The sequence below is a fragment of the Pituophis catenifer genome, unplaced genomic scaffold (assembly GCF_029215685.1).
Source record: "Pituophis catenifer annectens isolate HBS135680 unplaced genomic scaffold, rPitCat1.0.hap2 SCAF_7, whole genome shotgun sequence".
Classification (NCBI taxonomy): domain Eukaryota; kingdom Metazoa; phylum Chordata; class Lepidosauria; order Squamata; family Colubridae; genus Pituophis; species Pituophis catenifer.
The window spans coordinates 87,388,142-87,530,456 of NW_027256887.1; the positions used below are offsets into that span (position 1 = coordinate 87,388,142).

General features: G+C 46.3%; 4 protein-coding genes across 5 annotated transcripts; 3 read left to right on the forward strand and 1 right to left on the reverse strand.

Annotated features, from left to right (window-relative positions):
- Window positions 1–2,341: 2,341 nt before the first annotated feature.
- Window positions 2,342–14,550, forward strand: ANKRD16 (ankyrin repeat domain 16). Its single transcript, XM_070947207.1, is given in 9 exon segments — window positions 2,342–2,534; window positions 3,335–3,530; window positions 3,532–3,699; window positions 5,360–5,580; window positions 6,539–6,581; window positions 8,954–9,062; window positions 9,966–10,127; window positions 13,043–13,121; window positions 14,361–14,550. Coding segments are annotated over 8 exon segments (1,119 nt in total). The 5' UTR covers window positions 2,342–2,534; window positions 3,335–3,363; the 3' UTR covers window positions 14,531–14,550.
- Window positions 14,551–16,747: 2,197 nt separating this feature from the next.
- On the forward strand, window positions 16,748–56,652 carry GDI2 (GDP dissociation inhibitor 2). Its single transcript, XM_070948009.1, has 11 exons — window positions 16,748–17,131; window positions 44,810–44,917; window positions 45,536–45,635; window positions 45,801–45,935; window positions 46,556–46,754; window positions 48,477–48,608; window positions 50,954–51,053; window positions 52,304–52,475; window positions 52,592–52,736; window positions 54,716–54,770; window positions 55,770–56,652. Exons 1-11 carry the CDS (start codon window positions 16,748–16,750, stop codon window positions 55,923–55,925), a joined length of 1,686 nt encoding a protein of 561 aa, XP_070804110.1. The 3' UTR covers window positions 55,926–56,652.
- Window positions 56,653–58,846: 2,194 nt separating this feature from the next.
- Window positions 58,847–95,513, reverse strand: TASOR2 (transcription activation suppressor family member 2). Its single transcript, XM_070947915.1, has 17 exons — window positions 95,393–95,513; window positions 92,422–92,521; window positions 90,649–90,749; window positions 88,629–88,729; window positions 87,257–87,329; window positions 87,067–87,141; window positions 85,204–85,998; window positions 83,308–83,469; window positions 80,508–81,378; window positions 78,260–78,683; window positions 72,124–76,854; window positions 68,647–68,772; window positions 67,656–67,809; window positions 67,059–67,164; window positions 64,065–64,246; window positions 62,130–62,244; window positions 58,847–59,876 (listed from the first exon to the last, which is right to left on the reverse strand). The coding sequence occupies exons 1-17, from the start codon at window positions 95,511–95,513 to the stop codon at window positions 59,873–59,875; spliced, it is 8,241 nt and encodes a 2,746-aa protein (XP_070804016.1). The 3' UTR covers window positions 58,847–59,872.
- An 11,074-nt stretch (window positions 95,514–106,587) lies between these two features.
- Window positions 106,588–116,189, forward strand: ASB13 (ankyrin repeat and SOCS box containing 13). Of its 2 annotated transcripts, none has more exons than XM_070947180.1 (6): window positions 106,588–106,630; window positions 108,429–108,616; window positions 109,958–110,108; window positions 110,261–110,470; window positions 111,824–112,015; window positions 114,871–116,189. In XM_070947180.1, the coding sequence occupies exons 1-6, from the start codon at window positions 106,588–106,590 to the stop codon at window positions 114,999–115,001; spliced, it is 915 nt and encodes a 304-aa protein (XP_070803281.1). In that variant the 3' UTR covers window positions 115,002–116,189. The 2 variants fall into 2 exon arrangements, with proteins under 2 accessions (XP_070803281.1, XP_070803282.1); XM_070947181.1 differs by having other exon boundaries at window positions 110,261–110,395.
- Window positions 116,190–142,315: the final 26,126 nt, after the last annotated feature.

Here is a 142,315-nt window from a genome sequence, read left to right on the forward strand (position 1 = left end):
ATACTGTAAAATCTCCATTCCCACCCCACTCCAGGAGAAGGTTACTGCAAAATCCCCATTTCCTCCCGATCAGCTGGGACTTGGGAGGCAGAGAAAAGATGGAGGTGGGGCCAGTCAGTTCTCTGAACTATTCAAATTTTCCGCTACCGGTTCTCCAGAACTGGTCAGAATCTGCTGAAACCCACCTCTGGATTATGGGAGAGGGAGTCCTCCTAACATGCATTCAGATGATGGCCCTGCAGCCCCAAACATTTTTTCATGAGGGGTTTGGGGTTTTTTTGGGGGAAAAAAACTCAATCCAATTTATGGACAAGGAAAAAAATATATAGTTCTAATTTAGCAGACACAATTGAGACTGGCAACTTGATCATTAAATGAAACCGTCGCTAAGTGAAACCCAAGGAATTCCGTGGCAATTTGGTGGTGGCCCCAAAGGGAGCAAGAAGGATTATAAATCAGTCCTCTTAGCTCCCTGCGTACTTCAAATTCAACAGCCCAAACAATGCTTACTTCGCCTACTTACTTGCACAGCAGAAAAGATTTATAAGTACTCCTGTTTTAGTGGTGATAGAGAATATGGGTGAAGGGTTTTTGGAAAGTATCAAGAGGAAATAGCTAGCTTAACCACAGATGTAAATAATAGAATAACAGGAAAGCCCCTAAAACTCCAATGATAACTATAACCATAGCATAAGCACCCAGAGGAGGCTTCAGAGTAAGGATTTAAGATGCAAAATAGATATTGTTCGTCATTTAATGACCACATAATCCCTTGCAAGGTGGAGTCGGAGCAACTGAATGGAACTGAGCATTTACTAGCGGATGCCTTTCCTGTCACCAACATGGAGTTTTGTTCAGCAAATATATTCTCATTGTGCCCAGAGAGAGAAATATCAGCCTCTACCTAGGATTGAACTCATAGCCTCCTTATTGTGAGGTGAGAGCTCCACCTCTAGGCCACACCACTCCAGTTCCAAGTCAGGAGAATAAATTTGCCCACAGCTGCAAGAGGAAATTGTTAGTTATAGGTGGTTTTTCTGAGAAGTAAGGATAGTACACTAGTAAGCAAAGCGCATGTTTAATAGAAGACTACATATTAATTATATTATATGCTAATTATAATTCACATGTGATGTACCGTTTAGTATGTTTGGGGAGGACCTCAGGAAACATTTAAGAGGTGGGGGGGGCAAGAGTGTATCTTCATAGTACCTAAGCCAGGTTCTTCAAACTTGTTAGCTTTAAGACTTGTGGACTTCAACTCCCAGAATTCTCCAGCCAGCTGGCTGGAGAATTCTGGGAGTTGAAGTCCACAAGTCTTAAAGCTAACAAGTTTGAAGAGCCCTGACCTAAGCCAATGGGGAATGTGACCGCTTGTTAATGCCCAGCGGGACAGGAGTGTAAAGATAGTCCTTGACTTACAACAATCCACTTAGTGACTGTTCAAAGTTACATAAGTCATATGGTCATAAGTCAGATTGAAAAAGCTGATTTACGACCATTTTTCACACTTACAACCATCGCAGCCTCTCCATGATCGGATTTCAGCTACTTGGCCATTGGCTCGTATTTATGACGGTTGCATGTTCCCAGGGTCACATGATCCCCTCTTGCGACCTTCTGGACAATGGAGAAAAGCTGGATTCACTTTACAACCGTGTTACTAACTTAACAACTGCAGTGATTCACTTAACAACTGCGACGAGAAAGGCAGTAATAACGGGGGCAAAATTCACTTAACGACCCTCTCCCTTAGCAAACAGCAATTTCGGGCTCCGCTGTGGTCGTAAGTCGAGGACTCGCTGCAAAGGCTTCAGCATCTGGAGGGCGCCAGCTTGACGAAGGCTGGGCTGCAATTCATTATTATTATTTTTTCTCCTCCCTTCCCAAAGCAATACAATTATTTTTCTCTAAAATCAGGATAGCAAATGATTCGGCCTGGATGACAATCCTTTCCAGCTCTAGCCTCCAAAATCTCATTAGGGATTAATTAGGTTTTTTTAATTAAACCTGGTTACTTGGACTTAACTCTGATTATCTCGATCTAATTTGCAAGCAAACCAACAGCCCCTCTTGCCCGCGCACCGCAACTTGCTTCCCCCGCCCGTTGGCCACGCGCAACCTAAACCTGCTGGCGACTCCGCCCCGCCCTCTGAGCCTGGTGCGCCTCCGAGAGGTGTTTCTCTGTCGACCTATCGCAGAGCTCGCTCCCTATGGCTCCTCCTTCAAGCGTTAAGAGTTGCCAGGTGCGGACCAATGAAGCGTCGCGTGTAGATGATGACGTAATGCCGGAAACACTATAAAAGTGCAGGAACCAGCCATAAGTATGGAGTGCCTTAGAGCAGTCACTTCCTGTTCTGTACTTCGCCTTGCCATAATGCAGGTTACCCCAATAAAGATGTTCCCCAACTAATTTCCAGATATTTTTTGGCTAATGTACTTTTATAAAGAAAGGCGTCTGTCTGAACGGGAAAGCTCTGGTGTTCTCTTCCCTTTTTGGATAAAAGAGGACGCACAAAGCTGAGTTCAATCTTGTATGTGTGTATTTATATTTCATATCGATATATAGTTTATAAAAATATATTTTTAAATTTATTATTTCATTTTTCCAGTATTTTAAAACTTCTATAAAATATATTTCATATTTATATGTTTATATGTACTATATATAAAATATATTTACATATTCATATATTGATAGGGAGAAAATGTAAATACTAGAAGATCACGAAATAGTTGTTAAGAGAATATATATATATGAATGTTGTATGTCTTGTAATGTCATTTTATGTTAAAAAATTAAAATTTAAAAAATTTAAAAATGCAAAAAAATAGATATATTTCATATATATGTGTAAATTATATATGGTAAAAATATATACTTCATATTTATATTCATATACTTTATGTATAAAATAGATTATAAAAAGATATATTTCATATAATGTAAATTACATACTGTACAAAATATATTCTTCATATTTACACATTCATATAGTTTATGTTTAAAATAGATTATAAAAAGATATTTCATATATATATATGTAAATTATATACTGTACAAAATATATCCTTCATATTTACACATTCATATAGTTTATGTTTAAAATAGATTATAAAAAGATATATTTGATACATATATAACTATATAGTGTACACAATATATATTTCATATTTACATATATATTTCATATATAATATATTATAAAAAGATATATTTTGTATATAAATTAAATTATATATTGAGGAAAAATATTTTTCATTATATATACCAGTATATGTAAAATACATTTTACAAAAATATATTTCATATCTCTAAATTGCCCATCTTTAGGTCCTTCCCTCTGGAGCTCTGGACCGGTGATGGAGGAAGGAAAAACCGCCAATCTCTTTCCTCGGCTAATACGGGAAGGGAGGTTTACCCTTCTCCAAGAAGAGATTGAGAAAATTCCCGACCTGGACAGAGACGTGAGACAGAAGCACTGGGAGAAGTCAGGAGACACACTTCTCCACTTCGCGGCCAGGCACGGAGCTGGATATCTTGCGTTACCTCACCGAGATCGTGGGAATGAACGTTGAGCTGGTGAACCGAGACTACAAGCGTCCCCTCCACGAAGCTGCCTCCATGGGCCACCGGGATTGCCTCTTATACCTTCTGGAACAGGGAGCCGCAATAGATTGCTTTAAAAAAGCAGATTGGTATGGTGGGTTGGCTCTGAAGGGTTTTTCTCAGATTGAATGGGAGACCATGAGGAGATCACAAGAGCCCAGACTCTGCTGGCCTTTTGCTTTCCAGTTGAGGTTTCATGCTTGTGGTTCTATTTTTTCTGTTTTTATACTTAGCTTTATATTATGAGGGTGAAGGTTTCTTCTCCAAGTTTTCTGAATGTTTTGTTACCAGGCTAGGCAACAACTTCAATGGAATTTAGGGGATGTGTCAGTGTTCTTCTGTTTATAAGGGCTTCAGGTGTGGGGGTTTATATTATATTATAATTCACTTTAGCTGCCCTAGAGTCATGAATTTGAGATAGGCGGCCATGTACAGGGAAATAATAAATGAAAGAAAATCTTGGGTTTGTAGATGAAGATGATGTAGGTATTAATCCACAGGTAGTCCGTGATTTATGACTACAATTGGGACCAGAATTTCTGTTGCCGGTGCTTGTTAAGTAAGACACACTGGATTTTACTCCCCTTTTTTGGCACAGTTGTTAAGCAAATCAGTGCAATTGTTAAGGGAATTTAAGCAAATCCGGCATGAACTTGCCAAAGGATTATGGCACCACTTAAAGAGGAATCAAAGAGGAAGACCAGCCTTCTCAGTTGAGGTTCCTCAACCTCTCAAAGAGATTTCTGGCTGGTCCCAGGGAGGCCGGAGATCATACAGAATAACAGCGTTGGAAGGGACCTTGAAGGTCTTCTAGTCCAACCCCCTGCTTAAGCAGGAGACCCTATACCATTTTATGGCATAGGTTGTTCAGTCCCTTCTTGAAAGCCTCCAGTGATGAAGCTCCCTCAACTTCTGAAGGCAACTTCTGTTCCACTGGTTGATTGTTCTTATGTCAGGAAAGTTTCTCCCTAGTTCTAGGTAGCTTCTCTCTTTGTTCAGTTTCATCCATTGCTTCTTGTCTTGCCTTCTGGTGCTTTGGAAAATATGTTGACCCCCCCGCCTCTTTTTTGTGGCAGCCCCTGAGATATTGGAAGAGTGCTATCATATCACTCCTCGTTCTTTTCACTAGACTAGACAGATCCAATTCCTGCAACCATTCTTCATATGTTTTAGCCTCCAGTCCCCTAATCCTCTTGGTTGCTCTTCTCTGCACTCTTTCTAGAGTCTAAACATCTTTTTTTACATTGTGGCGACCAAAACTGGATGTCGGATTCCAAGTGTGGCCTTACCAAGGCATTATAAAGTGGTATTAACATTTCACATTATCTTGATTCTATCCCTCTGTTAATGCAGCCAAGGATTGCATTGGCCTTTTTGGCAGCTGCCGCACACGGCTGGCTCATATTTAAGTAATTGTCCACTAGGCCTCCAAGATCCCTCTCACAATTACTACAACAGAGCAAAATTTTCACCTAGTTGGTACCTGCACAATTGGTTTTTCTTGTGTAAAACCTTACTTTTTTTCTACATTGAATTTCATTTTGTTAGATAGTTCAAGTCTATGGAGATCCATCTAGGACAGTGTTTCTCAACCTTGGAAGCTTGAAGATGGCTGGGGGATTCTGGGAGTTGAAGTCCACCCATCTTCAAGCTTCCAAGGTTGAGAAACACTGATCTTGGAGCTGTTTTTCTGATACGTCTGGATTAATCTCCTATGAAGAGGCTTGAGAATTATTCCCCATTTTCTAGGACTCCTCTTATGATGGCTTGTACGAGGAGGAACCTGGAGATCATCCGAGATCTTGTCCAGCACGGAGCCAATCCACGGCTGAAGAACAAGGACGGCTGGAATTGCTTCCACATCGCAAGCCGGGAAGGAGACCCAGGGGTCGTCCAATACTTACTAGATGCTTCTCCGGATATTTGGGACACGGAAAGCCGGATCCGAAGGACCCCTCTCCACACAGCAGGTTGCATCGCGTGCACCGCCTCTTAAGAGGGTTTGAGTTGCTTCATCAGCAGTCGGTGAATAAGTCGGTCTGCGAAATGGGCGCAATTCCTTAGACAGGATTTTGTTTTGAACTTTCTTAGTGGCTATCCTGACCCAGTGGTGAAATTTAAAATTTCTTACTACCGGTTCTGTGGGCGTGGCTTGGTGGTGGTGGATAGTGTGAGTGAGTGGGCATGGCCAATTTTTTTTTTTTTTTTACTTTTAAAGCCATTTTTTCTACAACCTCTTCAGCGAAGAGGTTGTAAAAAAATTCTTTCAAAAGGCTCTGATGATCCAAGCTGAGTTGCCTGAGGCTTTTTAAAAAAGCCTCTGCCGATCAGGCAACCTTTCTGGCCACAGTTGTTAAGTGAATCACTGCTGTGCCTTGGGAAGAACAAGTTGATAAGCGATTCTGGCTTCCCCGTTAACTTTGCTTGTCCGAAGATCGCAAAAGGGGATCGCATAACCCCGGGACACTGCGACCTGTCATAAATATGAAACGGCTGCCAAGCATTTGAATTTTGATCCACGTGACCATGGGGATGCCGCAATGGTCGTTAAGTGTGAAAACCGGTCGTAAGTCACTTTTTGCAGTGCGGTTGTAACTTCAAACAATCACTAAATAAATGCATTCTTTATATAATCCCCGCATTATTTTATTTTAAGCCACCCAGAACCTTGTAAAAAATGAGACGGACAGCCGTAGAAATTGAGTAAATAGATCTTAACAAAGGAAGCTTTTATTTAGTTATCAATGAATAAATAACTCGGGAGAAAAATCTTTCTTTTGCAATTTACTGCTTCCTGGGGATTTGGGAGGGTGGGAGGCTGGGGATGATGGAGGCTGGAGTGTAAAATATCTGGAAAGGACCGGCACGAAGGAAGCTGCTGCCCATTTTCAAAACTAGCCATGTTTTCTTTTCTGTTCTGCTTTGCAGCGATGCACGGATGCCTGGAGGTCGTGAAAATTCTCCTTGAAAGGTGAGCAGAGTTTTGCTCCTCCTGCTTAACCGCTAGTCCTCGGCTTAACGACCACAATTGAGCCGCAAATTTTTGCTACTAACAAGATGGTCCTTAAGTGAGTTTGGCCCCATTTTTACGAGCTCGCTTGCCACAGTGATGAAGTCAGTTTTGTTAAATTAGTTCATTAGTTAAATTAGCAGTTGTTAAATTAGTAACACGGTTGTTAAAAGGGGATCACATGTCCCCTGGGACACTATGACCATCATAACTATGGGTCAGTTGCCAAACGTCTGAATTTTGATCATGTGACTATAAGGATGCTGCAACGGTCGTAAGTGCGAAAAACAATCCTACGTCGCTTTTTACAGTGCTGTTGTAACTTCAAATGGTCACTAAATGAACTGTTGTAAGTCGAGGACTATCTGGATATACCATCAAATCGTTGTGGAGTCTCAATGGCCACAATGATTTGATAGTACAGTGGACTACGCACCCTGTTATTAACACAGCTGCCTGCAATTTACTGCTGGTTCGAATCTCTCCAAGGCTCAAGGTCGACTCAGCCTTCCATCCTTTCTAAGGTAGGTGAAATGAGGACCCAGTTTGTGGGGGCAATAAGCTGACTTTGTATAAATATACAAAAGGATGAAGGCTATTGCTTAACGCATTGTAAGCCGCCCTGAGTCTCCGGAGAAGGGCGGCATATAAATCAAATTAAAAAAAAAAAACAATGATAAACTTTCTCCAGGAGAATCTGGCCTGAATTTGGTCCTTCAAGTCGTCTACAGCTGTCTTCATTGCCATTCAGTGGAGAGAAAAGTAAAGTCTTACATTTAGGCAAGAAAAACCAAAAGGAAACATAAACTGGGGGAAACCAGGCTTAATAGCAGTGACTGGGAGAGGGATCTTGGAATCTTAATGGACAACCAGTTAAATATGAGCCAGCCATGTACGGCGGCAGCCAAAAAAGCCAATGCAATCCTAAGCTTCATTAACGGGGGTACAATCAAGATCAAGGGAGGTGCTAATACCACTCTATAAAGCCTAGAATCCTGCATTTTCCTGCAGTTTTGGTCCCCATACTATAAAAAAAGATGTTGAGACTCTAGAAAGAGTGCAGAGAAGAGCAACCAGGATGATGAGGGGACTGGAGGCTAAATCATACGATGAACGGTTGCAGGAACTGGGCCTGGCTAGTCTAGTGAAGAGAAGGACCAGGGGAGACAGGAGAGCAGTCTTCCAATATTTGAGGGGCTGCCACAGAGAGGAAGGGGGTCAAGCTATTTTCCAAAGCACCCAAAGGCCAGACAAGGAATCATGGATGGAAAGAAGACCAAGGAAAGATTCAACCTGGAAATAAGGAGAAATTTTCTGACAGTGAGAACAATCAACCGATGGAACAGAAGTTGCCTTCGGAAGTGGTGGGAGCTTCATCCCTGGAGGCTTTCAAGAAGAGACTGGACTGCCCTCTGTCAGAAATGGTGTAGTAGGGTCTCCTGCTTGGATGGGGGGGTTCGACTAGATGACCTACAAGGTCCCTTCCGACTCTGTTAATCTGTTAAATCTTCTCTTTCCTTCCCATTGATGAATTGATTGATTATTACAGTTCCAATTCAGTTTTGTATGGTACAACTTAAGGCACCATGCGTGACCCTCCTGCTTGCTATTTGTCCCAGCACAACAATCCTGTAGGGTGGGATGGGCTGAGCCATTGGTACAAAATCCCCCGCCCAACTTCTGTGACTGCAAGAGGACTACAACTCACCGTCGCCTGGTCTCTGGTTCAGCACCTTCACTGCTTTTTCCTCTACTTTTTTTTCCACCCAAAGTTTTTTTTTTAATTTTTCAAACAAAAAACAACATAAAAGCATCATCCTTTCAAACAATTACAGACTGTGTTTCAGTTGGTTAAAATCTTTTCGCGCTCACAAACTGTTCAATATATCAATATATGACACATGGTTCTTTTCCACTAAGAAAAAAAAAACAAATTTTTACACATTTTATCTTAGTTTCATTTCATATATCACATTTCATCTCCATGTTTTATTATCTATCCATTGATAAATTAAATCCCATATCAAATAATATTGCTTATCTTCCTGTTCTCTCATTTCAAATGTCAATTTACTCATTTCAGCACAATCCAACATTTTCTTAATAATTTCTTCATCAATAGGTATCTTCTCTCCTTTCCAATTTTTGGCAAATACAATTCTAGCTGCTGTCAAAACATTCACAATTAAATATTGCAATTCTTTTATTAAATGTCTCTGGTAAGATCCCTAATAAAAATGTCTCTGGTTTAAAGCACTGCTTTTTCCTCTTGATTCTGCTTTGGGCTGGGTTTCAATTGTGAATTTCACCGTCTTTTCTGCATTTATTCCAAGGTGCCACTATGTGCCGGACAGCCGGGACCACTGTGGGGTGACCCCGTTCATGGATGCTATACAAAATGGCCACTTGGACATTGCCAGAGTGCTTCTAGAGGAACATCAGGTGCGTTTGTCTTCCATTTGGTCCGACAGGTGTATCCGGAAGTTTTATCCCTGGTAATTTAGGAGTACAGGTAGTTCTCAGTTTACGAAAGTGCTTTTTGTGGTCATTCAACATTACGACGGCCTTGAAAAAAGTGACTTATGTCTCTTTTTCCACACTTAAGGACCGTTGCAGCTTCCCTTGGCAACTGAGTTATATTTACGACGGTTGCAGTGTCCTGGGGTCAGGCGATTCTCCTTTTGTGACCTTCTGACGGACAAAGTCCATGGCTTTTTCACAAGGCAACTGGACTTTTCTTTTTCCTTGAAGATGTTTCGCTTCTCAACCAAGAAGCTTCTTCAGTTCTGATCGAATGGTGGAGGATGGAAGGATTTCTATTCCTTGCAGTCGTCTGGTCGTTAGCGCTCTCTCCGAGAGTCATTGAGGCCACTTGGAAGTTGGAGGGCACAGATAAACCTCCAAGTGGACTCAACGACTCTCAGAAAGAGTACTAACGACCAGATGACTGCAAGGAATAGAAATCCTTCCATCCTCCATCCTTCATTCAGAACCGAAGAAGCTTCTTGAGGTGAGAAGCGAAACCTCTTCAAGGAAAAGTCCAGTTGCCTTGTGAAAAAGCACTTTTGGGACAACCATAAATATGAACAACTTGCAAGCATCTGAATTTCGATCATGTGACCATGGGGGATGCTGCATTGGTCGTTAAGGGTGAAAAACGATCGTTAAGTCCCTTTTTTCAGTTCCGTTGTAACTTTGAACGGTCACTAAATGAATTGTTGTAAGTCGAGGACGACCTGTATTCCGTTCCAAGATTTCTGAGACATCCTTTCTGTCCTCCCCAGCCTTCATTTGAGGTTACAACCCCAAATATTCGGGTTCTGCTTTCTGTTCCCCTTCCTGCAGGCTGATTACAAGGTCAGAGATGCTCTTGGCAATCAGCCGCTGCACCGAGCTGCGATCACGGGACAGGACGATGGGCTTCGGTTCCTTGTGTCCGATCTTGGGGTTGAGGTCGACGAAGGGGCCACGAACCTCGGCATCACTGCCCTGCATTATGCCGCAAAGGTATTTATTTATTTATTCATTCATTCATTCATTCATTCATTTATTTATTGGTTCGATTTATATGCCGCCCTTCTCCGGAGACTCAGGGCGGCTTACAATGCGTTAAGCAATAGCCTTCCTACTTTTGTATATACCTGCTTAGTAGGGCTTTCGGCCCCCCCCTAAGCGGTGTTCTTTTTTTATACAAAGTCAGCTTATTGCCCCCACAATCCGGGTCCTCCTTTTACCTACCTCGAAAGGATGGAAGGCTGAGTCAACCTTGAGCCTGGTGAGATTCGAACTTGCAGTAATTGCAGGCAGCTGGTGTTACTTAACAGCACTTTAGTCTGCTGCGCCACCAAGGTTCTTTTACCTGCCCCTTTCATTGGGATTTGGGGTGGCTTCCTTTAATTTTCTTTGTTTGTATCCCGCCTTTATTATTTTTACAAATAACTCAAGGAGGCGAACATACCTAACACATCTACCTCCTCTTTTTAACATAACAACAACCTTGTAAGGTGGGTTGGGCTGAGAGAGAATGACTGGCCCAAAGTTATCCAGCTGGTTTCCATGCCTAAGGCGGGACTAGAACTCCCTGTCTCCTGGTGATTGCTCCAATGTCACCTAGCCAGCTTTCCTGCCTAAGGCAGGACTAGAACTCCCTGTCTCCTAGTGATTGGCCCAAAGTCACCCACCTGTTTTTTGTGCCTAAGGCTGGACTAGAACTCACCCTCTCCTGGTGATTGGCTCAAAGTCCACCAACCGATTTCATGCCTAAGGCAATACTAGAATTCACCTTCCCCTGGTGATTGGCTCAAACTTGCCCAGTTGGCTTTCATGCTTCAGACGAAACTAGAACTCACCGTCTCCTGGTGATTGGCCCAAAGTCACCCACCTGGCTTTCATGCCTAAAATGTGACTAGAATTCACTGTCTCCTTTTCTTCTCACCTGTTGCCTTCATCACTAGACCAAAGCAACTCTAAATTATTGGTGCCTTAAGCCAAATAACATACAGATTCAACATAATTTCATAAGAAATATTTCGACCGACTACAGATTTGCTAAATATTGGATTCCTTTTGACTTTTAAAACACTTCTTACTAATGAGGAAGGAAGAGGGGGAACATCTGAATACATCACCATCTGGTCTGTGACCTTCTCCTGGCTTTTTCCTTCCTCCTCATCACGCCCCATCCTCCCCAGCCGTTGCTTTCCTACTGCAATTACTCCTGGCCACTTCTGCTTTTTGGCTGAACAAATAGCAATAGCATGTAGACGTATATATCCACAGTGCTTTTATAGCCCTCTCTAAGCGGTTTACAGAGTCAGCCTCTTGACCCCAACCATCTGGGTCCTCGTTTGACCCACCTCGGAAGGATGGAAGGCTGAGTCAACCTTGAGCCTGTGAGATTTGAACTGCCGAATTGCAGGTAGCTGGCAGTCAGTAGAAGCAGCCTTAGTACCACATTCTAACCACTGTGCCACCACGGCCCTTCCTTCCTTCTTACCTTCCTTCCATCTACCCACCCATCTACTCATCCTTTCCTCCTCCTTCTATCCATCCATCATCCATCCATCCATCTTTTCCTTCCTTCCTTTCTGCCCTCCCTCCCTCCCTTTCTCTTTCCTTCCTTCCATCCATCCATCTATCCATCTACCCACCCATCTACCCATCCTTTCCTCCTCCTCCTATCCATCCATCATCCATCCATCCATCTTTTCCTTCCTTCCTTTCTGCCCTCCCTCCCTCCCTTTCTCTTTCCTTCCTTCCATCCATCCATCTATCCATCTACCCACCCATCTATCCATCCTTTCCTCCTCCATCCATCTTTTCCTTCCCTCTCTCCCTCCCTCCCTGTCTCCTTCCTTCCTTCCTTCTTTCCTTCCTTCTTTCCATCCATCCATCCCATCTACCCACCCATCTATCCATCCTTTCCTCCTCCATCTTTTCCTTCCCTCTCTCCCTCCCTCCCTTCCTTCCTTCCTTCCTTCCTTCCTTCCTTCCTTCCTTCCCAAGCAATAGCACTTAGACTTATACACCGCTTCACAGTGCTTTCCAGTCCTCTCTAAGCGGTTTACAGAGTCAGCCTCTTGCCCCCAACCATCTGGGTCCTCATTTGACCCATCTCGGATGGATGGAAGGCTGAGTCAACCTTGAGCCGGTCAGGATCGAACTGCCAAACTGTTGGCCATCAGCAGAAGTAGCCTGCAGTACTGCATTCTAACCACTGAGCCAACATGTCAGTCTTGATGGCACCGGTCCCTTCATTTGTGTGATCCTGGCAAAGGATTATGGGAGTTGAAGTCCAGCCCCACTCTGGAAAGAGTGCAGAGAAGAGCAACCAAGAGGATTAGGGGACTGGAGGCTAAAACATATGAAGAACGGTTGCAGGAACTGGGCATGGCTAGTCTGATGAAAAGAAGGACTTGGGGAGACATGATAGCAGTCTTCCAATATCTCAGGGGCTGCCCCAAAGAAGAGGGAGTCAAGCTATTCTCCACCTGAGGGCAGGACAAGAAGCAACGGGTGGAAACTAATCAAGGAGAGAAGCAACTTAGAACTAAGGAGAAATTTCCTGACAGTTAAAACAATTAGTCAGTGGAACTACTTGCCTCCAGAAGTTGTGAATGCTCCAACACTGGAGGTTTTTAAGAAGAGATTGGAGAGCCATTTGTCTGAACTGGTGTAGGGTTTCCTGCCAGGGCAAGGGGTTGGACTAGAAGACCTCCATGGTCCCTTCCAACTCTGTTATTCGATCTTTTGCTCCTTAGCTGAGATAAGAGGAGAAATTCAATAGATGAATAATATATAAAGAATGCAACTATGGTTAGTGGATTAACCTGTTGGGTAAGCCCAGTGGATTACAATGAATTCCATAAACCACAATTCAAGGAGCTCAAACCTGATCTGTGGGTTTTTGTTCTGCCACGCAGGAAGGGCACGAGGACACGATCCGATGCCTGCTTTCCTTGGGGGCTTCCTTGCACGCGAAGGACAAGAAGCATCGAACTGGTAAGGCTGCCCATTCAATCCCCACAGCACCCCACACAGGTCCTGCAACATCAAGGAGCAATCTCCTAATGATTGGCCCAATCTCACCTAGCCAGCTTTCGTGCCTAAGGCGGGACTAGAACTCCCTGTCTCCTGGTGATTGCTCCAATGTCACCTAGTCAGCTTTCGTGACTAAGGCTGGACTAGAACTCCCTGTCTCCTGGTGATTGCTCCAATGTCACCTAGCCAGCTTTCGTGCCTAAGGCGGGACTAGAACTCCCTGTCTCCTGGTGATTGCTCCAATGTCACCTAGCCAGCTTTCATGCCTAAGGCGGGACTAGAACTCCCTGTCTCCTGGTGATTGCTCCAATGTCACCTAGCCAGCTTTCATGCCAAAGGCGGGACTAGAACTCCCTGTCTCCTGGTGATTGCTCCAATGTCACCTAGCCAGCTTTCATGCCTAAGGCGGGACTAGAACTCCCTGTCTCCTGGTGATTGCTCCAATGTCACCTAGCCAGCTTTCATGCCAAAGGCGGGACTAGAACTCCCTGTCTCCTGGTGATTGCTCCAATGTCACCTAGCCAGCTTTCATGCCTAAGGCGGGACTAGAACTCCCTGTCTCCTGGTGATTGCTCCAATGTCACCTAGCCAGCTTTCGTGCCTAACACAGAACTGGAACTCATCGTCTCCTGGTTTCTCGCCTGATGTCTTCCCCACATTTAATAGCGTTTATTACAGCACAATTTCTGACTAAAAGGACTGCGATCAGCATACGTGGGCCTGATTGGGGTAGATTGCAGGGGTGATGCAGAAATAGAATTTTATGTCATTTTATTCCATTTTGTATATTTATGTATCAAATTATTGTGTTTTGCCCTATAACTATTGTATATTACCGTACTCTCATTTTAAATTGTTTGTTTAGGATTTTATTGGTAATATGTGTTTGAACCTGTACGTTGATATGGCCTATAGCAGTGTTTCTCAACTTTGGAAGCTTGAAGACGGGTGGACTTCAACTCCCAGAATCCCCCAGCCAGCGCTGCTGGCTGGGGGATTCTGGGAGTTGAAGTCCACCCGTCTTCAAGCTTCCAAGGTTGAGAAACACTGGCCTATCAATCAATCAATATAAAAATACTGTATTAATGAAGATGAAATGTTGACTTCGATAACAGCCGGTGGGACCAAAATCGCACGCTTGCGTCCTGCCGTGGGGGCACACAAAACCTTCACCGTCGCTCTGCTTTCTCTGCCCCACAGCGCTTCACATGGCTTCCGCAAGGCAACACACACCATGCGTGCGTTTCCTCCTGCAGGCAGGATTAAAGGATTCTCCAGACGATGCTTGGACGTACGCCAGGCAGCTGGCGAAGAAGACCGACCTTGTCCAACTCTTTGAGGACAACAGACTTTGTGGGAGTGAGCATTAAACAAAAAAAACCCTTTCCAACTGTTTCCTGGTATGACTTGCGAGCAAAAAGCTTTCCGGAGGCTCTTTCCCAAAATGCTGTGGTAGAGGGGAGGAGTCTGTTAGTCGATGGGGAATTCTGGGAGTTGAAGTCCACCCATCTGAAAGATTCTAAGGCTAAGAACTTAGCCGGTAGGAGATACTGTGCGGGAATCCATGCTTTATTCAGCCCGCCATATTAATAAATCCTGCACAGCATAAGATTTTGGTCACAAAAGCACGAGGATGCTGTGAAGGTCGTAAGTATGAAAAACGGTCCTAAGGTGTTTTTTTTTTTTTTTTAATTTGATTTATATGCCGCCCTTCTCCGGAGACTCAGGGCGGCTTACAAGGCGTTAAGCAATAGCCTTCATTCTTTTGTATATTTTATACAAAGTCAGCTTATTGCCCCCACAATCTGGGTCCTCATTTCACCTACCTTAGAAAGGATGGAAGGCTGAGTCAACCTTGAGCCTTGGAGACATTTGAACCAGCAGAAATTGCAGGCAGCTGTGTTTATAACAGGGTGCACTAAACCCCTGTACTATCAAGGCTCTTGATAGTAGTTACTTTTATCAGTGCTGTTGTAATTTTGAAAAGCCACTAAACGGACTGTTGTAAGTTGAGAACTACCTGTGGCACAAGTGGTATTCACTTACTTCCCTACTGGTTTGCAAACGCCCCGTCTACGCATGCACACGGCTTTCTGCACATGCGCCTTGTTGTAGTTCGCCAGCAGCCCATGGAGCTGGCAACGGAGTCGGACAGTGAGGAGGCTGGGGAGGACAACGGGCCAGTCCGGGAGTCTGGGGAAGGCTCTGCGTCAGAGGCAGAGATGAGGCCAGGGCCATCTGGGAGTGATGCGCGGACTTCGGAGCCCCCAAGTCGGACATCAGAGAGGCAGAGTAACGGGGAGCCTGTTCCTAGTGTACGTATGAGAAGAGCTGCCAGTAGGCAAGAGCAGCTAAAGCAAAAGGGACGACTCAGGAGTAAGGCCAGGAGATGATTGGCCCTTCCCAGAAGGCTTAAAAGAGCAGTAAGGGCTCTTGGGCTCTTTGTAGGAAAGCAATGTTGCTACATTTGTTTCTTGTCAGCTTCTCTTGCTTCTGAACTTCGTGGGGCTTTGCCAAGAAAAGCCTTTGGCAGGGTGCCAAAGAAGACAAAGGTTGCTGATAAAGACGAAGGACTGTTTCTGAAGAACTTGTTTTGGAATAAATTTGGGCTAAGCTGAGAATGAAGTAATTCTCAGCTGTTCTAATAAAATACGTTTGTGTAGGACTGATTGTGTCTGGTAATAACTACTTGGGCCTAGGTCACAATACGCCCAGCCTGAAAAACATCCCTAAATAGCACGGAATAGAGCCAGGGCGGGTGGGCAGGCCCAACAGCGATTTCCGCTACCGGTTCGGGTGAGCCGGTCCGAAGCGGCTGAATACCACCTCAGATCTGTGGATACTAGACAACCCGTGATCCATCGGGTCATCCTTTCAGAAAGATTTCCAAGAGGGAAACAAAATGATCACCCACAGGCAAAAGAAGCAGTGAGAGCTGGGGTGATTCCCGACTTCCTGCCGTCTTCCCCATCGTCTGGTAAATCCCCGTAAGATTTGAAGTCCCCGTGTCTTAAATTAGCACCAGTCAATGGTACTTGTGATGCCTTTTTGAATGTTCAGTTCATGTTTAATGTTTAATTCATGTTTAATGAATAAAGTAAATAATAATTATATAATAATAATGATAATTGGATATCAACTCCCAGAATTCCGGCCCAGGCTGGAGGATTCTGGGAGTCGAAGCCCATCCCTCTTTAAAGCAGCCCAAGTTTCAAAAACACAGATTTAAAAGTTTATCACGCCAAACTATAATCCTAGCTTGGCAGGGAGGGAGTCACGTGCGCACCACCCGGAAGCAGGGCAGCGGCTTCACCCTCGCGAACGCGCATGCTCTTTTCCCCCCTTCCCCCCCCCTCCCTCCCATGCCCGGCGGCACCTGCGTGGCATCGAGCTTTTCCTCGCCTCGTCCGGCCGAGGGCGCGCGCAGCCAATCCCGGCCGGAGGGCGGGGTCACGAGGTGGGGGTGGGAATAAAGGAACGTCCCACCTCCCTCCTCCTCCTTCTTCTTCTCCCCCCCCCCGGCGTTGATTGACACCTCGCGGCAGCCCAATAACGGCCGCCGGCCGGGCAGCGCCCCCTTGACGACGATGGCGGGGATTGGGGCGCCGTCCAGCTCCTCCCCCTCGGGTGGCGGCCGAGGCCCCGCCCAGCCCCCCAAAGGCCCCGCCCCTCTGGCGCGCTCTTCTCCCGGCGGCGGCGGCGGCAGGAGCAGCGTCGCCTCCATTTTCTCCTCAGCCGCCGCTTCTTCTTCTTCGTCGTCTTCCTCCTCAGGCGCCGGCAGTTACGGCCGCCGAGGCCCCGAACCGCCGCCCCGGCCCCGTCGCCCGAGCCCCTCCGCCGCCCCCGCCCGAGGGAGGCCTCCCAGCGCCGCGCCGCCCCCGCCCGGCCTCGCCCGCCGCCCGCTCGCCTCAGCCGTCACCGCCGCCATGAATGAGGAGTACGACGTGATCGTGCTGGGCACCGGCCTGACGGTGAGCGGACGCGGCCGGGGCTCCTGGGATTGAGGGAAGGCTAGAAAGCCCGTTGGGAGGCGTGTCACGTGGGAAAGGGGTACAAGACACGTGTATCTTTTGGGAAGCGTGTAACACGAAGGGAAAGAGGCCGGGCTCGGTGGGTCCCCCCCCCGCCGCCGTTATTCGGGGATTATTTTAGGATTGGCTTTTATTTTGTAGCCAGGGGGGCCTGGAGTCGTCTGAATGGGTGGAACTGGAGGAGCGGGGGGGGGAAAGGGAATTATGACACGTGTCGTTGGAGGGAAGGGGAAAAAAAGACGCGTGGAACGTGAGGAGGGAAAAGACGCGTGGAAGTTCCAAGGAAGGGAAAGACGCGTGTGTCTTGCGGGGAGGCAAAGGACACGTGTAGCATGAGGGATGGGAGGCTGGGCTGGGCGGCCTCCTTTTTCCCCCTTTTGGTTGAGAACCTGCCGTTATTTGGGGATTATTATTATTTTTTTATTAGGATTAGCTTTTACCTTGTAGCCAGGGGGCCTGGAGTCGTCTGAATGGGTGGAACTGGAGGGGGGGAAAGGGAAGTATGAAAAAAGAATTATTTTTAATTCTTATACACTTATTGAAAATGTACATTCTCTTATCCATAACTGATATATATATAATGAGACTGAGACTTCATCCAAATATCGCCAAGACACTTCCAATTTTACTCAAACACCCGTGAAAACCTCAGAAAACATTATATATATATATATATATATATATATATATATATATATATATATATATATTTCATAACTGATATATATGTGTGTGTGTATGTGTATATACACATATATACACACATCTATGTGTGTGTGTATATATACATACACACGTATATATATAGTTTTCTAATGAAAGCATAAAAATAAGACATTTTAATTACATTTGGGGTTGCTCTTCTACCCTCTCATTTCATGGGGAAAGGGAATTATGACATGTGTCATTGGAGGGAAGGGAAAAGACGCGTGGAACGTGAGAAGGCAAAGACACGCATAGCTTCAGGAAAGGGAAAGACTAACTTCAAGGAAGGGAAAGACACGTGTATGTTGTGGGAAGGGAAAGATGCAGAGCATGAGGGAAATGAGGCTGGGCTCTGTACCCCCCTTCCCCCCCTTTTGCTTGAGACCTGCCGTTACTTGGGGATTATTATTATTTTTTTATTATTAGTATTAGCTTTTACATTGTAGCAACGGGGCTGGGAGTCGTCTGAATGGGTGGAACTGGAGGAATGACCCGTGTAGCTGGAGGGAAGGCAAAGACACAGACATGTGTAACATGAGGGATGGAGGCTGGGCTGGGCTTGGGGGGCCTCCCTCCTCCCTTCCTTTTCTGTTTGCTGTGTCCTGCCGTTATTTGGGGATTGTTTTTATTTTAGGATTAGATTTTGTATTGTAGCATCGAGGCTGGGAGTCGTCGGAATGCATGTAACTTGAGGGAAAGGAATGACAGGTGTATAGCTGGAAGGGAGGCAAAGACACAGACATGTGTAACATGAGGGATGGAGGCTGGGCTGGGCTTGGGGGGCCTCCCCCCTCCTCCTCTTTCCATTTTGCTGAGACCTGCCATTGTTTGGGGATTGTTTTATTAGGATTAGCTTTTATATTAAATCAGTGGGGCTGGGAGTTGTCTGAATGGGTAGAACTGGAGACGGGAAAGCAGCTGGCCTTTGGTGCCCTCCCCCCTCCTGCACATCCTCTTCTTTTCTTTTTGAAACCTGCCATTATTTCAGGTTTATTTTATTTTCATTACTTTTTATTATATCAGTGGGGCAGGGAGTCATCTGAATGGCTTCTCATGCCCCCCTCAAAGATAGTTTGAATGAAGGCGGTTGGGGTGGGCTTGGTATCCCCCCTCTTCCTCTGTTTCCTCTCCCCCTATTGAGACCCACCTTTATGTGGGGATGATTATATAATAATAACAATAACAACAACAATAATAATAATAATTTTATTTCTATACCGTCCTTCTCCTGAAGGACTCAGGGCGGTGTACAGCCGATTAAAACACAAAAATATACGGATATCAATTAAAAAAAATAATTAAAATTATTAAATAATTTTGGCCTGAATTAAAACCCAAAAATTTAAAACACCCAATTTAAAATCATTTACTTTCTATGAATGATTAATTATTATATATTATTTAGCATTCTTTTTGGATCCTCTTGTCTTCTCCACCCCTCCTGCTTTTTTTTTTTTTTTTCCCCCCAATGTTTTAATAATTCAAATGGCTGTCTTCCCCCCTTTCCCACCTGCAGAGATGGGTTCACACAGCCCCCTGACCCGGGTCTTCTGGGAACATGTGATCTGGCTCAGCCTGCCCTCCTCCCCTCAAAAATTTCTGAAGCCAAGAAAGCTGGGTTTCTTTTAACCCCTCTGGGCATCCAGCCTTCCTCCCCATGGATGGAGCCACTGCTTGGCTGTTGCTCCATTATCCACCCTGGATATTCTGCCCCATAATCCTTGGCTGCCTGCCTCGGCAGGGTGGGACCCTGGCGAGCTCCAAATGCCATTCCGCAGCACACTGCTCCTGGCCATGGAGGCTCCGACCTCAGTGACACTTTGGAAGTTGCTCCATCCCTTTTCCCACCAGACTTTTCTCCTCCTGTGGCGTCAAGGAAGACATCCCAGGAGATTATATTGTACATTTTATATATTGTATATTACACATAGTCCTTGACTTACAGCCACCAATGTGCCTAAATTTCCCTTGCTAAGCAAGACAGTTAAATGAGTTTTGCCCCATTTTGTGACCTTCCTGGCCACCGTTGTTAAGTGAATCGCTGCAGTTAAGTTAGTCACACGGTTGTAAAGTGAATTTGTCTTCCCCACTGCTGCAATCAGAAGATTGCAAAAGGGGATCACATGGCCCGGGACACTGCAACTGTCATGAATCGGCTGCCAAGTGTCCAAATTTTGGTCACGTGACCACGGGGATGCTGCACCGATCGTGGGAAAAACGGCCTTAAGTCACTTTTTTCAGGGCCGTCGTAACTTCAAACGGTCACTAAAGGAATGGTTGCAAGCCGAGGATTTAATTTTTTTGCCCTTGAATCACCCCTTTCCCTTCAGCCTCTTCCCTGCTTTCTCTTTTTCTTCTAGAGGGCATCTCGCAAATAGATTTTGCTTGGCAGCCCAAAGATTTGGCATGCCCTCTTTGAAGTGTTCCTTTTGCACCAAGAGGCACTCTGCCGTTCTCTGGAGCTCCTGGGCTTTGCCAGGCCTGGGTGTGTGTGTGAGAAATGGGGGACTTCAGAGTCTTGACTTCATTCTGCAGCTACTATTTTTCCCACTGAAATCAATGAGCCAGGGAAACATCATCAGTTCATAGCCTAGATGAGGATTGAGCAGAGCTAAATTCATTTATCTTGCTATGTTTATGTTTATATTAGCGGTGGAGACCCTTGGACAGCTGTATGCAGCGTAATTTCATTTTAATGTATGCCGATTAATGTACATTCAAGGTGACAATAAAGCTATTCCTATTCCTATTTTTGTTCTATTCCAGTTCCTATTTGTCCTGTCCTGTCCTGTCCTATCCTATCCTATCCTATCCTATCCTAAATTCACTCTAACCAAGCCTCAAAGGCCAGTCCTTTGTCTGAGCTCTCCTACATTGCAAGGTTGTTGTTCTTTGTGGCTGGGTCTACCCTTTCTGTACCTTTTCTCTGTTTTTCTCCCCCATCTAGAATGTTGACTTTGTATTTTTTTTCTATGGAGGAAATAACTTCGTAACTATCAAACTGACATAATGGTAGCATAATTTACATTACTCTACAATTGTGACCTCTGGAAATGTCTTAAGTAGCTTTTTTTTTTTTGGCATCTTCAGCTTCTCATTGCAGGTTTTCCTGCCTCCGAACCAGGTCTCCTCCGGTCTCCTGGTGCTTTCTTGACCCTTCTCTCCTTCATGGCAGGTGGTCCTTGACGTATGACCACAATAGAGCCCCAAATTTCTGTTGCTAAGCAAGGCAGTAGAGTTGCATCCCATTTATTTTTGCCACAGTTGTTTAGTGAATCACTGCGGTTGTTAAGCACACCTGGCTTCCCCCATTGACTTTGCTTATCAGAAGCCAGCTGGGAAGATTACAAATAGCGACCACATGACCCCAAGATGGTGCAACTGTCATAAATACATGCCAGTTGCCAAGCGGCTGGATTTTGATCATGTGACCATGGCATGCTGCCAACAGTCCTAAGGGTGAAAACCAGTCATAAGTTACTTTTTTCAGGGCCATTTTAACTTCAAATGTCACTAAACAAATGCTTGTTAAGTGGAGGACTACCAGTATTCTTTCTGCTGTCCTTTGAAACATTTCTCACCCCCCCCCCCAACCCCAGCATCAAAATTGTCTCCCTTGACTATTATTGTCTGTCTTCTGACATTAAATGAGGGTTTACAGCAGGGACGTCCGATCTTGGTGACTTTAAGGCCTGTGGACTTCAACTCCCAGAATTCTTAAATGAGGGTTTAAAGCAAGGATCCCCAAACTTGGCAGCTTTAAGACTTGTGGACTTCAACTCCCAGAATTCTCTAGCCATAGCATGGCATAGCTTAGCCGGAGAATTCTGGGAGTTGAAGTCCACAAGTCCTAAAGCTGCCAAGTTTGAAGACCTCTGGTTTAAAGGCTGGCTGGGGAATTCTGGGAGTTGAAATCCACAGGTCTTAAAAGTCCCCAAGATCGGACGTCCCTGCTCTAGGTTCTCTCCAACATGTCAGAATCCTAGGCAGCTTAATCGGCATACCGATTTAAGCCCTCTAAACTTGGGTAATTCTGGGAGTTGAAGTCCACAGGTCTTTAAAGTGGCCAAGATTGGAACACCCCTGGTTTATAGTGTCAGTCTTAAGTTTGGCAAAAGAATCACTTGCCTAACTTGAAACATGTAGTTCACTTCGCTTTGTAGTTGAAATACACTCTTATTTATTTTATTTTATTTATTTATTTATTAGATTTTTATACCGCCCCCTCTCCCGAAGGACTCGGGGCGGTGCACAGCCAAAGTTAAAAACATACAATATAAACAATTAAAATACGTTTAAAACAAAATTAAATCTAAAATGGCTCCCCAATTTAAAATGCCTTACCCATACCCCTATAAAAAGACGAATTTAAAATTTAAAAATTTAAAATTTCCACATTTAAAAAGGGGGGAGATTTAGGCCAGGCCAGCTTGATAAAATAGAAAAGTCTTAAGCGCGCGGCGGAAGGTGCGCAGATCCGGGATCCTACGTATCTCCGGGGGGAGCTCGTTCCAAATCGTAGGTGCCCCCACAGAGAAGGCTCTCCCCCTAGGGGCCGACAGCCGACATTGTTTGGCCGACGGCACCCGGAGGAGCCCCTCTCTATGGGAGCGTACTGGCCGGTGGGAGGCTATTGGTGGTAGCAGGCGGTCCCGTAAATAACCAGGTCCTAAGCCATGGAGCGCTTTAAAGGTGATAACCAGAACCTTGAAGCGCACTCGGAAGACCACCGGGAGCCAGTGCAGCTCGCGCAGGAGAGGTGTCACATGGGAACTCCATGTCGCTCCCATCACCACCCGCGCGGCCGCACTCTGCGCCAGTTGGAGCCTCCGAGTGCACCTCAAGGGGAGCCCCATGTAGAGAGCGTTGCAGTAATCCAGACGAGAAGTAACGAGGGCATGAGTGACTGTGTGTAGGGAGTCCCGATCTAGATAGGGACGCAACTGGCGGATCAGGCGAACCTGATGAAAAATCCTCCCGGACACGGCCGTCACATGCTCTTCTAACGACAGCCGTGAATCCAGGAGGACACCCAAGTTGCGAGCCCTATCCGTGGGGGCCAATGATTCGCCCCCAATAGTCATCGATGGCATTAGCTGACTATATCGGGACGTCGGAAACCACAGCCACTCGGTCTTGGATGGGTTGAGCCTGAGCCTGTTCCTCCCCATCCAGATCCGTACGGCCTCCAGGCACTGGGACATCACTTCAAGGGCATCGTTGGGGTGATCCGGGGTGGAGATGTACAGCTGGGTGTCGTCAGCGTACTGATGGTACTCCACCCCAAAACCACGGATGATCTCGCCCAGCGGCTTTACATAAATGTTGAACAAAAGGGGCGAGAGGACCGATCCCTGCGGCACCCCACATATGAGGGGCCTCGGGGTCGACCTCTGCCCCCCTGTCAACACAGACTGCGACCGGTCGGAGAGAAAGGAGGAGAACCACCTTAGTACGGTGCCTCCCACCCCCAACTCTTCCAACCGGTGCAGCATGATACCATGGTCGATGGTATCAAAAGCCGCTGAGAGATCTAACAGGACCAGGACAGAGGAGCAGCCCCTGTCCCGAGCCCTCCAGAGATCATCAACCAACGCGACCAATGCCGTTTCCGTGCTGTATCCAGGCCTGAAACCCGACTGGAACGGATCCAGATACGACGCTTCATCCAGGTACTGGGGAAGCTGTCCCGCAACCACACTCTCAACAACCTTCGCCACAAAACGAAGGTTGGAGACTGGACGATAATTAGCCAATATTGCCGGGTCCAGGGAAGGCTTCTTGAGGAGGGGCCTCACCACCGCCTCCTTAAGGGCGGCGGGGAAGACACCCTCACCCAATGAAGCATTTATAATCCCCTGGAGCCAGCCTCGCGTCACCTCCCGGGAAGCCAGTACTAACCAGGAGGGACACGGGTCCAACAAACATGTGGTCGCGTTCAATCTACCCAGAATCCTGTCCACGTCATCTGGGGTCACAGGATCAAACTCATCCCAGATAACAGTCTCAAGACCTGCCTCCGTCACTCTCGCTGGATCTACCCAGTCAGAGTCCAGACCTTCCCGAATCTGAGTGATTTTGTCATACAGATACTGAACAAAGTCCTCGGCTCTTCCCTCCAAGGGGTCCTCCCGCGCTTCCTGGTGGAGCAGGGAGCGGGTCACCCTAAACAGGGCGGCCGGGCGATTATCTGATGACGCAATAAGAGCAGCAAAATGCGTACATTTTGCTGCTTTTATCGCCACTAGGTAAGTCCTAATATGGGATCTAACCAGTGTCCGGTCCGATTCAGAAAGACTAGCTCTCCAACTACTCTCTAGGCGTCTTTTCCGGCGCTTCATCTCCCTCAGCTCCTCGGTAAACCAAGGAGCAAGGCGAGATCCGCGCCGGGTCAGAGGCCGCAAAGGCACGACTCGATCCAGGGCCCCAGCGGCCGCCCTATCCCAGGCGGCCACTAGGTCTCCAGTCGAGGCGTGAGCCAGAACCTCAGGAATTGGCCCAAGCTCCGTCTGGAACCTATCGGGTTCCATCAGGCGCCTGGGGCGGTACCATCTTATCGGTTCCGCCTCCCTGCAGCGGGGTGCCACGGTACGAAGGTCAAGGCGAAGGAGAGAGTGATCCGACCATGACAAGGGCTCGATGACTACATCCCCTATCTCAAGATCACTCAACCACTGTCCAGAGACAAAAAGCAAGTCCAGTGTGTTTCCCCCAGTGTGCGTAGGGCCATGAATTAGTTGGGTCAGATCCATGGCCGTCATGGAAGCCATGAACTCCCGAGCCACCTCAGACGTCTCGCCCACGGACGGCAGGTTGAAATCCCCCATGACCATAAGTCTGGGGGTATCAACCGCCACCGCAGCAATAACGTTGAGTAGCTCAGGCAGGGTTGCTGCCACGCGGCAGGGAGCCAGGTACGTGATCAGCAAGCCCATCTGAACCCCATGGCCCCACTTCACAAGGAGGGACTCACAACCAGCTGTCTGAGGTACAGTGGTCTCCCTGGGCCTAAGGCCTTCTCTAATAATAACCGCTACTCCCCCGCCCCTCCCTTGTGACCTCGGCTGATGGAATGCGCGGAAGCCTGGTGGGCACATTTCTACCAGAGGGACCCCTCCCTCCGGGCCCAACCAGGTCTCCGTAATACCCGCCAGGTCCGCTCCCCCCTCCTGAACAAGATCACAGATGAGGGGGGCTTTATTTACTACGGACCTGGCGTTGCACAACATCAGACGAAGGCCCGGGCCGTGAGGATCTATGCAACCTGGCAAACGGGTGGAGCCTTGGGGGCCGGAGCACCCTACCGCTTGGAGACAGCGGGTGCGTGCTCCCTTAACATGATATGGCCCCCTGCTCCCGCCATATCTACCCCTCCCACTCACAGTACTGATGGTAAAAACACAGTCCGAACAAGCTCGACCCCCTCCATTGCCCCCGGGTCCCCCACCCGCCCCGCCGCGTGTCGTGGCCGGGCCCGACCCTCCCCTTGGTGGGTTATCCCCCAAACCCACGCCCCTAATTCCAATACCACCCCCTCCCCCCTCCCCAAACCCCTTAAAAGGTTAGACATAGACAATTTTAAAAAACCCCGCAACCCCCTCTTTGCGACATGCCACCTCTCGGGGTTCCAAAGCCCGTCATCGAGGTAGGCCCTCGATAGAGTGGAGGGCCAAGCCTGCGAGAGGGGGGAGTCTCGCAGACCAAGAAGCTCCGCTGCTGAGTACAGTTTGGTCATAGTGGCTCGCCATGACCATATCCTAAGGGTCCTAAAAGGACAGGGAAGAAGGTAGGGAAATGGGGAATCTCACACATAATTCACAGGACCAAGTCCACTGTCCCCTCACAACAGAGGACACAGTCACAATCCACAACGACCACAATCCAAGGGGGAAAATCGATCCAACCACCCTCTCACGGTGAGAGTTGGGAAATCACTTGGGAGTCAGGTGGTGCTTCCCCCAAGGAGAGTAAAGATTTCCCCTGTTAGGAGGAACCGCTAAATATTTGCAGTCTTGAAAGGTTTTTCCCCTCCACATTCACCTTTCTTAAGGTCGCCTGCCTTTAAACTCCCTCTCTCCTAAAAGGGATTTAAAAAATCGGTCTCTTGTTGATTTAAAAAAATTGTCTCTGACCACAGAAATGTTATAACCTTCACTTCCGGGCCCTGCATCCGGTTTGTCTTCCTTTTGACTGTGTAAATTACCTTTCCTGCCAAGCAGGCTTTCTCTAATCCTACTATACAGGTGGTCCTTGATTTACAATCACTCATCTAGCAACTGAAGTTACAGCGGCACTGAAAAAAGCGACTTACGACCGTTTTCTTTCGACTGTTGCAGCATTCCCCCGTGGTCGCGTTACCCAAATTCGGATGCTTGGCCACTGAGAATCATTTCAGGCGACCGTTTAAATGGCTTAAATCAAATTTGGCCCCTTTAAGATGGATAGGACAGGACCTTGGAGGTCTTTTAGTGCTCAAGCAGGAGAACCTATACCATCTCAGACAAGCGACTGTCTGTTCTCTTCTTAAAAACCTCCAGTGATGGAGCACCCACGATTTCCGGTGGCAAGCTGTTCCACTGGTTAATTTGTCCTCACTATTAGAAAGTTTCTCCTTAATTCAGGTTGCTTCTCCCTTTGATTAATTAAATGCGCCCATTCCTTATTGATGTGCAGCTCCAAGGTCAACTGCCCCCCCAAACTCCTGGCAGGGCCCCCCCCCCAATTGGGTAGACTTCAACTCCCAGAATTCCCGAGCCCCAAGTTGAAAATGTCTGGATCAAATCCCAGAATTCCCCAGCTAGCTATGCTGGGGATAATTTTGGGGGGAAATAATGGTAGCTGGGGAATTCCGGGAGTTGAAAATCCACCCATCTTCAAGTGGCTGAGTTTGAGAAACACCAGTTTAGGAGAAAGGAGTTTCCTTAAAGATAAGAACATGTTAAACCTTGAAAATTGTGGTTGTCGTGGCTTGAACCCCGATTGCAAGACAAACAGCTGGATGTGCCAACTCTGAAACAGCAGAAAAGGGGGGCAATTTCCATAAAAGTCAGCAGAGAAGGGAAACCATTCGGCTCATGTCAGCCTTGTCTACTTTATATGTTCGTTTTGAGTTGCCATGGGCGGAGCACCTAATTAAATCAGAATAATCTCCATTTATCGCTCTCTTCAGTTGTCTCTCTCACGCATGAGCTGGCTGGATCCAACAAATGAAAATTGCTTCCTGAAGCTCTAGGAAATTGGCCACCTTGTCAAACAAGGATCGTCATGCAGCCTCATCCTGGTTTGGCAATGGAGAAGGACAAAGATGTCCCTATTGCTTGGATGACCTCTAATTGAGACACTTCCCGACGGGCCTGCAAAATGAATTTCAAAAGCAACTCCGTGGCCTTCAGGGTGAAAATGCTAATCTTTTGATCTTGCAAGCATTTTTCTCTCTCTCTCTTTCTCTCCCTCCCTCCCTCTTGCGCTCTCTCTCTCTCTCTCTCGCTCTCTCTCTCTGTATGTTCTGCTTTCTTTTGAAAAATTGGTCGGTTTCACTTCTCTTCCTGCAAATTAACGGATTTTGGTAAGAAGCCCTCCCTTCGGATGAATGCCGAGGGTCAAAGCATAGGATAAGAGGGGAATTGTTCTTTCTGAGAAAGAAACACAGCCCAGAATGAATAGAAGCTTCCTGCAGTTGTGGAAGCCAGCTCTTTCCTGCATTTGTTTTGAATCTTTTGTTCAGCTGGGGGGGGGGGGGGGGGAACCAGAGATTTCAACTGTAAAATTACATGCCTTGTCTTGCTCACTTGAGCAGAGAAACCCTGGAGTGGAATTCTTTGAAGAGCGGAGATCTGTGGATGGCCTGTTTCAAATGTTAAGGCAGTTAGCAGTTTCTATCTCTTAAGACAGGTAGTCCTCAAATTACAACAGTTCTTTTAGTGACTGAACTTAACAACGGTACTGAAAAACGTGATTTAGGACTGCTTAACTTTGTTGCAGCATCCCCATGGTCATGTGATCAAAATTCAGACGCTTGGTGACTGACTCACACTTACGACGGTTGCAGTGTCCCTGAGTCACCTTTTGTAACCACCTGATGTGCAAAGTCAACGAGGAGAGCGGGTTCACTTAACAACTATATTACTAACTTAACACTATAGTGATTCACTTAACAGATGTGGCAAAGAAAAGTCATAAAAATGGGACAAAGCTCACTCAATGGATTTCTCAAATTTGGGGCACATTTGTGGTTGTAAGTTAAGGACTACCAGTAGCAGCTAGAGTCTGCTGCGGTTCAGATCAGCCTTACAGATAGTCCTCGACTTACGATCACAATTGAGCCCCAAATTTCCATTGCTAAGCGAGCCACTGTTGTTAAGTGAATCACTGCAATTTTTAAAACAGTCTCACGGTTGTTAAATGAATTTGGCTTCCCCATTGACTTTGCTTGTCAGAAGGTCGCAAAAGGAGATCGCAGGAACTCTGGGCAGTGCAACCGACATAAATGTGAGTCGGTTGCCAAGCGTCCAGATTTTGATTACATACTGCAACAGTCATATGTGGGGGGAAACTGCCGTAAGTCACTTTTTTCTGTTTTGAACGGTCACTAAATGAAGTGTTGTAAATCAAGGTCTCTAATCAGAATAAAGAGGACTCCACTTCCTTTGCTGGTATGTTAGACTGAACTTTTGCCCACAAGAACATAGCTGAAAGCGTTACTGAGTTCTTACAAGAAAATGCTGACTGTGACCGAATCTGGAATGTCAGAATATCCACCGGTAAAATGTTGGCACCTCCACTTAATTTATAGAGTTTTTTTTGTCGTGAGCTGCTTGTGCCTTGTCTGACGTGGCGTGCTTTTTTGTCTTGAGGCTGCAGTGAAAGACTTTGTGCCTTGGCCCATTTCCACCCAAGAGGCACGCACACAATGGATTTCATTATTTGAAACCTGACAGGTAAAGCAAACCGAAGTAGCTTTTAAATCACATAATCGAGCTCAACTTAATTCGGCTTAAATTGGTCCCAATGTTGCTGGTTGGACCTTCAGATACGAATGTTAATTTTCTAAGGATTTGTTTCAACATGGACCCCCTTTAAAATAGAATTCTTTATTTGTAAATAAAGAATTCTATTTTAAAAGGGGGTCCACTCCACTCTATGGCCAAGTGTGATTAGACACATAAGGAATTTGTTTCCGATGTAGCAATACAACAATGTACAAACAACAATAGTGATAGATCGTTATCATAGTCATTGTAAAAATACATTCATTATAAAACATTAAATTCAACACTTAGTGATAGTGATAGCCTTGGTAGTACAGAGGTTTAAGGCACCCTGTTATTAAGCTGGTTATTAAGACCAGCTGCCTGCAATTACTGCAGGTTCGAATCTCGCCAAGGCTCAAGGTTGACTCAGCCTTCCATCCTTTCTAAGGTAGGTAAATTGAGGACCCAGATTGTGGGGGCAATAAGCTGACTTTGTATAAATATACAAAAGGATGAAGGCTATTGCTGAGCACATTGTAAGCCGCCCTGAGTCTTCGGAGAAGGGCGGCATATAAATCAAATTAAAAAAAAAAAAAAAGTGGTGGATACTAAATAAGCAATCGGTTGTAGTTCTCAATCTCTGCGAATAGAATAGAATAGAATTCTTTATTGGCCAAGTGTGATTGGACACACACAAGGAATTTGTCTTGGTGCATATGCTCTCGGTGTACATAAAAGATACATTCGTCAAGAATCATAAGGTACAACACTTAATGATAGTCATAGGGAAACAGTCAATATAAATCTTAAGGATACCAGCAACAAGGTTACAGTCATACAGTCAGAGGTGGGAGGAGATGGGTGATAGGAAGGATGAGAAGATTAATAGTAATGCAGACTTAGTGAATAGTTTGACAGTGTTGATGGAATTATTTGTTTAGCAGAGTGATGGCGTTTGGGGGAAAACTGTTCTTGTGTTGAATTAGAAGGGAATTATTAGGAGACATGAAAACATAAAATCACAGGGCCGGAAGGGACCTCAAAGGTCTTCTAAGTCCAATCCCTGCTCAAGGCAGGATGGTCAAATGGTTGACCAAATGTTTTGTTTAAAAAAACCTCCAGTGTTGGAGCACCTACAAGTCCGAGAGGCAAGCTATTCCATGGATGAACTGTTCTAACTGTCAGAAAATTTCTCCCGGTTGCATCTCTCCTTAACAAGTTTCCACCCATTGCTTCTTGTCCTACTTCTGGTGCTTTGGGGAATAAGCCAGTCTCCTCTGAGACAACCCCTCAAGTACTTGAAAGACAGCTGTCATGTCCCCCGCCCCCCAAATCCTTTTTGATAAGCTAGACATACCTAACTTCCTGGAACGTTCATCATACGATTTAGCCCCCAGGCCCTTTATCAATGTTAGTTGATCTTCTCCGCACTCTTTCTAGGATCCTAGCATTATTTTTATATCGTGATAACCAGAACTGGACCCGGTACAGGTAGTCTTTCACTTACAATCAGGATGGATTTGATTTAAATCGAGTTGATTTAAATCACAATTTAAATCATGATTTAAATCACTAGTAAAAGGGCTTGATTTAAATCAACTCGATTTAAATCATAATTTTTAAAGAGCAACGGTCATCTCTGCTACTCCTTTGACCCGCTGTTGACTCACCGATAGTCCCAGCGTTGCAGAATATACAGCCTCATGCTACATAACTATGTTCCATTTCATGCTGAATAAACTAAATTATTTATGTATCTTAAATAGAAAACTATCTTACGATAGATTTTTACCCCAAAAGTTTTTTATTAAAATAAATTCGATAAAAATAAAAAAAAATCGGATTTAAATCAAAAAAATTTGATTTTTTTGATTTTTTTTAAAAAAATCATTGATTTTTATCCACCCTGCTTACAATAATTCGTTTAGTGACTATTCAAAGGTACAACAGCTAAACAATAAAAAAAAAAGTGACTTCTGGCCATTTTTCACAACTTAACCGTTGCAGCATCCCCATGGTCATATGATCAAAATTTGGACCTTTGGCTCATATTTACGATGGTTGCAGCATCCCGGGGTCACGCGATCCCCTTCGGACAAGCCAAGTCAATGGGGAAGCCAGATTCCCTTAACAACCCTGTTACTCACTAAACAACTGCAGTGATCCGCTTAACACCCACGGCAAGAAAAGACGCAAAATTCACCTAACAAATCTCTCTCACTTAGCAACAGAAATGTCAGGCTCAGTTGCCGTAAGACGAGGACTACCTGAATTCCAAGTGTTGGCTTCCCTAGCGCCGCATACAGTGGTACTAGGATGATGAGGGGACTGGAGGCTAAAACTGACGATGAACGGTTGCAGGAACTGCGCATGGCTTGTCTACTGAAGAGAAGGACCAGGGGAGACAGGATAGCATCTTCCAGTATTTGAGGGGCTGCCACAGGGAGGAGGGGTTCAAGTTATTTTCCAAAGCTCCCGAACGCCAGACAAGGAATAACGGATGGAAACTGACCAAGGAGAGATTCAACCTAGAAATGAGGAACTTTCTGACAGTGAGAATAATCAACTCATGGAACAGAAGTTGCCTTCGGAAGTTGTGGGAGCGTCATCCCTGGAAGCTTTCAAGAAGAGACTGGACTGCCCTCTGTCAGAAACGGCGTAGGGTCTCCTGCTTGGGTGGGGGTTCGACTAGATGACCCTACGAGGTCCCTTCCGACTCTGTTATTCTGTAATCCCTTCTCATGATCTTGATGTGATCCCCCTGTCCATGGAGGCCAGGACTGCAACACAAGGCTGGCTCATGTGAGCTGGGGAAAGGATTATCTGTGGGGTGATCTCGCAACCACTCCAGAAATGGTGGTAAATTGAATTTATTTGTCCCAGGAGACTGAAAATCCAGTTGGCTTCCTTCTCAAGGCCTCTGCAGAAATCCTGCAGGCCCTGTGAAACGGATCTGCCGAAGCTCCTCCTGGAATAGGAAGGAGCCTTGTGTTGTCTTCATCCCAGTTGCGATGCTGCCTCAGCACCTTTGTTTCGAAATAATATTTGCAAATCATAATCCACTTCCTGAAACAAGAACTGCTGGCAGGGGCAGGAGCCTTAGACAAAGATTATGTAATATCTGAAATGAATTGTGATTCACAACAGCTTCTGCAATAATAAGTTTGAGCTAGTCTTTAAGATGCCACAGGATTCTGTCCTGCTTTTTGATTGCAAACAAAATACAGCTAGTCCTCAACTTACAACAGTTTCACTTAGTGACTGTTCGAAGCTATAGCGGCACTGAAAAAACTGCTCCACACTTAGGACCATTGCAGCATCCCCATGGTCACACGATTTACAAATGACTCACATTTATGACGGTTGCAGCGTCCCTGGGTCATGTGATCCCCTTTTGCGACCTTCCGACAAGCGAAGCCAACGGGGAAGCCAGATTCACTTAACAACCGGGTGATTCATTTAACAACTGCTGTCATTCACTTGACAAATGCGGCAAGAGAAGTCGTAAAAATGGAGCAAAACTCAACAAATGTTTCCCTTAGCAACATAAACTTGGGACTCAATTGTCGTATGTTGAGGACCACCTGTAAAACAAACCTCCCATGGTTGAATTTATATGAATAAAATCTAGATGCATCTCTTTTAATATTGCCCTGTGCCCAACAGATCAGCTCATAGCATGTAAAAAAGAGGTAAATTGTCTGGGAAAATGAAGCTTCCCACCCCCTCAATTATCTGGACTTTTACCCCTGCTAGACTATAAAGTCAACGAAGATGTTGCTGGACGTTTGATCTCGCTTGTGTGAAGTATTTCCTTGCACAAAGGTGTGTCCCTCGTTTCTTTGAAGACAACTGGCAGCTGATGCCATTTTGAGAAAATCAAGTTTTATGATAGCTCCTACCTTTGGGGATTAGTGAAAACTTTGGCATATCAGTTCCAGGCTGTCTTGGCTAGTGTTGATTGAATCATAAAATCACAGGGCTAGAAGGGACCTTGGAGGTCATCCAGTCCATCTAGCAAAGCTGGCTGAGGAACTCTGGGAGTTGAAGTCCACAAGTCTTAAAAGTTGCCAAGGTTGGAGACCCCTGGACTACTCCAACCCCCCGTCTGAGGTAGGAGTCTTCATGCCATCCCAAACACACTTTTCTCGAAAAATTCCAGTGAGGGAGCATTCGCAACTCGGGGAAGGAAATTATTTCGTGGATTGTTTTCACTGTCAGGAAATTTCTCCTTCGTTTCAGGAGAAACTCTAGATCTCTCTTTAATGATCTTCCACCCATCAGATGCTTTGGAGAATAGGCCAACCCCCTCTTCTTTATGGCAGCCCCTGAAGTACTGAAGTATTTCACCGCCCCCCACCCCCAAAATTCTTCTCTTCCATTAGGCTAGACATACCCAATTCCAGCAACCGTTCTTTATATGTTTTAGCCTCTTTAGTTCTAGGTTCTCTCCTCGATTAGTTTCCATCCATTGCTTCTTCTCCTGCCTTCAGGTGCTTTGGAGAATAGGTGGACCCCTGCTTCTTTGTGGCAGCCCCTCAAATGTTGGGAGACTGCTATCATGTCTCCCCTAGTCCTTTTCATTAAACGAGAAATGCCCAATTCCAGCATCCATATGTTTCAGCCTCCAGTCGCCTAACAATCTTTGTTGCTGTCCTCTGCACTCTTCAGGGTTGTGTTTGACCTCGGAGGGCTGGGTGGTGGGCTTGGCCATGGTGGGGGTGGCCAGCTTGACATCACTGTCGGGGGCACCTGTGGTGGCCAAGTGCTAAGTCAGGACTTCCTCCCTCCCTCTGATTATAATCATCCTTCCTTCCTTCCTTCCTTCCTTCCTTCCTTCCTTCCTTCCTTCCTTCCTTCCTTCCTCATTCTCCTTGCTTCTTCCTTCCCCTCTTTCCTTCTTTTCCCTTCCTTGCTCTCTTCCCTTCTTTTTCTTTCTCTTTCCCTTTCCCCTTTCTTGTCCCTTCTTACATGCTCAATTGCAAAAGGGGCAATATTTTTCCTTTTGTTTTGTTTTTACTTTGTTTTGCTAGCCCTCTGCCAGCGGAAATGGAGCTCAGGGGGGGCTCCCCGAGCTCCGTTTTCCCTGGCAGAGGGCTGCAGGAGGCCGCTGCATCTGAAAACGGGGTGCGGGGAGGGGCTCTGTTTTTGCAGGCCTTGAGTGTGACACCCCTGTTCTAGAGTCTCAACATCTTTTTTTTCTTTTCTTTCTGTATCTTGATGCAGTCGAGCTCAAGATCCAGTCCAATCCAGTATTAAACTTTATTTTGGAACGGCAGTTCTTTGGGTTGCTCTGAGTAGTTGGCACATTGGTTGGGCAGATGCTGGAACTGATGTGTCACTCGGCGGCTGCTGCTGCTGGATCTGGCAGCCTGCACCGCTTATCCACCCTTAGGACAGCTGGCAGGGGAAGCTTCCAGAAGCTGCAAAATACTGGAGGAGGGGAGGCAGCTGGATGCTTGGATTGATGTACCAGCAGCCTGTGGCGTATGTGTTCAGGTGGTCCTCGGCTTACAAACACAATTGAGCCTCAAATTCCCATTGCAAAGTGAGACAGTTGTTAAGTGAGTTTTCCCCGTTTTACGACCTGTCTTGCCACAGTTGTTAAGTCAATCACTGCAGTTAAATTAGTACCACAGTTGTTAAGTGAATCTGGCTTAAGTGAAGATTAAGTGAAGGTCGCAAAAGGGGATCACGTGAACCCCCCCCGGGGGGGGACACTGCAACCATCATAAATAGCCAGTTGCCAAGCGTCCAAATTTTGATCAGGTGACCACGGGGATGCTGTAACGGTCATAAGTGTGGAAAAATGGTCGTAAGTCACTTTTTTCAGTGCCACGTTTGGAGACCCCTCCCGGTCTAAATGAAAAGCTCACACAGATATTAAGACTTTTGTTCCTGGGCCTACATGAGCCGATGCTTCTGTTGCAGCCAAGTTACACAGAGCACAGAGGAAACAGATTGCATGAGTCACAAAGTTCAGGAGACGTTATATGGCAGCAAAGAGCAGGCCCCTGGTAACGTTTTAAATATTTAATACAGTATGTATGATGAATGTATTTTTATGATGACTGTGATCATCACTTATAGCTTTTTATGTACACTGAGAGCTTATGAACTGAAGACAAATTCCTTGTGTGTCCAATCATACTTGGCCAATATTCCTATTCTATTCTACTCTACTCTACTCTACTCTACTCTACTCTACTCTACTCTATTCTATTCTATTCTATTCTATTCTATTCTACTCTACTCTACTCTACTCTACTCTACTCTACTCTACTCTTATCCCTATCCCTATCCTCTACTCTACTCTACTCTACTCTACTCTACTCTACTCTACTCTATCCCCATCCCCATCCCCATCCCCATCCCCTATTCTCTACTCTACTCTACTCTACTCTACTCTAATCCCTATCCCTTTTCTTTTCTTTTCTTTTCTTTTCTTTTCTTTTCTTTTCTTCTTTCCTTTCCTTTCCTTTCCTTTCCTTTCCTTTTCCTTTTCCTTTTCCTTTTCCTTTTCCTTTTCCTTTTCCTTTTCCTTTTCCTTTTCCTTTCCTTTCCTTTCCTTTTCATTTAGCAGAGGTGTCAAACACAAGTCCTGCGGTCCGAATCTGCCCCGCAATGTGGTTGGATCCGTCCTGCAGGGCCGTCCTGCCAGTGTGGCTTCGGCCCGGTCTACCCAATGCGAAGAGGAAACATGCCAGCAGTTTTGGGGAGTGGCATCAAGCGGGCCACGCCCACCCAGTCAGCCACGCCTCCCCCTCCCAGGTCAACTACAGCCCTGATGCGTCCCTCAATATGATTGAGTGTGACACCCGTGGAGTATGCATGCTTCATAGTTGCTCCTCCTGGTGCCTTCTTTGTTGAGGTGCTTGCCGGCTGTTTAGAGAACCCTTCCTCTGGGTAATTGACGAAACTGAAGGTGGGGGGGAAAAATTCAAATTGCAATCATGAAAGGCTAATCTTTGCAATCTCTGTTTTCCTTTCCTCTGTTTTCTTTTTGGACCTAGAATTGCTCACAGTCTCCCTGTGATGATGGTTGTGATAACGGCTTAATCTTTGGAACCCCTGACGATAATACGGTGAATTGTCCGTTGTGGTTCGGCTCAATCATTAACCATCTTAGGTCCTTTCTCCTACCTTCTTTTATGCAGCCCATCTAACTTTCCATGAGGCAGTTAACCATGGTAGTTCCTTCAGATAAAAGCCGTGATCCTAAGACACTTATCTGAAGGAAGCTTTATTGCAATTAGTCCATGACTCCCCACCGCAAATGAGCCCCAGATTTCCATTGCTGAAGTGAGACGGTTGTTAAGTGAGCCGTGCCCCATTCTAAGTGAATCTTTGCAGTTGTTGAGTTAATAACACGGTTGTTAAGTGAATCTGGCTGCCCTGTTGACTGGGCTTGTCAGGAGGCTGACCCCGGGACAGTGCAACTGTCATAAGTACATGCCAGTGGCCAAGCGCTTGCATTTTAATTACATGACTGTAAGGATGCTGCAACCGTTGTGTGAAAAACGGTCACAAGTCACTTTTTTCAGGGCTGTTGTAACTTCAAACGGTCACTAAATGGTTGTAAGTTGAGGACTACCTGTATAAGGTGATGCAGTCAGTGCTTCCATCAGAAGTCTGCCCTAGCTGTGAAATCCCTGCCTTAGAAGTCAAAAGATGGCAATTGGTTTTTAACAAGGTGGATAAAAATCAATGATTTTTTTTTAAAAATCAGATTTTTTTGATTTAAATTGGATTTTTTTGATTTTTATCGAATTTATTTTAATAAAAAACTTTTGGGGTAAAGATCTATCGTAAGATAGTTTTCTATTTAAGATACATAAATAATTTAGTGTATTCAGCATGAAATGGAGCTTAGTTATGTAGCAGGAGGCTGTATATTCTGCAACGCTGGGACTATCGGTGAGTCAACAGCGGGTCAAAGGAGTAGCAGAGATGACAGTTGCTCTTTAAAAATTATGATTTAAATCAAGCCTTTTTACTAGTGATTTAAATCATGATTTAAATTGTGATTTAAATCAACTCGATTTAAATCAAATCCACCCTGGTTTTTAAGGAAACTGCATGAAAGTATTTCTCGGCCTTGGTCACTTTAAGCTGGGCGGACTTCAACTCCCAGCACTCTCTAGCCAGCTTTGCTTTGCTGGCTAGGGAACTCTGGGAGTTGAAGTCCACCCAGTTTAAAAGTGAGCAAGGCTGAGAAACATTGGCATAAATACAACATAAATTCCAGCAATATTTTTGGATCCTTTTTCTCCTGGCTGAGTTCAGGGGAAATTTTGCTTCCACAGGCTGTAGAAACCTTAAATAAGTTTATTCTCAAGTTATGACCCCAATCGAGGTCAAAATTTCTGCTGCTAAGTGAGACAGTTGTTAAGGGAATTTGGCTCCGTTCGGCAAAGCTTTCTCGCCCACAGTTCTTAAGTGAATCACTGCAGTCGTTCACTTAGTAACTTCGTTGTTAATTGAATCTGGCTTCCCCGTTGCCATTGCTTGTCAGGAGGTCGCAAAAGGGGATCACGTGACCCCGGGATATTGCAACCGTCATAAATGTGAGTCAGTTCCCAAGTATCTGTTGACCCTTGTGACCGCAGGAATGCTGCAATGGTCGTTAAGAATGAAAAACGGTCCTTTGTTCAGTGCCGTTGTAACCTCAAACGGTCACTAAGTGACAGGGTGGATTTGACTCGATTTAAATCACTAGTAAAATGGCTTGATTTAAATCAACTCAATTTAAATCACTTTTAAAGAGCAACGGCTCCTCCTCTGACCCGCTGTTGACTCACCGACAGTCCCAGTATTGCAGAATATACAGCCTCCTGCTACAAAACTAAGCTCCATTTCATGCTGAATAAACTAAATTATGAATGTATCTTAAATAGTAAATTATCTTTAGATAGATTTTTACTCCAAAAGCATTTTATTAAAATAAATTTGATAAAAATGAAAAAAAAATGATTTAAATTAAAAAAAAACCTGTTTTTTTTTTTTAAATCATCCATTTTTATCCACCCTGCTAAGTGAACTGTTGTAAGTTGTGGACGCACTGTAACTGGCCTCTGACTTGGAATTGGAAAAGGGGATCGGATCCACCTGGGTTCCACGGCAAAATTAATTTCCCCTCTTCAGCGGAAAGAACTCCAGTCTACAAAATCGGTTGCCCGTCGGGTTACCGATTCTTCCCTCCATGCACATTCTTCACGTCGGGTTGAGCAAATCCTCCTGTTGCAATTTCGTCTGGGCCGGCGGGCTTCGGATTGCCAGGTTGCCAAGCTGTAGCTTTCCTGCACCCTGCAAAAAAAAAAAAAAATCAGAAAAGATTGCAGAGCTTTCAGAAAAGGAGGCCGTAGCTTAAGCCTCCAGCTTTCATTAAAATTTGATTTTTCAGCTATGAGGCAGGAACAGGGAAGGCCTCACGAGCAAGAATCAGCTTGTCTCCTCCTTAGCAAACGCCCCTGCTAGCTTTAAACTTCGCTATGCCAGCTTCAAGCTCTGTTGGGAGGGATTTTGGTGTGCGTGAAATTGGGATTCCTCCTAAATTGAGGGCTGAGGAATTCTGGGAGTTGAAGTTCACGAGTCTTAAACCTGAGATGACTGGAGACCCCCTGCCTCAGATTTGAATTTTTGCTTCATTTGGCCGCTACTTACTTACTTACTTACTTACTTACTTACTTACTTACTTACTTACTTACTTTATTTATTTATTTATTTATTTATTTATTTATTTTTATTTATTTATTTATTTATTTATTTTTATTTATTTATTTTTATTTATTTATTTATTTATTTTTATTTATTTATTTATTTATTTATTTTTATTTATTTATTTTTATTTATTTATTTTATTATTTATCTTATTATTTATCTTATTATTTATTTATCTTATTATTTTATTATTTTATTATTTATTTATTTATTTATTTATTTATTTATTTTATTATTTATTTTATTATTTATTTTATTATTTACCTTATTATTTATCTTATTATTTATTTATTTTATTATTTTATTATTTTATTATTTTATTATTTAATTATTTATTTATTTATTTATTTATTTATTTATTTATTTATTTATTTATTTATTTATTTATTTATTTATTTATTTATTTATTTATTTATTTATTTATTTATTTATTTATTTATTTATTTATTGGTTCGATTTATATGCCGCCCTTCTCCGGAGACTCACAATGCAGCTTACAATACGTTAAGCAACAGCCTTCATACTTTTGTATATACCTGCTTAGTAGGGCTTTCGGGGGGCCCCCCCAAGCGGTGTTCTTTTTTTATACAAAGTCAGCTTATTGCCCCCACAATCCGGGTCCTCATTTTACCTACCTCGGAAGGACGGAAGGCCGAGTCAACCTTGAGCCTGGTGAGATTTGAACTTGCAGTAATTGCAGGCAGCTGGTGCTACTTAACAGTGCATTAGTCTGCTGCGCCACCAAGGCTCTACCTTCTACATTCTGCTGTATTTTCGGCACTCTAGAGAACAGGACGCTTAAAATGCAGAGCGGAGAATTGGCTTCCTAATCCCATTTTGTGCTTCGTCAGAAATATACCGGATCAAAGGATTTGAGACACTCCCTGGCTTAACTGGCCCTCGAAACACGGCCATTGTTCCCGTTCTCTCCCATTTACAATAAAGAAAAGGTTAAGGAGGCACTTAACTTTGAGCAAGAATTCTCTTGACCTTATTTTGGAAAATAATTGTAGGGAATTGCAGTGGAATGATAATTATGAACTGGTGTCTGAATTTTGATAATGTGAACATAGCCATAAGTCCCTTTCTTCAGAGCCATTGTAACTTCGAACTGTCACTAAACAAATTGTCGTAAGTCAAGAACTACATTGTTCCTTTGTTGTTGCTCTCCTACAGACAGAATCTTGCCAGATTAAAGCAATTTATTTGCAAAACAGTTAGGAACATCCTGTGAATTGCTGGGTAGGCTCTGACCTTGCTCTTTTCCCGTCCACCAGACAAATCCCAAGTCCAGCTGTCTTTTTTGCAGAACCTCTCCCTCCCTCTTGCAAATCTGGACTACGTTCCAACACAACAGCTGTGTTTAACAGAGGAAGTGTGGCAGGGCTTGAGGCCGTGGCCACATCAGAAGGCAGGAAGGCATAGAAATAACAAGAGTTGGAAGGGACCTTGGAGGTCTTCTAGTCCAGCCCTCTGCTTGAGCAGGAGACATTATACCATTTCAGACAGATCTGCCCAGTTCTTGAAAACCTCCAGTGTTGCTGCACCCACAACTCCCAATTTCTTCTTCTTAAAAAACTTCCACAGATGAATTGTTCTTGCTGTCATAAAATTCCTCCTTAGTTCCAGGTTGCTTCTCTCCTTGATCAGTTTCCATCCGTGGCTTCTTGTCCTGCCTTCAGGGGCTTTGGAGAATAGGCTGACCCCCCCCCCCCCTTCTTTGGGGCAGCCCCTCAAATATAACAACATGACAAATATGGCAACATGAAATTGAAGAATGCTGACTGGTTTATTCTTCCAGTGGAGGATGGAGCCGATGGAACCAGATTGTCTGTCTGTCTGTCTGTCTGTCTGTGTCTGTCTGCCTATCTATCTATCTATCTATCTATCTATCTATCTATCTATCTATCTATCTATCTATCTGCCTATCTATCTATCTATCTATCTATTCTGCCTATCTATCTATCTATCTATCTATCTATCTATCTATCTATCATCTATCTGCCTATCTATCTATCTATCTATCTATCTATCTATCTATCTATCTTCCTATCTATCTATTCTGCCTATCTATCTATCTATCTATCTATCTATCTATCTATCTATCATCTATCTGCCTATCTATCTATCTATCTATCTGCCTATCTATCTGCCTATCCATCTGCCTATCTATCTATCTGCCTATCTATTCTGCCTATCTATCTATCTATCTATCTATCTATCTATCATCTATCTGCCTATCTATCTATCTATCTATCTATCTGCCTATCTATCTGCCTATCTATCTATCATCTATCTGCCTATCTATCTATCTATCTATCTGCCTATCTATCTATCATCTATCTGCCTATCTATCTATCTATCTATCTATCTATCTATTCTGCCTATCTATCTATCTATCTATCTATCTATCTATCTATCTATCTATCATCTATCTGCCTATCTATCTATCTATCTATCTATCTATCTATCTATCTATCTGCCTATCTATCTATCTGCCTATCTATCTGCCTATCTATCTATCTATCTATCTATCTATCTATCTATCTATCTACCTATCTATCTGTATATCAGCCTATCTATTTATCCTCCCTCTCTCTCTCTCTCTCTCTCTCTCTCTCTCTCTCTCTCTCTCTCTCCCTCCCTCCCTCCCTCCCTCCCTCCCTCCCTCTTCCTCTCCTCCTCCTTTCCATCTTGTATCAAAATGACTCTGGACGGCTTCCAGCCTTCAAAAATTAAAATCCTAACAGGTAAACATTTCAAAAACAGTAAGCGTGGAAACCAGATGTCAGGAAACCGCCTCTCTGCTGGTCCTTCTAGAACGGGCGGGCAACCTTTAACGAGCCGTCGACTTCAACTCCCAGAATTCCCCAGCCAGCCATGTTCTACAGGCAATCTGTAACAGTAAAAAGAGTCGGAAGGGACCTTGGAGGTCATCTAGTCCAACCCCCTGCTCACACCGGAGATCTATACTAGGGATTCGAACTGCCGACCTTTCTGATCGACAAGCCGTGGTGGTGAGATGAAGCTTCAAGAGAGGTTGGGGACGGGCAGAGGACGAGCGTTCGGCCTGGGCAGCCGGGCAGCCCTCAGGTCTGCTCTGGGTAGGAGAACACCTCCCAAGTGGGCAGAGGAGCCTCAGTGTCCCCCTGGGAAGCAGCCGAGGTTATTGTGACCCCCGTTGCCAAGTGCAAGTTCAGAGCAGCGCACGGAAGTTGAAAGTTGAAAGCGAAAGGCCGAGAGGAAGGGTTGAGGTGAGCGGCAGCCACCCTCTTGGGTGTCCTGCCTTGTTATGCAATGCCAAAACAGGAAGGGGGAAAGAAAGAAAAAAAAGCAAAATCACCAGAAAAGACCTCGGTGGACCTTAAGGCCTCACATCCACCCCAGAACCTAGAATTCTGTAAACTGAACTCTACCCTCTAGTGATCGAACTGGTTCAGCCAGACGACCAGGTCAGCTGAAATCATCTCTTTTGGGGCAACTTCCAACTGGCAAGCAGCTCGGAAGTCTACTTGGAGGGAGGGAGGCAGGGAAGGAAAGAAGGGAGGGAGGGAGGGAAGAAAGGAAGGAAGGAAAGAGAAAAGGAAGGAGGGAAGGAAAGAAGGCAGGGAAGGAAGGAAGAAAAGGGAGGGAAGGAAAGAAGGCAGGAAAGGAAGGAAGAAAAGGGAGGGAAAGAAAGAAGGCAGGGAAGGAAGGAAGGAAAGGAGGGAAGGAAAGAAGGCAGGGAAGGAAGGAAGAAAAGGGAGGGAAGGAAAGAAGGCAGGGAAGGAAGGAAGGAAAGGAGGGAGAGAAGGAAAGAAGGCAGGGAAGGAAGGGAGGGAAGGAAAGAAGGCAGGGAAGGAAGGAAGGAAAGGAGGGAGGGAAGGAGGGAAGGAAAGAAGGCAGGGAAGGAAGGAAGAAAAGGGAGGGAAGGAAAGAAGGCAGGGAAGGAAGGAAGAAAATGGAGGGAAGGAAGGAAGGAAGGAAGGAAGGAAGGAAAGGAGGAAGGGAAGGGAAGGGGAAGGAAGGAAGGAAGGAAGGGCCATGGTGGCACAGTGGTGAGACTATACTATTGCAGGTTGACTCTACTCATTGCCAGGAGTTCAATCCTGACCGGCTCAAGGTTGACTCAGCCTTCCATCCTTCCGAGGTCTAAGTGCTAGTGCTAATTGGGAAGGAAGGAAAGTTTTGATGAGAAAGGAAAGAAGGTCAGGAAGGAAGGAAGGAAGGCGAGGAAGGAGAGAGAAGACAGCAAGGGACAAAAGGAAGGAAAGGAAGGAAGGAAGGAAGGGGAAAAAAGAGGAAGAAAGGAAGGGAGGAGAGAGAGTTTAAGTTTACCACTTGTTGACTCATTGTTTATCTGGCAAAGGCAGATAATTTTCTCCCCTAAAGCAGTTTTCACTAAATTTCCTCCTTGGAGCAAAGTCCTATTTGCTCTGCTGGTTAGCATGCATGGTTTCTTTCACTGTCTCCTCAGTTAAGGATCATGTTATAATACTGAGTTGCGATGTAACAGGGAAGGACGGCTACCACAAACAAATTCTATTATTTCTAAGCATCCCCCCTGTCCACTTAACGTCCTACCTACCTTTTTTATGGGCAGTCCTTGCCCCTTTACTGCCACAGTTGGGACCAGGGTTGCTAAGCAAGATGGTTGTTAAGGGAGTTTGGTATGATTTTTAACAACCATTTTGCCATGGTTGTTAAGCGAACCACTATGGTTATTAAGTGAATCATTTGGTTGTTAAGAAGAGAATCTGGCTTCTCTTATTTAACTTTGCTTGTAACCATTTTTCACACTTACGACCGTTGCAGCATCCCCATTGTCACATGAACAAAATTCAGATGCTTGGCAATGGATTCATATTTATGACGGTTGCCGTGACCCAGGGTCACGTGATTCCTTTTGCAACCTCCTGACAAGCAAAGTCCATGGAGAAGCCAGATTCACTTAACAACCGTGTTACTAATTTAACAACTGCAGTGATTCGCTTAACGATAGTGGCAAGAAAAATCATAAAATGGGGCAAAACTCATTTAACAAATGCTTCACTTAGCAACATGAATTTTGGGCTCAATTGTGGTTGTAAGTCGAGGACTGCCTATACATATTGGTTGCCAAGCGCCCAAATTTTGTTCCTTTCATTGTGGTGGTGTTGTGATGGTCATAAGCGTGGGGGCCAGTTGTAAGTCACTTTTCTTCAGTGCTGTCGTAACTTTGAACAGTTGTAAGTCAAGGACCACTAGAACTGTATTTCAGCCTTGGAAACCTGGCACATGCAGAGAACTGGAAAAAAATATACGTATAAACTACAGCACTGACATGTTGGTGTTGAAATTATTTATTTAGCTCCTGATTTATTTATGGATAGTATTGTGAGAATTTGGAAGGAAGGAAAGAAAAGGAGAAGGAGAGGAGAGGAAAGGAGTGGGGAAGGAAAGGAGAAAGGGAGGGGAGGGAAAGGAAAGGAAAGGAAAGGTAAGGAAAAGATGAGAATGGATAGAAGTAAGGAAGGAAGAAATGAGAAAGAGAAAGGAAGGAAAAAGATGAGAGTGGAAGGAAGGAGAGGAAGGGAAGGAGTGAAGGAAGGAAGGGAAAGAAAGAAAAAGAAGGATGAGAATAGAAGGAAGAAAGAAAGAAAGGAGAAAGAAAGGAAGGAAAAAATGAGGAAGGAAAGAGAGGGAAAATCTTTTTTTACCGTCTTTCTTACTACAGTTATGGATGAAATTGAAAAACAGGATATGCTTTAAATGGGAAATCAACCATTAGGCTCGGAAGTTCTGCCAAACTAGGTTGAATTTGGCAGAAAAGAAGCCTGGGATTTTCTCACTATCCCTTGTTTTGGGGTAAAATAAAATCTGGAGAAATTCCAGAAGTGATTTATCCCCGTTGTCCCCTTTTCCCCTCTTCCTCTCAGGAGCCCCCAAAGGAGGCTCCTCCTCCCCATCTTTCCAATAAATCTGTTCTTCCAGAAATACAATGCGGCACCAATGAACCCCTAAAACTGCAAAGAAGGTTTCTGTTACGTTACAACCCCAAAGATGTTCTAGGAAGAACCGATTGGTTGCAACAGTAGGGACACCAGGCCTTTTCCGAGTTGCAGGCTGCATCCGTTGTCACGTGACAGTTTTGTGATGGGCACCCTCTGGACTTGAGGGTGTTTTCTTCTCGCTGATGGACCTCTTGAGCCCCTCACGATGGTTGGGGAGAACTTAATTTTGTTCCTGGATCTCTTCTCTGCAGGAATGCATTCTCTCGGGCATTATGTCCGTCAATGGCAAGAAGGTTCTGCACATGGATCGGAACGCTTACTACGGAGGGGAAAGTGCTTCCATTACACCCCTGGAAGATGTAAGTATTTTTCTCTCTCTTTTTCTTTCTTTCTTTCTTTCTTTCTTTCTTTCTTTCTTTCTTTCTTTCTTTCTTTCTTTCTTTCTTCTTTCTTTTTCTCACACACTTTCTTCTTTCTCTTTCTCCCTTTTTCTTTCTCTTTTCTTTTTTTCCCCTTTTTCTTTTCTTTTTTCTTGCTTTTCTTTCTTTTTCTTTCCCCCTTTTTTCTTTCTCTTTCTGTTTCTCTTTTGTTTTCTTCCTTTTCTCTTCTCTTCCCTTCCCTCCTTCCCTTTCTTCCCTCCTTCCTTTCATTCCCATCCCTTCCTTCCTTCTCCCTCCCTCTCTCCCTTCCTTCCTCCCTTCCTTCCTTCCTTCCTTCCTTCCTTCCTTCCTTCCTTCCTTCCTTCCTTCCTTCCTTCCTTCCTTCCTCTTCCCTCTCTCCCTTTCTTTCATTCCCATCTCCTCCCTCCCTCCATTGAAAGATCTAAGGATGTTTGGTAAGATGGCAGTGTGATGCTCTTAACAATCCTTCTCAGCTTGGTTCTTTTTTTTTAAAAAAAAAAGACATTTCTTCCTGGGTGGGTGAACTGCACAGCCCACCCTAACCCCTACCCTCTTCCTTCTTCTTCTTCTTAAAAGCTATACAAAAGGTTTCAGCTGCCAGGAGCAATACCGGAGTCAATGGGCCGAGGAAGAGACTGGAACGTTGACCTGATCCCCAAATTCCTCATGGCTTGTGGTGAGTGGCTGTAAACAGCTCTGTTTATTCTCTCATAATTCCTGTCCTGCCTTTGGTGCCCTAGGTCCCTCTGGTGTGGGGATAAATGTCTCTCTTCCCAGTCCTTCAGTTCTTCACCGTACTTTCCCTGCCTGTCTGGGTTCCCACTGGGCTTTTTTTCTGCAGGCCAACTGGTGAAGATGCTGCTGTACACAGAGGTCACTCGCTACCTGGACTTTAAGGTGATCGAAGGGAGCTTTGTCTACAAGGGTGGGAAGATCTACAAAGTCCCTTCAACCGAAGCGGAAGCTCTCGCCTCTAGTAAGCCAATCACTCTTTCTCTCGATGGATTCCCATCAACGGGTTACAATGTGGGTTGTGAGATTATTTGTATAGGTAGTCCTCGATTTACGACCACAATGGAGCCCAAAACTTTCTTGGCTAAGCAAGACAGTGGTTCAGATCATTGTATCCCACTCTACAACTTTTCTTGCCACGTTGGTTAAGCAAATCACTGCAGTTGTTAAATTAGCAAGACGGTCATTAAGTGAATCTGACTTCCCCCCCTTGACTTTGCTTGTGAAAATGTCGCAAAAGGGGATGACGTGACTCCGGGACACTGCAACCGTCATAAATATGAGCCAGTTGCCAAGCGTTTGATCAAGTGACCATGGGGAAGCTGCAACGGTCATAAGTGTGAAAACTGGCCATAAGTCGCTTTTTCCAGTGCCGTTGTAGCTTTGAACGGTCACTTTGAACAGTTGTAAATCGAGGATTCCGTATACCCCAAAACAGCCTCTAGCCCACAGCTGGGAAGAACCAACCCGAGAGAAGCATTGCTGCTTCTCTCCGAGCTCTAGAACAAACCAGGATAAAAGGTGTGCATTTTTTTGCCCTTGGCGCTTAAAAAAAAACTTGGGCTGTCTTTTCCCCCTTTGAAGGTTTGATGGGCCTGTTTGAGAAAAGGCGCTTCCGGAAGTTTCTGGTCTACGTGGCCAACTTTGACGAGAACGATTCCCGCACGTTCGAAGGGGTGGATCCCAAGAAAACCACCATGCGCGACGTCTACAAGAAGTTCGATCTCGGCCAGGATGTGATTGACTTCACGGGACACGCCCTGGCCCTGTACAGGACGGATGAGTAAGCGACCCCCCCCTCCCCTGAGAGAGAGAGAGACCCCTCCCCACCTGGCCTGTGTTTTCCCTCACTAGATCAGAACCAGGGTGCTGTGACAAAACTTTACGACCTGGGGACTTGAACTCTGTTTCCCCAAAATATCCCGAAATCCCAAAAATAAACCCTAGCATATTTTTACTCATGCACCTAATATAAACCCTACCCCCCCCCCAAAATAAGCCCTACTGTGCAGCTGGCTGGCCACCCATTCCATCGGGTTGCTCGCGCGGGGTGGTGGTGCAGCTGCCCCACAGTGGGTTTTGTTTTGTTTTTTTTTAATTTGATTTATATGCCGCCCTTCTCCGGAGACTCAGGGCGGCTTACAATGCGTTAAGCAATAGCCTTCATCCTTTTGTATATTTTATACAAAGTCAGCTTATTGCCCCCACAATCTGGGTCCTCATTTCACCTACCTTAGAAAGGATGGAAGGCTGAGTCAACCTTGAGCCTTGGAGAGATTCGAACCAGCAGAAATTGCAGGCAGCTGTGTTAATGACAGGGTGCACTAAACCACTGTACTATCAAGGCTCTTTTACCTGAGGGCCCTCCACGGCCAGGCTATCCACACCCCAACACCTGACACGTGTAGCAGGAGGCCCCGTGGCTGCCGGCCCACTTCTTCTGCTTGCTCTCGGCCCCAACAAAGCAGGAGATCAAGCGGTGTGTTGGTGCCGCAGCCGCGAGGCAAGGCAGGTGTGGCGTGGGTGGCCCATAGGGCAGTTGCCCTCCCTCCCCCTGCCTCATGGCGGCAGCACTGGTAACACCGCATGGCCTCCTGCCCTGCCGGGAACAAGCAGAAGACATGGACCTCCTGTACTGGGGTGGGGGGGCATACCCCCCTCGAAAATAAGCCCTAGTGCTTCTTTTGGGGCCCAAAAGAAAATAAGACCTGGTTTTATTTTCGGGAAAACACGGGGTAGTCCCCAGCAGAGGTGGGTTTCAGCAGTTCTGACCAGTTCTGGCGAACCCGTAGCGGAAATTTTGAGTAGTCCGGAGAACCGGTAGTAAAAATTCTGACTGGCCCCACCTCCATCTCTTCTCTGCCTCCCAAATCCCAGCTGATCGGGAGGAAATGGGGATTTTGCAGTAACTTTCCCCTGGAGCGGGATGGGAATGGAGATTTTACAGTATCCTTCCCCTGGAGTGGGGAGGGAATGGGGATTTTGCAGTATCCTTCCCCTGGATTGAGGAGGGAATGGGGATTTTACAGTATCCTTCCCCTGGATTGAGGAGGGAATGGGGATTTTACAGTATCCTTCCCCTGGATTGAGGAGGGAATGGAGATTTTACAGTATCCTTCTCCTGGAGCGGGGTAGGAATGGAGATTTTACAGTATCCTTCCCCTGGAGTGGGGAGGGAATGGGGATTTTGCAGTATCCTTCCCCTGGATTGAGGAGGGAATGGGGATTTTACAGTATCCTTCCCCTGGAGTGAGAAGGGAATGGAGGTTTTACAGTATCCTTCCCCTGGAGTGGGGAGGGAATGTGGATTTTACAGTATCTTTCCCCTGGAGTGAGAAGGGAATGGAGATTTTACAGTATCAATCCTTCCCCTGCCACGCCTGCCATGCCATGCCACGCCCACCAAGCCACACCCTCAGAACCGGTAGTAAAAAAATTTGAAACCCACCAGGTCATAAAGTTGTCATAGCTGCCATCCCCTGATCTCAACTTTCTCTCCCTTCAGGTACCTAGACCAACCTTGCCAAGAAACCATCAACAGGATTAAACTCTACAGCGAGTCTTTGGCCAGATACGGCAAAAGTCCCTACCTCTATCCTCTCTATGGCTTGGGGGAGCTTCCCCAGGGATTTGCCAGGTGAGACCTTTGCTGGGTGGACTTGTTTGGGCTGCCAGCTCCAATCGATATTCTTTATTTCTGGTGGAATTTTTCTGGTTAGGATCCCCGCCTATCCCAGTAGGTATCAGGCAGGAAAGATCGGGTGGATACACAAAGGTTCAATTCGATTGATGTATTGCTACTCGCACCTATGCACAGGAAGGTGCAATTACAGTGGTATCTCGGTACTCGTTAATTGGTTCCAAGGAATACTAAAAATGATGAGTAACTGACCACATGATCCTTTGATACGGGTGGGAAGGACTTCTTGCCTGTCCCTTTTCCTATGTCAGTGACCTTCCCAGCATGGCCGACTTCCTGTCTAGCCTCTGTGGCTGTCCCTCACTTCCTTTTGCAGCGACCTTCCCAGTATGGCCAACTTTCTGTCCATTTTCCGTGGCTGCCTCTCTCGTCTCAGCATGTCGAGTACCAAACAAACAACGAGTACCGGGACAATATTTTTGTGTCAAAATGTGTCGAGTACCATATTCGACGGGTTTTGAAGCCGGCGAATACCGAGGTAGCAATAGCACTTATATACCGCTTCATAGTGCTTGACAGCCCTCTAAGCGGTTTACAGAATTGGCATATTGCCCCCAACAATCTGGGTCCTTGTCTGATTTATTGCTAAAAACCTTATGCACAGGAATGTTCTCAACTGACAGGCAGCATCTGCTAAGAGTTAGATGAAGGTCAGCTGAATTCAAGGGAGGTTGGACATAGTTCGCTTGTGACTACGTAGGGATGCTAGGCGGATTTCTCTTTTGACTCCAGCCCCAGTTTGAGATAGGAGGAAAAGTTCCAGTTTTGGGAAAATGGAGATTGTACAAAGAAAGACATCTATTAAGCGCTCTAGTAAGTTGTAGAGAGACTGTTTGGTGTAGTGGTTAAGAGACCTTAGATCAGTGATGGCTAACCTTTTTGCCATCATGTGGCGGGGGAGTAAGTTTGCGTGCGTGCGTGCGTGCCCACAACCATAATTCTATGCACCCTCGAGCATGCGTGCGCAACCCCCCACCCCTCTCCCCGGCTCCTGGCATGTGATGGCTTGGTAGGCCCGTTTTTCTCTCTCACCTGGCTCCAGATCCTCTCTATGCATCTGAGGAGGGTGAAAAGAGCCTTCCCCACCCCCTTAGAGGTCTGAAAAGGCCCGTTTCCCAACTTCCAGTTGGACAGGAAGTGACTTTTTTGCTGTCCCCAGCCTCCAGAGCCTCTCTAGGAGTCTCTGGAGGCTGGGGACAGCAAAAAACATTACTTCCTGTCCAACCGGAAGTTGGGAAATGGGCCATTTCTGGCCTCTGGAGGGCCTCCGAGGGGGCGGGGAAGGCTGTTTTTGCCCTACCCAGATGCATAGAGAGGATCTAAATCTTCTCCCCTTTTTAAATGTAAATTTTAATTTGTTTTAAATTATGGGGAATTTTAAATTCAGCCAAATTATTTAATTCGTTTTTAACTTATTTTAAATTTTTGTATTTATGTGTTTTATCTTGTGGCTGTTCACTGCCCTGAGTCCTTCAGGAGAAGGGCGGTATAGAAATTTAATAAAATAAATAAAATAAATAAATAAATCTGGAGCCAGGTGAGAAATAAAAACAGGACTTCCCCACCCACCCAAGGCCCTCCGGAGGCAGGAAACAGCCCATTTCCCTACTTCTGGTGGGCCCAGAAGGCCTGAAAATCAGCTGGCCGGCGCACATGTGCACACCAGAGCTGAACTGGCATGCCCACTGATATGGCTATGCGTGCCAGGTGGCACACGTGCTATAGATTCACCATCACGGCCTTAAGATAACTAAGCCAGCTGGGTGACCTTGAGCCAGTCACTTTCTCTCAGCCCTATGAACGGGGGAATGGCAAACGTCTCCCAAAAATGTTGCTTAAGAGAACTGCAGGGATTTGTCCAGGTGGTTGCCAGGACTCAGAAGTGACTTGAAGGGGCAGAAATAATCATTAGAGGGTGACAGAGCCAGGGATGGGATTCTACCGGTTCAGGCCGGTTCGGGTGAACCTGTAGCTCCGGAGATCAACTGCCCCCCCCACCCGCGCTTTACTTACCTTTATCTTCGCAGCTGATTAGCGTAGCAGAATGGATTGCCGCGCCTCCGCTCTTTTAATTCCCTAGCACTTAACGCGGAAGGTGATTTTTTCTTGAACTGCGCGTTTAGCGTGCGATCACCGAACCGGCTGTTAAACCGGAAGGATCCCACCACTGCACAGAGCCCTTGTTCACCTATGGGATTGGGGCTCGGTCAACCGAAGATGCAATGAAATCCTGTGACTTGGACCAGCTGAACATCTTGGGACCATTGTTTCCTTGCTTCCAGGTTAAGTGCCATCTACGGAGGGACCTACATGTTGAACAAGCCCATCGAAGAGATTGTCGTGGAGAACGGCAAAGTGGTCGGCGTGAAATCGGAAGGAGAGGTAGAGTTGATGCCGTTTGTGTCTCTCCTCTCTGCTCCAGGGAATCCTTGTCTATGCAGAGAGCCGAAATGGGATGGGAAGCAGGAGCTCAGCATGGCTCGGATCTCCCTCTTTTGAATGCCTCTTGAGTAAACCCTGATCCTTATTTCCTAAGTCTCTTTAATATTAAGTAATCGGTTAAAAAGATCGAAGATTGTTGCATGACGTTACCAACTAGGTAACATCATCAGTGCTGGAAGGGAGGGGAGTTTGTGGAAGAGAATGAAAGGGGGAAGAGGAAGAAGGGGAGGAGGACTGCGAAGTCCTTGGTGCTCTCTGAGCTGGGTTGTTTGCTTGCAGACGTTTCATGACCCAGCTAGGTAACATCATCAGTTGTAAATGATGCCGCAGTCAAGAAACTACCAATTCACATAATCAGTAACCAACAGCCTAATCAAGGAACCTCCAAGAACACTCCCACCAACACTGATAGGGCAAGTCGTTTGTATATAAACCGAGAGCAAGCCCAACTCCCTTCTAGCACTGAAGACGTTACCTAAGTGGGTCATGAAACGTCTGCAAGAAGACAAGCTCAGAGAGCACCAAGGACCCCACAGTTGTCCTCTTCCTTCCTCCTCCTCCTCCCCCCCCCCCCCCAAACCCCATACCCTTCTGGCACTGATGACGTTCCCTAGTTGGGTCAGGAAAACCCTGCAAGGAAACTACCAAGCTCAGAGAGCACCCAGGACCCCAGTGTCTTTTTCCTCCACCACCACCACCTCCTCCTCTTCTCCATAAAACCCACTCCTTTCTAGCACTGATAACATTACCTAGTTAGGTCATGAAATGTCTGCAGGAAGACAATCAAACTCAGCACCAAGGACCGCACAGTTGTCTCCTTCCTTCCTTCCTTCCTTCCTTCCTTCCTTCCTCCTCCCCCCAAACCCCACACCCTTCTAGCACTGATAACATTACCTAGTTGGGTCAGGAAAAGCCTGCAAGGAAACTATGAGGCTCAGACAGCACCCAGGACCCCATTGTCTTTTTCTTCCTCCTCCTCCTCCTCACAAACCCCACTCCCTTCTAGTACTGATGATGTTCCCTAGTTGGGTCAGGAAACGTCTGCAAGGAAACCACCAAACTCAGAGAGCACCCAGGACCCCACCGCTGAATCCTGAGCTACGAATATTCTCCCGTGGGCCGCCCGTACCCGCGGCCATTCTCCATCCCTTGGTGGTCTCGAACCCTCTGCCCCTTCCCTCCTCCCGCAGATCGCCCGTTGCAAGCAGCTCATCTGCGACCCCAGCTACGTCTCGGACCGAGTGAAGAAAGTGGGTAAAGTCATCCGGGTGATTTGCATCCTGAACCACCCGATCAAGAACACGAACGACGCCAATTCGTGCCAGATCATCATTCCCCAGAACCAAGTCAACAGGAAGTCAGGTAAACTCGGGAAGCGCGATCACGGATCTCTCGCCCGGCACTGTGTTGGGTTTGCGGCTTGCGGTCTGTCCCTTTTGGATTTGCAAATCTGTCGTGTCATTTTTTTTTTAAAAAAGACATCTACGTCTGCATGATCTCGTCCGCCCACAACGTGGCGGCCCAAGGAAAGTACATCGCCATCGTGAGCACAACTGTGGAGACCAACGAGCCGGACAAGGAGATCAAACCCGCCATGGACCTCCTGGAGCCCATCGAGCAGAAGTAAGGCTTGCCTGCTGGACTTCGGCTGAGTTGGGCTGCTCTGCCCCCCCCCCTTTGCCGGTGGTGGGGCGGTCGCCTTTCTACAGTAGTGGCCAAAATTGTGGAAACCTTTTGGGAAAAGTGTATTTTTGAGGTTTGATGGCTAATAATACCACACGTCCACGGGGATGCTGCAAATGGTCGTAAGTGTGGAAACAGGTCATAAGTCACTTTTTTCAGTGCCGTTGTAACTTCAAACGGTCACTAAATGTACCATGGTAAGTCAAGGACTGTCTGTAATCCCAAAGCAGAGAAACCTTCTAGCATTTCAATTTTAATCTGATTTGTTTTCACGTCTAATTTGTAACTGGTTTTTAACACGGTTTTCAAATTATGCTTTTATTTATTCATTTATATGGTCCTTTTATGTTGTTCTACGGTAGAGGCCAAAATTGTGGAAACCTTTTGGGAAAAGTGTATTTTGGAGGTTTGATGGCTAATAACGCCACTTTTTTTTTTTTGGAGTTTCAAGATAATCCTATTCCACTGCTGGAATGGCCTGGGAATAGCCCAGATTTTCACCCAATGGAAAATCTATGGAGCCGACTAAAGAAACTGGTTAGTCAGAAGCGACCCAGCAATAAAACCCAGTTAATAGGAGTCATCATTCAATCTTGGTTTCACATTAGAACAGCTGCAGAACTCAAAGACTTGGTTCACTCCATGGAAAGACGTTGTAAGGCCGTCATTCATGCTAAAGGTGACCCAACTACCGTGTTTTCCCGAAAATAAGATTTTTTTTAAAACCTGAAATAAGCGCTTGGCCTTTTTGCTATGTGCTCAAAAACCCAATTGGGCTTATTATTGGGATGTCCTATTTTGGGGGGAACAGAGTAAGTATTAACTGACGTGATAATTTTTGTATATCTTGTTTTTTCTACGTGTTTCCCTTTTCTTCTTTATACTGTCACTGCTATTCTAACAGCAAATCCTTCATAAAAGTTATTGCAGTACATTCTTGATTCAATTATCTTTCCATTGATATATAATTTTATGGTGCTACTCCAAAAAAAAAGTGGTGTTATTAGCTAGTTTTAGAAAATACGCTTTTCCCAAAAGGTTTCCACAATTTTGGCCCCTGCTGTAGACTGAGGGATTCTGGGAGGTGAAGTCCACAAGCCTTAAAACTTCCCCAGGTTGAGTGAAACATGCTCAGGTCTTGCAAAAAAAAAAAGAGAGAGAACCCAATAGCAAGGCCTCAGCCCAGGAGTGTCCAACTATGGCAACTTTTAAGGCTTGTGGACTTGAAAGAGCCTTGGTAGTACAGTGGTCTAAAGCACCCTGTTATTAAGACCAGCTGTCTGCAATTAGTAAGATTGAATCTCTCCAAGGCTCAAGGTTGACTCAGCCTTCCATCCTTTCTAAGGTAGGTAAAATGAGGACCCAGTTTGTGGGGGCAATAAGCTGACTTTGTATAAAAAATATACAAAAGTATGAAGGCTATTGCTTAGCGCACTGTAAGCCGCCCTGAGTCTCCGGAGAAGGGCAGCATATAAATCAAATTAAAAATAAAAAAAACTCCCAGAATTCCTCCTGCTGGCTAGGGAATTCTGGGAGTTTGAAGTCCACCAGTCTTAAAACTTGCCAAGGTTGAGAAACTCAGATTCTCAGGCCTTGCGAAGAAAGAAGAGACTACTCGCCTTTTGCCTTCTTATCTCAGGAGGGTTCAGCCATGGCAACTTTTAAGACTTGTGGACTTCCAGCTCCCAGAATCCCCCAGCCAGAAGTTCACCAGTCTTAGGGACACCCCTGCCATAACCCCATGAGATCAAAATGTACCAGATTTTGGTTTTGCCAAACGGCCACCCGCCAGAGGCTTCAGACAGAAATTCTAATATATAGTTAGTGCCTTTGGGCCTGGAAATAAAAGCAGATTTTTTTTTTTATTGTTGTTGCCTGAAATCTTCCTAAATTGATTTTTTCTTTCTCCTTCCTTGTAGGTTTGTTAGCGTCAGCGACTTGTTTTCCCCAACTGACCTGGGCAGAGAGAGCCAGGTTGGTATGAAGGGGTGGGGGGGCAGGCCCCTTCCTGGGAGGGGAGGCTCCACCCCATTTTATGCACTGACCTTTCTATTTAATTTGTTGTTTAATATTTCTAATTTTAATGCTTCATGTTTTTGTATGTTTAACTTTCAATTGCCTAAATTGTTTTGATGATACTATATGCTGCCCAGGATCCCTCAATAATGAGATGGGTGGAAGGGAAGGAAATGGAGGAGGGAGATGAGAGAAAGAAAGATGGAAGGAAGGATTTGGGAAGAGAGTAATGAAAGATAATGAAAGAAGGAAGGAAGGAAGGAAGGAAGGAAGATTTAGGAAGGAAGGAGAAAAAAAGGAAGGAAAGGGATGAAAGAAAAGGGAGGGAGGGAAGAAGATGAGAGAAGGAAATATTTGGGAAGAGGGAAATGGAAGGAAGGAAGAACTAGGAAGGAAAACAAAAAAGGAAGGGAAGAGGGAGGGAAGAAGATGTGCGACGAAAAGATGGAAGAAAGGATTTAGAAAGAGGAAAATGAAAGAAGGAAAGAAAATCTAGGAAGGAAGAGAGAAAAAAGGAAGGGAGGGAAGGAGGAAAGAGTGGAGAGAGGGAGGAAGATGAGGGAGGAAAAAAAAGATGAGAGAAGGGAAGATGAAAAGGATTTGGGAAGAGGAAAATGAAGATCTAGCAAAGAGAAAAAAAGGAAGAAAAGAAAGAGGAAAGAAAGGAAAAGAAAGGAAAATAGAAGGAAAGAAAATCTAGGAAGAGAGAAAAAAGGAAGGGAGGGAGGAAGGGAGGAAAGAGTGGAGGGAGGGAGGAAGATGAGAGAAGTGAAGATGAAAGGGATTTGGGAAGAGGGAAATGAAGGAAGATCTAGCAAAGAGAGAAAAAAAAAAAAGGAAGAAAGGAAAGAGGAAAGAAAGAAAAAGAAAGGAAAATAGAAGGAAAGACAGACCAGACCAGACCAGACCATGATGGTGACAGCCCAACCCTCTGCCTTTTTTGCCTCTTTCGCCCAGATCTTTATTTCCCGCACTTACGACGCCACCACTCACTTTGAGACCACCTGCGACGACATCAAAGACATTTACAAGAGGATGATGGGCTCGGAGTTCGACTTCGAAGAGATGAAGCGGAAGAAGAACGACATCTACGGAGAGGACGAGCAGCAGTGAGCAGGGCCAGACGTCTCTTCTTCCCCCCCTCCCTTTCCCCCTCCCCCACCCCAGGCTCTCAACCACAGAAGGGGGGGCGACGCCCGCACTCGGGACCTTTAAACTGAGCCCCTTCCCCAGCTCAATATTGTAAGGCCTGTTACTTTCTCTCCCTCTCTCTTTCTCTCTCTCCTCCCCTTCCTTAATCATATCTCTGAGATTGCACTGATCCAACCTCCCTTCTGTCTTTTCGGCTAGAATCATGTGTCAATTTCAGCTTGGGGGGGGGGGTGTTCTGATTGGCAGGTGCCGACACCCGTCACTCTTTAACTCTCGCTAACTCCATTCTCAGCCCGTTAAAAAAAAAAAAGAAATAAAAGTTGGCCAGTCCCAGCGGGGACGGGAGGGACCCAAAAGCCCACCAGCCTAGAGGTTCTCGTAGGCCGCCCACCTCTCCCCCCCCCCATTTCACGCCAGCCCAAATCCTGGCAAAGCCGCCTCCGGTTGCCCATGCTTTAAGCGGCATCTCTTTTTAAGTCCCCAATAATTTTGGGGGTGGGGGGGTTTGGGTTGGGGTTTTTTTTTTCTGGTTTATGATCCCCCCCTCCTTAAATCTCCTAGCTTCTCAAAACTTTGTTTACATCTGTTGGGACACAACTTTGCCACGAGGCTTCCGTTTGTGTTTTAAAAGTGCTACTAATAAAAAAAAAAAGAAAGAAAGGAAAAAAAAACGGTGCAAGCACAAAAATGCCGGAGTGAGTAACATCTGTGTGTGTGTGTGCGTGTGTGCCTTTTTTCCAGCGGTGGGTTTCCAATATTTATACTACTGGTTCGCCACGCCCGGCCCTTCCGTGCATGTGCTTTACTCGCTCGTGCGCCTTCCGTGCATGCGCCCGGGCCTCAAAAACATTCCTAAATAGGATGGCATAGAGTCAGGGAGGGCTCACGGCCCGCCTGTGATTTCCGCTACAGTTTCGTGCAAACCGGCTGAATGCCACCTCGGTCTTTTTCCCTTGCGGGACTAGATCTGGCTTCAGGTCGGCTGGATCTCCTTTTTTGCTATGGAGAGAGAGGGCTGAGGTTCGGTCGAGAGGAGGGAAAAGAATGTTGCGTTATTTCGGTGCTGCCAAGTAAAAACCAGTTCACTGATGATGTTGTCTAGTTTGGTGATGAAACGTCTGTGAGAAAACAAGCAAGTTCAGGGGGCTTCAAGGAGCCCATCGTGTTCCTCTTTCCCTCCACCTCTTCCTCGTCTTCCTCCCTCTCCACAAACACCACTCCCTTCTAGCCCTGATGATGCTACCTAGTTGGGTCATGAAATGTCTGCAAGAAAACAACCAAGCTCAGCACCAAGGACTCCACAGTTGTTGTTGTCCTCCTCTTCCTCCTCCACTTCTTCTTCCTCCTCCTCCTCCAACCTCACTCCCTTCCAGCTCAGAGAACACCGAAGACCCCACCATCCTCCTCCTGCTCCTCCCCGTTCTCTCTGCAAACTCCCCTCCCTTCTAGCAGTGATGACGTTACCTTGTTGGGTCATGAAATGCCTGCAAGAAAGCAGCCGAGCTCAGAGAGCCCCAAGGACCCCCCAGTCCTCCTTCTCCTCCTCCTCCTGTACTACAAACTCAGTGAAAGAAGCTCCTGTTCTCTCAGACAAGCCAAGGAGAACAACATGAGGTCCAGTCATGCCTCCTCCATTCCTAGAAAGATACATTGCGATTAAGAGTTTCTGTCCTAGTCCCGCCTTAGGCATGAGAGCCGGCTGGGTGATTTTGGGCCAAACACCAAGAGACAGGGAGTTCTAGTTCCTCCTTAGGTAAGAAAGGCGGTTGGGTGTTTTTGGGCCAATCACCAGGAGACAGGGAGTTCTAGTTCCTCCTTAGGTAAGAAAGGCGGTTGGGTGTTTTTGGGCCAATCACCAGGAGACAGGGAGTTCTAGTTCCTCCTTAGGTAAGAAAGGCGGTTGGGTGTTTTTGGGCCAATCACCAGGAGAGAGGGAGTTCTAATTCCTCCTTAGGCATGAAAGGCGGTTGGGTGTTTTTGGGCCAATCACCAGGAGACAGGGAGTTCTAGTTCCTCAGGTAAGAAAGGCGGTTGGGTGATCTTGGCCCAAACCCCAGGAGACAGGGAGTTCTAGTTCCTCCTTAGGCACGAAAGGCGGTTGGGTGATTTTGGGCCAATCACCAGGAGACAGGGAGTTCTAGTTCCTCCTTAGGCATGAAAGGGGGTTGGGTGACTTTGGGCCAATCACCAGGAGACAGGGAATTCTAGTTCCTCCTTAGGCATGAAAAGCGGTTGGGTGATTTTGGGCCAATCACCAGGAGACAGGGAGTTCTAGTTCCTCAGGCATGAAAGCCATCTGAGTGATTTTGGGCCAATCCCTCTCAATCCAACCCACCTCACAGGATTGTTAGGAGGAAAACAGGAGGAAAGAATATGATTTATATTCACCGCCTTATCAAAAGAAATACAGGCAGTCCCTGAACTGCCAAACTCATACAATTAATATATAAAATTTAGATTTACCCCCCTCCCTCCCTCCTTCCATTGTCCATTGTAACACCCTTGGTGTGGTTATCTTCTAGTTGGTTTTAATTTTTATTTTTTAATTGTGCTCCCCCCCAAATAATTCCACTATGCCTTTTCAAGTCAAGTTTATTTATAAAGATTAGTTACAAAAGAATTCATTTTTTCTCCCCCCCGAAGACGGGCGAAGATATTTTACAAGGCCCAATTTTTATTAGTGCTCCAACTGAACGACAAAAAAATACCCTTTATTGCAATACCATGAACAGAGCTCTCGAGAAAGACCTAACTCCAGAATCCAAACAGACCATGCTATCTACAAGAGGAAATAAGTGCTACTAAACTCGGATTACCTACTCTCGTCACCCCAGTTCCTTCTGCCCACCCCCCCCCGCCCCCCCACCCCATAAAACACCCCTTGTTAATGACTTGTTGTGCGGTTCTGTCCGATGCTTGTTGGGTGTGCAAAACAATCCCGGATCCTAAAAGCCCACGAGACGTGTGTAGCACACTTGTCATGCACCCTTGAGCACAATCATGGAGGAGTTGTGTTAAAAGCCTGCGCACTAGGGGTGTCCAGCCTTGGCAACTTTTAAGAGAGGTGGACTTCAACTCCCAGAGTTCCCCAGCCGGTGGATTTTTTTTTCAATGCCCAGAATTCTGGGAGTTGAAGTCCACTGGCTGGGAAATTCTGGGCGTTGAAGGCCAATGAACGGGGGATTCTGGGAGTTGGAAGTTCAATGGATGGGGAATTCTGGGAGTTGGAAGTTCAATGGATGGGGAATTCTGGGAGTTGGAAGTTCAATGGATGGGGGATTCTGGGAATTGGAATTTCAATGGATGGGGGATTCTGGGAGTCCAATGGATGGAGGATTCTGGGAGTTGGAAGTTCAATGGATGGGGGATTCTGGGAGTTGAGGTCCACCGGCTGGGGAATTGGACACCCCTGCCTAACCCAGTGCTTATGCAACACTCCACACCCCCACCACACCCCCACTTTCGGAGTGTACCCAACCACGTGTCTGAAGTGTTGGGTTGAGGTCAACTGATATGTAACCCTTCAAGTAAACAGATTTATTTATTTTTTTTAAATTTTCCTATGTGATACTGAGCTGCACAATGGAGAATCCCAGATTCCTATGCTTTGCTTTTCCTATTCAGAAAGAGTCGAGAACGTCAAAACGCATTTTCCTTTTTGAGGTTCCTCGTTGTGTTTAAAGAAAACAACGCCCCTTTCCCAAGCCATCTTGCCACGGCCCCGAAATAAAACCGGCCGGGGGGGGGAGGGAGGGAGGCCCGTCCGCTTGACCTCGTACGGGAGTCTCGGTTGCTTAATTGGAGTGAGGGGGACCGGAGTCCGGTGTTTCCGGGAACCGACAGACAAATCGGGTTTGGCGTTGCGATCCCCGGCTGGTTGCAAGAAGGCAGAAGGCGGTTTATCCTGGTTACCTGAAACAAACATCGGCCACTGTTACCGGTTAGTCCTTGAGTTAACAACCACAACTGAGCCCGAAAGCTGCCGAGGAAGACAGCTGCTAAGTGAGTTTTGCCCCATTTAAATCGGGTCACACGGTTTAGATTAGAGTTGGAACGGGACCTTGTAGGTCATCTAGTCCAAACCCCCGCCCAAGCAGGAGACCTTATACCCGCGAGGGCGAACCTATGCCACGCGTGCCAGAGGGGGCACATAGAGTCCTCTCTGTGGGCACGTGTGCCGTCACCAGCTGGTCTGCAGGAGCTGGGGTGCCAGAAAATGGCCTGAAAACGGCCCAAAAAACAGCCTGAAAATGGCCTGAAAACAGCCCGAAAAACAGTCTGAAAATGGCCTGAAAATAGCCCGAAAAACAGCCTGAAAACGGCCTGAAAATAGCCCGAAAAATAGCCTGAAAATGGCCTGAAAACAGCCCAGAAAATGGCCTGAAAACAGCCCGAAAAACAGTCTGAAAATGGCCTGAAAATAGCCCGAAAAACAGCCTGAAAATGGCCTGAAAATAGCCCGAAAAACAGTCTGAAAACGGCCTGAAAAATAGCCTGAAAACAGCCCAGAAAATGGCCTGAAAACAGCCCGAAAAACAGTGAAAATGGCCTGAAAACGCCCGAAAAACAGCCTGAAAATGGCCTGAAAACAGCCTGAAAAACAGTGAAAATGGCCTGAAAACGCCCGAAAAACAGCCTGAAAATGGCCTGAAAACAGCCTGAAAAACAGTGAAAATGGCCTGAAAACGCCCGAAAAACAGCCTGAAAATGGCCTGAAAACAGCCCGAAAAACAGTGAAAATGGCCTGAAAACGCCCGAAAAACAGCCTGAAAATGGCCCCAAAAACAGCCTGAAAACAGCCCAAAAAACAGCCTGAAAATGGCGTGAAAACGGCCCGAAAAACAGTCTGAAAACAGCCCAAAAAACAGCCTGAAAACGGCCTGAAAACAGCCCGAAAAACAGTGAAAATGGCCCAAAAAACAGCCTGAAAATGGCCTGAAAACAGCCCGAAAAACAGCCTGAAAGTGGCCCCAAAAACGGGCATAAAACAGGCATGTGCGTGCCAGCCAGCTCGTCTTCGATTTTCTGGCGCTCTGGTGCGTGCACATGCACACACTTTCTGGTTTGGGCACTCTGTGCCGAAAAGGTTCGCCATCACTGCCCTACACCATTTCCAACCAAGTGGCTCCCTCCCCGTTAACTTGGCTTTTCGGAAGGTCGCAAAAGGGAATCGCGTAACTTAGGGATACTGCAACCGTCATAAATATGAGTCGGTTGCCAAGTGCCCGAGCGCCAATCATAGGGATGCTATGACGGTCGTTAAGTATAAAAAAAAAAAAAAGGCCGTAAGTCACTTTTATCCAGTGCCGTTGTAACTATGAACAGTCACTAAATGAACATTCGTAAGTAGAAAAAAACGTTTCTTCCCCAGTTTCTTCCTTCCGCAGGGGAAAAAAAAAAAAGGAAAATTCTCTCCAGAGGAACACGGCCTCCGAAAAGTTGTTCCATTATGAGATGGGCAGTTAAGTAAAATATTAAACAATTAAAATCAAATCATCTTCTTTGAATGACCCCAGAATTCCTTACTGGGTGGAGTCGGGGCAACTGAATGGAGCTGAGTTTTTGGCCGGATGCCCTTCCTGTCACCAATGCGGAGTTACATTCAACAGATCTATTCTCAATGTGCCCAGAAAGAAAAACATCTGCCTCTACCTAGGATCGAACTCACAGACCTCCTGATTGTAAGGCGAGAACTCCACCTCTAGGCTACTGCACCACTCCAAATAATTACAATCTAATAATAAATATAAAACAAAATATTTGAAACAAAAAGCGCTTCCCATCCCAGAGAAAGTTGATAACTATTTCCTGAGGGGAGAGAATTTATCAGGGATTTTGGTTTTTAATTTTTTTTTCCCCCAGCATTCAACCAGTATATATATTTTATGTTTAATTTTGGATGTTTGGATCATTTTTTTTTTCTTGTTTTTTTGTACACAATTTTTGTTACTGTTACCATTGGAGGTATGCTTTTTCTGTTTGTTTTTTCCCCGTTTATGTTTTATTCCCCTTGCTAAAACATAATAAATATATTTTTTAAAAAAAAAAGAAAGAAAAAGAAAAGAAATTAAAAAGCACTTCGGTCCAATGTCGACTTTCCAAAATCCGCCCTCGAATCCGCTTTTCACTTCCCGCTGGCTCGATTCGGCCGCTTGTCCTTCTTACCAGAAGCCACTTCCGAACGGCGCCACCAAGCCTTGCGCGATGGCGATGAAGTCGGTGATGTTCAAGCCGAAAATGCCTTTGTCCTCCAAGGCTTCCCGGTTAGCGCTGGCGTTTTCTGCCGGGATGAAAAAAAGGGGAAAAAAATGAGATTTATTTATTTATTTTATTATATTTCTATACCGCCCTTCTCCTGCGGGACTCAGGGCGGTGCACAGCCGAGATAAAACATAACATATAAAATTTAAAAAAAACAGTTTAAAAACAATTAAATAATTTCGGCCCAGTAATTAAAATAACCCAATTAAAACCAAATTCAATTAAAACTGAGGATGGGATCAAGCCAGCCCAGCTAGATGGGACAAGTGTGTCTTCAGGGCCCGACGAAAAGTCCGGAGGTTTGATATCGTGCGTATCTCAGGGGGCAGGTCATTCCAGAGGGCAGGCGCTGCCACAGAGAAGGCTCTCCCCCTGGGGGTCGCCAGCCGGCACTGCCTGGCCGACGGCACCCTGAGGAGGCCCTCTCTGTGCGAGTGAACCGGTCGGTGGGAGGCTATCGGCGGCAGAAGGCGGTCTCGCAAATACCCTGGCCCTAAGCCATGGAGCGCTTTAAAGGTGGTCACCAACACCTTGAAGCGCACCCGGAAGACCACAGGAAGCCAGTGCAGCTCGCGCAGGAGAGGTGTTATATGTGAGCGCCCCGTTGCTCCCATAATCCCCAGCGCGGCCGCGTTCTGGACCAACTGCAGCCTCCAGGTGCACCCAGATTATTCTCCTGGACGAACCAAAATTCATCCCTCAGGGCCTGTTCCACGGGTGAAATGCTACCGGTTCACACCGGTTCGGGCGCACCGGTAGTGGGGGCGGCATGTGTTTCAGAGAACTGGTAGCGGAGGCAGTGTGAAGTTCCGCCCAACCGCCTGGATGTTGTTACTTCCTGGTTTTAACAAGGAAGTAACCTGTTTTTGACCAATCGCATGTGACGCACGCAGGTGGAGCGTGCACTTCCGAACCGGAAAGGAAGGTAAGTAGATTTTATCCCTGGCCTGTACCCATTACACAGAAGGGAATCTCGATCCCAGACACACGACAGAGTCCGGAAAAAGAGTCAAGGATGGCATTGGTCGCCAAATACAGGTAGTATTTCGACTTACAACAGCTCATTTAGGGACGGTTCAAAGTTACAACGGCGTTGAGAAAAGGGACTTACGGCCGTTTTTCACACTTACGACCGTTGCAGCCTCACCGTGGTTGCATGATCAAAATTCACGCCCTTGGCAACCGGTTCACATTTAGGACGGTCGATGTGTCCCGAGGTCCTGTGAGCCCCCCCCCTTTTGCGACCTTCTGACCAGGGGGAAACCAGATTCGCTTTAACCAACTGCGTTACTAAATGAACAACTGGGGTGGTTCACTTTTTAACAACCTTGGCAGCAAAAGTCGTAAAACAAGACAAAGCTCCCTTAACAAACATTTCGCTTACATAACGACATAAATTTGGGGCTCCATTGGGGTTGTAAGTCGAGGGCTACCTGTAAAACTAGATAAAGGTCATTCCTCCACTTACGACCAATCGCTTAAGGACCGTTCAACGTTACAATGGACTTAGGAGACGCCAACTCACTTAGTGACCGTTTGAAGTGACCGTATACGATCGACTTATGATCTGGCCCTTCTAACAAGCAAAATCAACTGGGGTGGGTGGGGGGTGGGGGAGCCAGCTTCACTTAACCACCGTGGCAAGAAAAGTCATGAAATGGGCCGAAACTCAACAAACGTCTCGCTTAGCGACGGATGTTTCCGGCTCGCTTGTGGTCGTAAGTCGAGGACTACCTCTTTGTGCAAACAGTTCCGGAATGAGGATCTGCAGAGTCTTCCTCGGGCCCCCTCTACATTTTGGGGGGGGGGACGGGGACGAGGGGGTGCAGTTTAGCTTACCTGTGAGAAATACGCCGAACCTCTTGGTGATGTGTTGAATTTGCAAGTTCAGCAGGCAGTTGAAGCGCTCAAATCTCGTGCACGATCTGGAGTCACACTTGTGGTAGTGGAGGACTTCCGTCATGTTGGCCACCTGGCAGGATTTCAGGACCGATTCCTTGGTGTACGCGGCAGGATCCCCCCTGCGGGAAGAAAGAAGGCCAAGAGGTGATCCCTTGGGCAGGGAGGGACGACAACTCCCCAGTCCGTCTGTAGCAAATTTAATCCAGCTCATTTTTTTCCCCCTTGCAAATAAATAAATAAAATATTTATTTATTTATTTATTATTGCGATTTATATGCCGCCTTTCTCCCTGGGGACTCAAGGCGGCTTACAAAATGACAAATTCCAATACAAATCACAATGAAATAAAATTAAAATCAGCAACCCTATTAAAAACAGTTTAAAATTATGACAGTGTACCCCCAAACGGATCAGTTGAGTTGATTAGCAATCAACTCAAAATTAGCAATATTGTCCACTGATATGTCCTGCTTCCCGCCCACAGTACGGTACAGTCCTCAATTTACGGCCACAATCCAAATTTCCGTCGCTAAGCGAGACTGGTTCAGTGAATTCGCCGCATTTTATGACCTTTCCTGCCACGGTTGTTAAGTGAATCGCGGCAGTGAAGTCAGTCACAGGGTTGTTAAGTGAATCTGGCTTCCCCGTCGACTTGGCTTGTCCGGAGGTCGTAAAATGGGATCACGTGACCCCCCCAGGACACTGCAACCGTCATAAGTGTGAGTTGGTTGCTGAGCATCTGGATTTTGATCACACGTCCACGGGGATGCTGCAAATGGTCGTAAGTGTGGAAACAGGTCATAAGTCACTTTTTTCAGTGCCGTTGTAACTTCAAACGGTCACTAAATGTACCATGGTAAATCAAGGACTGTCTGTAATCCCAAAGCAGAGGAACCTTCTAGCATTTCAATTTTAATCTGATTTGTTTTCACGTCTAATTTGTAACTGGTTTTTAACACGGTTTTCAAATTATGCTTTTATTTATACATTTATATGGTCCTTTTATGTTGTTCTACAGTAGAGGCCAAAATTGTGGAAACCTTTTGGGAAAAGTGTATTTTGGAGGTTTGATGGCTAATAACACCACTTTTTTTTTTTTGGAATTTCAAAATAATCCTATTCCACTGCTGGAGTGGCCTGGGAATAGCCCAGACCTTCACCCAATGGAAAATCTATGGATTTAGTCAGAAGCGACCCAGCAAACAAACCCAGTTAATAGAAGCCATCATTCCATCTTGGTTTCACATTAGAACAGCTGCAGAACTCAAAGACTTGGTTCATTCCATGGGAAGATGTTGTAAGGCCGTCATTCATGCTAAAGGTGACCCAACTAAGTGTTAACTGACTTCGTGATCATTTTTGTATATCTTGTTTTTTCTACGTGTTTCCCTTTTCCTCTTTATACTGTAACTGCTATTCTAACAGCAAATCCTTCATAAAAGTTATTGCATTACGTTCTTGATTCAATTATCGTTCCATTGATATATAATTTTATGGTGCTACTCCAAAAAAAATGTGGTGTTATGAGCTAGTTTTAGAAAATACACTTTTCCCAAAAGGTTTCCACAATTTTGGCTACTGCTGTATACTGCCCAGAGTCATTGAGGTGAAGTGGACGATGTAGACATCTAAATAAATAAAATTTTACCTGTGAAAACCCCGTCGGCCAGCTTCACGCAACACGCTTACAGATAACTCTGGTTAAATAAAATCTAACTGCCTCATTCATATATTGGGCCCTGCCTGAATGTATGAACCATCACCTGAATTCATGTGGCTCTCTTATAATGTGCTTCTTCGTTTAATGAGGGGTACTATATATACTCGCAGATTAGCCAAGAATTTTAAATGTCAAAATATACCCCTAAAATTGGGCTCAGCTGGGCTTATCCGAGAGGATATACAGTAATATTTCTAAAAATATTCATCTCTCTCTTGTGTGCATAAATATGTTGTGACTCCGACCCCCGAAGCCGACTTATCGGAGGGAGAAGGCTCCGAAAATGAAGGAGAGGAGTTGGCCGGGCCTCCCTCTCCAGGACCCTCCTCTCTGGCAATGCCTCAGGTGTCTCCCGAAGGAGAAGAGATTGGCCAGGAGCCAGGTATCTCCTCGCAGTCGGACAGTGATGGAGATAAGTCTTGGCTGGATCCACGCCAGCGTCGGAGAGACAGGCGCACGCAGCAGAAAAGGAGGCGTGCCAGAGATTAAGCTGAGTCACTGGACCACACCCCACAGGGGATAAAAGGGCGTGAGGTGGCCATTCAGACTCTGTGACGGACAAAACTAAACTACTAGCGAGTCACATTGTATCTTTGGAAACAACGTTATCTGCCTTGGATTTAATACGGACTGGACTTGACAATTCTTGAACTGTGTGTATCTTGTTTGGGTTTATCTGTCGGAGGAACAACCCCTCCCTCTATGAGTAAAGTTCTTGGCAAGCAGCTACTGGGTTGCTGCCAATCCTCTTATCGAAAGAATTTGTTGTCTGCCAGTTTTATTTAACCCCTGGCTGACTGTTTGTGTGCGTGTGTGAGACAGGGACAGAACAAAATATATATACCGTACATACATACATACATACATACATACATACATACATACATGCCCCCTGGCAGATAAGCAGAACCAGAGATTTTTAATCAACATATCACAAAAAATATGTCACCCACAAGTCAATTTGTGGTGCATTTTTGATGGGTCTTTGGTTAAAAAATTGAAGGTTGGTTTATGCTGCAGATGGGCTTATCCACAAATATACAGATTTGGTACAGCTGGGTGCGAACCAAGAGGGAAGCAGGGCTGAGACCAAAGATAAGGTTCTTGGGGAGGTAGAAATCTTGGCACAGGGTCTCCTGCTTGAACAGGGGGGGGGGGTTGGACTAGAAGACCTCCAAGGTCCCTTCCAGCAATATTCTGCTTGATCTCACCTGGCATCTTCCTTCAGCTTCTTGGATTCTCGGTAGTGAAGGAACCACTTCCATCTCCCGTGGCCGTTGAGTTTCTCCAGGGTTTTGATCACGTCTTTCAGCTCCCCTAAAGAAAAGAGCATGGGCCCTCCGTTAGTCCCCTCCCTCTCAACCTTGGCTACTTTCAGATGGGGGGACTTCAACTCCCAGAATCCCCCAGCCAGTTTGCTTTAAGATAGATAGACCTCAACTCCAGAATTCCCCAGCCAGCAGGCTTTAAGATGGGTGGACCTCAACTCCCAGAATTCCCCAGCCAGCATGCTTTAAGATGGGTGGACCTCAACTCCCAGAATTCCCCATCTAGTTTGCTTTAAGATGGGTGGACTTCAACTCCCAGAATTCCCCAGCCAGTTTGCTTTAAGATGGGTGGACTTCAACTCCCAGAATTCCCCAGCCAGCATGCTTTAAGATGGATGGATCTCAACTCCCAGAATTCCCCAGCCAGCATGCTTTAAGATGGGGGGACTTCAACTCCCAGAATTCCCCAGCCAGTTTGCTTTAAGATGGGTGGACCTCAAGTCCCAGATTTCCCCAGCCATCGGAAGCAGGCCGACTCACCTATGGTCATCCCCGCAAGCACGTTGTCATCGGACACCACAAAGCCTCCGCTGTGGAAGAGCTCCTGGTAGGTGTGGTCCAGGGAGTCTTCGGGGCGGTCCAGCCCAGCAAAAGTCACATTGGGGCAGCGTTTGAGACGCAGCAAGAAAGGGACCTGTGGAAGCAGCCAAGAGAGGGGAAACGAATGAAGGAGCACAGCCCCAAAGGCAACTGGAAGTGGGTCCGGAGTGACATTCTAACTCCGACTCCATCGTAGCCAACACTGACTTCCTGACCCAAAACCCTCCCTTTCCTTTCCCCACTCCTCTGCACTCATTGGCCATCTTCCAAGTCACTCTACCCCTAATCTACTGCTCCAGCTCAAAGGAATTTCCCCCCTCCCATCCCATCACCTAGGGGGATATTATCTCCAGGGAAAATAAGTAGGTGAAAAGTCAAACGTCCCTTTCCAGACGCCTCCGCTCCTCCTTCTTATGTCAGCACTAGAGTAAATGCAGCTTGAAGTGCTGACAGTCAGCCTCTTGCCCCCAACAATCTGGGTCCTCATTTTACCCACCTCGAAAGGATGAAAGGCTGAGTCAACCTTGAGCTGGCCAGGATCGAACTGCTGGCAGTGGGCAGAGTTTGCTTGCAATATTGCATACTAACCACTGCACCCTCCCTCCCCACTTAGTAAAAGCTTATTAGACTTATGTACCGCTTCACAGTGCTTTCCAGCCCTCTCTAAGCGGTTTAACAGAGTCAGTGTCTTGCCCCCCAACAATCTGGGTCTTCATTTTACCGACTTCGTAAAGATGGAACCCTGAGCAGAGGGTGGGACTAGAAGACCTCCAAGGTCCCTTCCAACTCTGCAATTCTAATCTCTACCACATTTTCCCCCGCTCCCCCGCCCCCCCAAAGAGCTCTTCGACAAGGCAGAAATCCAGCTCCGTCGGTGTTAAAGGGCTGAGAATTATTTCCCGGAAGAGCTGAAAGCGAGTTTTGAACCTACTTTGTGGATGTGTAAGAAAATGTCCTCGTTTCGAACGATGACCATCAGGTTCTCCGTTTCCATGCCGCTTCCTTTGCAGAACTGCAGGAGATCCACTTCGGAGTGGCCACCTTTCCTCAGCAAATTCTGGAAGGAGACGCGGTGGGGGGGGTGGGGGAGAGGAAAAGAAATCCGTCCATGAAAAACACAAGCTGCAACTACGGCGAGGTGAACCACAACCGCACAACACAGAACGCCTGGCGTGGGCACACTCGGCTGCGCACGGAACACCTCTCGTTTTTGCCCCATTCCACATCGTCTGCATCAAGATGATACACTCCGATGCACAGTCTGATGCACAAATTGTTACGGGGGATATTTGTGCATCCTTCCTGGTTAAGGTACTGGTGTAAAAACTAGGAGACTGGGAGTTCTAGTCCCGCCTTAGGCATGAAAGCCGGCTGGGTGACTTTGGGCCAATCACCAGGAGATGGTGAGTTCTAGTCCCTTCTTAGGCATGAAAGCCAGCTGGGTGACTTTGGGCCAACCATCAGGAGACGGGGAGTTCTAGTCCCTTCTTAGGCATGAAAGCCAGCTGGGTGACTTTGGGCCAATCACCAGGAGATGGTGAGTTCTAGTCCCGCCTTAGGCATGAAAGCCAGCTGGGTGACTTTGGGCCAATCACCAGGAGACGGTGAGTTCTAGTCCCTTCTTAGGCATGAAAGCCGGCTGGGTGACTTTGGGCCAACCATCAGGAGACGGGGAGTTCTAGTCCCTTCTTAGGCATGAAAGCCAGCTGGGTGACTTTGGGCCAATCACCAGGAAGCTGTGAGTTCTAGTCCCTTCTTAGGCATGAAAGCCGGCTGGGTGACTTTGGGCCAATCACCAGGAGACGGGGAGTTCTAGTCCCTTCTTAGGCATGAAAGCCGGCTGGGTGACTTTGGGCCAATCACCAGGAGACGGGGAGTTCTAGTCCCTTCTTAGGCATGAAAGCCAGCTGGGTGACTTTGGGCCAATCACCAGGAGACGGGGAGTTCTAGTCCCTTCTTAGGCATGAAAGCCAGCTGGGTGACTTTGGGCCAATCACCAGGAGATGGTGAGTTCTAGTCCCTTCTTAGGCATGAAAGCCGGCTGGGTGACCTTGGGCCAATCACCAGGAGACGGGGAGTTCTAGTCCCTTCTTAGGCATGAAAGCCAGCTGGGTGACTTTGGGCCAATCACCAGGAGATGGTGAGTTCTAGTCCCTTCTTAGGCATGAAAGCCAGCTGGGTGACTTTGGGCCAATCACCAGGAGACGGGGAGTTCTAGTCCCTTCTTAGGCATGAAAGCCAGCTGGGTGACTTTGGGCCAATCACCAGGAGACGGGGAGTTCTAGTCCCTTTTTAGGCATGAAAGCCGGCTGGGTGACTGTGAGTTCTAGTCCTGCCTTAGGTATGAAAGCCCACCGGGTGACTTTGGGCCAATCACCAGGAGACGGTGAGTTCTAGTCCCTTCTTAGGCATGAAAGCCAGCTGGGTGACTTTGGGCCAATCACCAGGAGACGGGGAGTTCTAGTCCCTTCTTAGGCATGAAAGCCGGCTGGGTGACTTTGGGCCAACCATCAGGAGACGGGGAGTTCTAGTCCCTTCTTAGGCATGAAAGCCAGCTGGGTGACTTTGGGCCAATCACCAGGAAGCTGTGAGTTCTAGTCCCTTCTTAGGCATGAAAGCCGGCTGGGTGACTTTGGGCCAATCACCAGGAGACGGGGAGTTCTAGTCCCTTCTTAGGCATGAAAGCCGGCTGGGTGACTTTGGGCCAATCACCAGGAGACGGGGAGTTCTAGTCCCTTCTTAGGCATGAAAGCCAGCTGGGTGACTTTGGGCCAATCACCAGGAGACGGGGAGTTCTAGTCCCTTCTTAGGCATGAAAGCCAGCTGGGTGACTTTGGGCCAATCACCAGGAGATGGTGAGTTCTAGTCCCTTCTTAGGCATGAAAGCCGGCTGGGTGACCTTGGGCCAATCACCAGGAGACGGGGAGTTCTAGTCCCTTCTTAGGCATGAAAGCCAGCTGGGTGACTTTGGGCCAATCACCAGGAGATGGTGAGTTCTAGTCCCTTCTTAGGCATGAAAGCCAGCTGGGTGACTTTGGGCCAATCACCAGGAGACGGGGAGTTCTAGTCCCTTCTTAGGCATGAAAGCCAGCTGGGTGACTTTGGGCCAATCACCAGGAGACGGGGAGTTCTAGTCCCTTTTTAGGCATGAAAGCCGGCTGGGTGACTGTGAGTTCTAGTCCTGCCTTAGGTATGAAAGCCCACCGGGTGACTTTGGGCCAATCACCAGGAGACGGTGAGTTCTAGTCCCTTCTTAGGCATGAAAGCCAGCTGGGTGACTTTGGGCCAATCACCAGGAGACGGGGAGTTCTAGTCCCTTCTTAGGCATGAAAGCCGGCTGGGTGACCTTGGGCCAATCACCAGGAGACGGGGAGTTCTAGTCCCTTCTTAGGCATGAAAGCCGGCTGGGTGACTTTGGGCCAATCACCAGGAGACGGGGAATTCTAGTCCCTTCTTAGGCATGAAAGCCAGCTGGGTGACTGGCTCTTGGGCTAATCGCTAGGAGATGGTGAGTTCTAGTTCCTGCCTTAGGTACAAAAGTTGGCTATATATAAATATATATATATTTAAAAAAACCAGAGCATGTTATGCATATCCAAAGAACCAAATTCTCTTTCAATGCTGCCTAATAAATGAAGGGACGGAAAGGCAGAGGAACAAGATAAACAACAAAGAAACTGACTTCCTGTTTGGAAAGGATAGTTTTATGGCAGTGTTTCTCAACCATGGCAACTCTAGTATGGATGGACTTCAATTCCCAGAATTCCCCAGCCGGCATGCTTTAAAATGGGTGGACTTCAACTCCCAGAATTCCTCAGCCAGCATGCTTTAAAATGGGTGGACTTTAATTCCCAGAATTCCCCAGCCGGCATGCTTTAAAATGGGTGGACTTTAATTCCCAGAATTCCTCAGCCAGCATGCTTTAAAATGGGTGGACTTTAATTCCCAGAATTCCCCAGCCGGCATGCTTTAAAATGGGTGGACTTCAACTCCCAGAATTCCTCAGCCAGCATGCTTTAAAATGGGTGGACTTCAACTCCCAGAATTCCTCAGCCAGCATGCTTTAAAATGGGTGGACTTCAACTCCCAGAATTCCTCAGCCAGCATGCTTTAAAATGGGTGGACTTCAACTCCCAGAATTCCTCAGCCTGCTGACTGGGAAATTCTGGGAGTTGAAGTCTACCCATCTTAAAGAATGCTGGCTGAGGGATTCTGGGAGTTGAAGTCTACAAAGGCTGACTGGGGAATTCTGGGTGTTGTAGTCCACCCAGGGGCAAGTTTGAGAAACCCTACATGACAGCAATCTCGCGACCTTGGCACATCCTTTCAACCAAGCGTAACCATTCTGAAGCAGCCCTCTTCCTCCCAGGGACCCTGAGATCCCCTTCAACCCATCCCCAAATCCTACCTTTACTCTCCCGAAGAACGGGTCGTCCTCCGTTTCCATCAAGTAGAACGAGAAGGGTTTTCGGCACGCTTCCTGGGCCACGTTTTTCAGCTGGAAATGTAGTGCGTTACGCAGCTCGGCGAGAAGGTCCTCGTAGACGAGCGGCGTGGGAGGTCGAGGCGGGTACCGTATCTCGCTCGCCTTTCCTGAGGTAGCAGTGAGGTCTCTCCCGGGATTGCACGTCCGCGCGCTCTCCAAATTCATCGCCTGGCTGAATTCGGCAAAGTCTTCGAGAACGGACGAGATATCCCGGGAAAAACTGTTTAGCTTATGGTAGGTCAATTTCTGGAGATGCAAAGAAGGGAAGGGAGATTTTGGACCGAGTCCGCCTTGACTCTTCGGCGCAGTGGCTGGGACAAAGGGATCCAGGCTGGCTGGAAACGGGCGGCAGATGTTATCGTATTGGCGCCCGGTCCTTGGATTTGGGTTGACAACGGTGACCAGTAGTGGACTTTTGCTTCTGGTTGGAAACCTAGCATTTGTCTCTTCCGAGACCGTCCTTGACGGCCACCTTTCCGCTATCCGTTGAAGTGGGACCTTCTTGCTGGGAAGAACACGGGAGGTAGAACGTTGTGATCTCTTCAGGAGTCCCTGGATCCTGCAATGGAACTGCAGGGATTCCACGTCTAAAATGTTCTGAATCGGGTCGCTCAGAAAACCACAGTTCCTGCTCCAGGAGTTGATGGACCCCAAATCTCTGGAGAAAGGGTTGTGCTCTTTGGAGACTGCATGGAAAGTCCTGCTTTTCTCCTTGTGCTTCTTGGTGATGGAGAAATTGATATAATCCTTGAAGGGCTCGGGCTTATGGTCCATGTCACGAGACCATAAGCAATCTTTTTTTAAACCAAAAGGAACGTTGCGTTTCATGGACCTGGCATCTGACGTCTTCTGGCTAGCTTCTGAGGACACCCAATCCCCATCTTTACAAGGATCGTTCCCAGGACCTGAACTACGGGTTAACTCGGATTCAATGCTTGGGGAGGCCTTGAATCTTGGTTGATACCAACTCTCCAATGTTTTTTTGGGATACCAATCTATGCAGGGATCTTGGCCGCCATCCACTGTCAGAGATTCATCTTCCCAGTCTGTGTCCGTGCCTGAAGAACTGGTGGACATCTGTGTCCTTTCGTCAGGTAGAGGGTCTTCCAGACTTCCCAGACACCCCTTTGTTTCTTCTTGGGCCTCTTCTTCACGATCCTCTGGAGTTTCGTTTGAATCTCGGTCAACCAAAGAGCCAGGTTCTTCTGCCAAAGAGTCCTCCTGACATTTTGCTGGGACAAAGGACGAGTTCCCCACATCTTCTCCTCTAGAATAGTCTTCCCTGTTGCAAATGGGTTCTTCTGGACTAGCCTCTGTTTGCCCAACTTTCTCCAAAGTGGACACACTGTAGTCATCCGCCTTTGCACTGTAGTCATCTGGGGACTCAGTGGTTTCGAGCCACGAACATCTGCTCTTTGGGCTGGTTGTGTCCAGCTCTGCTTGACTTGTGCCACAACTTGAGAAGGCCTCCATGGTAGCTGAGGTAGCATCATTTCCTTGAAGTTCTGCTTTTTCAGAAGCATCTCCTGGATCGGACGTTGTGTTCTCATTTGATGATGAACCCAACTCTCCTTGTCCTTCTACCCTGGCTTGTAAGTCTTCTTTTTGGTCATCAAAGCTGGAACTCTCTTCTAAACATTCCTCTGCCCATGTCACGTCCGCATGGGAATCCTGATCAGTTGGACAACCTTCATCGTCGCTCACGGGAGGCGTCACACTCTCCAGCATGGCTGAATCGATCCAATCTAAACTCTTTGGAGCCCTCATTTCTTCACTCTGAGCTATCGTTGCGCACACTGTGTCTACCAATTCGTTCATTAAAACATGGACCTCTTCAGCTACAGCGATCGTCGTAATGGTTGGTTTTTCAACACTGTCATCGGGGGACGCTTCTTCTTCTTCTCTTGCAGAAGAGTCTCTGATATTCTCTTGATCCAAACATGTTTCACTCTTGAAGGAAGTCTCAGATTCCGCATCGTGCAACTCCAAGCTCGGGTATTCTTTTGCGGGCTGAGAATCCACTGGGAACGTTTCTCCCTGATTGATCTTCTGTTCCTCTTGAGTTCCCAAATCAGACTCTGCAAGCCTTGGTTCATTAACTCGCCCCAAAACATCGTCTGTTGGGTGAATGACATCCTTTTCTTGGGGAATGGAAGAATCCTCAAGCAAATCCAGTTTGGCACCGGAATCGTCCTGCAATGTTGCAGCTTCATCAGAAGTTTCCTGATGGACAGGACTAGCTGGATGGTCTCCTTCAGGACTTTCAACCAGATCCATTTCTTTGGTGAGGGGAAGACGTTGAGCGAACGCAACCGAAGTGTCTTGGTTTTCCACCGATTCCTGCCGAGTTGATATACTGTTTGTTACCGAGTTCACACACAAGTTGTCGTTTGGTTCACAAAAGTGCAACACAGCCGGGTCACCCAAGTCTGTACTGTCCTGAGAAATATCTTCAATCAAACCCATAGGATTTTGGAAAATGCAATATAGGGGGTCCTCGGGACGGTCTTCCTGGATCCTTGGTGGCTCTTCATCAGATGCTCCTTGATGGACAGGACTAGCCTGCCATGAAGGCAGACAGGACGAACGGATTCTTCCGTCTTCCTGGGAAACTGAGGAAAGGTCAACCACATCAACTTGGTTAGGGACCCTAGGACTTTCCACTGGTTCCTGTGGACTTTGATGGACGGGTCCATCTGGAGTTGCTAGATCATTTGGGAAGTCTCCGGAAGCTTCGGTGGAAGCTGAATTGGCTAAGATTGCTTCGTTGTGCGAGTTATCCACCTCGTCTGTGGGAGACGTGGGATCCATGGCTGATCCAACCATCTTTTCATCAACAGTCATTGGATGGAACGAGGTGTCTTGCTGAGGAACTGTATCGATCAACCCCATTTGGTTTGGAGATACAGAACTTGAGGTTGATTCAACCATCTTTTCATCAACAGTCACTGGATGGAACGAGGTGTCCTGCTGAGGAACCATATCCATCAACTCCATTTGGTTTGGAGATACAGAACTTGAGGTTGATCCAACCATCTTTTCATCAACATTCACTGGATGGAACGAGGCCTTCTGCTGAGGAACCATATCCATCAACTCCATTTGGTTTGGAGATACAGAACTTGAGGTTGATCCAACCATCTTTTCATCAACAGTCACTGGATGGAACAAAGTCTCCTGCTGAGGAACCAAACCCATCAACTCCATTTGGTTTGGAGATACAGAACTTGAGGTTGATCCAACCATCTTTTCATCAACAGTCACTGGATGGAACGAGGCCTTCTGCTGAGGAACCATATCCATCAACTCCATTTGGTTTGGAGATACAGAACTTGAGGTTGATCCAACCATCTTTTCATCAACAGTCACTGGATGGAACGAGGTCTCCTGCTGAGGGACCAAAGCCATCAACTCCATTTGGTTTGGAGATACAGAACTTGAGGTTGATCCAACCATCTTTTCATCAACAGTCACTGGATGGAACGAGGTCTCCTGCTGAGGGACCAAAGCCATCAACTCCATTTGGTTTGGAGATACAGAACTTGAGGTTGATCCAACCATCTTTTCATCAACAGTCACTGGATGGAACGAGGTGCCCTGCTGAGGAACCGTATCCATGAACTCCATTTGGTTTGGAGATACAGAACTTGAGGTTGATCCAACCATCTTTTCATCAACAGTCACTGGATGGAACGAGGTCTCCTGCTGAGGGACCAAAGCCATCAACTCCATTTGGTTTGGAGATACAGAACTTGAGGTTGATCCAACCATCTTTTCATCAACAGTCACTGGATGGAACGAGGTGCCCTGCTGAGGAACCGTATCCATGAACTCCATTTGGTTTGGAGATACAGAACTTGAGGTTGATCCAACCATCTTTTCATCAACAGTCACTGGATGGAACAAAGTCTCCTGCTGAGGAACCAAAACCATCAACCCCAATTGGTTTGGAGATACAGAACTTGAGGATGGTTCTACCGCAGCTTCTTGGACACCCGGGAATTCTGTCGGATGCCCAGACGAGGCATCTGGGGATGATGCCCTAGATGAGAGAGGACCTTGTCCGGATGAGTCATCACTCATACCATCTGTTTCTTCCCTTCCTTTCACACTGCTCTCCGCAGGTTCTCCCTCGTCCTCTGAAACCAGATCCATATCTTGGATTTCCAAGTCAGCATCGTTGCTTTTGGAGAGCACGAGATCAATGGATCCCAAGTCCACGCTTTCTCCATCTCGCTCATCCGTACGGAGTCTAGGCTGGTTTTGCACTTTGTTTCCTGGATTGGTGGGCTCCCGAGACGTCACACCTGCTTTTAACTCCGCTTCTTTCCACGTTCTTGGGTCGGGATCACCAGCTGGGAGGTTGTCCTTCTTCACTTCTTCGGAAGAAGACCCAACGTCAGTTCCCCTATTTGCTACCGAAACGGCAACTTCGGGGCTTGCGATGGGCTGTTGGCTTCTTGAACCCTCCGCCAGAAGTCCCGTAGACACAGATGCGTCATTTGGGGAAGTTTCAACTGACATAGTCTCTTGACGGCTGCCTGTATCGGTTTGACAGATCGGAGAGTTCACACGTTCGTCGATTCCAGGCGGGTTTTCAATAGGAAGCACAGGGTGAAGTGAGGTTTGTTCTTTGGGCTCTGCTTCAACCACCTGGGGAAAAAAAAATAAAAATTCAGATTTTCAGACAGACACCAAGAGACTTTGCCAAAAATCTCTTTACGGGTTTTAAAACCAACACGTTATGCTGGCATAGGAACATATAGGTAGGACTCGACTTTAACAACCATAATTGGGACTGGAATCCCCTCTCCTTTTTCCTCCTCCTCTGCCTTTCTCCTCCTCCTCCTCTACCTCCTCCCCCTTCCTTTCTCCTTCACCTCTTTCTCCTCCCTCTTTTCTCCTTCTCCACCCTCCTTTCTCCTTCTTCTGTTCCTTCTCCCTTTTTCCCCCTCCTCCCTCTTTTCCTCCCCCTCCCCCTCTCCCCTTCCTTTCTCCTCCTCCCCTTCCTCCTCCCTCTTTTCTCCTCCTCCACCCTTCTTTCTCCTTCTCCTGTTCCTCCTCCCTTTTTCCCCCTCCTCCCTCTTTTTCTCCTGCTCCCCCCTCTGCCTCTCCCCTTCCTTTCTCCTCCTTTCTCTTCCTCCTGCTCCCTTTCTCCTTCTCCTCTTCCTCCTCTTTTCCCCTTCCTCTCTTTTCCTCCCGCTCCCCCCTCTGCCTCTCCTTCCTTTCTCCTCCTTTCTCTTCCTCCTGCTCCCTTTCTCCTTCTCCTCTTCCTCCTCCCTTTTTCCCTCTCCTCCCTCTTTTCCTCCCCCTCCCCCTCTGCCTCTCCCCTTCCTTTCTCCTCCTTTCTCTTCCTCCTGCTCCCTTTCTCCTTCTCCTCTTCCTCCTCCCTTTTTCCCCCTCCTCCCTCTTTTCCTCCCCCTCTGCCTCTCCCCTTCCTTTCTCCTTCTCCTCTTACTCCTCCTCCCTTTCTCCTCCTCTTCCTCCCCCTTTCTCCTTCTCCTCTTCCTCCCCCTTTCTCCTTCTCCTCTTCCTCCTCCTTTTTTCCTCCTCCTCCTCCTCTTCTTCTCCTCCCCCTCCCCTCTCTGCCTCTCCCCTTCCTTTCTCCTCCTCCCCTTCCTTTCTACTTTTCCTCCTGCTCCCTTTCTCCTTCTCCTCTTCCTCCTCCTCCCTTTCTCCTCCTCTTCCTCCCCCTTTCTCCTTCTCCTCTTCCTCCTCCCTTTTTCCTCCTCCTCCTCCTCCTTTTCTTCTCCTCCCCCCCTCTGCCTCTCCCCCTCCTTTCTCCTCCTACCCTTCCTTTCTCCTTTTCTTCCAACCCTTCTCCTTCACCTCCACTCCGTAAAGGCCAATACCTTCTTAGCCCTCATGACGTCACCTAGTTGGGTCACAAAACGTCTGCAAAGCAAACAAGCTCGGAGATCACCACGGACCCCACGACTCAACCCCGATCTGCAAATTTCCCCTCCCGTTGGGGGGGGGGAACCGGCATCCCATGCACAGGAGGACAATTTACACCTTCGGTATTCGTTGGCTCTACGGAGCCCACCGGAAACCTTACCTCGTCAACGGACTTTAGAGGAGGATGAGACAGTTTTTTCTTCTGGAGCAGGTCCTTGATTTCTTCAAGTGTTGCCAGAGGACTCTCGTCCTCTAAGGAGTCGGTGGAAGAAAGTCTGTTTCCCGGGAGTAGCTTCTCAGAAGGAGAAACCGATCCGTCTTCCCCTCCTTCGGCAGGTATCTGGACAGCTTCGGAGAGAGAACTCGCGGGGCGTTTCTCCAACCCGCAAGGCCCACCCCCATCATCCATGGGCTCCAAGGGGTCGACCAGACTGTTCAGGGAGACGTACTTGGCAGGGTTGCTGTGCTCCACCACTTTTCGTACCGTCAACGCTCGGACCGGTTTGCTATAAAACAGCGCCAGCCACATGTGGAGGATCAGCTTCATTTCTTCCATGTCATCGGAGAGGCTTTCGTCCCAGGGCCTGGAGGAAGGAGAAGGGGGAAAGTAGCGGGAATTGGGTTCGTAGCAGTGGTGAAATCTAAAATCTGTTACTACCGGTTCTGTGGGTGTGGCTTGGTGGAGGGGGGGGGGGTTTAATGTGAATGGGTAGGCGTGGCCATTTTTTTTTTTTTTTTACTTTTGAAACCATTTTTTTGCCGAAGAGGTTGTAGAAAAAATGCTTTCAAAAGCCTCTGACGAGCCCAGCTGAGTTGCCTGATCGGCAGAGGCTTTTTTTCTTTTAAATGCCTCGGATGATCCCAGCTGAGTTGCCTGATCGGCAGAGGCTTTTTTTTCTTTTAAATGCCTCGGACGATCCCAGCTGAGTTGCCTGATCGGCAGAGGCTTTTTTTCTTTTAAATGCCTCTGACGATCCCCGCTGAGTTGCCTGATCGGCAGAGGCTTTTTTTCTTTTAAATGCCTCGGATGATCCCAGCTGAGTTGCCTGATCGGCAGAGGCTTTTTTTCTTTTAAATGCCTCGGACGATCCCAGCTGAGTTGCCTGATCGGCAGAGGCTTTTTTTTCTTTTAAATGCCTCGGACGATCCCAGCTGAGTTGCCTGATCGGCAGAGGCTTTTTTTCTTTTAAATGCCTCTGACGATCAGGCAACTCAGCTGGGATCATCATTTAAAAGAAAAAAAAGCTTCTGCCAACTAGGCAACTCAGCTTGGATCGTCAGAGGCTTTTTTTCTTTTAAATGCCTCTGACAGTCCCAGCTGAGTTGCCTGATCAGCAGAGGCTTTTTTTCTTTTAAATGCCTCTGATGATCCCAGCTGAGTTGCCTGATCTTCAGAGGCTTTTTTTCTTTTAAATGCCTCTGACGATCCAAGCTGAGTTGCCTGATCATCAGAGGCTTTTTTTCTTTTAAATGCCTCTGAGGATCCCAGCTGAGTTGCCTGATCATCAGAGGCTTTTTTTTCTTTTAAATGCCTCGGACGATCCCAGCTGAGTTGCCTGATCGTCAGAGGCATTTAAAAGAAAAAAAGCCTCTGCCAATCAGGCAACTCAGCTGGGATCATCAGAGCCTTTTGAAAGCATTTTTTTACAACCTCTTCGGCAAAAAAATGGTTTCAAAAGTAAAAAAAATATATTTTTTTTCTTTTAAATGCCTCTGACAATCAGGCAACTCAGCTTGGATCGTCAGAGGCATTTAAAAGAAAAAAAGGGGTTTTTTTTTCTTTTAAATGCTTCTGACGATCCAAGCTGAGTTGCCTGATCGGGCGATCATCAGAGGCTTTTTTTTTTTACTTATGAAAGCATTTTTTTGGCCGAAGAGGTTGTAGAAAAAATGCTTTTAAAAGTTAAAAAAAAAGCCTCAGTTGATTGTGCGGTTCATCTGGGCAATGGGGGGGTGGTGGCAGGGATTTTTGCTACTGGTTCTCCAAACCACCCGCCTCCATCGCTACCAGAGCATTTCACCCCTGGTTTGTAGTTTAAACACGCTCGTCACTCGGCTTTGCAACTGGACGCCCGCGAGAGTTGGAAACGAACTGGAGGAGAGAAGCAGGAGAGAGGAGGCTTCTTGGCTTCTCAATTTAAAGCGACGGTGTCTTATTTTTTTTTCCTCTTCTTTGCCAAGTGAGCCCTGATTTTTTCCTTCTAGCCGATCAGCTGGGACTCGGGAGGCAGCGAATAGATTGGGGGCGGAGCCAGGCAGAGGTGGTATTTACCGGTTCTCCGAACTACTCAAAATTTCCACTAGAACCAGGGAGAACCGGTAGCAACCCACCACTGCATCTTATATACCGGTGCGTCTTATAGTCCGAAAAATATGGTATGTATTTTGTCTATGAGAGCGTCACTTACCCGTGTACTGCCCGTATGATGGTTTTTTCTAAGGAATTATTCGTATATTTGCTATCCAAGTCGAAGAGGTATTCCGCCTCCCACTGGAAAGTAACTTGGACCGTTTTGTCGCGAGAAGTCACTTGGCGACTGGTGGAGAAGTCCACCCTCAGCCGGGTGGCCAGGGCAATAGAGCGAGCGGGCGGTAAATGGTTCGTAACCGGTTTGCCCGCTTGGCACGAATTCTGTTGGTGCTGGAAAGGAAGCACTTTTCCAACCAGTGGACTCGGTTTATCCTGCTTCACCCCATTCCTCGAGTTGGGAGAACGCGGCGTCGCCTTTCTGGGCGTCTCGGAGATGGGAGAGGCGTACGAGTGCTCCAAGGAAATGATGACGCTCGAGTCCGACAGATCCCCGGGCTCGTTCGGAAGTGCCAGAGAAGTTTTGTCGAGGTTGGTCCTCGCCTTCTTCTTTTTGTTGGGATTCACGGCGCTTCGGTCCTTAGCGTTCAAAGGCCAGTCCTTATCGCGGCCGGTCTCCTTGGCGGGCCAAAGGGATGATCGGGACACCTGTCCTGGCAGGAAAGTGCCTTTCCATTTCTTGGTAGCCCTATGATATTCGTGATCTGACGATTTGTGCAAAAATTTCCCACGGGGTAGACGATGTTCCCGGGACGGATGGAAACGCCCGAAGTCTCTTCGATTGTTCCCGTCCAAGGGAGAGTTACAGGAGCTCAGTGCTAAATCAGCCAACAGGTTCAAGGCGTGGGAATCACACTCCTCCCCTCTGGAGGGCGTCTGGGGGGCATCCGAGGCAGCCGTGTCCCTTTCTACGGAGGCAGCTTCGGTCCTTTCCTTTTCCGAAGAAACACCATGGATGTATTTCCTTGGAGCTGTGCAAGGAGAGACAAAAATATTAGGGACGGAGCAAGCCTGTTTGTCTCCAGGGGGGGCTTGGTTTTAATCTGATCACGAGCACCCAAGATAATTCTGGGTGGGCTCGTTCGGCTGGATCTATTCCACCTGGATCAATCGAAGGAGATGGAAAAGCAAAAACAAGGGGGCAGGTATGAATAGAATTACTAGAATTAGAATTGAATTAGAATTAGAATTGAATTAGAATTATTAAAATTATTAGAATAACAATAAGAATTGAATTGGAATTGAAATTGAATTAGAATTAGAATTATTAGAATTAGAATTGAATTAGAATTAAAATCATTAGAATCAGAATTATTAGAAATAGAATTTAATTAGAATTAAAATTATTAGAATTAGAATTAAAGTTGTTAGAATTAGAAATATTAGAAATAGAATTGTATTACAATTAGAGTTGAATTAGAGTTGAAATTTTATTAGAATTGAATTCGAATTAATAGAATTAGAATTGTATTACAATTAGAATTATATTAGGATTGAATTAGAATTAGAACTGAATTAGAATTATGAGAATGAGAATTATTAGAATTAGAATTAGAACTGAATTGGGATTAGAATTGAATTAGAATTATTAGAATTAGAATTGAATTAGAATTGAATTAGAATTATTATAATTAGAAATGAATTAGAATTAGAATTAGAATTGAATTAGAATTAGAATTGTATTAGAATTAGAATTGTATTAGAATTAGAACTGAATTAGAATTAGAATTATTAGAATTAGAATTGTATTAGAATTAGAATTGTATTAGAATTAGAATTAGAACTGAATTACAATTGAATTAGAATTAGAATTTTATTAGAATTGAATTAAAATTTAGAATTTAGAATAACAGAGTTGGAAGGGACCTTAGAGGTCCTCTAGTCCAACCCCCTGCTTGGGCAGGAAATATTAGAATTATTAAAGGATTAGAATTAGAATTGGAATTAGAATTATTAGAACTAGAATTACAATTAGAACCCTTTATTGGCCAAGTGTGATTAAACAGGATAATAAATGGACAAATGACCCCTCTGAAAAAGTTCCAAGCGTTGAAATACCACATCCAGTCAGCAATGGACGATGCTGAATAGGATTCTCATCTCACACGGTGTGACTGTGGAGTCCCACGTCAAAAGTGTAGATCACATCGTGACCGGCTGTAAGCTGAGTAGCTGAGGGGTTGTTTTCATATAAACGATGCTGCGCTTCCATAATTAGATGGCCTAGACGAGGGGTCCCCAGCCTTTCCTGCTCGCCCGTTAAGCGAATCAGGCAGTCGTTAAGTGAATCCAGCTCCCCCCCGCGCTGTTGACTTTGCTTGTCAGAAGCTGGCTGGGAAGGCTACAAATGGCGGATCCTGCGAACCCAGGGGAAATGCAACGGTCATAACTCTGAACCCGTCGCCAAGGGCCCGCATTTTGCTCATGTGGCCAGCTGTGCCAAACACGAAGGCCATTTTTTTTCAGTGCGAATCTCAAACGGTCACTAAATGAATGGTTGTTAAGTGAGAGACGACCTGTACCAGTGTCTCATCCCTGCCACAGCTTTAAAAAAATAACAGGAAAAGGTATGGAGCAGAGGTCTTCAAACTTGGCCGCTTTAAGACTTGTGGACTTCAACTCCCAGAATTCTCCAGCCAGCTGCTGGCTGGAGAATTCTGGGAGTTGAAGTCCACAAATCTTAAAGCGGCCAAGTTTGAAGACCTCTGCTTTAAAATATGGAGACTTCAACTCCCAGAATCCACCCATCTTAAAGCATAGCTGGCTGGGGAATTCTGGGAGTTGAAGTCCACAAGTCTTAAAGCTGCCAAGTTTGAAGGCCTCGGGTATGAAGGATGAGGAAACAAAAAAAAAAAAAATCCGGCCAGAGTTTCCATATTTGAATGGCGCCGCCATCTTACTTGGTCCTTTGGCGTCCATTTTGTCCACATCCTTCACTTTCGCGGCCATGTTCAGCCGGGGTTTCTTTTCCTCTGTGGCAGATCCTGCTGAAGATCCCGTGGCTCCCTCAAGCGACACGCTCCTCGGTCCTTGAATGAATTCTGCGGACAAAACTTCGGCCCCTGGCAGAGACAACGAACCAATGAGTACGATGGGTTTTTATGGCGGAAAGGATTTATAAGCCATCCTCGTTCAGCGACAAATTGGGATCGGAAGTGTGGTCCTTAAGTGAAGCAGTCACAAAGTGAAATGCATGGTTTCAGGCGGTGGCATTTCAGCTACCCAAATCACCCTCACTAGCCTACTTATCTGCACATCACGAAAGATTTATACATGGTCCTCGTTTAGCGACAATTGGGACAAGCAACTTGGTCGTTAAATGAAGTGGTCGACTAAGTGAAGCCCAGTGAGGTACCATGGCTTTCTGGTGATGGCACAGCGCACAGGATTAAAAGGCAGTCCTTGTTTAGCAACCACAATTGGGATTGGCAATGTGGTCATTAAGTGAAGCAGTTGCTAAGTGAAACCCAGGGAGTACTATGGCTTTTAGGCGAGGGCATCTCAGGAAGCATAAACAATTCAGTTCTCTCAAATTCAGTTCCTCAAACCATCCTTAATTACCTACTTATTTGCACACCACAAAGGATTTATAGTTAGTCCTCGTTTAGTGACCACAATTGGGACGAGCAACTTGGTCGTTAAGTGAAGTGGTTGCTAAGTGAGAACCATGGCTTTTGGTGGTGGCCCCAGAATGTGCAAGAAATCAGGCCTGTTAGTTCCTTGCATATTTCAAATTTAGCTGCCCAAAGCCACCTTACTAATCTACTTATCTGCACACCACAAAAGATTGAGGTACAGTCCTCATTTAGTGACCACAGTTGGGAACAGTTATGCAAAGTGGTCACTAAGGGAACTTGCAACTGTGCTCACAATCTGACTTTGGCTTTCCTTGGCTTCAAAGGTTCTGACTGGCTGCAAAGTTACTTTTTTCATCACCGCCATTAACTGCAAACGGCCACTGTACGAGGCGGTCAGCGTACGAAGACAATCTATAAGACAATCTTAAACCGGGCTGGCTTAAGAAGAAATTTTTAAATTCTTTTAATCAGTTTGTGGTTTCTTAACTTTCGGGCCAAATTTATATATATTTTTAACTGTTTTTAATATTTGTATTCTATGTTCTTATCTTGGCTGTACACCACCCTGAGTCCTCAGGGAGAAGGGCGGTATATAAATTGGAAATTAAATTAAATTAAATTAAATTAAATTAAATAATTAAATTAAATTAAATTAAATTAAATTAAATTAAATTAAATTAAATTAAATTAAATTAAATTATTAAATTAAATTAAATTAAATTAAATTAAATATAAAAGCGGCATTTTACAGGACCCAATCTGGGCTGCAAACCTCTGAGCCACCACTAGAGGGCAGCAAAGCACCAGTTGAAAGCCTCGCTTTTTCCTGCCCTCTAGTGGTCCCACTGGGTTTCGATCTCCAGAAACCGTTTCTGCCAGCGTGTTTGGGCCGACAATGCTGGTTTCCTGCAACCATCAACACCGATTTAAAAATGCAGAGAATTCACACTCGGGAGAGACTTAGCAGAGTCACTCAGTCTCTCCCAAGTGATGCAAAAGAGGACTAAAAAAATCACTTTAAATAGCAAGAAGGGCAGCATGAAAATAAATAAATAAAAAATAAAGAGATTAGGTAGGTAGGTAGGTAGGTAGGTAATCCGCAAGGGATTATGGGGTTGTTAAATGATGATGATAATCAGCCGAAATTATGGCTTTCCTGTGATAAAAAAAAATTAAACCGTGAGGATCATTTTGAGGCTTATTTGAAGTGACACTTACCCCTCTTCCTTCTCAGTGGATTCAGAATATTTTTTAATTTGAGGGTAGGCTTTTTAGGATCTGCTGGGGAGCCGGGATCTTTAGCCAAGGGGATGTTGAAAGTCATCGCTTCCTTGGGCAATTTCTTCTTCTTTTTCTTCTTCTTCTTCTTACTTTTCTCCTTCTCCTTCGTCTTCTTCTTGCTGCTCTCCAAGATGCAGTACATCTTCAGAGGCGACCATTTCTTCTTCGAACTGGCCCCGAGGATCCGGCTGGATTTCCTTTTCGTCCATTGCAAGGACCGCTCTCCAACCGGGCTGCTTTTCGACGTGGCATCTCGGCTCAGCTCGTGTCCGTCGAAGGGAGCCTTGCCCTTTCCGCCAGCTTCGTCCAGTCTATCCGACGGCGACGGATCCAAATTTAAACCCGAGCGACCGTCGGACAACTGGCAGCGGCCCTTCAAGCAGGCCGCAGCGGACGAGACCTCCAGCGTGTAACTTTCGGGGTCCGACAGATAAACCGCCAAGTTGGAAAACGAGGACGGGGAGCGCGTATCGTCCACGGGGGCCTCCTTAGGGGTCTCGGATGAAAGTTTAGAAGCCAAGGGTGGGCTGGCCGCGTTATCGCAGTTCCGCACCGAACACTGATCGAGATTTGCAAATTCCTCCATGTGCAGTTTGACCAAAGCGCTGGAAGAAAATTGTCTGGGATTCGGATTTTTGGCGGCTCCTGCCAACGCCTGTTCAAGGAGGGGAAGGATCAGGGGGAGCTGCTGCGGGGTCTCGCTACTCCCCTTTTCGCGTTTCCAATCTGTGGCTAATGAAAAAAAAGAAAAGAAAAGAAAATCCGATTGCACCTGACTTCGAGTCACGCCCAAGAAAAATAAACAAAATAAGCTCTTATTGTTTTGTAAGCCACACAGAGTTGCTTTAGCGGCGAAATGGGTGGCCTATTAATTGACCGGGGTAATTACCAGGAGAGGGTGGATTCTAGTCCTGCTTTAGGCATGAAAGCCAGCTGGGTGACTTTGGGCCAATCACCAGGAGACTGGGAGTTCTAGTCCTGCCTTAGGCATGAAAGCCAGCTGGGTGACTTTGGGCCAATCACCAGGCAATGGTGAGTTCTAGTTTCACCTTAGGCATGAAAGCCAGCTGGGTGACTTTGAGCCAATCACCAGGAGACTGGGAGTTCTAGTCCTGCCTTAGGCATGAAAGCTAGCTGGGTGACTTTGAGACAATCACCAGGCAATGGTGAGTTCTAGTTCCACCTTAGCAATGAAAGCCAGCTGGGTGACTTTGAGCCAATCACCAGGAGACTGAGAGTTCTAGTCCCGCCTTATGCATGAAGGGCGGTTGGGTGACTTTGAGCCAATCACCAGGAGACTGGGAGTTCTAGTCCTGCCTTAGGCATGAAAGCTAGCTGGGTGACTTTGAGACAATCACCAGGAGACTGTGAGTTCTAGTTTCACCTTAGGCATGAAAGCCAGCTGGGTGACTTTGAGACAATCACCAGGCAATGGTGACTTCTAGTTCCATCTTAGCAATGAAAGCTGGGTGGGTGACTTTGAGCCAATCACAAAGAGACTGGGAGTTCTAGTCCTGCCTTAAGCATGAAAGCTAGCTGGGTGACTTTGGACCAATTACTCTTTCTCTCTCAACTCATCTCAACCCACCTCACAGGTTGTTGTTGTCGTCGGAGAAAACAGAAGCAAAAAAAAAAAGGATTATTAGTTATGTTCGCCACTTTGACTTCTTTATAAAAATAATGAAAAGTGAAATAAAATTCTAGTAGATAAATAAGTAAACGTAAGAAAAACGAATGTAGGACAAAAATGATAACAGGGGGATTAAATGATTCCCAGTGTTTGCAAAAACCAAATTTTACCTCTTATAACCTTGGGCCCTGGGGATGGAAACAGAAACAAAGCTTGAAGGGAGCCCAAATCGTTCGCTTCGGCGTCTGGAAAAAAGAAAAAGAGAAAACGGGATGCCATGTTTTTCTTTTTGAACCTGAATTTTCCAAGGAAGACTCACCTGGGTTTGACGGTGCCGAAGGCCTCGGTTTCCCTTCTTACCTTTTTCTTTGGCCAAGACGGACGAGGTGAGGAAGAGGAGGATTCCGCGGTCATTTAAATATTTGACAAGTGCCTGTAAAAGACAGAAAAAGGGAATTTCCTCCTGGCCCCTTCTCTATCAGGAGAATAACCCATAACTGTCTGGTTTGGCTCTGCCAAACGGATAATTAGAACGGCAGAAAAAACCATGGCTACCAACCTGCCTTCCATGGAAGACCTGTCTACTGCAGGAGTCAAAAAGAGGGCTGGGAAAATATCTACAGACCCCTCACATCCTAGATAGATGTTAGATAAATAGATGATGATGATAGATAGGTAGGTAGGTAGGTAGGTAGGTAGGTAGGTAGGTAGGTAGGTAGGTAGATAGATAGATAGATAGATAGATAGATAGATAGATAGATAGATAGATAGATAGATGATAGATAGACAGATGATAAATAGATATCTATCATCTATCTATCATCTATCTATTTATCATCTATCTATCATCTATCTATCTATCATCTGTCTATCTATCTATCATCTATCTATCTATCATTTATCTATCTATCATCATCTATTTATCTATCTATCTATCTATCAATCTATTATCTATCTCTATCTATCATCTATCTGTCTATCATCTATCTATCTATCATCTATCATCTATCTATTTATCTATCAATCTATTATCTATCATCTATCATCTATCTATTTATCTATCAATCTATTATCCATCTCTATCTATCTATCTATCTATCTATCTATCTATTTATTATATCTATCTATCTATCTATCTATCTATCTATCTATCTATCTATCTATTTATCTATCTATCTATCTATTATCTATCTATCTATTATCTCTATCTATCTATCTATCTATCTATCTATCTATCTATCTATCTATCTATCTATCATCTATCATCTATTTATCTATCTATCTATCTATCTATCTATTATCTATCTATCATCTATCTATCTATCTATCTATCTATCTATCTATCTATCTATCTATCTATCTATCTATCTATTTATCTATCATCTACCCTGTTTCCCTCCAAAATAAGACATCCCCTGATAATAAGCCCAATTGGGCTTTTGAGCACATGGCAATAAGGCCAAGAGCTTATTTCAGGGTTCAGAAAAATATAAGACAGGGCCTTATTTTCGGGGAAACACAGTATCTAAAAACAGATTGAGGCAAATCACGTTTTCATTGCTGTCAAAAAAAACCCTACATGGGTGTGTTTGTAAATCACCAAGAGTGGAAGACTTCCTAAATTTTTTAAATTCCTATTTTGCTGGGCATTTTTGGTGACTGAGAGACCACCCAAAGCCACATCCTGCAAAAAAGCAGAGACCGTTAATTCTGAAGATTCTTAAGAGTTTACCAGGTTTTTTTCTTTCATGCTCCCAATGAGCTGATCTTTCCGTTCGCTCTCGTCTAATATTTCCACTTGATATAAACGAAACGACAGCTGCTCACAGCAGACTGTAGGGAGAAACCAAGCACACTTTACAAGAAAAGAAAGAAAAAAAGGAAAGAAAAAAGAAAGAGGCCACCAAAAACAAACAAATGTTAATGGTACAATAAATCTATGATTAAGACAACCTCCGCTCCTTTCTAGCATTGTTGATGTTCCCTAGCTGGGTCATGAAATGTCTGCAAGAAAACAATCAAGCTCAGAGAGCACCAAGGACCCCACAGGATTATTAAGCAATGTCCATCCGTTCCCTCCCTCCCTCTACCATCCATCCATCCATCCATCCATCCATCCATCCATCCATCCATCCATCCATCTTTTATCCATTCCTGCCTGCCTGCCTGCCTGTCTATCTATCTATCATTACCTATTCATCCATTCCTGTCTGTCTATTATCTACCTATCTAGAAACCAACCAACCTACCAATCTACCTATATGTCTGTCTGTCTGTCTGTCTATCACCATCTATTCCTGTCTGTATTATCTACCTATCTACCAACCACCTACCTGTCTGTCTGTCCGTCTCCGTGTGTCTGTTTGTCTGTCTATTATCCATCCATCTATCCAACCAACCAACCAACCTACCTACCTCTGTCTGTCTGTCTCCGTCTGCCTGTATATCTATCTATCTATCTATCTATCTATCTGTCTGTCTGTCTGTCTGTCTGTCTGTCTGTCTGTCTGTCTGTCTATCTGTCTGTCTGTCTGTCTGTCCATTCATTCCTGTCCATCTGTCTGTCTCTTTGTTCACCCACCCATTCAACTTTTATCCATTCCTGTCTGCCTGTCTATCATTATCTATTCATCCATTCCTGTCTGTCTATTATCTACCTATTTACCAACCAACCTACCTGTCTGTCTGTCCGTCTCCGTGTGTCTGTTTGTCTGTCTGTCTATTATCCATCCATCTATCCAACCAACCAACCAACCTACCTACCTACCTACCTCTGTCTGTCTGTCTCCGTCTGCCTGTATATCTATCTATCTATCTATCTATCTATCTGTCTGTCTGTCTGTCTGTCTGTCTGTCTGTCTGTCCATTCATTCCTGTCCATCTGTCTGTCTCTTTGTTCACCCACCCATTCATCTTTTATCCATTCCTGTCTGCCTGTCTATCATTATCTATTCATCCATTCCTGTCTGTCTATTATGTACCTATTTACCAACCAACCTACCAATCTACCTATGTCTGTCTCTCTGTCTATCGATCTATCATCATCTATTCATCTGTTCCTGTCTATCTATTATCTACCTATCTACCAACCAACCTACCTCTGTCTGTCTGTCTCCGTGTGTCTGTTTGTCTATCTATTCATCTATTATCCATCCATCCATCCATCCATCCATCCATCCTTTATCCACTCCTGTCTGCCTGTCTCTCTATCATCATCTATTCATCTATTCCTATCTATTATCTACCTATCTACCAACCAAGCTACCTGTCTGTCTGTCTGTCTGTCCGTCTCAGTGTCTGCCTGTCTATCTATTATCCATCCATCCATCTATCCAACCAACCAACCACTTCCATCTGCCTGCCTGTCTGTCTGTCTGTCTGTCTGCCTGCCTGCCTGCCTGCCTATCTATCTATCTATCTATCTATCTATCTATCTATCTATCTATCTATCCGTCCATTCATCCCTGTCCATCTTTCTATCTCTTTCTCCACCCACCCACCCATCCATCCTATTTACACACAGCCCACCTCACTGTGGGAATGATTCCAGTTTCAAATTTGGTTCCCTTCTGCACTGTTTCCACAAAATTACCCCGGTGATGGGCTGGTGGAGCCACAGAATCATGAGCCCATTGAAATCACTTTCCCTCGCCACCCATTCACCCACCCAACATCCCATTAAGCTGGAAAGAACCAAAGCTAACCATCCTGACCCAGATAAACTCAACGAATGACACAATTGAAAAGCAAACCTTCATCATTGGAATAGCTGTTTTTTTTAAATGCAGCTTCCGGCAGTTTTTTCCGCAATTCAGATATTCGCACGATATACTTGAATTCTAGCTTGGCTGGCCTACGAGAGGAGAAAAGGGAAAAAGAGTTTGGGAAAAGTCAATCTTTCCAAAGATGGCTTTTTGGCCATCCCAAAGAGCTGGAGAAACGCCAGAACTGGAGTCTAGAACAATTTCTTATTTGGGGCGTCCTCGGTGCTGAGCTTGGTTGTTTCCTTGCCGACGTTTCATGATCCAACTATGTAATATCATCAATATTAGAAGGGAGTGGAGTTTGCTCTCTGTTTATACATAAATGGATTGCAAACCCATCTCCCTTCTAGCACTGATGATGTTACTTAGTTAGATCATGAAACGTCTGCAAGAAAACAACCCGGCTCAGAGAGCACCCAGGATCTCACAGTTCAAACCTGAGCTACAAAGGTTTTCTTCTATCAGTTCTTCATTTCTCACACTTTTGGGATCCAGAAGGAAAGTTGCAAACGTAAAATATTTGCCTCTTCATAAAAACCACCACTTTATCACTGAGGAGGAAAAAAAATCCAATCATTTTATTTAAAGTTCTATTTCTCTTCTCTATTCAGCACGAATTTGAAGCTACTTTAGAATAGAATAGAATAGAATAGAATAGAATAGAATAGAATAGAATAGGAAATAGAATAAAATAGAATAGAATAGTAATAGAATGGAATAGTAATAGAATAGTAATAGAATAGTAATAGAATAAGGAATGGGATGGGATGCAGAATAGAATAGAACAGAATAGAAATAGAAATACAGAGAAACAGAAATAGAATAAAATAGTATAAAATAGAATAGAATAGTATAAAATAGAATAGAATGAAACAGAAATGAAATAGAATAGAAATAGAAATACAGAGAAATAGAAATAGAAATAGAATAAAATAGTATGCAATAGGATAGTATAAAAGAATAGAATAGAATAGAATAGAATAGAATAGAATAGAATAGAATAGAATAGAATAGTAATAGAATAAGGAATGGGATGGGATGCAGAATAGAATAGTATAGAACAGAATAGAAATAGAATAGAAATACAAATAGAAATAGAATAAAATAATATAAAACAGAATAGAATATTATAAAATAGAATAGAATAAAACAGAAATGAAATAGAATAGAAATAGAAATACAGAGAAATAGAAATAGAATAAAATAGTATAAAATAGAATAGTACAAAATAATAGAATAGAATAGAATAGAATAGAATAGAATAGAATAGAATAGAATAGAATAGAATAGAATTAGAAATAGAAATAGAATAGAATAGTAATAAAATAGTAATAGAATAAGGAATGGGATGGGATGCAGAATAGAATAGAATAGAACAGAATAGGAATAGAAATAGAAATAGAAATAGAATAAAATAGTATAAAACAGAATAGAATAGAATAGAATAGAACAGAAATGAAATAGAATAAAATAGTATGAAATAGAATAGTATAAAATAATAGAATAGAACAGAAATAGAATACAAATAGAAATAGAAATAGAAATAGAATAGAATAGAATAGTATAAAATAATAGAATAGAACAGAAATAGAATAGTATAGTATAGTATAGAAGAGAAGAGAAGAGTATAAAATAGATGAGAATAAAACAGAAATGGATTTCTGGAACCAAGCTGGACTTTTTAAAAAGGACTTTTTAATGTCCTTTTTTTTTGGGGGGGGGGGGGCTTAATTCCAGTGGAAGAGAAAAATAAATACTTACAACTGAGCTGGGATCGAAGACTGAAAGGGCGATCGAAGGACGATGTCACAGACTCGCTGATTCTGAACGAAAAGCTGTCCCTCCCAGGCACGATACAGCACTGAAGAGTTCAAAAAAACAGCTGAGAGGCAGGTAGGTAGTTTATTCCTATTTATCTATATATATATATAGACAGGGAGTCCTCGATTTACGACCACAATTGAGCCCCAAAATTTCTGTCGCTAAGTCAGACGTTTGTCAAGCGAGTGTTGCCCCAATTTGCGCCCCTTTTCTTGCCACGGTTGTTAAGTGAATCACTGCAGTCGTTAAAATTAGTAACCCGGTTGTTAAGCGAATCCACCTTCCCCACTGACTTTCCTTGTCAGAAGGTCGCAAAAGGGGGCCCGGAGACACCGCAACCGTCATAAATATGAACCAGTCGCCAAGCAATTGATCAGTTGAATCAATTGGTGATTCACTTAATAACCGTGGCAAGAAAGGTTGCAAAACGGGGCAAAATTCGCTTCACAACTGTCTCGCTTACCAACGGAAATTTGGGTCTCGATTGCGGTCGTAAGCCGAGGACTACCCATACATTTTCCCAGAAACCCGTGGGAGGGGAGATGGGGAGGGGGGCATATCTCCACTGTTATTCCCACCCCCCCTTCTAGCTCCAGCGTCCAATCAACTGGCTGCAAAGCCCGAGGGGCAGAGAACATAGAATAATAAAGAGTTGGGACTTTAGAGGTCTTCTAGTCCACCCCCAACTCAAGCAGGAACCCTTATACTGTTTCAAGCGGCAATTGGCAGTGTTGGAAATAAAGCCGAAATTTAAAATCTCTGAACGGTGTGTGTGTGTTTATGTGTTTATAAGAGCCTCGGTGGTGCAGCGGACTAAGTGCTGTTAAGTGCTGGCACTTAGCTGCCAGCTGCCTGCAATTAGTGCGAGTTCGAATCTCACCAGGTTCAAGGTTGACTCAGCCTTCCATCCTTTCGAGGTAGGTAAATTGAGGACCCGGATTGTGGGGGGCAATAAACTGACTTTGTATAGAACAACACCGCTTGGGGGAGCCGAAAGCCCTAATAAGCAGGTATATACATAAAAGTATGCAGGCTATTGCTATACTGCATTGTAAGCCGCCCTGAGTCTACGGAGAAGGGCGGCATATAAATTGGACTAATAAATATAAATTGGATTAATAAATGTGTGTGTGAGAGAGAGAGAGAGGACAAGGGAGGTGAGGAAGGACAAAACAAACATTAAAAAAAAAATAAGATATTTTTTTTACCTTTCATCTCATGTTCAGCTCTGCAGAGGTGAAAAAGGAAGAAGAAAAAAATGAAAAATTGCTTTCAATCCAGGAGAAAACAAGTGAATTAAAGAGGAAAAAAAAAAAAAAAGGAAAGGCTTTTGACCGAGAAAAGAAAAGTCACTTACAAGCTTTTGTAACCGAGTGGCAACATTCTCTAAGGTCTCCACCCAGCCGAAGGAGTTTTATGGAGCGGGTCCGAGGATCATTAAGCGATTCTAACTAGAGCCACAGACTGCTTCGAAAAGTTTCTAGGGGTCAAGGAGGAAATATTTTTTTAAAAAATAAGAAAAATTTTATTTAGCGGTCCAGCAAGCATATTCGGTCAGAATGTATTTTATTTATGGATTAGAATTTTATCCCGTATTATTACAAGTAATTCAATGGGAACGTACCTAATACTCCTTCCTCTCCTTATTTTTCGCACAACAACCCTGTGAGGTGGGTTGGGCAGAGAGAAGGAGATTGGCCCAAAGTCAGCAGGCAAATTTTCATTCCTAGGGCGGGACTAGAATTCACTGTCTCCTGGTGATTGGCCCAAAGTCAGCCAATTGGTTTCCATGCCTAAGGTGGGACTAGAACTCACCCTCTCCTGGTGATTGGCCCAAAGTCGTCCAATTGGCTTCCATGCCTAAGGTGGGACTAGAACTCACCCTGATGATTGGCCCAAAGTCATCCAATTGGCTTCCATGCCTAAGGTGGGACTAGAACTCACCCTCTCCTGGTGATTGGCTCAAAGTCATCCAATTGGCTTCCATGCCTAAGGTGGGACTAGAACTCACTGTCTCCTGGTGATTGGCCCAAAGTTGTCCAATTGGCTTCCATGCCTAAGGTGGGACTAGAACTCACCCTGGTGATTGGCCCAAAGTCATCCAATTGGATTTCATGCCTAAGGTGGAACTAGAACTCACTCTCTCCTGGTGATTGGCCCAAAGTCGTCCAATTGGCTTCCATGCCTAAGGTGGGACTAGAACTCACTATCTCCTGGTGATTGGCCCAAAGTCGTCCAATTGGATTTCATGCCTAAGGTGGGACTAGAACTCACTCTCGCCTGGTGATTGGCCCAAAGTCGTCCAATTGGCTTCCATGCCTAAGGCGAGACTAGAACTCACCCTCTCCTGGTGATTGGCCCAAAGTCATCCAATGCCTAAGGTGGAACTAGAACTCACACTCTCCTGGTGATTGGCCCAAAGTCGTCCAATTGGCTTCTATGTCTAAGGTGGGACTAGAACTCTCAGTCTCCTGGTGATTGGCCCAAACTCACCCGGTTGACTTCCATGCCAAAGGCGGGACTAGAACTCACCATCTCCTGGTGATTGGCACCGAAGTCACTTAGCTGGCTTTCATGTTTAAGGCAGGATTAGAACTGCCAGTTGAGTGATTTTGGGCCAATCATCAGGAGACGGTGAGTTCTAGTCCCGCCTTAGAACTAAAAGCCAACCGTGTGACTCTGGGCCAGCCCCCCTCTCTCTCTCCCTGTTCAACCTACCTCACAGGGATGTTGTAGTGGAAAATAGGAAAACCTAGTGTTGGATAAATTTGTTGCCTTGAGTTATTTGTTAAAGAAATAACAAAGGGAGAATATTAATTTAATTTAATCAATAAATGACATTAATAAAAAGGGCTTCGGGCCGCCTCGAAAGGCCACTCCCAACCTGGCCATTCCCTGGGACACGCCTTACCTCGGTTTTCCTCGCGTGTCCTCCTCACGTTCTCCCTTGGTGTCGGCGCCTGCTTCCTACTGCGCCGAGACAAGAGACTCGTCCTGCATTGAAACCGAGAGGAGACACCATAATGGTTCATTGACTCATGGGGCACACAATGAAGTTAACCATGGTTAGATCAACCATGGTTAGGCCTATACCCTCCTTTTTGCACGAAGATGCTCTGAGCTGCTATGCTAAGAACGTGGCAGTGTCTATAACCGTGGAACTTTTAATACTTGTGGACTTCAACTCCCAGAATTCCCCAGCCAGACATACTGGCTGGGGAATTCTGGGAGTTGAAGTCCGCAGATCTTAAACTTGCCGAGGTTAAGAGTCACCGCTCTAGCAACTGAGAAAATTTAGTTTGGCTCAGCCTGTTGGGTGAACTCAATCCAAGGTGCCTTATTCCTCAAACTATGCCAAAGCAAAGAAACGCCGTTTTATTTTCTTTTTTAAAAAATTTATTTATTTCGATCCCACCTTGATTATTTTTACAAATAATTCTTATTTGTAAATACACAAACTTTTAATACAAATAAGGAGTAGAACGTACTTCATCCTCCCTCCTATTTTCCACAGAACAAAAACCCTGTGAGGTGTGAGAGAGAGAGAGGGAGAGAGAGAGAGAGCGCTAGAACTCACAGTCTCCTGGTGATTGGCCGAAACTCACCCACCAGGCTTTCATGCCTAAGGCAGGACTAGAACTCACTCTCTCCTAGTGATTAGCCCAAAGTCACCCAGCTGCCTTTCATGCCTAAGGCAGGACTAGAACTCACTCTCTCCTAGTGATTAGCCCAAAGTCACCCAGCTGCCTTTCATGCCTAAGGCAGGACTAGAACTCACTCTCTCCTAGTGATTAGCCCAAAGTCACCCAGCTGCCTTTCATGCCTAAGGCGGGACTAGAACTCCCAGTCTCCTGGTGATTGGCCCAAAGTCACCCAGCTGCCTTTCATGCCTAAGGCGGGACTAGAACTCCCAGTCTCCTGGTGATTGGCCCCAAGACACCCAGCTGCCTTTCATACCTAAGGTGGGACTCACCCTCTTCTGGAGATTGGCCCCAAGACACCCAGTTAGCTTTCATGGATAAAGCAGAACTAGAATTCACCGTCTCCTGGTGATTGGCCGAAAGTCACCCAGCAGGCTTTCATGCCTAAGACAGGACTAGAACTCACTCTCTCCTAGTGATTAGCCCAAAGTCACCCAGCTCCCTTTCATGCCTAAGGCGGGACTAGAACTCCCAGTCTCCTGGTGATTGGCCGAAAATCACTTAGCTGACTTTCGTGGCTAAAGCAGGACTGGAACTCACTGTCTCCTAGTAATGGGCCCAAAGACACCTGGCTGCCTTTCATGCCTAAGGCGGCGCTACAACTCACTCTGGTTTTTCGCCTGGTGCCTTAACCATTCGACTAAATCGGCTCTAGTCAGTATAAAGTGAGAAATTAATAGCTTGATGTGGCTTTCTTATTTATTTATTTGTGTGGATTTATTAGTTTTAGGTCATGCCATATCTTCAGGAGTACAGACAGACAGCATATACCGCACAATACAGGTAGTCCTCAACCTACAACCATTCGTTTAGTGACCATTAGAAGTTTACAACGGCAACAAATAAAGTGACGGATGACCGTTTCCCACACGTTCGCCTGATCAAAATTAGGACATTTGACAACTGACTCGTATTTATGACGGTTGCAGTGTCCAGGGATCAGCAGATCCCCTTTTGCGACCTCCTGAGGAGCAAAGTCAATGGGGAAAGCCGGATTCACTTAATGACGTGTTACTAAGTTAATAAGTGCAGTGATTCACTTAACAACTGTGGCAAGGAGGGTCGTAAAATGGGGCGAAACCAGTGGTGGGTTCCTTCTGGTTCGGCCACCCTACAGCTGATCAGTGTTAAAAGAAAACAAATGAGTAGACTGGTGCCTGCAAAAATAAATGGGTATACCAGTGCCTCCAAAAACAAATGAGTAGACCAGTGCCTGCAAAACTAAATGGGTAGACCAGTGCCTCCAAAAACAAATGAGTAGACCAGTGCCTGCAAAAATAAATGGGTAGACCAGTGTCTCCAAAAACAAATGAGTAGACTGATGTCTGCAAAACTAAATGAGTAGACCGATGCCTCCAAAAACAAATGAGTAGACTGGTGCCTGCAAAAATAAATGGGTATACCAGTGCCTCCAAAAACAAATGAGTAGACCAGTGCCTGCAAAACTAAATGGGTAGACCAGTGCCTCCAAAAACAAATGAGTAGACCAGTGCCTGCAAAAATAAATGGGTAGACCAGTGTCTCCAAAAACAAATGAGTAGACTGATGTCTGCAAAACTAAATGAGTAGACCGATGCCTCCAAAAACAAATGAGTAGACTGATGCCTGCAAAAGTAAATGGGTAGACCGATGCCTCCAAAAACAAATGAGTAGACCAGTGCCTGCAAAACTAAATGGGTAAACCAGTGCCTCCAAAAACAAATGAGTAGACCAGTGCCTGCAAAACTAAATGGGTAGACCGATGCCTCCAAAAACAAATGAGTAGATCAGTGCCTGCAAAACTAAATGGGTAGACCAGTGCCTCCAAAAACAAATGAGTAGACCAGTGCCTGCAAAAATAAATGGGTAGACCAGTGCCTGCAAAAACAAATGAGTAGATCAGTGCCTGCAAAAATAAATGAGTAGATCAGTACAGCTCTGCAAGCAGTTAAAAGCTTGGTAGACCAGTACCTCCGCTAAATCCTAAAGACTTGTCACATGACCACCAAGCCACGCCCACAAAATAAGCCACGCCCACAAAGTTATAGAACCCACTCCTGAGCGAAACCCATTTAATCCTTGCTCAATTTGACCTCAATTGTGGTCGGGATTCAAGGGCTACCTGTGGTCGTCCATGTACTTTGCTAAATTCATCTTCAAGACAACAACAAACTGATTTAACAGAGAACTTTAGCATATTGTGCCTTTTTCTGTTCCTTAATTTTCGCCTAAAACGTCAGATCAAAATTATATCACCTCTTCTGCCTTTTCTATTTCCAACACTCCCTTCAAAGTCAAACAAGAAAACGACAATTTTCCCCCGTTCGTTTCCTCCCAACTTCTAAGGTACGCTGCTCCTGACAATGGAGGCTCGTTTCCACCCTCAGAGCTGATAACACTCCATTGCTCCTTAAACCTGCCCGACTGTCAGTTTTCAAAAAAATAAAATAAAATAGATAAACCCTCCCATTTATAAAATCCCAAGTCCTTACAAAATAGAATTCTTTATTGTTTATATTTATATATATAAAAACAATCTATAAAACATTGTTTATATTTAATTTATAATAATAAAATTATTTATTAGAATATTTATTGTAAATATTTTAATTTGGAAAAAATTTGCATTTGTTCCAAAATAGTTTCTTCGGCAGGAGAAAATTATAACGGGAACCAGAGTCTTGGGAGTTTCCGACAACTCATCCTTGGCTTCAGTTTTGAAAAAAAAACAAAAAACAAAAAAACTTTTGCATTTATCGGGTTTGTTTTATTTATAACCGGAACATCCTGACCTTGCAATGAGAAAGCGAAACTGATTCGAATAGAATAGCATTCTCTCTCTTTTAAGCAGAGGCAAAAGTGAAACCATCGTAGCTGGAAACAGAAGCATCGGAAGGTTTAAAGCTGCATTTCTCCAATCCGGTAATGTTAAGATGTGTGGACTTCAACTCCCAGAATTCCCCAGCCACCAAGGGCTGGGGAATTCTGGGAGTTGAAGTCCACACAGATTAATTAAGGCTGCTGAATATTGTTTTTTTTTTAAAGCTTTTAAAACTTTTAAGGAAGATGCTTGGTTACTTTTAGGCTGCCAATAGCCAACACATCTGGGGATTATGTTCCCCAGGTAATTGATAAATCGGTGTTTTGCAACCTTGGCTATTTTAAGACCTCTGGATTTCCAGAATTCCCAGGACTGAGTTCCCAGGCTGGGGGATTCTGGGAGTTGGAGTCCATTCACCTTAAAGTAGGCTGGCTGGAGAATGCTGGGAGTTGAAGTCCACCTGCCTTAAAATTTACCAAGAATTGAGAATTGCTATAACTAGAGCAGGGGGTCTCCCAACGTGGCAACTTTAAAGGTTGTGGACTTCAACTCCCAGAATTCCTCCACAAGCCGGGCTGGGAATTGAAGTCCACAAGTCTTAAAGCTGCCAAGTTTGGAGACCCCTGCAGTCCATCGCTGGAATTACCTCCGGCCCCTATTTGAAGATTTCATGTGGCAGGTTGTTCCACCGGCTGCTCATGCAGTCTGGAATTTCCTAACCTGAATCTCCCTCGGTGTGACCTTAATTTTACAGGTTGTCCTCGACTTACAGCAGTTCATTTAGTGACCATTCAATGTTACAACGGCACTGGAAAAAGCAACTTAACGGCCATTTTTCACAGTTTACAGCATTCCCATGATTAAGTGATCAAAATTCAGATGTTTGGCAACTGGTTCATATTTACGACGGTGGCTCCATCCCAAGGTCATATGATCCCCTTTTGCGACCTTCAAACAAGCCAGATTCATTTAACAACCCGGCAGCTAACTTAACCACTGCAGTGATTCGCTTAACGACTGAGGCAAGTAAAACGGGACAAAACTCACTTAACAAATGTGTTACTTAACCACAGAAATCTTCCGTTCAATTGTGGACGTTACGTTGAGGAATACCTGTATCTCCGGCCCCTATTTGAAGACTTCCTACCTACCCTCTGGAATGAGCTGCCCCCGGAGATATGGCGGATCCCGGATCTTCGCACCTTTCGCCGTTCCCTAAAGACGTTTTTATTCCAGCAAGCCGGGCTGGCCTAACTCTTTTAAATTGTTTTAATTCTTAAATTGTTAATTATCGGTCTTAATATAGGGGTGTTTTAATTGTGGGCCAAATTAATTTAATTGGATTTTAATACTGGTTTTAAATTTTGTATTTCTTGTGTTTTATCTGTTGGCTGTTCACCGCCCCGAGTCCTTCGGGAGAAGGGCGGTATATAAATATAAACAAACAAACAAATGTGGCAGGTTGTTCCACCGGCTGGCTGTTCATGCAGTCCAGAATTTCCTCCTGATTCCTAACCTGAATCTCCCTCCTTGTGATTTTAATTTTATTCCCTTGATTGCAATTCCCAGCCTGCTAAACTCACTTCCGGAGAAACTGAGCCGAGAGTCCTGGTTTGCTCTGCACCAGATAAAATCTCTTTGCAGGATCGAAACCATCTCAAAAGCCCCGTGATTACAGCTTGTGTGCATGCACAAACACTTCTCTTAACGACAAATGAATTTGCGTGGCGCAGAGTTAATGAGCACCTTTGCCGATTAAGAGGAGGAGAGAAAACCAAGAGATTGATTGCCCCCTTCTCTTCTTTTTCTGCAAAATACAAGACGAGAAAATACCAAATGCCATTTAAAGCAAACTTCCTCGGCCGGCATAACCTGTCGAAATCTTGCAAGACAGGTTCGTTTTTTGCAGGAGAAGCAGACTTGGGAGGCCAAGAATTCAGATGATGGAAATAAACAAGCAGAAGGGATCTGCAAAAGGGAATCTGGAGAGGGATTTGATTAAGATTCACCCATTGCAATTGGGATGGAATCGACGGGAAAAAAAGAAAAAAAATATGGCGTTTTTGGACTAGAATAGATCCATTTTCTGGAATATTGCTTGCGGGGAGAATATTGTCCACTTTGAATGTACACCGATCGGCATTACATTAAAATGAAATTTCGTCGCGTGCAGCTCTCAAAGGGTTACTACCTCCAATATTCACTACATCGGGGTGTCAAACTCAAGGCCCAAGGGCCAAATCCGGCTGGGGGGGGGTGCTTAAATCTGGCCAGCCGGGAAATAGCAAATTTCTACAGCACTTTGCCGGCCAAAACAATGAGAATATATCTGCTGAAAAAACTCCACAGTGGTAACAAGAAGGGCATCCGGCCAGTAAAACACTCAGCTCCATTCAGCTGCCCAGACTCCATTATGGGGTCATTAAAAGATGATAACATATAACATGTATTACATGACACAGAGACCACATCCTCCTTTTGTACAGGTAGTCCTTGACTTACGACAATTGAGCTCAAAAACTTACGTCGCTAAGTGAAACCTTTGTCAATGGAGTTTTGTCCTCTTTTACATTTCTTGACACAGTGGTTAAGTGGACCACTGCAGTTGCTTAGTAACACGGTTGTTAAGTGAAGCTGACTTCCCCCCACCGACTTTGCTTGTCAGAAGGTCGCAAAAGGGGACCCCGGGACACTGCAACCGTCGTAAATACAAGTCAGTTGCCAACCGGCTGTATTTTGATCACGTGACCCTGGGGAAGCTGCAACAGTCGTTAAGTGTAAAAAATGGTGCTGTCAGGTTTTTTTTTGGGGGGGGTGCCATTGTAAGTTCAAACGGTCACTAAACGAATGGTCGTTAAGTCAGGGGCTACCTGCATTTTTAAGTAGCCATGCTCCAGATATTCTGGGATACTCACACAGGCCGTGTTTACACAACCCATCTAACATGGTTACCAATCTTCTGGATTTGCACGATCTGCTAAACCCTAAGAAGTAAACCAGCGTGTTTAGCCAACCCACCAAAAAAAAAAAATTAATTGGATTACTTTTAACTAAACTTCTATGATGAATGTTTACCTGGCCTAATTATTTGTGTTGTGTGAACAACACTGCGAATGTATTTTAGTGCATTATAAAGCTTCAGTTTTAGGTAAACCGATAGAAAGGTAACCCCACATTACTCAGAAGGAGGTACTTGCTTAATCCAGACATTCTTCCAACAAGAGTCATTTTCAAACAAACAAACAAATAAATAAACAAACATTTAAAAAATATTACAATGTTAGGAACGCCACCATGGGAATGAATAAAACAATTAAGGCTTCATATTTCAATTTAGGCTAGAACTAAGCTTATTGCATTACGACTTACTCTCCGGTGCAAATCAAGTCACCCAACGGTTCATACATACTGGATTATTGTAATACTGGATTTTAACCATGGCTTGTTGAGTTAGCCACCTTTGGCTGGGTTCCCACATTAAACTCCGCCAAAAGCACAGCAGACAAACCAGAGTATTTTGCTCTGCAAAGGCAGAAGAGTCACAAGCCCCCAGACAAACCCGAGTTTAAAGTTGACTGACATTCATGGATTCAAAAACAGGTGAGGCTACACCAATCCTGGCCTAGAATATCACCGTCATATGTCAATTTAATTAATTCCGTTTCAAGGCCACCCAACTCCAAATGTGCCATTTAAACGATTAAGAGAATTAAAAAAGAGAATAACAGATATACAGGTAAGGACCTCAACTTACGACCACAACTGAGCCCAACATTTATCCTGCTTAAGTGAGCTTTGTCCCATTTTACGACCTTTGTTGACCTTAAATTCAATCCCTGCAGTTTTTAAGTTTATAACAAGGTCGCTAAGTGAATCCGGCTTCCTCTTTGACTTTGCTTGTCCAAAGGACGCAAAAGGGGACGGCGCAACCGTCGTAAGTACGAGTCAGTTGCCAAGCCTCCGAATTTTGATCCACGGGGTGGGGGTGGGGGAACGCTGCAACTGGTTGTAAACCTGAAAAATCGATCCTACGTCGCTTTTTTTTGTCAGTGCGGTTGTAACTTGGAACGGTCCCTAAAGGAACGGCCATAAGTCGAGGACTACCTGTATGTGAATCCTGACTTCTTGGGAGCCCGCAGAAGGAAGTTAAGAGGAAGTTCCCTCTTGGGTCCTCTTAAAGGGGGGGGGTAAACACGTGGCTGAGTCAAGCCCGAAGGACTTCCATGCACACGATCCAAGGAAACCAAGTGAAGCACAGCCTGGAGGGAGCTGCAGGATCCCTTCCAAAGCCAGCAGAGGATCGCAGCAGAGGATCGGGCAGCCTTTTTTTTTCCTCCTCCTTTGCCCGGAGGCTGCGCGATCCTCTCCTCCCTGCCCGCTTTCGGTCTCTCCCTTCCTGCTTGCGCTTGATTTCCCCCCCCCCCCGCCCCGCTCCCGATCCCCAAAGCAGGCGGAAAAGTGGCGCAACCTTGCGCTCTGGGCACCGCGATCCTATATTCAGCGCTCGGCTTCCCACCCACCCACCCCGTTTAATCCCTCGGGCCGACGGGGGCGTCCCCAGAGCCGGTGCCCCTCCCCGCCTGGCCCCCGATCCTATAAATCCCGGCGCTGGCAAAACACAAAAAACGGCCGACACGTGTCTCTTTCCTGGCACTCACCGCTGACAGCTGTCCGACCCGCCGGCCCTTCGCTCCCGCCTCCTGCCATGCCCGGGAAAGCGAGACCCCGGACGCACGACACGCCCGCTCTGACCCGCGTCTTCTCTCTCGGTTGCACGTCGGAACGCGCCGACCCGGGTTTCCCAAGAGAGAGCGCCGGGTGGATCCCTTGGTGGGGGAGGGGCTTGGGGGGGGCAAAAGGGGGCTCAGCCAGCCCCCTCCCCTCCTTTTTTTTTTTTTAGGGAGGGGGGTCTTCAGCGGAGAGTCTCTCCCCCTCCCCCTCCCGCCTCTCCAAGCGCGGCCCCTCGCGGCTCCTTCCTCGGCCTGCCCGGGCGGGGGGCTGGCTGGCAGGGACCCCTCCCCAAGCTCAGAGCGGGGCGGGCGGCGGGCGGGCGGCGGAGCCGAAGGGAAACATGTCGGGCGCGGGAGGCGACGGCAACCCCAGGAAGTGAAAACGGCGGAGGGACGGAGCCCGAGGCCAAAGAAAGAAAGTGAAAACTAACCCGGAAGGGGTCGCGGGGGGAGGGTTGAACTTCCGGCCGGCGGCGCTCCGCACTGCCCCTCCCCCCGCGCTTCTCTTCTGCCCCCCCCCCCCCGCTTTCTTTAGAGAAGGGGAGGGGCGGCCCTGCGCGCTCCCGGGGGCTTCGGGGAGGAGGGGGAGGGGGCTGGGAGTGGGGAGGGGAGGGGGGGAGGAGGCTTGTGGGGAGGGAGGGGCCAGAGGGACAGGGGGCTTGGAGGGAGGGGGGGCTGGGAGGGGGAGGGGGAGGGGGACAGGGGGATTGGAGGGAGGACGGGAGGGGGACGGGACTTAGGGGGAGGGGGGCTTGGAGGAAGGGGGCAGTTGGTTTGGAGGGGGAGGGGGGCTGGGAGTGAGGAGTGGAGGGGGAGGGTGTTTAGGGGGAGGGGGGCTGGGAGGGAGAAGGGCAGAGACAAGGGGGCTTGGGGGAGGGGGGGCTGGGAGTGAGGAGGGAAGGGGGACGGGACAGGGGGAGGGGGCTTGGAGGAAGGGGGCAATTGGTTTGGAGGGGGAGGGGGGCTGTGAGTGAGGAGTGGAGGGGGAAGGGGGGTTTTGGAGTAAGGAGGGGAGGGGGAGGGGGTTTAGGGGGGGGCTGGGAGGGAGAGTATCAGAGGGGTTGGAGGGAGGGGGGAGGAGGTTTATGGGGAGGGGGGCTGGGAGGGAGGGGCCAGAGGGACAGGGGGCTTGGAGGGAGGGGGGCAGGTGGTTAGGAGTAAGGGGGGAGGGGGAGGGGGCTTGGGGGAGGAGGGCTGGGAGGGGGAGGGGAGGGGGACAGGGGGTTTGGGGGGAGGTGGGGAGGGGGACAGGACTTAGGGAGAGTCCCGTCCCCCTCCTCTCCTCCCTCCAACATGGGGAGACCCATGCAGCCTCCCCATGTTCACGCTATCAAAATTGAGGCGCTTAGCAAATGACTCATAGTTATGACGGTTGCATTGTCCTTAGTTCATGTGATCTTTTGCGATCTTCTGACAAACAAAGTCAAGGGGGGAAAGCCGGATTCATTTAACAACTGTGTTACTAAGCTTAACAACGGCAGTGGTTCGCTTAATGACTGGCAAGGAAGGTCGTAAAACGGGGCAAAATTTCCCTTAACAAATTTCTATCTTGTGCAACGCGAATTTCTAATGTAATCCTCCTTCCTACTGAATATAGTTTTTCCCCGAAATCATTTTATCAGTTTTATTTTTAATTAGACAATCCCTGACTTCCCTGGGTCAGGGGTCTCCAACTTTGGCTGAGGAATTCTGGGAGTTGAAGTCCACAAGTCTTAAAGTTGCCAAGGTTGGAGACCCCTGCTCTGGGTTATCGTTTTAGAGCTATTTCCTTACCGAATTCCTCTGTTAGTGGGACAAACACAGAACTTCAAAATCAGAGAAATAATTCAGAGATTTTTTCCCCCTTTGACAGCTGAACCAGACAGCAGTCAAACCTCCAGGGGTTCATCAAGTTAAATGGGAAATTCTTTATGACATGTTGCATTAAGTCACAAATTGCTTTATGATCATTTTTATATCAAGGGAGGTTTTGTAAAAATTTGCTAAGTTTCAGTGTTACGACGATCAAACAAGGCAAACGGGTTGATTTATTTGTGAAACTTTATTTATTTGTCCACGGAGATTCTCGGTAATCCAGTTCATGCTTATTTATTCATTTGTAAACAAATGTATTCATTTGTAAAATGTATTTGTTTATTTGCAAAATTTATGTGTGTGTGGAATTTACTTCTATGTAAAATTTATCGATGAAATTGGTGAAATTTTATTTATTTGTTGTGCTTGTTGTTTGTAAAACGGATTGATCGGTTTACTTTCAAAATTTAACCATTGGTAAAAATTTGTGTATTTAGCGGCGAAATGTATATTTATTTGCGAAACGTATTTGCGACATTGATTGATTCGTAAAATGTATTTATTTATTTGCAAAAGGTTATTTGTTCATAAAATGTATGTTTATTGGTGACATTTGCAATATTTATTGATTCGTAAAATTGATTTATTTGCAAAATGTATTGATTCCTTCCTAAAAGTTATGTGTTTATTTATCTGTGAAATTTATTTGCAATATTTATTGATTCATAAAAAGGATTTATTTATTTGCAAAATGTATTCATAAAAGTTGTGTTTATTTATTTGTGAAAATTTATTTATTTATTTATTTATTTGTTTGTTGATTGGCGCCAATGGTGATGCCCTAAAGGCAAGCGCCGAGCTGCAAAACCCGGGGGTGTCAAGAAAGGGAAGAGTTTTTTTTTTTTGCAAAGGACGGCAAAACATCTGCAGAAACATCAGCATCAGAACCAGGAAGCGAGAGAGGCCGGAGAACTACAACTCCCAGCAACCCTCGCGAGTCGTGCCTGGGCTCTCCCGGGATTCCTGTCTTGCCCGGCGAGGCTCGGAGGCCGCTGGGACTTGTAGTCCGCGTCACGGAGTCATGGAGCCGGTGACCGCCGGTGGCTCTTTCCTGGGCGAGATCGGTGAGTCCGGATAGCCTTTGCAAGCCGGCATTATGGGGAGGGGGGCCCGGCAGGTTGGAGAAGAAGGAGGGGGAGTCTTGCTCCCCGCAGGAATCGCCGCCGGGTGTTAAAACGCAGCCTTTTCATGCTGCTAGACCTCAGTGGGGCTCTCGATCTTCGGAAAGTCCAGCGCAGTGATGCAACTCGTTCTATTACCGTGCAAATTTAAAAAGGGGGGGTGGGTGGGGGGGAGAAAAACCTAGAAACACCCCCCACATACACACACTCTGCTCTTGACCCGGCATTCAAGCTGCATTTCCACAACCTGGTTATTAACTAACCCTTTTAAAGGGGTCGCAGGAGGGTGGGTCGCGATGCATAGATCACCAGCTGGGCTGAATTTAACTCCAAGACCCCCCACCCTAAAGCAGATCCCTCCTCCCAGCAAACGAAAGTTTAGCGTGTCGTGTGAATGCGTGTCGTGTGTGACGCGTGTCGCGCGGAGCCCCTGTTTACCCGCTCCTGCCTTGGAAAAGAGTCTCGGGTTGCGGTTCTTGGAAAGCCAAAAAAAAAAAAAAAAAAAAATCCGGTCAGCTGAGCCAGAAGACCCCACCTCACCCCCGGCCGGCTTGGCAAGGACCCTCGCCCGGGAATCCGGAGGGGGCGGGGGGGGGCTTCAGTTGCAAACCTTGCAAACTTGGGTTGATCCCAAGTCAAGAAAAAAAAAAAAAAGACGGTTTTAGGTTACTTGGAGTCAATGGGAGTGACTGACAGTGAGAGTTTCTTTTGGCCCGGGGTGGGTGGGGGGATTTCTTTTTGGGGCAGGGATGGGAGGTGACTCTGCTTGGAGGGTCTTTGCAAAGGGAGAGGGAAACCCGGTTTGGGTGCCTTAAAATCTTGCCCAAATCTTCCCGCAATTGGGGAGGGAAAAAACCGACTTATTGTGACAACTGTTGTAAAAGTTTGGGTGAATTCATGTAAAGCAGGTAGCACGGATGATGTTCCCTAGTTGGGTCATGAAAGGTCTGCAAGAAATAACCAAGCTCAGAGAGTATCGGGGACCTCTCTCTCCTCCTCCCTCCTCCTCTCCGCGAACCCCACTCACTTCTACCGCTACCACTGATGATGTTCCCTAGTTGGGTCATGAAACATCTGCAAGAAAACCACCAGGCTCGGAGAGCACTAAGGATCCCACAATTCTTCTTCTTCTTCTTCTTCTTCTCTCTTCTCCTCCTCCTCCTCCTCCTCCTCTTCTCCTCCTCCTCCTCCTCCTCCTCCTCCTCCTCCTCCTCCTCCTCCTCCTCCTCCTCCTCCTCCTCCTTCTTCTCCTCCTCCTTCTTCTCCTCCTCCTCTGTCTCCTTCTCCTCTTCTTCCTCCTCCTCTTCCTCTTCCTCCTTCTCTCTTCTCCTCCTCCTCCTTCTCCTTTTCCTCTCCACAAATTGCTTCCTTCCTAGCACGGATGAGGTTACCTAGTTGGGTCATGAAATGTCTGCAAGAAATAACCAAACTCAGTGAGCAATAAGGACCCCACCGTCCTCTTCCTCCTCCCCTTTTCCTTCTCCACAACCTCACTCATATCCTCCTCCTCCTCCTCCCCCCTCCTCCCCTTTTCCTTCTCCGCTCCACAAACCCCGCTCCCTTCTAGCACTGATGATGTAACCTAGTTGGGACATGAAACGTCTGCAAGAAAACCACCCAGCTCAGAGAGCACCCAGGACTCCTCATTTCAACCCTGAGCTACAAATCTTCTCCTTTATTGGTAATGGCAGTTTTAAACACGCATTCCTCCCCCCCTCCCTCCACCTCCATCTTCCTGTAGCGTTTTGGGCAGAGAGGACCCCGGTTCACGAAGCTGCCCGAGGCGGGGAAATCCATCAGCTCCAAGAACTGATCAAAAACGGCGCCTGTGTCAACCTGGTCACCTACGACTCCATCACCCCCCTGCACGAAGCCAGTTTGCGTGGGCAGACGCGGTGTGTGGAGATCCTGCTGGACGCGGGAGCCCAGGTGCGGGGGGGGTGGGGGGGTAGGAGGGCGCCAGGTTGGGGGACTAAAACATCTGGAGAAAGAATGCCAGCAAGCGTTTATTTCACACCAAGTTTCCTGGGGTTTCGGTTGCAGATTTCAGGTTGGTCCCTGACAGCCAGGTAGCTTTTGTAGATGGGGTCCAAGGTCCCTCCTTCCTTCCTTCTTTTCCTTCCTTCCTTGCTCTTCCTTTCTCCTTCTTCCTCCCTCCCTCCCCTCCTTCCTCCCTCAGCCTTCCTTCCTTCCTCACCTTCCTTCCTCCTTCAGAAGGAAAGAGGGAGGCTGAAGCAGGAAGGAGGGGAGGGAGGGAGGAAGGAAGGAGAAAGGAAGAGGAAGGAAGGAAATGAAGGAAGGAAGGAGAAAAAGGAAGGAAGGAAGGAGAAAGGAAAGAAGGAAAAGGAAGGGAGAAGAAAGGAAGGAAGGAGGTTGAGGGAGGAAGGAAGCTGAGGAAGGAAGGAAGGCTGAGGGAGGAAGGAAGGAGAAAGGAAGAGGAAGGAAGGAAAAGAAGGAAGGAGAAAGAGGAAGGAAAAAGAGGAAGGAAGGAAGGAAGGAGAAAGGAAGGAAGGAAAAGAAGGAAGGAGAAAGGAAGGAAGGAGGCTGAGGGGGGAAGGGAGGGAGGGAGGGAGGAAGGAGGCTGAAGGAGGAAGGAAGCTGAGGAAGGAAGGAAGGCTGAGGGAGGAAGGAGGGGAGGGAGGGAGGAAGAAGGAGAAAGGAAGAGGAAGGAAGGAAGGAAAAGAAGGAAGGAAGGAAGGAGAAAGGAAGGAAGGAGGCTGAGGGAGGAAGGAGGGAAGGGAGGGGGGAAGAAGGGGAGGGAGGAAGAAGGAGAAAGGAAAAGAAGGAAGGAAGGAGAAAGAGGAAGGAAGGAAGGAGGCTGAGGGAGGGTGGGGGAAAGGTAGGTAGGAAGGAGGCTTTGCTTGTCAGAAAGTCACAAAAGGGGGATCACCTGACCCCAGGATAATGCATAAATGCGAGTCAGTTTCCAAGCATCTGCATTTTGATCTGCAGGTGATCGTCGGGGGTGGGGGGAGGCTGCAACGGTTATAACTCTGAAAAACGGTCCTAAGTCACATTTTTCAGTGCCCTTGTGACTTTGAACGGTCACTAAGCGAACTGTTGTAAGTCGAGGACTGCCTGTAAAATGGGGGCAAACCTCACTTAACAACTCTTGTCGGTTAGCAATGGAAATTTTAGGCTCCGTTGCAGACGTAAGTCGAGGACTACCTGTACAAGGTGCAATTTTTTTAAAAAAAAAAAATGACTAAATCGTAGAGAGGTGAACCAACACAGACCCCCGGTTGAGGGTTCGGTCGCTTTCTGCCACAGGTAGACGCCAGAAACATCGACGGGAGCACCCCGCTCTGCGACGCTTGCGCCTCGGGGAGCATTGAATGCGTGAAAGTCCTCCTCTCACACGGGGCCAAGGTCAACCCACCATTGTACATCGCGTCGCCTCTCCACGAAGCCTGCTTAAACGGTAAGGTACAGGGCTGGGATTCAGCCGGTTCGGATAAATGATGGATAAATGATTGTGTCTGTAAATGTGTTAATGAGAAATAAAAAGAAAAACTTTTTTTGAAAAAAATAAAAATAAAAATGATTGATCCTTGATCTGTCTCTGTTTCTAAGGCAGCGCCGAGTGTGTCCGTCTGCTGATCGAGGTCGGGGCGAACCTGGAGGCCCACGACTGCCATTTTGGGACGCCGTTGCACGTGGCGTGCGCGGGAGAACACCTCGATTGCGCGAAGCTATTGCTCAATGCAGGTGAGCAGCTGCAAGGACACCGAGCAATGGTGGGGAAAAATGCTGGATTGAAACCAGGAGATCCAACCTGTTCAGGTACCCCTTACCTGGGCTAGTCTCCAAACACAACCTGTTTGTGGGGGGAGAGGTGTCAAAGCTTTATCCTGCCTTAGTCCAGGGGTGAAATGCTCCCGGTTCGGACGATCCGGTAGCAATGGCGGCTGCGCGATCATCAGAGGCTGGTTTTTTAACTTTTAAAAGCATTTTTTTCCTGCAACCTCTTAGGTGAAAAAATGCTTTTAAAAGTAAAAAAAAAAAAAAGCCTCTGATGATCGAGCGGCTCAGCTGGGATTGTCAGAGGCTTTTCAAAGCATTTTTTTCTGCAAACTCTTAGCCGAAAAAATGCTTTTAAAAGGAAAAAAAAAAAGCCTCTGATGATCGCGCGACTCAGCTGGGATCGTCAGAGGCTTTTCAAAGAATTTTTTTTCTGCAAACCCTTCGGCTGAAGAGGTTGTAGGAAAAAAAAATGCCTTTAAAAGCCTCTGGCGATCCCAGCTGAGTTGCCTGATCGTCAGAGGCTTCTAAAAGCATTTTTTTTCTGCAACCTCTTAAGGTTGTAGAAAAAATGCTTTTAAAAGTTAAAAAAAAAAAAAAAGTTGGCCATGCCCCCCAAGCCATGCCCACAGAACCAGTAGTAATAAATTTTAGATTTTACCCCTGCCTTAGTCTAATGAGCAATTAGTCTAATCAGCAAACCTTGCCTTAAATTCAAGCGGTCCTCAACTTACGACTGCAACACGGACTGTAAAACTTGTCCTTAAGCGGTGCGGTCGTTAAGTGAGGCATCCCGTGACTGTACCCGATTTTGCAACCTATTTTAGCCGAGGTCATTAAGTGAGACACTACACGGCCACGACTTGGGCCTGAATTGCTGGTATTATCCACATGGAGTCTGCTTTTAATAACGTTTACCGGTAACAATCCCTAAACGAATGGTTGTAAGATGAGGACGACCTGTAGAGCTTCAAAATACAGGTAGCCCTCGACTTAACAACCACGACTGACCCCAAAATTTCTGTTGTTAAGCGAGACATTTGTTAAGTGAGTTTTGCCCCATTTTACGATCTTCCTTGCCACCGTCGTTAAGTGAATCACCGCAGTTGATAAAGTTAGCAACACGATTGTGAAGTGAATCTGGCTTCCGCGTTGGCTAAGGTCGCAAAAGGGGAATCACGTGACCTCAGGGACACCGCAACCGTCATAAATATGAGTCAGTTGTCAAACTTCCGAATGGAAGCCTGAGAATGCTGTAACGGTCGTAAGTATGAAAAACTCACTGGTTTTTTTCCTGTGCCGTTGCAACTTCGAACGGTCGCTAAACGAACCGTCGTAAGTCGAGGACTTGTCTGGAATGAATTTCTGACCTGATCTTCCCATCCCGACCTCCAGGAGCCAACGTGAACGCAGCCAAACTTCACGAGACGGCCCTCCATCACGCCGCCAAAGTGCGAAACGCCGACCTGGCGGAGATGCTGATCGAATTCGGAGGCAACGTTTACGCCCGGGACAACCGAGGCAAAAAACCTTCCGATTACAGCCAGAGGAACAGCTTAACAGCAAAATGCTTTGCCTATTATGAACGTGAGTAAAAAAATTGGTCTTTCTTTCGTCTGTCTCAGACAGGAGTGTGTTAGGTCAAGTCAGGAATCAGAATCGTCGTTAAGCAAATTAAACACCCAGACAACACGACGTTTATTAAGCGAATAGAATAGAATAGAATAGAATAGAATAGAATAGAATAGAATAGAATAGAATAGAATAGAAAATATGGAATGGAATGGAATGGAATGGAATGGAACATTAGAATAGAATAGAATAGAATAGAATAGAATAGAATAGAATAGAATAGAATAGAATAGAATAGAATAGAATAGAATAGAATAGAATATAGAAAATGAATAGAATGGAATGGAATGGAATGGAATGGAATGGAATGGAATAGAATAGAATAGAATAGAATAGAATAGAATAGAATAGAATAGAATAGAATAGAATAGAATAGAAAATATGGAATGGTATGGAATGGAACATTAGAATAGAATAGAATAGAATAGAATAGAATAGAATAGAATAGAATAGAATAGAATAGAATAGAATAGAATAGAATAGAATAGAAAATATGGAATGGAATAGAATGGAATGGAATGAAGTGGAACATTAGAATAGAATAGAACAGAACAGAACAGAACAGAACAGAACAGAACAGAACAGAGAAAATGAATGGAATGATATAGAATAGAATAGAATAGAATAGAATAGAATAGAATAGAATAGAATAGAACAGAATAGAATATAGAAAATGAATGGAATGGAATGGAATGGAATGGAATGGAATGGAATGGAATGGAATAGAATAGAATAGAATAGAATAGAATAGAATAGAATAGAAAATATGGAATGGAATAGAATGGAATGGAATGAAGTGGAACATTAGAATAGAACAGAACAGAACAGAACAGAACAGAACAGAGAAAATGAATGGAATGATATAGAATAGAATAGAATAGAATAGAATAGAATAGAATAGAATAGAATAGAATAGAATAGAATAGAATAGAAAATATGGAATGGTATGGAATGGAACATTAGAATAGAATAGAATAGAATAGAATAGAATAGAATAGAATAGAATAGAATAGAATAGAATAGAATTCTTTATTGGCCAAGTGTGATTGGACACACAAGGAATTTGTCTTGGTGCATACACTCTCAGTATACATAAAAGAAAAGATACGTTCGTCAAGAATCATAAGGTGCAACACTTAATGATAGTCATAGGGTACAAATAAGCAATCAAATCATACTAGGAAACAATATAAATCTTAAGGATACCAGCAACAAGGTTACAGTCATACAGTCATAAGTGGGAAGAGATGGGTGGTGGGAACGATGAGAAGATTAATATCAGAATAGAGCTGGAAGGGTCCTTGGAGGTCTTCTAGTCCAGCCCCCTGCTCAAGCAGGAGACCCTATACCATTTGAGACATGTGACTGTCCAGTCTCTTCTTTAAAAACCTCCAGTGATGAAACACCCACAACTTCCAGTGGCAAGCTGTTCCACTGGTTAATTGTCCTCACTGTCAGGAAGTTTCTCCTCAATTCCAAGTTGCTTCTCTCCTTGATGAGTTTCCATCCGTTGCTTCTTCTCCTGCCTTCAGGGGCTTTGGAGAATAGGTTGACCCCCTCCTCTTCTTTGGGGCAGCCCCTCAAATGCTGGAATTCTGCTCTCATGTCCCCCCTAGTCCTTCCTTTCTCTAGATTAGCCAAACCCAAATCCTGCAACCATTCTGCAATCCTCTTTATTACTATGGAGTATTTTGGCAGTTGAAGTCCGCATTTTCTTAATAAAGTTTTATTGACTTTTTATTAATTACATTTCTTAGTGCTTAATAAACATTCTGTTGGCTGGGTATTTAATTTTGCTTAACAATAGACATTTGCATTCTTAATTTCCACCCCTTTTTGCCAACCGCTGGTAAAATAAATTCCATGTTTGATAGTATTCTCTGTGTGTCTTCTTTCTGCTTAATTTTCAACGTCAATTTATCCATTTCTGCACAGTTATCTTCTTAATTATCTCACGATGTTTCTTCCTTTTTCTAATGTTGGGCGAATATAATCCTCGCTGCTGTTACAGCGTGTCCGTAAGTCTTAAAGCAGCCAAGGTTGGACACCCGTGATTTAGCTAGTATATAATTGCAATTTATGTTTGTTTTATGTTTGTTTTATTAAATTTATATACTGCCCTACTCCCGAAGGACTCAGGGCGGTGAACAGGCACAGAATAAAATACATAAATACAAAAGTTAGAAACAATTACAACCAAATTAAATAATTTAGCCCAAGACAATTAAAAATCCCAATAATTTAAAACAAATTAAAATTTCAGTTTAAAAATTTAAAAGAAAGGGGAGAAAATTAGGCCAGGCCGGCTTGCTGGAATAGGAGTTTAACGTCATTTAATGTCATTTAACATACGAAGAACGGTTGCAGGAACTGGGCCTGGCTAGTCTAGTGAAGAGAAGGACTAGGGGAGACAGGATAGCCATCTTCCAATATTTGAGGGGCTGCCAGAGAGGAGGGGGTCAAGCTATTTTCCAAGGCACCTCAAGGCCAGACAAGGAATAATGGATGGAAACTGATCAAGGAAACATTCAACCTGGAAATGAGGGGAAATTTCCTGACAGGGAGAACAATTAACCAGTGGAACTGCTTGCCACCAGAAGTTGTGGGAGCTTTATCACTGGAGGTGTTTATTAAGCCATAATAAACTTGATAAATATAGTTTAAGAAGAGAGCGGACTGCCATTTGTCAGAAATGCTGTAGGGTCTCCTGCTTGGGCGGGGGGGGTCGGACTAGATGACCTCCAAGGTCCCTTCCGACTCTGTTAATCTGTAAATCTCTAATGTCTTTTTCCGTTCTCCCAACCCACCAGGAAATCCACTGCGGCTATCTCATCTTTGTCGTCTCAGCCTACGTCACGCTCTCGGCCAAAAAGCTCTGGAGAAAATCCCCCACCTCCACATCCCCACGAAATTCATCGAATTCCTCTCTTACCGTCAATGAGCGGCCTCCAAGGACCCCAATCCCAGGACTTTCTGGTGCCCCCCAAATTTGGGGAATTTTGGGTGTGTCTCACCAAATCATAACTCTACAATGTTCAGCTTTTCTCAAGCGACCCTGGTTCGAAATCCGTGTGACTTTTTTCCTCGATGGAATGTAAATAGGAGAATTTATTTACGGGTGGGAGAAAGTTACTGGGTGGTCTCCTTTCCGGCGTGGCTGCCGCAAAGAGAGCATTGGTGAAATGCTTTAGCGTCGCCTGGCAGTGTCGTGATTGTTCACCTCCATGTTGGTGAATCTATTCCCACAGTTGTTACGTAATCACTGCGGTTGTTATATGAGTAGCATCGTTGTTAAGTGAATCTGGCTTCCCCATTTGACTTTGCTTGCCAGAAGGTCGCAGAATAGGATTACATGACCCCGGGACACTGCAACCGTCATAAATACGAGTCAGCGTCCAAATTTTGATCACGTGACTGTAGGGAATGCTATAACAGTCGTAAGTGTGAAAAATAGACATAAGTCACTTTTTCAGTGCCATTGTAACTCAGAATGGGCACTAAACAAGTAATTGTAAGTCGCAGACTACCAGTTTTAACATCTGGAAATTGTAATTCACACATTTTAAAACCTGCTGGCTGGGGGATTCTGGGAGTTGAAGTCCACCAGTCTTGATGCATGCTGGATGGGGGATTCTGGGAGTTGAAATCTGCCCATTTTAAAGCATGCTGGCTAGGGAATTCTGGGAGTTGAAGTCCATCCATCTTAAAGTTTGCCAGCCGGGGAATTCTGGGAGTTGAAGTCCACCCACTTTAAAGCATGCTAGCTGGGGAATTCTGGGACTTGAAGTCCACCCATCTTAAAGCAAGCTGGCTGGGGAATTCTGGGACTTGAAGTCCACCTGTCTTAAAGCAAGCTGGCTGGGGAATTCTGGGACTTGAAGTCCACCTGTCTTAAAGCATGGTGCCTATGGAATTCTGGGACTTGAAGTCCATCTGCTTTTAAAGCATGCTGGCTGGGGAATTCTGGGAGTTGAAGTCCACCCATCTTAAAGCATGCTGCCTGGTGAATTTTGGGAATTGAAATCCATGCACCTACAATCTGCCAAGATTGAGAGTCATTGGTCCAGAGTCTTCTGGTGTATTTATGGGTGTTATGCATATGAAGCCATAATAAACTTAATAAATATAGTTTTAGGTATGAATGAGGCTTTTCTATCCCATGTGTTTCTTCTTAAATCTATTTTTGACTTCAAACATGTAGTTCTCGACTTACGACCACAACAGAGCCCCAAATTTCTGTTGCCGAGCAACACGGTTGTTAAGTGAGTTTTGCCCCATTTTACGACCTTCCTTGCCTCAGTTATTAAGTGAATCCCTGCCATTGTTAAGTTAGTACCACGGTTACAAAGTGAATCCCTCTTCCTCATTGACCTTGTACGTCGCAAAAGGGGATCACACCACTGCCAGGACACGCCCCCACCGTTGTAAATATGAGTCCGTGGCCAAGCAGCAGAATTCTGATCTCGTGACCGCGGGGAGGTTGCGACGCTCATGTGAAAAACGGTCATTTAGTCACTTTTCCGTTGTAACGTTGTTAAGTAAGTCGGCGTTTGTTAAGCGAACTCTGCAGTTTTATGGATTCGTTTTGTTTCCCAGCGCAACGTTGACGATCGCTTCGAGAGAGCAAAAACGTTTGCTGAACAGCTTAACGTTTGTTCAGCAAGACTTAAGCTCAGATGCTTGCAGATAATGCCCCGTGGCATGACACATGTTTACACTAGCACTGCAGATTTTGTGCATGCGTAAACAGTTTTCCTCGCCAACATATTTGAAGTATTGCTTCTCCTCTACATTTTGAAACCCAACCGTCTTTGCTTAAGGCAGATTGCGGCATTATTTGGAACAATATGTTGTGGTTCGCCAGCAGCCTGTGGAGCTGGCAACGGAGTCAGACAGTGAGGAGGCTGAGGAAGAATGTGGGCCAGTCCTGGGGGCTGGGGAAGGCCCAGAGGAGGACTCTGCATCGGAGGCAGAGATGGGGCCAGGGCCATCTGGGAGCGATGTGCGGACTCCGGAGCCTCCAGAGGCTGACAGTAGAGAGGCAGAGGAACAGGAGGAGCCTGTTCCTAATGCACACATGAGAAGAGCTGCCAGAAGGCAAGAGCAGCTAAAGCAAAAGGGACGACTCAGGAGTAAGGCCAAGAGATGATTGGCCCCTCCCATAAGGCTTAAAAGACCAGCAATGGCTCTTGGCCTCTTTGTCGGAAAACAACGTTGATAGTCTTGCTGCACTTATCTCTTGTCGGTGTCTTCTGCTTTTGAACTTTTGCCAAGAGAAGCCTTTGGCAGTTGGCCTAATTATACCCAGGTTGGTGATTAGACTGAAGAATTTGTGTTATGAAGAGTTTGTTTTAATTTAGTTTGGACTACGCGGAGAATGAATTCATTCTCAGCTGTTCTAATAAAGTCTGTTTGTTTTGGAACTGTTTGTATTTAATACTACCTACTTGGGCCTGGGTCACAACGCAATAGACACTTCCAGGAGGAGGAACTGCACAGCCTTGGCGAATAAACCCCCGGCTTATTTTTAAACGCTCGCATTTTAATTTCAAAAAAGGAGAGGGATCATGTTACAGGTTGGCATGGAAAAGGAAGATGACGCCAACTGAAGAAATGTGGTAGATGAGTTCTCCAAACCATCAGCAAACACTTTTGGTGGATTGTTGTGAGCTGCTCAGAATTGTCAGCAGAAAAGTTTAGTGCATTATTAGGGCTGGTTGCAGAAGTCAGCCAGATTTTCAGACCAGAGGTTGTGGGTGCTCCAGCACTGGAGGTTTTTAGGAAGAGACTGGATAGTCACTTGTCAGGAATGGTATAGGATCCCCTGCTCGAGCAGAGGGTTGGACTAGAAGATCTCCAAGGTCCCTTCCGAGCGTTTGATTCTATGATTCTGAGATAGATAAAATACCTGACAGACAGACGGTAGGTACTAGGTACTGTAAGTAGGTGGGTAGGTAGGTTAGCTGGAGGGAGGGAGGGAGGGAGGGAGGGAGGGAGGGAGGAAGAAAGGAGAGAGGAGGGGTGGATGGATGATGAATGGAATGAAAGAAGGGAAGGAGAAAGAGGGAGGGAGGGAGGGAGGGAGGAAGGAAGGAGAGGAAGAGGGAGGAAGGGAGGAAGGAAGGAGAGAGGAAGGGGTGGGTGGATGATTAATGGAATGAAGGAAGGGAGAAAGGAAGGAAGGAAGGAGAGAGGAAGGAGGGGTGGATGATTAATGGAATGAAGGAAGGGAGAAAGGAAGGAAGGAAGGAGAGAGGAAGGAGGGGTGGATGGATGATGAATGGAATGAAGGAAGGAAAGGAGAAAGAGGGAGGGAAGAAGAAAGGAAGGAGAGGAGGGGTGGATGGATGATGAATGGAATGAAAGAAGGGAAGGAGAAAGGGAGGGAGGGAGGAAGGAAGGAGAGAGGAAGAGGAGTGGATGGATGATGAATGGAATGAAGGAAGGGAGAAAGGAAGGAAGGAAGGAGAGAGGAAGGAGGGGTGGATGGATGATGAAATGAAGGAAGGAAAGGAGAAAGGGAGGAAGGAAGGAGAGAGGAAGGAGGGCTGGATGGATGATGAATGGAATGAAGGAAGGAAAGGAGAAAGGGAGGGAGGAAAGAGGAAGGAGGGGTGGATGGATGATGAAATGAAGGAAGGAAAGGAGAAAGGGAGGAAGGAAGGAGAGAGGAAGGAGGGCTGGATGGATGATGAATGGAATGAAGGAAGGAAAGGAGAAAGGGAGGAAGGAAAGAGGAAGGAGGGGTTAATGGATGATGAATGGAATGAAGGAAGGAAAAGAGAAGGAGGGAGGAAGAAAGGAAGGAAGAAAGGAGAGAGGAAGCAGGAAGGAGGGCTGGATGGATGGATGATGAATGGAATGAAGGAAGGAAAGGAGAAAGAGGGAGGAGGGAGGGAGGGAGGAAGGAAGGAAGGAGCAAGCAGCTTGTCTCCAAAACTTGTGGGTGCTCCCACCAACGCGAATAATTTTGAAGGACAAGATCGAACAGCCACTTGTCTGAAAGGGTCTAGGGCAGGGGGTCTCCAATCTTGGCAACTTTAAGACTTGTGGACTTCAACTCCCAGAGTTCCTCAGCCAGCTTCAAGTTTTAAAAGTTGCCGAGGTTGGAGACTCCTGGTCTAGCTGGGAGGTTGGACCAGAAGACCTCCAAGGTGCCCCTTCCATCACTCTTATCCCGTTGTTCTGTTTTTAAAAGGATGATAAAAGGGCAGCCAGCAGAGGGCAATCGTGCACCAAGTTGGGAAATTATAAATTGTTGGCGATTCCCTAATAAATCCAATGATGTCATCCCCCGAGAAGCCAAATTCCTTAGCTTAAAATGGGAAGCATCCTCCTGCCATCCATGTTTGTATCAAAAGAGGGAAACCCACAGCCCGACCAACCACATAGAATTGAGGACTGGGTGGATTTAGCAGAGCAAAATCCTACGACCATCTCGTGGGAACTCTGGCGTGCCGTTCGGGACCGGTTTTCTCCTCCAAACAACTGTCATAATAGCTACGTGATTCAGAAAAATAGATATCCTATCAACTTGACGAATAAAATATTGGGTTTATTTTTATTTTTTCCCCAAAAAAAATTTTTATTATTAAAAAAGTACACGCAAACATACAAACAACAAAACATACAAAACAAATAAACAAAAAAAAAATCAAACCTTTACATCTTCTTTTCAATTTGTCCCATCGGTAATCTGTATTTTTATTTATACCTTTTCTCTTTATCTTTTTTCTAACATATCTCTCATATCTATATTCCTAGTACATCATCAGAAAGAAAAAAAGATATGGAAATAAATGAGAAGATAAAAATTAAAGATAAGAAATTAAGTACTAACTAAGGCAAATGGTAAACTAAATATGTGGATTAAGAGATTACGAAGAGATGATATTGGTTTATTTTTAAAATACAGGCAGTCCTCGACTTAATGGCCACAAGGGAGCCCAAAATGTCCTTTGCTAAGCGAGACACTTGTTGAGGGAGCTTTGCCCCATTTTTATGACCTTCCTTCCTTGCCACCATCGTTCAATGAATCGCTGCAGTTGTTCAGGTGATAACAAGGTCGTTAAGCGAAGCTAGCTTTCCCCCATTGATTCTGCTTGTCAGGATGTCGCAAAAGGGGATCGCGTGATACCCCCCCCGTGGGGACAATCGCAACCGTCATAAATATGAGCCAATTGCCAAAAGTGTCTGAATTTGAATCACGTGACTGGGGGAGGTCGTTAAGTGTGAAAAGCGGTAATGAGTCCACTTTTTTTCAGTGCTGCTGTAACTTCAAATGGTCACTAAATGAATGGTCGTAAATCAAGGACTGCCTGTACTGTATATGTGTATATATGTCACTTTACTGATTGTTGTACACTGCCCAGAGTTGTGTGTTATCAGATGGGAAACCAGATCAATGTGATTAATTAATAAATAAATATAACGCTAAGGGAGCATTTCTCAACCTTAGCAAGAAGTGTGGACTTCAACTCCCAGAATTCCCCAGCCAGCCAGCCAGGAATTCTGGGAGTTGAAGTTCACCCATCTTCCAGTTGCCAAGAAAAACATTTGCATATAATGATCTCAGTTCTTACAATTAGTCCTCGTCTCACAACCACAATTGAGCCCAAAAATTCTGTTACTAAGGGAGACATTTGTTAAGTGAGCGTTGTCCCGTTTTACGCCCTTTCTTGCCACAATTGTTAAGTGAGACACTGCGGTTGCTGCGTCGATAAGACGGTTGTTAAGTGAATCTGGCTTCCCGCTTGACTTTGTTTTTCGGAAGGTCTCAAAGGCATGATCCTAGGATGCTGGGACCGTCATAAATACGAATCAATTGCCCTGGGACGGTCATAAATATGAGCCAAATTGCCAAATGTCTGCATTTCAATCACGTGATCGCGTGGATGCGACAACGGTCGTAAGCGTGGAAACCTGTCATAACCCCCTTTTTTCAGGGGTTACCTTTGAATGGTCACTAAACGAACTGTTGTAAGTCGAGGACTGTTGGTACTTACTCCAAGGCAAGATGGACAGATAGACAGATGGACACACCCATGTACACTTGTCAATCAAAACGAGAAAGCCGCTTCCTTGCCCACGGGAAGCAAACCGAAGCCAGCGGCCTCCACGGCGGTTCTCGTTCTCCGCCGATGTTGTGCCAAGATCCACCCCCCACCCACCGTAAATCCTTCTTCCCCATCTCCCCCTCCTACTCCAGGCCTATCCCTGACCGATGCACGCGGTGTCTCTGCGTGACTCACGGACCCATCCTCCTTCGCAGCGTGTCTATTTTGGCACGATGCCCAAGCGGGATCCTTTGAGGTCTTGCCAAGATAACCCCCACTGGCTTCGTAGCTCTTCCTTGGAGTGTTTCCTTGATGAGTAACGGCCTCTTGCACCGTTCCCTTTTTCTGCAAATTTCCTTTTTCAAGGAATAAAATCAGACAGAAAATCAGGGGGGGGGTTATCTAGGAATCTTGGGCACGGTTGGGAGAGAAATGGCGGTTCGACTGGTACGCGCCATCGGTACACGCCGTTCCACAAGGCAGGATAATTTTGGGATCTTTGCAAGGGGGACAAATTCCATGGGAGTGGAGGGCATCTCTGCTTTATGAGGGGCGGCTGGCTGGGGAATTCTGGGAGTTGAAGTCCACCCATCCTGAAGTCCCCAAGGTCTTCCTGGCTGGGGAATTCTGGGAGTTGAAGTCCACCCTTCTTTAAGTTTGCTAAAGTTGCGTAATGCTCCCTTTGCCTTATATTTATTTATTAATCCCATTCATCTGGTTTCCCAACCTATAATACATGACTTTTAAGCTCCCGTGACAAATGTCTCACTTAGCAACAGGAATTTTGGGGGCCCGGTTGAGGTCATACGTCGAGGACAACCTGTGTTTAAAAAAAAAAGCGTGCTATCCTTTCGGAAACTTCACACCAGCTCTGGAGGATTTGACGGCGTCATTCCTGCAATTTAGGGTGCAGCAGCCTGAAGAAGAACTGAATTTCTTCCGAAGAACACAAAGTTCCCACAATAGTTGTTGCCCCACGCTGGAGAATTAAAAAGTGATGACAGAAAATCATGGAATGTGCTGAAACGAGCAAATTGACATTTGAAATTAGAGAACAAGAAGATAAACAATACTATAAGATAGGGGTCCTATTTTATCCATAGTTAGATAAAAAAATATGGAAATGAAATATAGGTAGAGGCTTTCACAATACAAGAATTGTAGAACTGTGTGAAATATAATATATAGATGTATTATTATTGGATAGATTCAGGAGGATGGAATGCATGTTATAATAAAAATTAACTCAAATCTTAGAATACTTTGAATGATAATGAGGGAAGAAATAGCCGTAGTTAAAATAAATGATTAATGAGGATAACAATATATAGATATATATTAGGTCGATGATATGAGAATTTAGGTAAATTTATTTATTTATTGGTTCGATTTATATGCCGCCCTTCTCCGGAGACTCAGGGCGGCTTACAATGCGTTAAGCAATAGCCTTCATCCTTTTGTATATACCTGCTTAGTAGGGCTTTCGGCCTCTCCTAAGCGGTGTTTTTTTTTATACAAATAGTGTTGCCAGGTGTCCATTATTTTTTTTCACAAAATAGTGGACTTTTTTTTATTCAAAAGCTTTATGATGAAATTAAAATGTAATTTAATATTTTACATATTATTATAATATATTTGATGTTTTGAATTTTAAGTAAAGTTTTGAAGTGATTATTTTAATATGTGTTAAAATGTTTGTAAGAAAATATATAATTTAATTGTAAAAAATTTTTTAATTTTTAACCCCCCCCCCCGCTTGTCCGCTATTTTTTGGAAGCAGACCTGGCAACCCTATATACAAAGTCAGCTTATTGCCCCCACAATCCGGGTCCTCATTTTACCTACCTCGAAAGGATGGAAGGATGAGTCAACCTTGAGCCTGGTGAGATTTGAACTTGCAGTAATTGCAGGCAGCTGGTGCTATTTAACAGCACTTTAGTCCTCTGCACCACCAAGGCTCTTACATTTGTACATTGTACATTGTAAGTACATTGTAAGCTATGAATTCGGTGAAGGATGCCCAAAAGACTTGTCACCAACCGTCACACTATTTGCAATTGAAGATGGTTTTATGTATGTTTGTTTAAAAAAATAAAAATCTTTTCCAAAAAAAAAAAGAAGTGATGACAAATATACATCTGGCTTTTTAAACGATCCCGTTCAGAGCGAAACAAAACACGCCGGCAAAACCCCAGGCTGAAGAACGTGACTCGATATGGAATTCAGACTGAGTCAAGATTGTGTTTTCAAACCCCTTCTTCCAAATATTTAGAGGAGGGCAGAATTGATCGGTGCCCGAAAAGCCTCATCCTCAACAAGGGCTGCAAAACATAAGGCTAAGTTTATGCCGTGAATTATAAACCTTTGAGGGCAGCTGGGATGAAGTCAGAGGTAAAAAATAAACTCCTTGCATAACAAGATTTTCGGGCTGCAAAGGGAATCAGAATAGAGCTCGAAGGGACTCCAACCCTCTGTTGGAGCAGGAGATCCTAGACCAGTGTTTCTCAACCTTGGTAGCTTGAAGATGGGTGGACTTCAACTCCCAGAATCCCCCAGCCAGCAGCGCTGGCTGGGGGACTCTGGGAGTTGAAGTCCACCCATCTTCAAGCTTCCAAGGTTGAGAAACACTGGTCTATTCTAGACCATTTCAGACAAATCGTTGTCCAATCTCGTTCTTCGAAATTACTCCTGTTAAGAGCACCCACAACTTCTGGAAACAAACTGCTCCTTCCTTCCTTCCTTCCTTCCTTCCTTCCTTCCTTCCTTCCTTCCTTCCTTCCTTCCTTCTTTCCTCCCTCCTTCCCTCCCGTCTGTCCAACCTTCTGTCCATCATGTATTTTATCTATCTCAGAATCCTAGAATCAAAGGACTTGGAAACAGTGGCGGGTTTCAAATTTTTTTTATTACCGGTTCTGTGGGTGTGGCTCGGTGGGCGTGGCATGGCTCGGTGGGCGTGGCTTGGTAGGCATGGCAGGGGACGGATACCGTAAAATCTCCATTCCATCCCTAATTCGGAGGAAGGATACTGCAAAATCCCCATTTCCTCCCGATCAGCCGGGACTTGGGAGGCAGAGAATCGATGGGGGCGGGGCCAGTCAGAATTTTTACTACCGGTTCTCCAGAATTGGTCAGAACCTGCTGAACCCCACCTCTGGCTGGAAGGGATCTTGGAGGTCTTCTATCCCACCCACCGCTGAAGCAGGAGACTGTAGACCAATTCAGAGCAATCATTGTCCAATTTTGTTCTTCGAAATTACTCCTGTGTGAGCACCCACAAAGTTTGGAAACAAGCTCCTCCCCTACCTCCCTACCTCCCTTCTTTCCTTCCTTCCTTCCTTCCTTCCTTTCCTTCCTTCCTTCCTTTCCTTCCGTTCCTTCCTTCCTTCCTTCCCTTCCTTTCCTTCCTTTCCTTCTGTTCCTTCCCTTCCCCTTCCTTCCTTCCTTCCTTCCTTCCTTCCTTCCTTCCTTCCTTCCTTCCCTTCCGTTCCTTCCTTCCTTCCTTTCCTTCCATTCCTTCCTTCCTTCTTTCCTTTCCTTTCCTTTCCTTTCCTTTCCTTTCCTTTCCTTTCCTTTCCTTTCCTTCCTTCCTTCCTTCCTTCTTCCCTCCCTCCCTCCCTCTGTCCCATTCCCCCATCCATCCATCCATCCTACCTTCTGTCTGTCTGTCATGTATTTTATCTATCTCAGAAACCTAGAATCAAAGGGCTGGAGCCTGGAAGGGACCTTGGAGGTCTTCTAATCCAGCCTCTTGTTCAAACGGGAGACCCTATGGTAACTACGATGTCAGACAAACGGCTGTCCCATCTCTTCTTAAAAACCTCCAGTGATGAAGCACCCACCACATCTGGAGGCCAGCTCTTCCGCTCATTCATTGTTCTGACCGTCGAGGAATTCCCCATAGAATTCCCTCTTAGCAAATATTGGCTGGGGCATTCTGGGAGTTGAAGTCCACACCTCTTTAAGCGGCCGAGTTTTGAGAAACGCTGAGTTAAGGAATGTAATTTCCAGAGTTTCTAGACGGTCAGGAATTCCAGGAGCTGCAGCACATCTGGTAAACAGCCTGTTGCGCTAGACTCCCCCATGTTCACGAGACCCCCTTTTAATCCCACCCCCGTAGAAAACCGAAGCTAAATCCAGATGTGAAGCTATCTAACGAATGCAGGTTGTCTTGGACTAAAGGCAAAGGACCTGGCCCCTTTCCAGATGTTTCAGCCTACCCTTTCCCTGATCGTTGCCCAGAGCTGGGTTTTTTTAAAAATATATATATATATTGAAAACATCTGGAAAATCCAGACAGCGAACATAACAATTGCTTTCTGTCTTGTCTAGAAAGGCTGATGTTTGCAAGATAGTGTTGCAATCAAGTATCTCTGAGTGATTTAGACAGCTTCACATCTGGCCGGCTGCAAAGTTTCATGATGTCATCCTGGATGATGTTGTCTGGAGGCATTCAAATTTCAAACAGAAGAGTGCAGAGAAGGGCAACAAGGATGATAATAACACACAAGACAATAATAGAGCTGGAAGGGACCTTGGAGGTCTTCTTGTCCAACCCCCTGCTTAAGCAGGAAACTCTATTATTCCATTTCAAATGGTTATCCAATCTCTTCTTAAAAAGCCACCGGTGATGGAGCATTAAAAATCCGGGCTGGTTTTCTTTACGGAGAGTATTTTTTGCCAAGAAGGATGTCAATTCCGGGCATCTGCTTTGATTCTCTCCTGCAACCTTTAAAAAGAGAACAGACTGTTGACATTCAGCGTGCTCCGAACAGCAGCCTGGATGGTGATGTGTGTGGGTCTTTCTGGGTTACGGAGGAGACGCGTGGCTTGGACACGTGAGGTTGTTCCTGGGATCCTTCGTCTCTTTGTCCATTTTAGGACCATTTTCGATCGACTCGGGAAGCTCGAACCGCCCAAGGAGCTGCTGATCCAGTTCTACAGAGGAATTATGGAGTCTGTCATCTGCACCTCCGTAACTGTCTGGTTTGGTTCTGCAACCCAACAAGACAGACACGGACTTCAGAGGATCATTAGAACGGCAGAAAAAACAATGGCTACCAACCTGCCTTCCATGGAGGACCTGTCTACTGCACGAGTCAAAAAGAGGGCTGGGAAAATATCTATGGACCCCTCGCATCCTGGACATCAACTGTTTCAACGCCTGCCCTCAAAACGACGCTATGGAGCCCTGCACACCAGAACAACTAGACACAAGGACAGTTTTTTCCCAAACACCATCATTCTGCTAAACAAATAATTCCCTCAACACTGTCAAACTATTCACAAAGTCTGCACTATTATTAAACTTCTCGTCCTTCCTGTTACCTATCTCCTTTTCTACTTAGGACTATAACCTTGTTGCTCGTATCTTTATGATTTATGGTTTATTTAGTTGCCTAGTATAATTTATGTTGATTGCATATTTAATATCCTATGACTATCACTAAGTGTTGTATCTTATGATTCACGATGAATGTATTATTATGATGACTATGATCATGATTTATTACTTATATCCTTTATGTACACTGAGAGCTTATGCACCGAAGGCAAATTCCTAAGTAAGTCCAATCACACTTGACCAATAAAGAATTCTATTCTACTCTATTCTACTCTACTCTACTCCACTTCTCCACTCCACTTCACTCTTCTCTTCTCTTCTCTTCTCTTCTCTTCTCTTCTCTTCTCTTCTCTTCTCTTCTCTTCTCTTCTCTTCTCTTCTCTTCTCTTCTCCTCTCCTCTCCCCTCCCCTCCCCTCCCCTCCCCTCCCCTCCCCTTCCCTTCCTCGGAGCCTGGGGAGGGCGAAAACGTCCTTCCCCACCCCCCCAGAGGCCCTCCGGAGGCCAGAAACAGCTCATTTGCCAACTTCCGGTGAGACCGGAAGGCCCGTTTTTTGCTCTCCCCAGCCTCCAGAGCCTTTCTAGGAGCCTGGGGAGAGAAAAAAATGGGCCTACTGTGCCCACCGTGCCCACCGTGCCATCGCATGCCAGGAGCAGGGGGGGTCGCATATGCGGGGGTGGGGCGCATAGAATTATGGATGTGGGCAAGCAAGCGCACGACCCCCCTCCCCCCTGCTCCTGGCACGTGATGGCAAAACGGTTAGCCACCACTGTCCTAAGATCTTACTCTATTGTTACTAGACAGATCCAATTCCCGCAACCTTTCTTTGTAGGTTTTAGCCTCCAGCCCCCTAACCATCTTTGTTGCTCTTCTCTGCACTTTTTCCAGAGTCTCAATCTCTTTTTCAACATCGTGGCCAGAGGTGGTATTCAGCCGGTTCGTACCGGTTCAGGCGAACCAGTAGCGAAGATTGGGGGTAGGCCCGCTGACCTGCTACAGTTCTATGACGTCCTATTTAGTCACTTTTTCGAGGCCGGGCACATGCGTGGAAGGCGCGCAAGTGAGCAGAGCACATGCGTGGAAGACTGGGTGCATGCGCGGAAGGTGTGCAGGGAGCGAAGCAGTAGTAAGAACATTGGAAACACACCGCTGATTGTGGCAACTAAAACTGGACACTTTCTAGTTTTCCAATTGAGTTATTTCTGCTGCATCGGATTTCTTTCGGCCTTTGGATTTCCCTGAAAAGACGTCAGGGTTTCAAACTGGTTTAATCTTCTCTTTCAGTCCGAGCGCGACGGAGAAGTGATGGTAGACGAGGCCCGTTCTGAGACATGGAGACCGACATACTTATCTGGGTTTGTATTGCATGTCGCACCCCGCCGTCCTCGGACTCAGGAATGAGAAAGCTGAAACTTGGCCTTTCTCTCTTTCTGACCTCATCGCTCTCGGTATTTGAGACCGGATTGCTCAGCCTGAAAGGCAACACAACGGCACCTAATTTTAGCAAAAGATCTTTTTTTTGTGGCAGGCAAGAGGCTCGGCCGAACATCAAGTGGCGAACACTGAGCGTGAATGGTTGCAAAAACACAGAAGGAAGACTTACCTTTCGACACCTCGAATGCACCCCTTCTTGGGCCTCTCTCCCTGGCCTACCCTGCAGGGGTGTTCAGAGCATGGTCAGAAGTGAAATCGGTAGCTGGGATGTTGCCACAGAAGGTCGGCGGAGTTTTGATGGGCATCGTGAAGCTTTGATTCTACTGTGTCGTGGCCGTCATCTGGGTCAAGACAAGCTTGCTTGCTAATCTTTGGAAGGATGTTTGGTCCGGAGATGAAAACACCGGGCTAGAAACCAGGAGATAGGGAGTTCTAGTCCTGTCTTAGGCATGAAAGCCAGCTGGGTGACTTTGGGCCAATCATTAGGAGATGGTGAATTCTAGTGGGCCAATCACCAGGATCTTGTGAGTTCTAGTCCTGTCTTACGCATGAAAGCTGGCTAGGTGACTTTGGGCCAGTCACCAGGAGATGGTGAGTTCTAGTTCCTCCTTAGGCATGAAAGCCAGCTGGGTGACTTTGGGCCAATCACCAGGAGACTGTGAGTTCTAGTTGGCATGAAAGCCAGTTGGGTGACTTTGATCCAAGCCTTTTTGCAATTTTACTATTGTTGTGTGACCCCCAAACTACAGATAATTTATGACCACAATTGGGATCAGAATTCTCATTGCTAAGCAAGGCAGTTGTTAAGTGATTGTGTCCAACTCTTCAACCTTTTCTACCATGGTTGTTAAGCGAATAACTCACATTGCTAAGTGAATCGCAAAGCCATTCAACAAATCCAATTTCCTCCTTAACTTTGCTTGTCGGAAGCCAGCTGAGAGGGTCCAAAACGGTGATCACAGGACCCCGGGATCCTGTCACCATGATCGATACATGCCGGTTCCCAAGCGGCCAAATTTTGATCCCGTGATCGTGGCGATGCTACGACGGTCGTAAGTCCGAAATCATTTGCAAATCCCTCTTTTTTTTTTTGGTCAGTGCTAACTTTGAACGGGCGCTAAACGAGTCGCTTTTGGACGTCGTGGATGCTCCATCCCTGAAGGCTTTCAAGAAGAGACCGGACAGCCACTGGTCCAAAATGGCATAGCCTAGTCTCCTGCTTGAGTAGCGGGTTGGACTAGATGACCTCTAAGTTCCCTTCCAACTCTGATTCTAAGTTGGAATAGAATAGAATAGAATAGAATAGAATAGAATAGAATAGAATAGAATAGAATAGAATAGAATAGAAAATATGGAATGGAATGGAATGGAATGGAATGGAATGGAATGGAATGGAAGGAAAGAGAAGAGAAGAGAAGAGAAGAGAAGAGAAGAGAAGAGAAGAGAAGAGAACAGAAGAGAAGAGAAGAGAACAGAAGAGAAGAGAACAGAACAGAACAGAACAGAACAGAACAGAACAGAACAGAATTTTTTTATTGGCCAAGTGTGATTGGACACACAAGGAATTTGTCTATGGTGCATAGGCTCTCAGTGTACATCAAAGAAAAGATATGTTCGTCAAGAATCATAAAGTACAACACTTAATGATAGTCATAGGGTACAAATAAGCAATCAGGAAACAATATCAATATTGTTGTATTGATGGCTGCAAGTCGAGAACTACCTTGTCCCACATTGCTCAGGGGGAAAAAACAACAACAACGGTGCATCCGTTTCACACCTTCAAATGCACAAAAAGGCCCCGATTTTTGCATTGATCCCCCTTACACCCCCCCCCACCTTCCTACTGTCACTTGTTCCCCCCCCCCAGCTCTTCTAAATTCTTTGGGGTCGGCTTACTCCAGCACATATCTGTGCTGTACAGATATGGGTGTTCCAGCACAGAGGGAGCTCTAACACTTGCTAAAATGAGACTCTGTGTGTGTGTGTGTGTGTGTGTGTGTGTGTGTGTGAAAGAGAGAGAGAGGAAGAGAGAGAGAGAGAGAGAGGGAGAGATGGGGTGGGGGGGAAAGACACAAAGCTGCGTTAGTGCCGACTGAAGTCATGGGCATATTATATTCTCATTCTTTGAGCTTCTCTGGCTCCAGCGAGCCTGGAGCTCGGCTTTCAAGGGAAGAAAATATCCCCAAAAAAGATCTGCTTATGACATCACCCACCTGGGGTTAACCCCTTGAGATGCCCGGCCAGCTGCCAGCACCTGTCTCAAGACCAGAAGGATGGGAATCCTGACCGGGGGGGGGCGGGGTGTCAATTACCAAGGGAAGCCTTTGCATCGCTTTACGGTTAAGAGCAAACCTGAAGTACGGTGTCTGGTTTTGGTCACCGAGATTCGAAAACGATGTTGAGACTCTAGGACCGAGATGGCGAATCTTTTTAGACAACGAGTTGCCCAAACGGCATGTGGGTGGCCAAACGGAAGGGTCAGTACACGTGCGCACACATGAACGGATATGTACAGACGTGTGCACGCATGCACAGAGATGCACAGACATGTGCATGGGTGGACATCAGTGGTGGGTTGTTCCCGGTTCGCACCGGTTCGTAAGAACCGGTAGTAAAAATTTGTAGTAGTTCGGAGAACCGGTAATAACATTGGCTGGCCACGCCCCCGAATCGGTCCCCGGCCTGGTCACCGCTCACTTACCCCACCTCATCAGAGGTTTTTTTTTTTTAGTTTTAAAAGCATTTTTTCTACAACCTCTTCGGCCGAAAAAATGCTTTTAAAAGTAAAAAAAAAAAAAAGCTTCTGATGATCCCGCAGCTCAGCTGGGATCGTCAGAGGCTTTTCAAAGCATTTTTTCTACAACCTCTTCAGCCAAAGAGATTGTAGGAAAAAAAAATGTCTTTAAAAGCCTCTGACGATCCCAGCTGAGTTGCCTGATCGGCAGAGAGGCTTTTCAAAGCATTTTTTTCTGCAACCTCTCAAGGTTGGAGAAAAAAATGCTTTTAAAAGTAAAAAATAAGAAAGAAAAGTTGGCCACGCCCACCCAGTCACATTACCTCCCACCAAGCCACACCCATAAAATAAGCCACGCCCACAGAACCGCTAGTAAAAAACAATTAGAACCCACCCCTGGTGGACATGCGCGCATGCGGAGCAGAGACCCAAAGACCAGCTGGTCGGCGGGAGGTGGAGCATCCCAACAACGGCAGCGCAGCAAGAGGTAAGCTCTTTTTCTTTCGCGAGCTTCTGTTTTGTGGTTTGCAGGGAAACAGAAGCTCACAAAAGAAACGCCACGGAGATCTGACCTGGGGCGACGGTGCGTGTGCCAGCAGAGAGGGCTCTGTGTGCCTCGTCACGGCTCTAGGAGCTCCTTCACAATCTTAGATGCTCCGCTCCGGATGGGCTACCGAAAGCCCATGTCCTTCCTTAAACGCAGTATCCAACAAGCAACAGATGGAAATCGATCACGGAGAGAAGCAACCTGGAATTAGGGAGAAATTTCCTAACCGTGAGGACAAATAACCTGTGGAACAGCTTGCCTCCAGAAGTTGTGAAGGCTCCAACACTGGAAGTTTTTAAGAGGAGATTGGACGACCATTTGAAATTGTATAGGTGGTCTTGCTTCAGCAGGGGGTTGGACTAGAAGACCTCCAAGGTCCCTTCCAGCCCTTTTTAAATTTTAGCAACTGGCTCGCTGCCCGGTTGCTGGGTGGGTGTGGCCATGGGGGCGTGGCCTACTCAGCCTCCTGCACCACAGCGGGGGAGGGGTGTGTGTTTTCACCCTCCCCAGGCTCCTTAGGCTTTCCTCGAGCCTCCAGGAAGGCAAAAACGACCTCCCCCCAAGCACCGGAGGCCCTCCGGAGGCCAGAAATGGGCCTGTTTCCGGACTTCCGGTATTTCAGATGGGCCTGTTTTTTGCCCTCCCCAGGCTCCAGAGGCTTTCCTTGAGCCTCTGAGAAGGCAAAAACGGCCTCTCCCGGGCTCCAGAGGCCCTCTGGAGGCCAGAAACAGGCCCGTTTCCAAACTTCCAGTAGGCCCGTTTTTCGCCCTCCTAGAGCCTCCGCGCGGGTCCTGCACTTACCTGGCATTCAAAACGGGCCGCGTGGAGATTCCTGGGAGGGGAGGGGCGGAGTGGGCGGGGTCAGCCAGTCATTGCAACTACCGGTTCGGCGAACCAGATTAAAATTCACATCCGGTTCGCCCGAATTGGTCCGAACCGGCTGAAACCACCCCCCCACCCATCCCGGTGCTCTCTGAATCTGTTATTAAGAAGAGAAAAAAAAATCACAAGAGGAATGGTTGGAAGAGCTTAGCATTTGTATTTATTTGTACTTTGTATTAAATGTATCGAATAAAGACATCGATTTATTTTCATCTCATTTTTCAAGCGACTTCGGCAAAAGCCGGTTCGCTGGCTCTGCGGAAATTGTGGGAAACTCAAAATGGCTGTTTTCAGCCGCGGGAAGTCCTCAACTTAACAATCATTCGTTGAATGACGGTTCAAAGTTGCCGCAGCATTGAAAAAAGTGACTTAACAGCCGTTTCTTCGCACTTAGCACCACCGTGGCATCTCCACGGTCGTGGGATTCAAATTTGGGCGTTGCGCGTTGCGTCTCGTATATATGACGGTCGGTCGCAATGTCCCGTGATCGCGGTTTGTGAACTTCTCAACCTGTTTAACCAAGATAACGGGAGAAGCTTAACAACTGTGTGATTCGCTTAGTAACAGGGTTGGGAGGGACCTTGGAGGTCATCTAGTCCAACCCCCTGCTCACCACAAGAGACCTATACTAGGGATTCGAACCGCCACACTTCCGATCTTTCTGATCGACAAGCTCAGTGTCTTGGCCACTGAGCCACCTAGTCAGGCTTAACACGGCTTGCTTAACCATCATGGTTAACAAGGTGAAATCGGGCACGTCTCGTTTAACAACTGTCTTGCTTAGCAATGGAAATTCTGGTTCCCAATTGCGGTTGTGAGTCCAGGACTACCTGTAGAAGGTATTTTGTGTTCCATGTAACACTTTGGGAGAAAAAAACAGGACACGATACTAAATGACAAAAAGAAACGCAAAGTATAAGCAGTCCTGGACTTACAACAGTTCGTTTAGTGACCGTCCAAAGTTTACAACAGCACTAAAACAAGTGAGTTATGACCGTTCTTCACACTTAACGACCGTTGCAGCATTCCCATGCTCACGGGAGCAAAATTCGGACGCTTGGCCACCGACTCATATTTACGACGGTGGCCGTGTCCTGGGGGGGGTCACGTGATGATCCCCTTTTGCGACCGTCTGATGAGCCAAGTCCACGGGGAAGCTGGATTCACTTAAAATCAGCTGGCCTGATTTTATATTGGTTTTTAAAATCGATACTGATTTTAATTGAAATGTTTTTAAATTATGGGCCAAATTTTATTTAATTATTTTAAAACTATTTTAACTTTTGTGTACAAATGTTTTATTTCTGGCTGTTCACCGCCTTGAGTCCGAAAGGAGAAGGGCGGTATAGAAATTTAAATAATAAATAAACAAATAAATAAATAAATAAATAAATAAATAAATAACCCAGTTACTCGCTTAACAAATACAGTGATTCGCTTAACAACGGTGGCAAGTAAAATGGGACAAAACTCACTGAACAGTTGTCTGACTTAGTAAGGGAAATTTGGGGGCCCCAATTTGTTCGTCGTAAGCCGAGGACGTCCTGCGTTTGTTGCGCTATTGCAGTCCCGGAGGAAACTTTCGAAGGGAACGTCAGGATGGCAAGGGAGACAGCTAGGCGCCTGGACAGCTGCTTAAATGGACTTTATGCCGGAGGAATCCCATTTTTCCCTTCAGTTGGCAGGAATCCTACGAGGGTCTCCTTCCCCTGCTCAATTTCTCACCCCGCCTTCCCATAAATCACCATAACAATTTATGGCTGGGAAGGAAGTCCTCTGGAAGCTGGTAAAGCTCCTTTTAATCCTTCCAGCCTTCCCTTCTCTAAACAGCCTGGTTTGCAATCTTCAGAAAAACAAAACAAAACAGAATAACGGAGTTGGGAGGGACCTGGGAGGTCTCCTAGTCTGACCCCCTTGCTCGAGCAGGAGGTCCTATGCGGGCAATCCTCAACTTACAATCGCAATGGAGCCCGACAATGTATGTGGTTAAGTGAGAAGTTGATTGTGGGTTTGGTCCCGTTTTACAATCTTTTTTGCCACAGTTGTTAAGTGAAACATTGCAGTGGTTGACTCAGTAACATGGTTGTTAAGTGAATCAATGGCTTCCCCCATTGACTTTGCTTGTCAGAAGGTCGTAAAAGGAGGGATCACATGGTCCCGGGATGCTTCAACCATCATAAATGTCAGTCAGTTGTCAAGAATGTAAATCACGCGACCAATGGGCCCACTACAACGGTCGTAAGTGTGAAACATGGTCATGTCACTTTTTTCCACTACCGTTGTAACTTCAAATGATCATGAAATGAATTGTTGTAACTCAAGGACTTTGAGGCACATTTCTGAGGCTGGGCGCATGCATGGAAGGCGGTCAAGCAAGCAAAACACATGCGCGGAAGTCCGGGCACATGTGCGGACAACGCGTGCGGGGTGACCTAGTGGTAAAGGTAGGTGAGATCCACTCCTGATCCCCAATTCCTGCAACCGTTCTTTGTATGTTTTAGCCTCCAGCCCCCCAATCATCTTGGTGGCTCTTCTCTGCACCCTTTCCAGAGTCCAGGGGTGAACTGCTCCTGGTTCGGGCCGGATCACTCGATCCGGTAGCAATGGAAGCGAGTGGTTCAGAGAACCGATAGCAAAAATCCCTGCGCCTGCCCCCCCCCCCATGCCCAGCTGAGCCGCACAATAATCAGAGGCTTTTTTTCTTTTAAATGCCTCTGACGATCCCAGCTGAGTTGCTTTTTTAAAAAAAGCCTCTGCCGATCAGGCAACTCAGCTGGGATCGTCAGAGGCATTTAAAAGAAAAAAAGCCTCTGATGATATGGCAACTCAGCTGGGATCGTCAGAGGCATTTAAAAGAAAAAAAAGCCTCTGCCGATTGGGCAACTCAGCTGAGATCGTTAGAGCCTTTTGAAAGCATTTTTTTTACAACCTCTTCGCCGAAAACGTTATAGAAAAATTGGTTTTAAAAGTTTTTTTTTTTAAAATGGCCACGCCCACCCAGTCACATTACCTCCCCCCCCACCAAGCCACGCCCACAGAACCGGTAGTAACGAATTTTAGATTTCACCACTGCCAGAGTCTTGATTGCAGCCTCGTGCATCGCTCTTCCTCTCCCGGAGCAAAGAGACCCAGGAAAGGAACGGAGCTCCGTGAAATGTGGAGACAGGTGCGTGTGCCGAGAATTGGCATATCCTCGTCTTCTTCTTTCGGGGGTCCAACTGTGCCGGAGGTCAATCGGATGCATTCCAGACTGACAGGACGGCTGGACAAGTCCCACAGCTGGACCTCCGGGGAGCATTTGAGACTTGGGTCCTTGTGAACAAGGTGTTGTGGCCCCGCCCTCTGAGCCTGTCCCATCGGAGGAAGAAAGCTCCGAGCATGAGGAAGAGGAGTCAGCCAGGCCTCCCTCTCCAGGCCCCTCCCCTCTGGCATTGTCTCAAGTGCCGGCCGAGGGAGAGGAGACAGCTGATTCGAGTCAAAGTGATAATGACACATCATTCCTGGACGCACGCCTCCGAAGGCGTGATAAACGTTTGCAGCAGCTTGGGAGGCGTGCTAGGGATTAGAACTGAGTCACTGGACCACACCCCAGAGACCACACCCCAGAGACTATATAATAGAGAGTGGTGGTCAAGGATCTTTTGTGACGAACAAAGCAAAACCTTGGAGTCACTAAAGCCTCGTCCGGAACTGCTGGGAGGAATATTATTTCTGTTTGGACTTTCTTGAACGTTCGTATCTTATCTGTCTGTTTGTGAAAATAAAGTAACTTGGCAGACGGTGTGTCTATCGCTGCCAAGTTGGAGATAAGAACTGGGTGCGTTCCAAAGTGTTTCCTTAACCCTCGACTGGCTGTGTGTGTGTGTGTGGGGACGGGGACAGATCATCTTGTTCGTCACCCCATACTCCATCGTTAACCCACGATGGACCAACAGCTGCAGCAGCAGTTACAGCAGATACTGCAGGCCAATCAGCTTCTGCAACAGCAAGTAGCACAGCTAACTGCCCAACTTGCTTTGGGAAATGCTCCTGCAGCTCCACCTCCTCCCCCTCCCCGCCTGAGATGCCCAGTGAACGTGCCAGATAGGTTTTCTGGGCAGCAGGAGATGTTTCCGGCCTTCTTGGGACAATGCCAACTGTTTATGGCAATGAGGCCGGAGGATTTTCCGGATGACCGGGCTCGGGTGGCATTTGTTATCAGCTCCCTCTCGGGCACTGCCGCCCGATGGGCCACGCCCCTGTTGTTGCAAGATAGCCCCTTGCTCCTGGACTTTCAGGGCTTTTTACAACACCTGCGCACCATGTTTGAGGACCCCCTCCGGGTGCAGACGGCAGCGAGGCGCATCAAGGACCTCCGCCAAGGCAAGCGCCCCCTGCAGGACTATATTGCAGAGTTCCGACTGCTAGGCCAGGATTCGGCTTGGAATGAGGTGGCGCTGATGGACGCCTTCCAGGACGGCCTTTCCGACGAGATGCAGGACGAGCTGGTTCGTGTGGAGGCGCCACCGACCCTCGACGCGCTGGTGACCCAATGCCTGCGTATCGACACCCGCTTGCAACGGCGACGGCCCCGTCGGGCTCTTCCGGAACCATTGACAGCGTCGGCACCCCCGCGTTTCGCACCGACAGCGCTCCGAACCGCACAGCGTTTTGTGGCGACGGCTGAGGAGCCTATGGAGCTCGGAGCAGCCAGACCTCAACTGACGGCCCAGGAGCGGATGCGGAGACGTCAAGGGGGGTTGTGCCTCTATTGCGGCGAGGCGGGACATTTTGCCGCCTCGTGTCCCCGGAAGCGGAGTGGACCGCTCAGGCCTGTTCCGGAGTCTCGGCGTGACCTGCCGGGAAACGGGCCAGGCCTGGCCTAGGGGAAACTCTGGGTCAGGCACGTGACCATGCCCCGCCGGAGTCGGCGGCTGTGGACTGTGAGCCCCCTCGGCACCTGATTTTGAACACCCGGGTGTTGTTGGCTAACCGGTCGGAGGGGCTCCAAGCGCACGCGCTGGTGGACTCGGGGGCCACCACGAACTTTATGGACCAGGCCTTTGTGGCCCATTACAAAGTCCCCTTGGTTCCAGTGGACCCTCCGTTGAGGGTTGAAACTATAGATGGGCGGGAACTCGTGGCGGGGCCCATCAAAACCGCTACCCAGCCCTTGCGCCTCGCCATTGGAAACCACGAGGAGGCGATCCAGTTTTACGTAACGGCGGATCTGCACTTTCCCTTGGTCCTGGGGATGGCCTGGCTTCGGGCGCACGACCCTCAGGTGGCGTGGTCGAGAAACGCCATCTCGTTCCCGAGCCTGCAGTGTGTCGACCACCTTCGCCACACCTGCGCCGGCCAGGACGTCTCTGCCCCAAACGTCTCCTTGCCTCCGGAGCTGACGCCCTTCGCCGACGTGTTCAGCGAGAAGGAGGCGGACCGCTTGCCCCCGCACCGACCCTACGACTGTGCGGTGGACCTAATGCCCAACGCGCCCCTGCCTTCGGGACGCCTGTACTCCATGTCGGAGCCCGAGCTGGCCGCCTTGCGGGACTTCCTGGAAAAGAACCTGGCCCGTGGGTTCATCCGGCCTTCGACCTCCCCGCTCTCGGCCCCGGTCCTCTTCGTTAAAAAGAAGACGGGGGACTTGCGCCTGTGTTGCGACTACCGGCGCTTGAATGCCATCACAGTGCGAAATCGCTACCCCCTGCCACTGATCCCGGAGCTGATGGAGAGGTTGCGGGAGGCCTCGATCTTCACTAAGCTCGATCTCCGAGGGGCTTACAACCTGGTGCGCGTGAGAGAGGGGGACGAGTGGAAGACGGCGTTCGGCACGCGGTACGGACACTTCGAGTATACCATCATGCCGTTCGGGTTGACCAACGCCCCCGCGGTCTTCCAGCACTTGATGAACGATGTGTTCCGGGACATGCTGGATCGGTTCGTGGTGATCTACTTGGATGACATTTTGATCTATTCCCGGACCCCGGAAAGTCACCTCCAGCATGTCCGCCAGGTCCTGCAGCGCCTGCGGGAGCACCAGCTCTATGCAAAGTTGGAGAAATGCTACTTCTTCCAGACTTCCATAGAGTTCCTTGGGCACATCATCACCCCCGAGGGCATCGCGATGGACCCGCACAAGGTGGAGGCCTTGCGCAGTTGGGAACCCCCGCGTCGGGTGAAGGATGTCCAGCGTCTGTTGGGATTCGCCAACTACTATCGGACCTTCATCCCGGGCTTCGCCACCCTGACCTTGCCGTTGACCCAGCTCCTTCGGAAGAAGGTCCCGTTCCAGTGGGGGGCCCCCGCAGCAGCAGGCCTTCGAGGTCCTCAAGCAGGCCTTCCTCACGGAGCCAGTCCTGAGGCACCCCAATCCACACCGTCCGTTCGTGGTGGAGACGGACGCGTCCAACGTGGCGATTGGGGCGGTGCTGCTACAGGCTCCGGTGGATGGCGGCACTCTTTTTCCCTGCGCATACTACTCCCGGAAACTCAACCCTTCCGAGCGCAACTACACCATCTGGGAAAAGGAGTTGCTGGCCATCAAGGCCGCGTTCGAGGCTTGGCGACATCACCTCGAGGGGGCCCGACACCAGGTGGAGGTGCGGACGGACCATCGGAACCTGGAGCACCTCACCACGGCACGGAAGTTGAACCAGCGGCAGATCCGGTGGTCGTTGTTTTTTGCCCGGTTCAACTTCCACGTCACCTACATTCCGAGCAACCTCAACCAGAGGGCGGACGCGCTATCCCGTAAGCCGGAATACTTTTGCCCCAAGGACTCCCTTCCCCCCCGGACGGTGCTGCCAGCGGACTCCTTGGCCGCGGTCCAGGAACCGGTGGACCTGCGGGCTCAGGTGCTGGAAGCGCAGCGACGGGACGACTGGTCGCAGCAGCGGAGAGCGGACGTCGGCTCCGCGTCCCCATGGACTGTGGAGGAGGGCTTGCTCAGACATCGGGGTCGGCTGTACGTGCCCACAAGTCCGCTCCGAGCCCTCGTCATGAACCAGTGTCATGACAACCCCGCGGCGGGGCACTTCGGCTTCTTTAAGACTTTGAACCTGGTGACACGGACTTTTTGGTGGCCTCGGGTACGGCACGACGTGCACGCCTACGTGACGTCCTGTGTGACGTGCCGACAGGCCAAAGCCGCGTCCGGCCCCCCTCCTGGACTCCTCCAGCCACTGCCGACACCGGAGAGACCGTGGGGAGCCATCTCCATGGACTTCCTGACAGACCTGCCCCTGTCCGCTACGTACACGACCGTCCTCGTGGTGGTGGATGCACTCACGAAGATGGCACATTTCATCCCGTGCCGCGGCCTGCCCTCGGCCCGCACCACGGCTCGCCTGTTCCTGCAACATATCTTCCGCCTCCACGGCCTGCCGGACCGGGTGGTTTCGGACCGCGGGGCCCAGTTCACGGCCCGCTTCTGGAAAAGCCTGATGGCCGCGCTGGAGGTGCAGGTGTGCCTGTCGTCGTCGCACCATCCGGAGACTGACGGGGGCACGGAGAAGGTCATCGGCATACTGGAGCAGTACCTCCGCTGTTTTGTCAACCAGCAGCAGGACAACTGGGCCGAGTACCTTCCCCTGGCGGAGTTTGCCTTTAATAACTCCCAACACACCTCCACCCAGATGACCCCGTTCCATGCCAACGTCGGATACCATCCACGGCTTTTCCCGTTGACCATCATGGACTCCCCTGTTCCCGAGACCCGGGACTTCCACTCAGAGCTGCAGGCGGTGCAGCAACTGGTGCGGCGGCAGCTGATCCGGGCGAAAGAGGATTATAAACGGTTCGCCGATCGCGCCCGCCGGGCGACGCCACCGCTGGAAGTAGGAGATCGGGTGTGGTTGTCCACGAAACACCTCCCCACGGACCGGCCGGTACGGAAACTGGCCCAACGCTTTATCGGTCCCTTCCCTATCGAGGCGGTCATCAATCCGGTGGCCTACCGGTTGACTCTACCCCGCTCCATGCGGCTCCACCCTGTTTTTCATCGGTCCCTCCTGGTCCCTGAGGCCCCCACGAGCCATCTCCGCCGCCCGCCGACGCCTGCCCCCCCAGCCGCAGCCGACGAGGACGACGCCTCGACGTACGAGGTGGACAGTATCCGGGACTCCCGTTGGCTGAAGGGGCGCTTCCAATACCTCATCGCCTGGAAGGGGTACGGGCCCGAGGATTTCACCTGGGTGGACGCGTCTGCCGTTCAGGCCCCTGACCTGGTGCGGGCTTTCCACGAACAGTTCCCGTCCCGACCCCATCCCGACCGTCAGACCCGGGGGAAGGGCCCTGCGGTGGGGGATAGTGTTGTGGCCCCGCCCTCTGAGCCTGTCCCATCGGAGGAAGAAAGCTCCGAGCATGAGGAAGAGGAGTCAGCCAGGCCTCCCTCTCCAGGCCCCTCCCCTCTGGCATTGTCTCAAGTGCCGGCCGAGGGAGAGGAGACAGCTGATTCGAGTCAAAGTGATAATGACACATCATTCCTGGACGCACGCCTCCGAAGGCGTGATAAACGTTTGCAGCAGCTTGGGAGGCGTGCTAGGGATTAGAACTGAGTCACTGGACCACACCCCAGAGACCACACCCCAGAGACTATATAATAGAGAGTGGTGGTCAAGGATCTTTTGTGACGAACAAAGCAAAACCTTGGAGTCACTAAAGCCTCGTCCGGAACTGCTGGGAGGAATATTATTTCTGTTTGGACTTTCTTGAACGTTCGTATCTTATCTGTCTGTTTGTGAAAATAAAGTAACTTGGCAGACGGTGTGTCTATCGCTGCCAAGTTGGAGATAAGAACTGGGTGCGTTCCAAAGTGTTTCCTTAACCCTCGACTGGCTGTGTGTGTGTGTGTGGGGACGGGGACAGATCACAAGGAGACCGGAGGGGGGGGGGAACGGGGACGGACGGACTTCTTAAGCGCGAACACAAATCGATCATCAACACGAGGGAAGTCCGAAAACTGAACAGGCTTTGAAAAGAGGCATTTACAGATGTTCCGTTTATGGATGTTTTATTTTATTTTATTTTATTTTATTTTATTTTATTTTATTTTATTTTATTTTATTTTATTTATATGCCGCCCTTCTCCGGAGACTCAGGGCGGCTTACAGTGCATTAAGCAATTTATTTATTTTATTTTATTTTATTTTATTTTATTTTATTTTATTTTATTATTTTATTTTATTTTATTTTATTTTATTTTATTTTATTTTATTTTATTTTATTTTATTTTATTTTATTTTATTTTATTTTGATTTATATGCCGCCCTTCTCCGGAGACTCAGGACGGCTTACAGTGCATTAAGCAATTTATTTATTTTATTTTATTTTATTTTATTTTATTTTATTTTATTTTATTTTATTTTATTTTATTTTATTTTATTTTATTTTATTTTATTTTATTTTAATTTAATTTGATTTATATGCCGCCCTTCTCCGGAGACTCAGGGCGGCTTACAGTGCATTAAGCAATTTATTTATTTTATTTTATTTTATTTTATTTTATTTTATTTTATTTTATTTTATTTTATTATTTTATTTTATTTTATTTTAATTTGATTTATATGCCGCCCTTCTCCGGAGACTCAGGGCGGCTTACAGTGCATTAAGCAATTTATTTATTTTATTTTATTTTATTTTATTTTATTTTATTTTATTTTATTTTATTTTATTTTATTTTATTTTATTTTATTTTATTTTATTTTATTTATTTAATTTGTATACCGCCCTTCTCTCTCCCCCCCCCCCCGAGTTTCAGAAAGGTAGATTTTGGAGAGAGGGGTTGCATGCTGGGGAAACAGGGTTTAAATTAACTGATATAGGTAATCCTCGATTTACGACCACGATTGAGCCTCCCCCCCTCCAAATGGATGCTGGGAACGTTTGTTAAAGGGAGTTTTGCCCCGTTTTAACGACTTTTCTGGGCCACCGTTGTTCAGTGAGTCGTTGCCGTGGTTAAGTGAGTCACAGGGTTCTTAAGGGGATCGGGCGTCCCCCCGTTGACTTTGCTCGTCAGAAAGGTCGCAAAAGGAGGATTGAGTGACCCCCAGGGGGACGCTGCAACCGTCAGAAAGAGGAACCGTTTGCCAAGTGTCTGGATTTTGATCACGCGACCGGGCGGGGGGATGTTGTAATGGTTGTAAGTGTGGAAAATGGTCATAAGTGACTTTTTTCCTGGTGCTGAATGGTCACTAAATGAATGGTTGTATGTTGAGGACAACCGGTATTGTGTGTTTGTACAAGGAATGGAATAGGATTGTGAACTAACATAGGAGGAG

Excerpts from the sequence above, each read along its gene's own strand:
- GDI2 (XM_070948009.1), top strand. The coding sequence starts at position 16,748 with ATGGCGGGGATTGGGGCGCCGTCCAGCTCCTCCCCCTCGGGTGGCGGC. Across the intron at positions 45,936-46,555 it reads AGCGGAAGCTCTCGCCTCTA|GTTTGATGGGCCTGTTTGAG; the intron begins GTAAGCCAATCA and ends CCCCCTTTGAAG. Across the intron at positions 54,771-55,769 it reads ACCTGGGCAGAGAGAGCCAG|ATCTTTATTTCCCGCACTTA; the intron begins GTTGGTATGAAG and ends TCTTTCGCCCAG.
- TASOR2 (XM_070947915.1), bottom strand. The coding sequence starts at position 95,513 with ATGAACCATTATGGTGTCTCCTCTCGGTTTCAATGCAGGACGAGTCTC. Across the intron at positions 87,330-88,628 it reads GCATGAAAGAAAAAAACCTG|GCACTTGTCAAATATTTAAA; the intron begins GTAAACTCTTAA and ends TGTCTTTTACAG. Across the intron at positions 81,379-83,307 it reads AATGGACGCCAAAGGACCAA|CTCCAAGGAAATACATCCAT; the intron begins GTAAGATGGCGG and ends CTCCTTGCACAG.
- ASB13 (XM_070947180.1), top strand. The coding sequence starts at position 106,588 with ATGGAGCCGGTGACCGCCGGTGGCTCTTTCCTGGGCGAGATCG. Across the intron at positions 108,617-109,957 it reads TGCTGGACGCGGGAGCCCAG|GTAGACGCCAGAAACATCGA; the intron begins GTGCGGGGGGGG and ends TTTCTGCCACAG. Across the intron at positions 110,109-110,260 it reads CCACGAAGCCTGCTTAAACG|GCAGCGCCGAGTGTGTCCGT; the intron begins GTAAGGTACAGG and ends TCTGTTTCTAAG.